This window comes from Peromyscus eremicus, chromosome 9 (assembly GCF_949786415.1).
Source record: "Peromyscus eremicus chromosome 9, PerEre_H2_v1, whole genome shotgun sequence".
NCBI lineage: Eukaryota > Metazoa > Chordata > Mammalia > Rodentia > Cricetidae > Peromyscus > Peromyscus eremicus.
The window spans coordinates 46,824,399-46,968,577 of record NC_081425.1 but is presented as its reverse complement, the minus strand read 5'-3'; the positions used below and the strand labels follow the sequence as shown (position 1 = coordinate 46,968,577).

The window sequence follows — 144,179 nt, the reverse complement described above, 5'->3', positions numbered from 1 at the left end:
TTTGATTTTTTAAAATTTATTTATTTTTCTATTATCAGCTTGATACAGTATGAAGTCTTATCTTAATAGTGAAATGTTTCATTGAGGCTTGCCCAGTAATTGAGTAAAACCAAAACTTACTATAAGCCACAGTCATCCTAGGGTCCCCTGCTATATAGCCTCCCTGGTTCTGTGGGTTGTAGTCTGATTGTTCTTTGCTTTGTATCTAGAATCCACTTATGAGTGAGTACATACCATGTTTGTCCTCCTGGGTTTGTGTTACCTCACTCAGAATGATTTTTTCTAGTTCCATCCATTTGCCTACAAATATCATGCTGTCATTGTTTTTTTCCGCTGAGTAGTACTCCATTGTGTATATGTACCACATTTTCGTAAACTTTGTCCTCAACTTTCTGATGGAAAAGAGTTCTCACGAGAGTTCATGTTTCTACAGCAAAGGTCCTGTTCATGCGCTCGATTCGCAGCCTGTTGCTGCTCACACACGCACACACTCTCTACAGCTGAACCTATGGAAATGTTTCCCTGTGCTCTGCACTTCTTCACCCTCTTTCCTTATCACACAACTGTGCCTGCCCATGCACAGCTTCTTCCCTGAAGGAAGGACACCAAGTGAGTAGGAGCTACACACACACACACACTCACACTCAACACATGCAAGCACTCCTATACATACACACATACATGTATTTACATGCATGCATGCACCTACACACATATTCACACACATAAACACACACCTCTGGATACAGATGCACACATGCACCACATGGATACACACAACACAGCCTCCACCCCTTGCCCAGAGAGTGGCTCTACATACACACATGCACACACATGCAGACACACGTATCTAGGATCAGGGTCTTTGTTCCATTCTCTGACTCCTTTGTAAGTAACCAAATGAATGCAGATGAGGCGGAGTTGCCAGACTTCGGGAGTCACGCTGACAGACACACTGGGATTGATTGGCACAAAGAGAACACAAAATTTGAAAAGGTCTTTGAACCCTCAAACTTTTGGACACTGTAAACAGAAACTACTTGTTCAACAAGATGAAGAACAACCTGGAGAGGGACATCAAGCATCAGCGAGAGTGAGTCCCAGGTGTCAAGTCCTAGCAGAGAATTCCCACTTGTACTGAGCTACAGAGCGGACTTCAGAATTCCTCTGCGCTGTGACTCCCTCGTTACTGGGAGGTTGTGAACAGCAGTGGTTCTTCAGCATCGCCTGCCTGGCCTCACCACTGTATGCTGGGGTGGGGAGTGCATGAACGGCTAACCCCCGTGCTTCAGGGTGTCAGGATTGAGAGAAACTGTGCACAGAGCAGCAAGGAGCCTTGTCCATACTAAAGCAGATGACAAGATCCTGGAATCTGAGTTGGCTTTGGGGAAGTAATGAGATGGTGTTTTGGGGGACACCGAGAGAAAGGTGAATGCTTTGTCTGTTTTCCACGGAATGGGTATGAATCGTAAGCTGTGGAAACCAGCCTCTGTTCTCCCCGTCTCCTGATGTTTAACGTTGGTGTTCTCGACCTCACTGGGTCAGAGCAGTGACTTCCCATTGTGTTTGACCAGGGGGACATAAGAGCCAGGACTGCAGGGAGGGAAAGAAGAAAAGGTCGTAGGGCTGGAGGATGAGTCGGTTGGTAGAGTGCTTATTCTCCAAGCACAGAGACCCATGTTCAGGTCCAAGTACTGAGGAAGACGTGATAGGCCCCTCCCTGGGCCTCTATCACAAGCCAGCCTAGCCAAACCGGTGAGTTCCATAGTAAGTGCAAGATTCCGTCTCAAAAAGTATGTCGGAGAGTGTGACCCAGGAAGTGTTGTCCTTTTAATAATTGTTGTTGCCTTTTAAGTCACGGCTGTCCGAATCAGCAACTGCAACTCCACCACTACCAGCAGCGGTTCTATTCCCTCAGGCTCCAACTCTTGCAAAGCTACCAAAGGAACTTATCTAAATCTCTATCCTCTAAAGAACTCAAGATTCAAAGGTTAAGGTGGAATTCTGCTCTTCAGAGAGGCTGAATAGCAAGTAGCTCACCTCCTCTCCATGCTCGCATCCTCCAAAAAGCCCTCATGCGTCTCCTCGCCCTCCTTAAAAACCCTTTCTCACCTGGCTCCTCCCTACGACTTCCTGTCAGTTATTGCTGACTCAGCCTCCTGACCGCAGGTGAATTTCATTTAATCAAATACATCTTTGCATAATTAAACAAATGTTCCAGAGCATACACAAAAGTAACACACCTTTTAAATAATATTATACATGTGGAAGACATGTGATGTTGCTCCCTGGCCCGTGCACACCACAGATGTGCACACATGGGTACCCATATACACACATATAAGATGGAGGTCTTTGCTCTCTGGCTTCTCCTGTGGCTGTGCATTTGGAAGTGGTGGGATTCATCTCCCTGAGTCCACATCTGCTTCTCCCACTAACTGTCTGAGCCCCTGCATGGTCTTCCCTGAGTCCCAGGCTGTGGCCTGCCTTCCTTACCCTCTCTCCCCACATCTCAGAATGTAGCCTCTTCATCAAACTGGGTGCACTTTCCCTAGGCATCACCCCATCCAGACTGAGCCCCGTATCCTGAGACATGCCCCTGAGGTCCATGCTCTTCCTTTGTCTGGGGTAATTCATGTACTTTATACCATGACTCAAGTTCCAACCCAGCAATCATTTCTAGGGGGTCTTGCCCAAACTCTCACACTTAAGCCTAAGCAAGAATCTCTTGCCTTATTTCCTTATTCTATGAAAACATTTGGTTTATGAATTAGGTTCTCCATGTTTGAAGGTGAAGAAAAACACTGCTGTCTCAGCTCAAGGCCCGAGGCAAGTGACATTCCCTCTGACTCCCAGGAGGGTCAGTCGTCTATTTAGGCCTTCAACGGAAACTACAAGGCCCACCTATTCAGGAGCCTGCCCTCTGGTCCACTCACTGTATCAATTTAAATGCTAAACTCATAGAAAACTACCTTTAGAGAAACACCCAGAATGGTTAAATGTTTGGTCCCCGGCCCCAAGTCCCAGCCAAATAGACACATAAAATTAACCACCCTGGGTACACAGGAATATGTACCCACTAAATGTTGGCTTTTCCTGAGGCCCAGTGTGAAATGCAACTAATATGGAATGCTGGCTGAGTGGATTATGGTGCTGGACTTGGCCAGAGGATGCCGCCTCCTCAGCAATGCCCAGTTCTCTCTTCATCCAGTCACTCATCTATTTCCTGACCCTAAAGTGTTCATGCTGTGGTGTGAGCCCATTCAGTCTCATGTAGTCCTTTTAGAATGTACTAACATACCTCCTGGCTTCTACCAACCCAAAGGCTAGAAATGTCCTCTGAAGTGTGAATCTATTTAGTCTTATCAATAAAAACCAGGAGTCAAATATTGGGATAATAACCTGGAAGATCAGAGAAGCAGAGGAGCAGCCACTAGTGACTTCTTGCCTCTCCAGACCCTCTGACGGAATGCGGGCCAAGATTCTGTCTCCACTCACCTTATATTCCTGTCTCCACTTCCTGATTGTACTGGGATCAAAGTTGTGAGCCCCCCAGAAGGGCTGAGATTAAAGATGGGCACCACCACTGCCAGGCTCAATGGTTAACTGGTGACTAGCTCTGCCCTCTGATCTCCAGGCAAGCTTTATTTGTCAAAACATAAAACAAAATATCACACAACAGTCTTCAGATATCGTCTAAGGCCTCTAGCAGAGCTTGTCCCACTCTGGGATAACCCACCACCTGATGTCTCCTCCAATGAGTTTGAAAAGTGCCTTGATTTATAGCTTTGTTCTATATCTATAAAAACTTCCCGAAGCTGTCACCATGTTAGAACGTGGGATTTGAGCTACCCTGAAACTGTGTTCTTGGGCCATGGTCACGCATATTCAGCTCTAGAATAAAAATCCTTCTTATTCTCTTTGAGGTGATTGCTCGGTTTTTGTGTTGACACCACACAGACTGGGCAGTGGCCACTTCGCTCTTTACACAGCTCTTAGCAGCCAGCTGACTCTCGCAGACATCTGGTTTCTGCTAAATCAGGAGTTGGCATCCCCATGCCACGGTCTGAACCCTGCTCTTGGTCTATTTTTGCCTCTGGAGCATGGCCAGCCCTGCATTTCCGAGGACTGTGGCTGTTCTCCTAAGGTGGCGCCGTTGAATGGCTGCCACAGAGACCGTTCGAGCCCTCAGAGTCTAGAAAATGCTCTGTCTGATGCTTCCTAGAAAAGCTGGCCAGCTCACACAAAGTCCCCTGGGGCAGATGCAGTTATCATCATTATTTTCACAATGCATAATCCACAGCGCAGGAACACGCAGTCCTCTGACTAATGCAGCTATCTCACTCCAGGTCTCGGGAGTAAGGAGAGCAACGGGGATTCACAGCTGCATTCTGGAGCAAAGGCCCGTGTTGTGAGCTTTCTGTTCTAGCAGTTTTGACAGTTTCACAGTGTGGCCTGGACCCACCCACTGAGTCAGCATGACTTGGGATTTGGAGGAAATGATAACCCCTGGTCCTATCCCATACCTCTGCAATCTGAAAACTCTGAGAACAACACATCCATGTTTCCCTAAGCACTCTAAAGGATCCTGAGCCCTGAACAGTTGAGAACTCACTACCAGGTGCATCTTCCAACAAGCCTAGTGTCTCATTTCCTTAAAAATCTTAAGATTCATTATTTTAAAGGAGAGTGTGGGGAGCAGTGGTGTGTGTGTGTGTGTGTGTGTGTGTGTGTGTGTGTGTGTGTGTGCACGATGATGAACCTTAGTGGTTCAGAACAGCCAAACACAGGACACAGGGCTGTGGTGGATGCTTTTCCTCTTAGGGAGGGAGAGGTAGCCACTGGAGGTGTGTTCTCTGAAAGTGCTTATTGGGCTCCATGTCCCTGTCTTGGAGAACTCAATGAGGGGAAGTACTTGTCCCTCAGAACTGGAGCAAACACTCTGCACGAAGCCCATGAACCAGACACTTGACTAAGCACAGGCTGTGGAGTTTCTGGTGCTGGGTGAAGGCGGAGTTTCATTCACTGTGGGGATTTTGATCTCATTCCAAAAGCAATCAGAATGCTCACAAGCTGTGCATGTGCAAGAAACAGAGATGGAAAGGGTCCTGTGAGCAGGAAGCCTTCTGGTAGGGAGACAACAGCCTTTAGGGTGTGGCTTCAGCCCATCAGGTTGCCTCCTTCCACCGACTCAGCCCCTCACCAGGCTCACAGCCTGCTGACACAGTCAGCCAAGGTCATTGTGCCTCCCCTCCACCCCCTGTTTAGAGCCAGAGATGCCCCTCCCAGGCTATTCTCAAATTCACTCTGTTTAAACAAAGACACAAGGCCTTGGCTTCTCATGAGAACCCATTTCCTGACTATGCTAGACTTCATGCAGAAGACTCTCCCTTTCCTCATTCACTTGGGGGAACTTAGGACAGTTAAGGATGGGGCAGCTCACAGGGGACTCCGATCCTGATCTTGAAAACCCAGTGTCCTTGGATCTCCAAGCAGGAAAGTATAAGATTGTGTGGCCTGAAGGGTCCTTGGGGAAGGGGAAGCAGGAAGAGGCAGCCCTTCCACCTGGGCAAAGTGTGAAGTAGGGGCAGCCTTGGAATGATGGAGTGAATGACCTGGATGAAGTGATGCCAGTTAGGAAGGAAGACAGGGAAGCTGCCCGCAGGAGTCAGGTCCTGAGGGGCAGGAACACCCACCAGCATCAGAGTCACACAACTCCAGAAGCCAGGTAAGGCTGCATCTGTGAATGTCCCTCCTGGATTGTGCAGAGCACAGCCTGTGCTGACTCAGAGCGGCTCTGAGAAATACTAGTTTGGCTTATAGAGTTCCAGAAATAGACCTGGAAAATGGAAAGGCTAATTCAAGTATGAGACTTGCTTGCATGTGTGTATGTGTGTGCCTCTGTGTGTGTGTGTGTGTGTGTGTGTGTGTGTGCCTGTGTGTGTGTGTGTGTGCATGTGAATGAAAAAAGCATAATAAAAGTAAGACGAGCGCCCAGGCGTTTGTGCAGGCCTGCATTATTAATAGCCGAGGCCCTGCCTTGGAGCCGGCAATCTAATCGAGGCTTTAAGAAGGCATTTTGCATAAGCAGGTCAAAGGCAAGGGGCAGGAAGATGCCAGTGTGAGACTGGAGTTTCTCCCTGGCGCCTGTGGTTCTCTTCTTTAACCGGAAGGAGGAATCAGGAGGCCCCTGCGTTCCCATCCAGCCCCGCTTCACCTCCACATCAATATTCTCCATCAATTTCCTTCCAATACCCTCCCAAATAAGATGCTATCAGCTGTAGTCAATTTCATGTAGACGTGTGAGGAAATGAGACCCTGCGTTTACTGGAAATGATGCAGGTAGTGTTTCCCAAACTTCAGTGGACTCAGAATCCCCAGAGGACTTGAGAATATACCAATAGCCCAAACCCAGAGTTTCTGGAGTGAAAGGGGTTTGTTTTGCTTGTTTGTTTGTTTACTGAGACAGGATTTCTCTGTGTAACAGCCCTGGCTGTCCTAGAACTCGCTTTGTAGACCAGGTTGGCCTGGAACTCGAAGAGAGCCACCTGCCTCTGCCTCCTCAGTGCTGGGATTAAAGGTGTTTTGTTGCTGTTGTTTTGTTTTGAGGTTGGGTCTCCTGTAGCCCAGGTCATGCTTGAACTTGCTAAACGCTGGAAGATGACCTTGCTTCTATTTCCTGTGTGAAATTGCAGGTGTCTACGGCCAGATGGGGTGCAGGGGTTTTTGTGTCTAACAAAATCCCAGGTCATGCTGATGCTCTGGCTCCAGGGTCACAGGTGAGAACTTTAGACCATAGAACAAGTTTAAGAAAGTTCACTTTGGGTCCAGATTGTCTATGTGTGGGTTCCCTACTTACCTTACACCCTGTGTGACCTGGAACAAGTTACGTGTATGAGTTGACTAGTGTTACTATACTAAAATGCTTGAGGCAATTACCTTACAAGGAGAAAAAGCTTAGTGTGCCCAGAGCTTTGGAAGTTCAAAGGCTTGGTGTCTACGATGGCTCAGTTCTGGTGAGAAAAAGAGAGAAGAAGAGAGAAGAGAGAGGAGGAAGAGAGGAGAAAAGAAAGGGGAGGGAAGAGAAAGAAGAAAGGCAAGAGGGGAGAGGAAAGAGAAGAGAGTGGGGCAGGAGAACATGCGTGGGACGCCATAATTCCCTGTGAAGTCATGTCCCCATGACTGGAAGACCTCCTACTCAGCCCCACCTCTTTCAGGTTCAACCACTTCCCAATAGCCCTGCCCTAGGAACTAAGGCTTCAGCATGCGAACCCCGGGGAACACTCAGTATTCAAAACCCGTTACCCAAACTCTGTACCTGTCAGCACCTAGAAAACGAGGTTTGGCAGAGATTAAATCCACTAAGAAAACACATACAGTTCAATCCACGGAACCCAGTGAACATGCCTTTGTTTTTCCCACTTCACATTTGAAGAGGAGGCAGGATCTGGGGGCATAGCACAGTGATGAGAGGCAGGGGGGAGTGTGTGGGGCCAGGGGCCTCCTTCCTGTCTCAGCCACCTGTTGGCTGTGACTGCAATCCTCTAGTCCATTCACAACCTTCGTACTCTCTATGGTGCTGCTGTGGTCTCATCAGGCAAAGCCAGGAAGCATGAACACCATTGGCCCCTGCAACAGCTCTGTTCTGGCACTTTCTGACAGGATGCTGGCCAGCACCTCACCCAGGCCCTGACTTTATTTTTCTAGAAGCTTCTATTTTCTTTCTGGAAACAGAGGATAGAGACTCTTCCCACCTCAGAGGTCTTGGGTTTCTTACATATTCAAATCTGGGTGTTTTTCCCACATTAAAATAACAACAACAACAACAACCCAGGCAACAGGTACAGAGCAGGACAGGGTCTTGACCTGGAGTGTCAAGTCTCAGCTCCCACAGAGTTTTGGGACAGGGTGAGACCATGAACACACTTGAAATCCAGGCAGCTGTGCTGAGACTCATGGCTGGTGTTTGGAGAAAGTGGGGATCAACAAGAGTGATAGTTGTGGTGTCCAGGAGAGGGGCCTGGAGATGCCAGGCCATGAAAGCCCATCCTATTAAGGGGTGAGGATGTAAGGTGGCCGTTCTTATCTCCTCTCTCCTCTCTCCCTGTCTTGCCTTGCTTAGATGGATGACCACCTGACATTTAGCCTCTCCTATGAGCACACTAGTTAACCTGGTCACTCAGGGCTGGGGGTCTGACAGGCATGATCGCTCTGTAATCAAGCAGAGTCTCCCATCTCTGAAGGGAGTATAGAGGGTCAGAAGGCTGAAAACAGGCCTGCGACAGTCCCCGTGTTGGCAGCAACGTCTTGCCTTTCATGCTGGCCTTTCTGTTCATCCCAGAGAAGAGATATTCTTTGCTCTTGTTTTCTTTCCAGTTCATTTTCACATCAATGTCCTCATCGATGGGGCTAGAGATGCCCACAGCCACAAAGGTTGTCATCATGAATCTCTTTCTGCCTCAGTCAACCCAAAGCCGGATTCTAGGGAACACTGTAAATTGCAGCCTGGTGACAGACACAACACAAGCATGTCACAAACCTCATGAGCTCAATGACGAGCAGAAGCAGGCTGGAAATTAATATGTCATGCACATGTCCCTGGCTTGTCTGCTTTTCTGATTTAACCACATTTAGACATTCATCTGTACTAGATAGTCTTTCAGACACTAAATGGGCCTTTTGGGATTGTCAGTGTCTTTGGATGGAGCATTCCATGCCGAGCCCCCTCACATAAAAGAGAAGTTTGAAGGCTTTGCAATGGGAAAGATGGTGAAAGACGGTCCCTGTCCCAAATCTTACTCTCTGCTACCAGACTTGAAAGTTCACAATTGAAGGCATTAGTTGGAATATGACCCTGAGTATGACCTTGAGTTCAAAAACCAAGGTACAAATCAGCTACATAACCCAAAGGTAGGTAGTTGACCAGTTCCCCAGCCCCCCTCTACTTTTCCAGTTTTTTCTTTCTTTACTATTTCCAGAGTGACCACCATGTAGGACCGACCCCCAAAGCTCTGAGATGCCAACCCCAGGCCCAGACTCCAGCGGATCCATGACATGGCATGCCAGCTTAGTAAGTATGGAGTGTGTGAGACCAGTCCTCTAGAAGGGGACCCTTAACTTCCACTGTGTGAATCCCCAAAGGAAAAAATCCCACTGCATTCTCTATTTGGTTTTATCAGCTTAGAACACCCTTCAGGCCCAAGTCCAGAAAAAGAGAGACATTGGTCAGCCATCCCAGAAGGAGCATATCATATCGGTGTGACCAAATTGAAAAGTGTTTAGGACATTAGTGCAGCACCCCACACCTCTGGTATTCCAGGATATTTATGTCTTGAGAGATCAGCCTAATCAATGAATCAGTCCTTTGATGGATTCTTAATACAGTGGCATTATAGGGAGGTGGGGAAAGGTAGGAGACTGGACCTATTTGTAGGTCACGATCCTTGGAAGCTGGGTCTTGCATGGTATCTTTCCGTAGCACCTTCTCACTGCTTCCTGCTCACCAAGTTGTTAGGAACAGCCTCTCCCACACACTCCTGCCACTATGCAGTTTCACCTAAGCACATGAGGACTAAGCGACTATCAACTGAACAGTCCAAAAGCATGAGCTAAAGGGAATCTTTCTTCCTCTTAAGTTGCTTTTCTCGGGGATTTGGTCACAGGAATTGTCTTGGTTCTTCTCTTGCTGTGATGAAATGCCCTGAAGAAAAGTAACAAGAGCAAGTAGGATGTATTTGGGGTCAGAGATGAAAGGTGTAGTCCATCTTGATGAAGAAACTATGGTGGCAGGAGCTTGGGGCAGCCAGTCACATTGCACCCCTCGTCAAGAAACAGAAAGTGATGAGTGTTTGAGTGTAGCTCATTTTTTTCATTTTTATTCTATCTAGACCTCAGACTGTGGACTAGTGAAGCCCCACGTCAAAAAACCTAATCAAGATAATCCCTCACAGGCTGGGTCAAAGGTTAAACCTCATCTAAAAAGTCCCTTCGAGATGTGCCTTGCTGCAGGCTTGTGATTCCGAGGCAAACAAGCGCAGGGAACAGCTTAGCTTCCAGGGACTCTGCCTGGCTTGGACTGTGCACACTCCTCTTGTAATAATGCTCTTGGCAGCCTCAGACCTTTACCTATACATCCTGTACACACAACCCCACTCCAACAGTGCACTTAGCAACCTGTTAGCAACCTAGCACCCCCATGTGCATCAAGCTCCACAGCCATCTCTCTCTCTGGATAATGGAATAAGTTTCTCTTCCCTTAAATGACCATCAAACTCAGACAGATTCTATTAAATCTGTTGGGGGTGGGGTGGGAGTGGGATCCAGCTTAGACTGGTTTTGGGTGGATGAGCAATAAAACAAACTCTGTACTCTAACTGAACTTTTAGAGAGATCTCCTATTGCCATCGTATTTGGCATGAATATGATTAAAATCAGATGCATCATGGGAAGGGACATATGGAGTAGAAAAAAGGTTATATAACTTAATCTGCCAATCAACATAAAAAACTACTCATGCTCCCCTTCTCTTGAATCCCATAAAAGGAAGCCACAAACAATGACCAGGATCCCCTGAGGGTCTTCAGTCACATGACCCTGGTGACTCTTAACTATATATCTGACCTGGTCCTTCACATTGCTTTGAATAAAGTATCCTTGCTATTTTGTAGATAGTGAGTCCTTATTCCAATCCTCTGAATAAGAGATCGAGGACTGGGGAGCTCCCAAACCAGAGTAGGACCATGGGTAATGATCTGAGATCCTGTCATGTCGACAGTACTAACCACAGGAGTGATACAAGATGCTATCATAGGGCTCATCCACCTGCTGCTAGAAAAGGAAAACCAGTTTAAGGCCACTGTTAGGTGAGCCTTCCACTTGTAACAAACGCTGAGAGAATCAGCCTGGAAGGAACTTGCAGTTTCAGAACCTCCAGCCATGCTTGGTTGACCCTACTGCTTGCTTTTGAGCCCATGTCGGCACAGCGCCTCATGGTGGGAGCACACAGAGGAGCAGCCCCCCCCCCCCCGCCCCGAAGTGAAAAGAGAGGAAGAGGAAGAGGCTAGAGTCTCCTTGTTCCTTTCAAAGACCTGAAGACTTCCCACTAGGCATCGCTTCTTAGAGACTGTACCACCTCCCGCTATCACCATGTGGGGGACCAAGCCTTTCAGGACTGGGCCTCTGGAGAACAGATCCAAGCTAGAGCAGCCATACAGTTGGTCTTCAAGAAGAAGGGCAAGGCTCCCTTTGAGCTCCTCTGTGATTGTATGGAGAGCTGTCCCTCTGCAACACCTGCCCCTCCCCCACCTTCCCCTCTACACTCAACAGCCTCCTAAATAACAACATGAAACTCCCTAAGCACAGGAGGAAGGATGGGAACCCAATTCTTCATGCATTACCTTCTCAATGACTTTTTGAGGTCAGTTCTGTTGTCCCATTTTAAAGATGCTGAAACTGAGACCTACCGTGGTTGAATGATTTGCCAAGGTGAGCAAGAATGTAAATTCAAAACTGGGCAAAACTATGCTTCCAGCTTCTGGGGTCTTACCCCAGAATCCACACATTTAACCTCTGCATTGCAATTCTCAAGCCTCAGTGGATGTCGTTGTCTCTTGGAGTCTGATAGAACTGAGGTTAGGAATTTCTGATCAGTAATTCTGGCTTGGGCCTTGAGAGCTGGCATTAATACCAAGTTCCCTGTTGCTGCTGGTGGTGATAGGATCCCCTGTGTCATTGGTGACCCCAGCTAATGAGTAACCCCACCAATAGCTCCTTCTAAAGCAATAGAGGGAATTTTGCCAATATATCCACAAAATAATATTTTTTGTAAAATTAAAAAATATAAAACATTTGTACATTATTTTCCTCCCATATATTTCTTACAAGTGTGTAAACTTTGGGGGTCCTCAAATCCTGGATCTGCCCCCGTCCTATCAATTTTTTCTAGTCACATTTCTCCTCTTATCTCAGATCCCATCTACCTCATGTTAAAATCTACCCCCACTCCAGTGGCTCTTAAGTCTGTGTTTATATCCACAGAAACAATATGTCTGTAGGTTCCCAATAGAAAAGGGACTAAAGACGTTTCCTGCATTAAAGTAGTTGCCCCAGACATCAGGACACCCTGGTGGGAATCTGATCTTAGGGAATGTCATCTATATCCTCTGTAGGGATGTAGGAGAGACAGTGGAGACTTCTGAAGTCTCAGATGGGAGCCCAGCCATGGGCATCCTTTCTTTAGGGAGAAATGATAATGGTATAGAAGCCCTTTCTATCTGTTGCTCCAGGCCAGCCACTGGCAGGGCTCAATAGCACCCAGCAAGTCTGTAAGCATGGGGTTTGGGACAGACAGGAGAAGAAGGCAGGAAATGGAGCCCTTACCTTTTTGTTATGATGATGATAATGATGAGTGTGTGTGTGCGTGTGTGTGTGTGTGTGTGTGTGTGTGTGTGTGTGTGTGTGTGCATACACGTACAGGTGTGAACATGCCACAGTATGCATGTAGAGGTCAGAGCACAACTTTCAGGCATTGATTCTTTCCTTCCACCATGGGGTCAGGAGATTGAACTCAGGTTGGCAGATCTGAGTGGCACACATTTTCATCCACTGAGCCACCTCACAGGTGCAAATCTGACGTTTTCCGAGTGATGTAGATTCTGGAAGATCGCTGACTCTCATCGTGGGCCAGGCTGGAGACCAGCGCTGTTCAAGAGGACTGTAATTAGAACCACAGTTGTAATCTTATATTTTCTTCCACCACATTAAAAAGCTGAACTTAATTTTGCTTACAGAACTTAATAATATATTTCATCAAACATTCAAATATTGTGCAATCACCATATAAGCAGCAGGAAAACAAGGAATGAACCGTTTTTACATTTTTCATGGCATTTCATTTGAAATGCAACATCTGCCCACTAGCATACCTCAGTCCTGATACTAAGCTGGATTCCATGAACAGATGGAATAAAATATGTTCTGAACCAAACAGCAGGGTTCTGTGAGATGAGAGATGTTTTCTGCTGCTTGGTTTTAAAACTCACACAGAAAAATTAAACGAAGATTTCAGACCCTCTGTTGAACTGATTCTATTCACATATAGTTGGAGAATTAAACTAATGGACAGCTCGGGTTCAGGCATGCACCATCAGTTACACAGAGATAGAACTTCTCCGTCCCTGAGGTACTGGTGGCAACAACCATTGCCATTGCAGATATGATAGGAAAGGATGAGGGAGAGGGGTTTGGCACTTGGAGCAAAGCAAAAGGAGAAAACCCAGGTAGTTGGGCCAATATAGACTCTCAGGTCCCTAGAAAGTTCCTTTTCAGCTGTGTTCCCTGATGGAGTGTATGGCATATGCACAGCTCTTTGGAGTCGGAACCCTCTGCTATCCAGAAACTTCTGAAGGGAGGGTGTCTCTTCTTCACTAACACATCCACTGAGCCTGACACATGCCTGTCATCGGAGGTCTCTGTACGGGAGGGGTAAATAAAAAATCTGCTACTGAAGCATTGAGGGGGTGGAGGACCTGGAACTGTCCCCACCCATGAGCAAATCAGCCCAAACACATTGTTAATACCTGAGTGAGCCACTATGTTAGTATGTGGCTGGCCACTTAGCTAAAATCAGGACCACCAATTTGGGTATGTTGTCTCCATCTCACAAGCATCAGGTGATGGTATCTTCTGAAGTCCAAACTCCCCTAGAGCATGACTTTTTCTTTTGTTTGTTTGTTTTTGTTTTTTCAAGACAGGGTTTCTCTGTAGTGCTGGCCATCCTGGACCAGGCTGGCCTCACTCAAACTCAGTGATTTGCCTGCCTCTGCCTCTGCTGGGATTAAAGGGGTGCACCACCACCGCCCAGCATAAGCTTGAGTGTTTCTATGGCTAGTAACCTTTGAGACCACGTGCCTTCCTTTGAAGATTCTGCTTTTTGGGTCCCTCTTTTTAGTTTCCTCCAGATATAGGGACAATGTGGTCCCTGAAGTCAATCTTAATGAGTGTTGGAAGGACAACCCATAGGGGACAGTTTTCACTAATGCATAAGGAGAACTCACGACCTTACCTTCAAAGAAACTCATGTAAAGACAAACCAACCAACCAAAACTGAAGACAAAACAAAGCCAAGGCACTCATTAGAAAAGCATTGAGACTTCCCACAGCTCCAGACACGAGTGTGCTGTCCACTGCCACAGCTGGAACCCAGACTCCAGAGTACCAGGCTGCCTCTTCTCAGGCCCATCTCCTCTTTGTCTACTCATCTGCGTGGGCCTCCTTTGGGGGGGGGGGGTGTCTGCTTCTGATTCCTATCCTTGCACACTTTCTGGGTTGTGTGGCCAACTGATTTCCTATCTACCCATATCAGGCACCAGAAGTGACAGTGGGTTCCAGGTGGTTGTTTTCTGGTTGTACCTCTGAGTGACAGACGACTGGGCAAAAGGTTTATGTACCTCACCCTCCTGCCCACCCCAGGTCCTGCTGCAGTAGAAGACTCTAGCTGTCTTTTTCTCCAACAGGCTCTGGTATCTCTCCTGTAACAGCCATGGCTTGGATTAGGAGGCTGCCTAAGAACCTGGTCCATCCCCACAGCACTGGCATGATTCTTACTGCTCCAACAAGCCATCCAATCTACTTTAAGTTATTTAATTAACATCTCCGTGTTCTTGTCACTGCTTCATCTGTCTTCCACAGCTTTGAAAAATTTAGTATTGTACAGGCTATTGTCATGCTATCGTTTGCCTATCAGAGATTGACAGCAAGACCCCACTGCCGATGAAACCATGCACTTTGGTCACAGGATTTGGAGAAATCACATTGGTACTGACCAGGAAGCTTCCTCCCTGTTGGCCAGGCTTCTGTAGTATTAAAGGGAGCTATGCAGGCTTTTGGGGTGAAAGGATTATAAGCAATCATACCTGTCCATGAATCTTACAAGCTACAATAAAGACTAGCATGGCAAGAGATGCTCATGGATGTAATAGTGGTACAAATGTTTTAGGGGTAACCAACTGCTTTCTGATTAGATCTAAGACAGGAGGAGGAAATTTACACTTACTACTGTAAATCTGGTTGAAAACCCATGGTTGGGGAGTTGATAGGCTCCAGTGATAAACTCACTTCTTTTTTTTTAAATAGACATAGCATCAAATAGCCCTCTAAGTTTGTATCTCTATACCCATAGATTAGTGTAGCTCTCAGACCTCACTGAAGAAGTTCCTTTGTGCAGAAGCTCACAGCAGATCAAAGTGCAGAGATTAAGTATTTGTGGAGTGCTCAGTCATGAATGGGACATCTATTCTACATTCTGTTCTCACAAGGCTCAGGGGACATCTTGAGAGAGGGGAAGAAACGATTGTAAAAGCTAAGGGTTAGGGTGACCTGGAGTGAAACGGTGTGTTCTGAACATAACAGGACCTCTGCACTCATGAACTCTCAGTAGGCGTGATTGTCTGTACAAAACCTGCAAAGACCAAGCCGTCAACATTCCAGCAAGGAGGACCAGGGAGCTCATGTGTCCCCACCTCTCGATGAGGAGCTAGTGACAGTTAATAGCCTCTGGGAGAAGAGTCGCTTTTCTTTAAGGTTATGGCCCCTAGTAGGTTGATGGCCCCATACCCGTGGGTCCGTGGGTTACACAAACTGGACTGGGACAAATATATAGAGAAGGAGAGAAAAAAAGAAAGAAAGAAAGAAAGAAAGAAAGAAAGAAAGAAAGAAAGAAAGAGAAGGAAAGAAGGAAGGAAGGAAAGAAAGAAGAGAAGAAAGAAAGGAAGGAAGAAAGAAAGAAAGGAAAAGAGAAAGAAAGAAAGAAAGAAAGAAAGAAAGAAAGAAAGAAAGAAAGAAAGAAAGAAGGAAGGAAGGAAAGAAAGAAGAGAAGGAAGAAAGAAAGAAAGAGAGAAAGAAAGAAAGAAAGAAAGAAAGAAAGAAAGAAAGAAAGAAAGAAAGACACACGAAGTTGGGAGCAGTGGTGAGGGGAGGGGTGAATCCAGAGAGAGTTAAAGTGGAATAGTGTGGGTAAATACGATCGAAATGCATTGTATGCCGTATGAAATTCTCTAAGAACTAATAGGACATTATATCATTCTAAAAAGCTAGTAGAGAAATCAGTATTTACGTGTGCACAATGCTTTAACCTTCAGCAGAAAGCAAGAAGATAAACAAAGATGCCAACTTAGAACAGTTATTAATGGAAATATGATATGTGTATTGAAGGCATGCTAAAATTTGGAGTCTTGGAGCATTCGTGGCATAATTCTACTCAGATTAGAAAATATTTCTACTTTTTAATGGCTCAAATAATTTCTTTTTAATATTTTGAGACATTTTCACTCTGCCACCCAGGTTGGCCTGGAGCTCACTATATAGCCAAGGATAGCTCTCCTGGACTTGGATTACAGGAGTGAACGGCAACATCTTTCTGCAAATGGTTGATAGTTTATAGTTGTGTAACATTTCATCACAGACTAATAGTCGATTAGATCTATTTTACAGCATTTTACACTTTGGGGTCCGCATCCGGGTCTCCAGAACCCACGCAAAAGCTGGGTGTGGATGTGTGTACCCACAACTATAGGGCTGTGGGAGGCAGAGACAATGGACGGTCGCTGGGTTTGCTGAACACCAACCAGCCTAGCTTCAAGTCCATTAAGAGACTATCTCAAAGGATTAAGGGCAGAGCTCTAGCAGGACACTTGAAGTCCTCTCCTGCACACACACACACACACACACACACACACACACACACACACACGAGTGCACACAACACTTATATTTTCCTGCCACCTTGTCTGCTGAGGTAAGGGCTCATCCAGCATCCAGAACTATCTGTGGACCAGAATGACTGAAGCATAAATAAATACCTATAAAAATAGATATATAGTTCTCATGTTTACAAGTGTGATCCCAAGAACCTTGCAGTCCTCCCAAACATGCAATCTTCACGATAAAAACAAACAGCTGCACTTCGCCTGCTGAGTGACTCACTCCTGTTCCTCAGTCCTCACAGAGAGACTATAGCACAATCAGTAACTCTCAAATGGTAGATCTTTACTGTTTCCATGGGCCCATGATGGACATTGAGGAGTTGACACCCCGTAAGGTAGCTGAGCTCTTGATCTGTGATCATACTGATAATTGTCTTTCCATTAAGATGTTGAAGGCTGTTGGATGTTCTTCGGATGACAGTGGTGATTTCTAAATACTGGTGTCTTCTGGTGTAAAAAATGCTGGAGGGTGATGGGTCGAGGGGGAGAAAGAGAGAGCAGAGGATCCTAGCCTCTCTGGCTCCAGATAACATTGATGCTACTGTTCTCATATTCTAATAGAAGCTTGCCAGGGACTTGGCAGAATTGCCTGGTATGGTGGATGCAGTTTTGTTATTTGTATTTCTATGGATTACAGCTGAACAGAGGAAAATAAGACCTGATTCTGGACCAGAATTTGACCCACCCTGGGGTTGGAGCAAAAAGGTGAGGCCACTAGTCACGGCCAGGAAGGCATTGCCTGTGCCCTTTCCACCTTGATTGCTGCGACAGGAAAACCAGCATTCAGGCCAGAGAAAGTGACTTGGCCCAGAAAGAGTTAGTGGCAGGCCCAGAACCAGGGTATGGCTGCAAGGGCATTCTACCAAGATGACCGCTAAGACGGGATCAGCTCCAGAGCATCAGGAAGGTGTGTCCATTGTCTCTTCCTTTTCTTGGTCAAGTGCATACCCTCCTCCAAAGCAGACCCCCTCCTCCAAATTAATCTCAATGGCCCAATCTCTCTCTCTCTCGCTGTCTCTCTCCTGTGTGTCTCTTTCTCGTGTGTGGTCCTCAGTCTCTCTCCAGTGTAGGTCACCGTTTCCCTGGGCGGTTACTGCAGTCTGCTCTTTATTGCTGTGATGAAATGCTAACCAAATCCAACACAGGGGAGGAAAGGATTCATTCAGCTATAACTTCTGGGTCACCAGTCATCACTGAGGGAAGTCAGGGCAGGAACCTGGAGGCAGGAACTCAAGCAGAGACCATGAAGAACCCCTGCGTCCTGGCTTGCTCCCCATGGCTTTCTCAGCTTTCTTCTGTAGACAGCTCAGGTCCACCTGCCCAGAGGGGGCACTGCCCACAGCGGTGTTTCTTCTTCATGACCCACTTACATATTCATAAAGAACCAGGACCTGGGGAGTCCGTGAGGAGTCAGCATGGGGGAGCAATGACCAGAGGGAAGCAGAGCTGGGAAGAATTAGAGCGCTAAAGGAGGAGGGAGGGGAGATGTGGCTGACTGATACTGCAGAGACCAAGAGGACCCTGATTGGGGACTTGGGGACTTAAGAATCAGAAGATAGAAGATGTGGAGAGAAGAGACTTTGATTCTGGCAGAGTTAAAAAGAGCGAAGCTAGGCTGAAAAGGGAGAAGAGAAGGAAGGGTGGAAGCCAGTGTTGGTGACGTGTGTCTTAAAACATGGCTCACAGACACAGCTGGGCCTCCACTTGTGTGGCTCCCACGTTTGTGACCTCAACCACAGTATTCGGCAATAAATTGGGTATATAATAAACATGTACGGACCTTTTTTTTCCCTTGTCATGATTTGCTAAACAATACATAGCAATAGGTATTTACCTAGCATTGCATTGTGTTAGGCGGTACATGTGATCTACTGGTGATTTTAAGTGTGGAAAATTTGCCTATGTTATATCAAATGCTGTCTGTGCTAATCAGGGTTCTAAAAGAACAGAACAGATAGGATGAGTATATATTACAAAGGGAGTTTATTACATTGGCTTACATGTTAGTTGATTTCACATCCAATCAAGATGATAGCTTAAAGTTAGCCATCACAATGGCATTTTCCATAGCACACTTGAGTATTTCTGGGTTTTGGAATTGGAGGTTCCTGGGACCAATCTTCCAAGGGTATCTTTTTACATTTAACTAACTAACTAACTAACTAACTAACTAAACTAATTAATTAATTAATGAAACAGGGTCTCCTGTATTCCAGTCTGGTCCCAAACTTCCTGTGTATCTGAGGATGACCTTGAAGCTCTCATCCTCTGGACTTCACCTCTGAGTACTGGGATTATGGGTATACACCATGCCCAGTTTATGTGGTGCTAGAAATGAAACCTAGGGATCCACGCTTGGCTGGCAAGCCTCATTCTACCAATTGAGACACACTCCCAAACCACACTTCCAAGGACATCCAGGGACAACTGAGTAAACTAGTGTCACCACATGTCAAGAGCTTTAAAATGCACAGCTCTTATCCCAGGATTTCATTTCTAGGCATGTTGTATAGAGGAAGATTTTGACAGAAAGCTGTTTATAACACTATAATTGTGAGGGGGTGGAGAAACCTATGTCAATGTTCAATACAGGATATCAAACATGAAATTCTATTTAACCATTAACATGATGGAGAATATTTAAACCCCTAAGATTACAATATTATTTAAGCCATATTTGGGGGGTATAAAACTATATTCTGAATGAGCCAAACTTGTAAAAATAAAAAATTAGAATGACTCTAGCTGTGTGTATGTCTATTTATACATATATCCATCTACCTGCCATCTAGTCATCTAACCCAATAGACAAAGAAACTCAGAGGGAAGCCTGTTAAGATATGAGTACTTAGTAGTTATCTCTTCACTGTGGGCTTGTGGGTAATATAAAAGTATTTTTCTATGTTCTCCAAATTTCTATAGTAATTATGAATCAAGCTTATAATCAAGAAAACAAAGTTTTTAATGCTATTTTTTGTTTTTCTTTTTGACATGGGATCTCAATATGTAGCTCAGGCTGGTTTGGTACCTGACTCAATCTCTCTGATGCTTGAGTCACAGGCATTCCCCAGCATGACAGATAAAATGGGATCATAGGTATCCCCCACCATGACAGGGATGCTGAAGTCACAGGCATCCTCCACCATGACAGGGATGCTGGAGTCACAGGCATCCTCCACCATGACAGGGATGCTGGAGTCACAGGCATCCCCCACCATGACAGGGATGCTGGAGTCACATGCATCCCCCACCATGACAGGGATGCTGAAGTCACAGGTATCCTCCACCATGACAGACTCAAAGTTGCTTTTGCAATGGCATGAGCTGGTGGTAAGAAAGGAGAAACAAGGAAAGAAGACTAACTTTAAAAGGGAGAGTAATCTATGAGCACTTGTGTGTGCATCTGAGTGTGTGTATGTTCACCACGCCAGTGCAGGTGCCAGAAGAGGGTATCAGATCCCCTGAAACTAGAGTTACAGAGATTGTGAGATGTCTGATGTGGGTGCTGGGAACTGAACTTGGGTTGTCTGCAAGAGTAGCAAGGGCTCTTCACCACCGACCCATCTCTCCAGCCCCAAAGATGGACTTTCATGAAGTTTAACAGTGAAGAATTGAGGAGAAGGAGTGATCAACCAAGGAGCGGCCAGTCCAGGAAGGCTTGATTTGGGGTTAGTTTTAAAGACCCAGTACAGTATTCCACACGTGTAGGCAGGGAATGCAATAAGGGTGAAGCCCAAGACTCAAGGCAGAAAAACGAATGAAAATTACAAGGAATTCAAGGGACCCAGAAAACCCAGTCAGCAGCACAGGGGGGACTCATTTTAGAGCAAAGCTCGGAGTGAGCTCACGTGACCTGGCCGCACTCAGATGCAGAACCCAGCTAGGCGGCCTTGGTGCTCCTGGCAGGGTAGGGTCCTCTTGCTGGTCTTGCATATTCAAAGGGGCCAGGACCTTCCCTGCCTTCTCATGGGAACACCTTCCAGCTACTAGCTCTGCCCAAGGACATGGAATGTGATTGGCTCCAAGCCTAGGCGCTTTGCCTGTGCCTCTGGTGTGGGTCTGGGTGGAACCCAGAAGAACGGTACCCATTCCACAGTTCCTTCCTCCCTAGTTCCTATTCAGTCTGGTGGCTGGTATTCCCAGCTACTTGGAAGGCTGAGATGGGAAGATCGAAAGATCAAGGCCTGCCTGGACTACAGAGTGAAGTTCAAGGCTAGCCTAGGAAACTTCGATTCTGTCTTGAAATCAGAAAAGTCAAAAGAGGGCTGGGGAGATATAGCCCAGAGGTAGAGCTTGCCTTGCACGCTTCAGGGGCTAGGTCCAATCCCTGTCACCAAGACAACAAACAAAGGCACAGATCTCCCAGGGCTGAGAGCCTAGTGCCTTGTACTTTCGACCCCTCCCTCAGGCATGCTTCAGCCTCACTTCAGTGGCTCCTGTGGCGTCTCTGTTTCCCGCCTTTCTCAGCTGGTGGCCTCCGGTTGTAATCATCTCTGTAAGGAATGACAAAGTCTCCTTCAGCTCTCCCGGCTTCAACTGTTCTCCTCTCCTCATCCCCTTCGCCGGCTTCTCATCTGTAACTGTGCTGTTCCCCAACCCCCCTCACACTCCCCCTCCACCTCTGGAAATCACCTCTGCGCTTCCCCCAGATTCCATTGTCCCTGTCCAGGAGAATCTCTGACCCTCTTGCTTGTTTTCAGCTTTCTCCTGGAGTCTTGCCCTGACCTTTGTCCTGCCTGAATAGATTGCAAATATTTACATCTCTAGGTGACCTGCAGAATCCTGAGAAGAGAGGGCCAGGGTTCAATTTGTCCTATATCCCCTCACATCTGACCCGACTCTGGGAGAGTGTCCTTAAGGGTTTGTTGAGGGAAGAAGTGATGCCCTCAGCGTGTACCAGTCAAGGGAGTGGGAGTCAGCCCTGACGTCTGCTCTAGGCATGATACGGTGTCTGAAGTGCTTTTGCGATGTTATTTCCGTAGGTCTCAGAGCTACATGGGCAGGAGGAAGAGCAGGAGGATATTAATATCCTCCTAGATAATGAAACTGGCTCATTGGAAGGGACCCAGTCAGAACACAGTGAGCAACATCCCCTGTCAAACTCCAAAGGCCTGCAAACACGGGAGACATCATTACATCCCCTCCCCAGTGGAACTGCCTAGAGATTGCAAAAAAGCCACCCACCGAGGACGCTCTGTGTCATCTCTGCATCTCTAAACATGCACTTTTCGTCTTCACAGCCTGATGAAGGTCCTTGCAGGCAGAAACTGGGTCACCCATCCTTCTGCAGTCTACAGTTCTTGGCAAGTCGTAAGTATTTTGTAAATATTTACTGACTTTAATTATCCATCAAATTATTTGTTGATTTATTAAGTTAAGCTCTGATGGTGAATTTTCTGGAATCAGAGTAAGAGTTATTTTTGAGCAGATGGCCCATTCCCGGTGCCCATCAAATTAGACTAGATGGGTCATTTTCTAAGCATGGGACCAGCCCTGAGGCTATAGATAGAACAAATTCAAATTCATGATGAATTCATTAAAAATTCCAGGACAAGAAATCTTTCAGGGACACTAATGACATCCCCATTTAAGACTAAATTAATTCTGTATGGTTTAAATGTTATTACAGTAAAGTGCAAACGAACATAATTGTGACGAGGCTCCGCTTCTGAAAGGGACCCATTAAGTCAGTCAATCATCACAGCCCAGTTATTCATTAGCATGATTTGACATCTCCTGTGTTATGCGGCTTTTTTCAGTTCGCATCGGCAACATATTTATGGAGAACTTCCTCGAACACACAGGATGGCTGTATAAAGGACCGAGACAGAAGCAACCAGGTGTGACTACAGCTCCACTGAGCCCCACCAGTCCAACTAGGATGTGACAACCAGTGTCTCCTGCATCCCCCGGGGAGCTTATTACAAAGGCAGGCTCTTGGAGACTTCCTGCATCAGGACCTCAGTTTAACAACATCCCCTAGGGACCTGTATGATCATTACAATTGAAGGAGGAAATCATGGCTGTGTAACTGAAGATAGGCCAGTCAAATGAGATAACTGCAGAGCAAGGGGAAGCCTTCTCAATGAGGTCTACCACTACCCCAGTACATCCAACTCCAAAATCTCCCACTGTACCACCCTCATCTTATTGCCCTGCACAACTTTCTTCCATACTGTTTATCACTTTGGGCCTATACCACATTCTACACTACATATTTATTGTGTATGCAGTTCACTCTGTCTGTCTCACGCTAGAATTTAAGTCCATAAAATCTTTGCCCACTTATTTAGTGCAAACCCCAAGTATTTACAGATTTAAGCTCTTCAGGGGCCCATATATGATATCCCTCTGTCTTCTAGCAGTGTGAGGCTAGCCAAGTGCAGAATACAACCTTCTCAATAACTGGATGAAGATATGGAGGGGCAGGCCACTGAGAGTCTGACCTCGCTCCAGTGAGTCTATAGATAACACAAATTGGACATTTTTTTTTTTTGGCTGGGGCAGGTACAAGGGTTGGGGAGGTGGACAGGTGTGGGAGGCCAGCTCCCACTTTTTAAAAGGGCTCCTATGAGGAGGAGAGAGGGATAAGAAACTTTTAGATAGAAAGATAGCAAAGAGGAGAAAGATAGAAACACAGGATAGCTTCAGGAGGACCTGGATCAAAACCCACCAGCCCCTTCTGTCTCTTCAAAAGAGCTTTTTATAACAGTGCCAAGGGGCGGGGCCAAAGTCCTCCTCCTTGCTAGATCAAAGCACACCACACAGCCAAGTGCAGACCCTTCCAAACACCTAGTAACCACACCCATGGTCAACTCAAGCCTTTATGCAGCCCTGCGGGGGAAAGCAAACTTAGATTCTTGGACCCTGAGAAAGTTCTCACTAGGAAACCTCTGTGGTTTCTACAGATGGGCAAGCACTGGGAAGGAAATGTGATGGGGGTGTATGATGTGAAATCCTCAAAGAGTCAATGAAACTATTATGTTGGGGAAAAAAAGAACTTTAAAAAAGTCATAAAGATAACGATAAATGATAAAAGCAATATCCTTATTAAGCTCCCTTTAGTAAAGCAAAGACTGACAATGGATGCTGCCACAGGATCACACTATCATCAGTAGTGATGGCGGTGGCTGGTGATTTGTGTTGTCACCACACTGTGGAGTCTGCTGAATTCTAAGGTGATCAGAGGGATGATCTGGCTCCTTTTAGGTAGGGGATACCCACACACCTTCTCTTTTCTTTTTCCTTCTTTTGCTGGCCACCTGCTCCATCTTTATTTTCTCTATTTCCATTTTCCCTCACCTCACAGGTTCCCATGCTTCATCCAAACGCCTATGAACACGTGACCTTAGTGCTTCTCACCCCTCCTGCCTTCCAGACAGCAAGCGCAATTGACTGAAACTTGGATGTGCTATTTTATAGTCACGAGAACGTGTGAAACTGGCCTCATTTACCGCTCCCCCCAAATTACCATACTTCCTGCTTATGTGTGTGCCTTGCACAGCTGTTCCTATTTGCAGAGGCCATCACAATGCTCAGAAGATAATCAGAGAAGCTTCTTAAGAACAACATGCAGCCGTTCGGGGAGGGAAAGGAAACAAGCAGAAATCAGTGCCCGTGCTGAACTGGAGTGGTAATGAGCTCAGACGGGAACCCTGCTGGGACCTCCTCCACCAACCCACACAGCTGGTAGGTTTGTGGTTTACACAACCCGGTTAGTGATGCTCTGCGTTTGGCTGCTGAACAGGCACGGGCCCTCCTCACCACGCAAGCCATTTCCTGAATGTGTCTTTGGTAGAGGGAATTAAACTGCTAACTTGTTACTTGCTCCTCCAGGGTTTCATGACTTTATCTGACCTCTAGTGCTGCCATCATTGCTTAGGCATAGAAAGATCACATTTAGGCTGATTAGCTTCGTTTAAGTCTCCAGGCAGTGTTCAGTCCAGTCTAATTACTTCTTTTCCCCAAAGTTAAAAGAAAAGTTAACAGTACCCAACTTGAGTATAAAACAGCAGACACCAGGAGACTGGAGAGACAGCGGGGTGGCGGCGAGTGTTCCCTGCTGCCTCCAGGACCCAGTTTGGGATCTCAGCACCACACCTGGAACTCAAGTACCAGAGGATCCAGAGCCCTCTTCTGGAGTCTGTGGGGACCTGCATCACACATGCACAGCTGCACAGACATACACATGCACACATGATTAAAAACAAAGGAAATCTTTAAAACATAATAATTTATCAAATGATAAGCCCAGTGTGAGTCATGAAGACCACTGTCTCTTTCCTTTAGAACATTCACTAGTAAAATTCAACCACAGCCTGAAACCCACCACCCTGCTTACCAGTTGTTGGTTCTCAAACCTGCTTTGCCATTTTGATCTTTTCCTGATGTTGTTCGACCTCATTCACATGGTGTTTCTAACCTGTGCTTTTTATAGTCATTTGCTTTTCAGGCTGCGCGTGTTTGGTCGGTCACTCGAGTGCACTTCTGAGCTCTAGGTGAGCATTTGACTGTAAAGATATATTCGAGCTATTTAATAATTTTACTTAGCAACAGTGCGGGTGGTTCTGGGGGGAGTTCCCAGTGTTTCTCAGTTCTGTTTTCCAGGTCAGCTCTATAGTTAGTAGAGACTATGAAGTGGAGGATGTGTCACGAGACCGCCGTCTCCAGACTGTTGGTCATTTAATCAGGACACAGACACTCACGCTTCCTGGGAAACACCTGTGGCATGAAGAGGTGGCCATTGCTGCACTGCTCTCACCGCCAGCTTAGTGGTGGGCCTGTGGGCATGGGAAGCAGGGCATAGGATGGCAGCTGGTTGGCTGGGTGTGGCGGTCTTCCATTCCCATTGTCAAGACCCAGGCTCCACAAGCAACCAGGGCCCACTGAGCCTAAAAACCACTCTACCATACCAAAAGTGTGCGGTTGGTGACATTATGGCATGACAGGAGAAATAAATGTCCCCTCAGTTTGTGTGGGAAGCTGGACTGAGATCCTTCCAGTAAGCCTTGAGTGCCCAACTCCATCTTGCTCATGTTTTCATTCCCCCCATAGCTTTTCCCTCCCCCTCCTTCCCATCTCCCTTCTCTCCCTTTGCACTCCTCCTTCCTGCCCCCCCCTCCCCTAGCCTTTTGCTGCTTTCTCTCTTTTCCCTCCCAAATCAACTAGGAGTCTACCAAATGCCACTCACCTGAGGTCCAGTGAGGTCCAGTGGTCGGCAATGTACAAGGTCCGTTCAACGTGAGAGTTCTTGACCAGGTCGGCACATCCGAGCCCCCCGCCCCAGCACTGAAATATAAAAGATTCTCAGGCCCACCCAGGCCTACCCCATTAGAATTCGAAAGGGCACAGACTAAGAAAGGGGTTTTGAAAACTCTTCCCTGTGACTTTGTTACGCATACAACCGCCACCCTGCGGGCGGACAGTAGTCAGGCACTCCGTGGTGAGTGCTGGGAAAGAGGTATGAACAAGAAGCTGTGGCAGCAGAGAGAAGCCATGCACGTAGCTGTTAAAGAGATTTGGTGGTCGGGGGAATGTCATAGGGGTAAACTGAGTCTTGAATGAGGACTGGGAGGCTTACTGGGTTTTAAGGGCAGATGAAAGCCCAAGAGATAGGAGAGGTCATTGGACAGATCTGTAGGTCACTTCAGGGGCTCTCTCGTTCAGCATAGCTGGGTGAGCATAAGCAAAGAGGGAGAGCACTGGAGTGTGACCAGGGTGGCAGCCAGGGGCCAAGTGGTGCCAGCATTAGCCGTCTGCCAACTCGTTTGAATTTTTGCCTGAAATCTGTGGGAAAATCTTGAGAGTTTTAAAGAGGACATAATAGAATCATATTTACATTTGAGATGAGTAAACCCACGGCGGTGCTATGAGACCAAGGCGAGGAAGACCATCAAGGGAGTTCTTACAGTCACGTAAAACCCAGGGTCAATCCCCACTGTGATTTAAACATGAGATCATGACGGCTATGTGAGTCACTCGGGCGGAATTTACCGGTCAATTTCCAAATGTGTCCCCTTGTTCCTGTGCAGACCGAGTGGGTGGTACTCCTCCTGTAATGCCATAATCTACCACTTTAACCTTATTGTTCAGGGTTGCACAAGGCCATTGTCATGCAATTACATCAGATACTTTGAGCATATCCCTCCTCATACCTCTTGGCCCCCACTTTCTATGAGTCCCCTTTGTTCCCCAGTTTCACATCTACTCAGTCATCTGTAATAGATGGTTTGTGCATCTCTAAAGTCTAGGACCCACAAATGAGAGGAAACGTGTGAAATTTTCTGAGACTGACTTAATTCTCTTGATATAATTATTTTACCTGACACCAAGCAATCCAAGGGAAGAAAGGTCTGTTTGGGGGCACAGGTCTAGGGGAACATTCGGTCATGGTGGAGAAGGTACACTATGGGAGGGGAAGGAATAAGAGGGGTCATGTGTCCACAGTGACAAAGCAGAGCATGATGAACGCTGGTATTCAGCTCTTTCTCCTTGTTACTCAGTCTGGAACCTCAAGCTATGGAATGGTGCCACCCCTGTTTAGGGTAGGCCTTTCTACCTCTATTAACATAATATATACCCAGCAATTTGTTTGCATATTGATTCTAATTCTCATTAGCTTGATAAAATTAACCATCACAAAGTCTGAAGCAGCCAGGGAGGACACATCATTCAGCTTCCTTCATTGGACCTGCTACCTTCTGTGGTCGTCTAACAATGGACGTAAAGGATCTCCCTCTTCCACAGGCCATGATGGCTCCCAGGCCTAGCGCCCAGGTTCCCACTTTCAAGTCATTCCTGTGGTCCTTCCACTGTAGAACTCCTGAACCCACCTTCTGGTTCCATTGTTCAGTCTATCTCTAAGCCCGGAGCAGCCAACAGAGAATAGGAAAAGACAGGTCAAAGAAGATTCTAGAATAGGATGGGGAAAAAAATCGTCCCCCTCTTGGCAGTACTCTGGCAACATAGTAGTGTCACCATTTTCCTCTCAGTACCAGGACAAGGACTCAGAATCATTGCCCACCAGTCCTACATCCAATCAGCCCCACAGAAGGGCTGCCAGACTTGTGCAAAACGGGTCTTCCCAACGCTGGGGTGACTCCTGGATTTTGGAAGACCAACATCGGAATTTTTGCAGCCAAGATATCAGCTGGTCCAATGAGTCTGGACAGAGCAGTCTGGACTTGCTTTTAATAATGCAGTTTTGACTTTCAGAAAATGCCCTGGTGGAGGAAGGAAAACTCACGATGCAAAGGCCTGCACTCCAAGCACAAGGCTCGAGGAAGAGTTATGACAGCAGCAACAGCAGCAGCCCGGCTCCTCTTGGGGGTCTGCCAGCGCCCCACACTAGACAGTCTTCTGGAGTCTACACCATGCGCTCTGAGGTAATCAATTTAAGAGGCTTTTATGAGATGACGGAGCACGTTACTTAAAGCATTCCCATTTATTTTGCCTTACTCTATGTTTTTATTACCTAGAATTTAAATCCAATCCATTTGGCAATGTTTTACAGAAGCGGAAAGGCAGGAGAATAGGAATTTGTCAGCCAGGGAAAGGCTGATGGGACCAGCCCCTAGGGAAGTGCCCACGGAGGTGCCTAAGGGTGGGGAAACTCGAAAGCCTCCCCTCCCCCCCATGGGTGAGATGGAAAGTTTCTCATTGCTTCAGGAGGGTGTCCCTGCTCCTTCATCTTGGAGGGAATTGAATCCAAGGCCTTGATCACACTAGGCAAGTACTCCACCACTGAACTACATCACCAGCCCTTATCCACAATTTTAAATATTTTTCTAAGGGCTCATTCTCACCATTTTTCTCTCAAAAATCTCCCTGGGGTGGGAGCTGGCTCCAGGCTCAGCATGGGAAGGAGGGGATCCTGGTCATATTCTCAAAGCACGCTCTTCTGCCTTATGAACTACATTAGTGCTGGCCACAGGGGTTCTGCCCTATACTGGACCCTCTTTAGCCTGAGCTGTGATGAATTAAACAAGCTGAATTACTGCAGAAAACTCCTTTCCATCCTTTGCTGAGCATTCATTGAGGGCTTACTATATGCCAAGCAATGCTGCTGGATTCCACATGCTAAATGCTATAGACAATGTAGTCTAGCATATATCCTGTATGTTATATAGGGTGATATTACACCTCTGTACATTATCTGTTGTACCAACTGAGCACACTACAGTCTACACACATTGAGGAATGTGTGTAATATATTGTACAGGTAACTATATATGCTAAAAAATGCATTGCCATAAAAGGGATTGTGTGAATATATGTTGAATAAATGAATCTCATACTTAAAAAGAAAAAAGAAAGAAACAAAGAAAAAGAAGACATTTCATGAACTAGCTTGGTGGCTCAGGCCTCTAATTCCAGCTACTCAGGAGGCTGAGTCAGGAGGATTATAAGATCAAGGCCTGTCTGGACTGCAGAATGAGTTCAAGGCCAGCCTAAGCAAGTAGTGTGTCAAATCCTGTGTCAGAGTAAAAGGAATAAAGAGACCGGAGATTGTTTTAGAGGCTGTTCTCAGAGACACTGCTGCTCACCTTCCCCCACCAAGGGTAGGTCTGTCAATCACCAGGATCCTGGTTCCACTGTTCAGTCTCATCTCAGGTTCAGGACCACACCAAGCTGCCTCCCTTTGCTGTTGACTCTGCACCTGGAACACATCTTAAAAAGGAGGAAGACAGTCGAGAATCTAAAATGGGATGGAAGGAAGTCTTCCTCATCCCTAGAGTTTTCTGGCAGCAGGAATGATGCCATGCTTTCTCAGTGCTGTGATGGATAACGGGACTGGCTCCTTAGCTGAGGTAAAGAGGACCTGCTCAGCCAGCTCTGTCACCTCAGCATTCTGACTACAGAGACCTATAATCAGGACAATTATATATATATAACTCAGGATGGAACTCATCCTGAGTGGGGACAGCGTGGTCTGCATGGTGGCTGAAGCCATTCTGGAGCTCTATTCTGTTCAGTCATGGCCACACACCTCACATCTCATTCTTTTTGTCAGGCCATGTGATGGTTTGAATAGGAATGGCCCCCATAGGCTCCTATATTTGAATGCTTAGTCACCAGGGAGTGGCACTATTTGAAAAAGATTAGGAGGTGTGGCCTTGTTGGAGAAAGTGTGTCACTGGGGACGGGCTTTAAAGTTTCAAAAGCCCAAGCCAGGCCAGTGGCTTTCTCTTCTGGATGCCTGTGGATCCCAATGTAGAACTCTCAGCTCCTTCCCCAGCACCATGTCTTCTTGCATGCCACCACGCTCCCTGGCATGATGAGACTGGACTAACTCTCTGAGACTGTAATCAAGCCCCAAGGAAGTACTTTCCTTTGTGAAAGTTGCCATGGTCACGGCTTCGGCAGCCCAGGTGACAGAGTCCCCACCCCTGCTTACTGCATAGCCTTTCAGCCATAGTGCTGTCCTCAAAAGGTAGTTAAATTGGTCCCTAAGGGTTTTCTTTACTTTCCTTTTAAAACAAAGGTCTCATATCACCCAGGCTGGCTTCAAATTCACTATGGAGCTGAGGTCTCTACCTCTCTACAAGTGCTGGGATGACAGGCATGTGCCACTTTATCTGGTTTTATGTAGATCAGAAGAATGGACTGTGGCTTCATGCATGGTAAGCAAGAATTTTACTAACTGGGCTACCTCCCAGCACCTCTAAGTTAGGTTTTCTGAGTAAGAAAACTGGACCTACAGACCCTATCTCTGTAATCTAGGTAGCTTTGGTCTGTTCACTTCCTTGGTCTGGTCAGTAGAGGCCAGAGGCAGAGGTACTTGCCCACAGGAGAAGTCATTAGTAAGATGCACCACAAGGACATATCTGATACCACATTCATGATTTTCCATGACCCCATGGCTTAGGAAGGCCTTCTCCACCCCCTAGTCAGACGATGGGAAAACTTAGTAACCAGAAAAGATAACAGCTAATTTCCCTGGATATCCAAGCTCTGACACATTGCAGGTGAGCATGGAGAGGGGATGAGTTCACTGCAAGGGCTCCCAGATTTATGGGTGCCATGGGCTGAATGGACATGTTCCTCTAGAATCCTTAATTGAAATCTAATTCCCAGGATGATGATTTAAGAGGTGAGGCCTATGGGAGGTGACTAGGTCATGAGGGTGGGACTGCCAGGAATAGGGACAGAGCCTTAGAGAGGTGGCCTGCTAGTCTCTTTTGCCATGAGAGAACACACAGAAGGGCCCACTGGGAATGAACTCTGATCAGAGACTGGATCCGCACCAGCTTCCACCTCCAGCTCAGAGCCAAATATTCTTATAGTTTAGAAATTACCCATCGTGTGGCATTTTGTTACAGCAGCGGAAACAAACTAAGACAAGTGGGAAGTAAAAGCTAAAAGCATACACAGAGGAAGTAATGAAGAGGGTGGGTTCAGGGAGAGGAAGAAGAATGAGGATGAGGGGAGAGATTTAACGACCGCGTTAGCAGCGATCACCTCAGTACTTCAGTAGTACCTCACCCAGAGTCCTCCCTCCCCTTTGCAGAGTCACAGTCAGCCCTGAGTCCTTTTAAGGCCTTGGAGGTTTGGCCTTCAATACTGGGAGCAGAAGCTCTGGAGTTCCAGAGATGTGGTGATGTTCACCTAAGACAAAGTGGTTTCTGATGCTCATTGTGAAGGTCGCCTTTGGAAGTGGCCAGTGTTCCTTCTTGTTTTACCCAACCAGCTCTCTCCCCAGCACCCTTTGCTTTGAGATCACAGATGGACGGTCATAATTGGCTGCTCAGTTCAGTGACCACAGAACTAGTGTTTTAGCAGAGTCAAGCAACTGCCCTGGTGTGTCTCTGAGAAGAAAGTGGATCAGAGGATTGCCCAGGGCTAATTAATGATCACATTCTCTTTCCTCCACCTTCCACCTCCTCCTGGGCTTTCTCTCTTTCCCTTTTCCAGAATTCTCTGATTGAGTGGATGAATCCCACAGTGATCATGCGAACCAATGTCAATCGAATGTGTAATGCCTGCCAGGCCTGCTTGGAAGCACGTCCCATAATCACTCACTTAATCCCCCTGACAGACCTGCACAAGGGCACCATCCATATCTTCGTTCTAGGGGCTGGGACTTGAAAGCAGAGCATTTCTGTCCCTTGTCAAGGGCACAGCACTGGTAAAAGGATGTGACCCAGGCAGGTCACCCCAAGGGTCTTTGACCTCGCACAGGCTCCTCTTCTGGTCTGTTGGGCTTTTCTTTCCACCTGGCAAGAATGAAGTGGAGTCAGGGAGGGAAGACCTAGAGAGCCGCGGCTGGACAGACACACACTTGCAAGGTCAGCTGCGATGAAACTGACTAGGTGTGGGGCATACAGCAAATTGCATTGCCTCTCCATGCCTCAGCGTCCTCATGTGCAAGTGGAGGATAAGGGCGTCTGTCCCAAACGTGGAGCGGAGGATTAACGTGTGCCTGGAACAGAAATCAGATCAACTAACGGAAGTAACTGTGGGGGTGGCTTTGATATCAAGCCATCATTTCCACATCAGGGCTGCCTGTGGCCATCCCAGGAGAGCCCTGCCTCCCGGAGCGGCAGGGACTCTGCTGTCTTGACTGGAAGATCGCAAATTCTCCCTCCCAAAGTCTTTGACAGGTGGGAAAGGGATGGCATTTCCAGACCCACAGCAGAAGAATAAAACATTTACAGGTTGTAGTAGTACGTAGTGTTCATTCAATTTGCACAGCTTTTTAGCCAACAGAGGCTAAGAACAAAGGCAAGTGCCCACCATCAGAACAGGGCAAGGGGCAAGCCAGTGTTCACAGCCGGGCACCTAGTAGGTAGTGGCCTTTCCTGTTGGCATAGTGAGTTGCAATGATAGAGACAAATGTATTCTGTGGGACCCCTGTCTTTGTGGGGCTTTATCCAGTGAGTGGACCTGCTGCCTCCTGACCCCTAGCTGTGACAGCCCTGGTACCAGGTGAACTCTACTCTGTCTGCCTCACTGGTACCCTTTCCCCCTGCCAGTACACAGCATACAGGGCGGGGAAGAAAAGAAAAGAAAATGCCTGGTGAGGGAAGAAAAAGATCCTTTATGTGGCCTGGAAAATTTAAATTGAGAAGTTAATCCTGCCTCAGTACCATGACAACAGAGAGATGCAGTTATTATGGGACACTTATTTTGTCAACTGATTGTTAATTTCTCATTATTTGCTTCTCACTTTCTTGGGGAAAATTCCACTTTCTGCTCCTCTGCCCCACGGGTAGATGTCTTAGATATTGATTGTGTTTCGCTTATTAATTCCATTTTTATGCTTTCAAAAAATATCTTTTTACTTTATTATTCCCTAGAGCTTGTAATAAGTTGTATAAGTGTATGGCCCCAATTATCGTCTCTCTGTAGGCAGAAAAAATATTATACCTGAGATCCGACCATCAGCTGACATCTGCTGTGGCGTTTCTCATCTCTTGATGGCCAGGACTCCCTTCATTTCTCTTTTCCCAACACTCTGGTTTAAAGGGGAGCCTTGGAAATCTAGCCCTGTGCCAGTATTCACTGCTTTCTATCTCACATCCAAGGCTCTTCAAACGAAAATACCAAATTGGGACTGGTGAGATGGCTCAGGTACCTGCCACCAAGTCTGATGTTTAATCCCTGGGTCCCTCATGACTAAAGAGAGAACCAACTCCCACAAGTTGTCTTCTGACCTCCACACACAAGCCATAGCATATATGTTCATACTCACTCACACACACACACACACACACACACACACACACACACACACACACAACAAAAAAAATTGATCCCACAAAGCTATTTCCAATCCTGAAATAAGAATTAAACTCCATAAAATTGCATTGTTTTTATTCCTCCAATATAAAGATCCTTGGATACCTTTGTCCTTGGACATTGCAAGCTAGAATAATTTCGTTTTCTATATAGCCTTATCGAAGACAAGAGACCCTTAGCTTATCGAACATGGACCATCACCTGGGAAAATACCTGACCAAGTCACTAAAGGGAGACCTGGTTTGATTTGGTTCAGAGTTTCAGAGGACCCATCATGGCAGGGAAGGCGTGGTGGTGGGGGTGTGAGCAAGCTGCTTGTTCACATGGAGGCAGACAGGAAGTAGAGAGCTTGGACTGGAACAGGGAACAGAATGACCTTCAAAGGCCCACCCCAAGTGGCCTACTTCCTCCAGTGGGACTGCCTCCCTTTTGTAGGTTCTAGACCCTCTCTAGCTGGGGGCCAAGATTCAGATATTGTCTATGGGAGACATTTCCTACTCAAACCATAATACTCATTCTATTCCCACCCAGAAAGTGCCTTTACCCACAAGGCTAAGGAGGAGGCTTTGCATTTCACCTCTAACAGAGAAGGAGAGAGGAGTTTCCCACCCTGGAATCTGACTAATTCATTATCCCCGGTGTGAGCACCTACTGTATACCAGTCTCTGAGTTAATCATGGGCCTAGAAACAGAGACCCTGGGAGGATCTCAGGGAAAAAAATGAACTGGATTCCAGTGTCCATTCTTTAAGCATAAAACCAATGGAGAGTTATGGTTAGGAATCTGGGAGGCAGAAATTAAAATGACAAGTTTGATTATTGGTAGAAACCGATTGAAGGACATGTTTTAAATGCTCAGCCTCCGGTTCCCTCACATACCTGTCCAACCCGTTACTGTGGAGCTGGACCATGGCAGCGATCTGCAAAAGGCAGAGCATGTTGGGCAGCTTTCTAGGAGGGTGAAGATGGTGAGGCATGCACAGGCTGATGGACAGACAGACAGACAGATCTGAGGGAGGAAAGGCAGCACCAGGACACTGGGTCCTCTGTCACTGTCAGTTTTGAGATAGATAGACTATTATTGAAGTGTAGAGAAGAAGTCAGTAAGGGTGGGGCAGGGACAGGAACGGGATTCTGGCTAAAGCCACTCCATCAGTGTTACCTCTAACTAACGTGCTTTGACCTCTCAAAGGAGAGGACAGCTCGGTGGGGAAGAGGCTGCGAAGTGAGGACAGGAAACACAAAATGGCACAGGGCAGGTAGGTGGGCTCAGCACCAACCCAGTTGCTAGGCAAACTGTAAATGAATGTAGCATCACCTCAGAGCTCTAAAAGCCTGTTCTCCAGAGGCCAGCTCAAGAGGGAGGTGACGTGCAGAGAGTGACCAAGGGGACATCTGTCCCCCTGGGTCTCTGAAGATCAGGCCCTCTCCACCTCCATCTCTTCTGGTGTCAAGGAGTAAGAACTGAGCATGTGAGCAGATGGAGACGTTCACAGCCACGGGTTACGCTGTCTGTGTGCCTCCCAACCTGTTCTTGATTCATGTCATGTCGCACTGGCTGTTATGAGCCCTACAGGGACAGTCTGCTTTCTCTCGGAGTCTCTCTCTTTTACCCGTGGAGGTGGCAGTTCCAATCATCTGCCCACCTCCCAGAGTCTCTGCTGTGAGCCTTCCGGAATGATGTTTGCTCAAAGCCGGCTGCTCTTAGAGGCATAGGCCTCTGTAAACACCGAGTTTCATTACTAGACGATGATGAATTTTTAAAATGCCAATTCTGGCCTTCACTCTGGAGTGTGTAGCTCAACTCTGCATACAATTCGCTCCTTCTTCATCAAACACCTCGGGTGCTTCACCTCCGTGCTGAGGACATGGCTTCTGGTACTGGCCAAGGCCACAGACAGGTGCTTCCCGGTGCCAGGATGTTCCTATGAGTGCCGGAGTCTGCTGCCACCCGGTGAGTGGGAGAGCTGGAGGAATGCAGGCCCAGGTGGTAGTCAAGTTGAAGGTAGTAATTTGTGTCTTAGGTGAAGTCTCCTGAGTTGTAAATGGGGGTCTCACCTTTGAACATTTTACATAAAAAGAGAACATGGTGAGGGTCACACATGCACATCTGTGGCTGAGTTTACCCTCCCCCTACTGTCCCTGCCAAGCCTTGACACACCTTTTCTTGACCTTGATGCTAAGTTTCAGTCGCCGGACCCTGTTGTAAGCAATAGAGCTGAGCTCCAGAGGAAGCTGCCCCTAGTCAGGTGGGAAGGCAATGCCCCATGGTGTGCAATTATACTACTGCTTCTTAGCATTTTTTTCAGCTTGACATGAACATTTCAGTTGGAGATTTCATCCTGTTTCAAGTTTATGCCCCATAGCAAATCAAGAAGGCTTGGTTCAAATCCTGATTCCACTGCTGGCTGGCTGTGGGATTTAGGCACTATTACTTAATCTTTTGAGCCTCATGTTAGCTACTTTCTGAGTTTTGTGACCAAAATACCTCGTAGAAACAGCCTAAGGGAGAATCACACTGGTTTGGGCTCCTGATCTCAGAGGGCTCAGGCCATGAGTAAGCACCTGCCCATCTGTCCTTTAGCAGAGCATCATGGTGGTGCCGGGGGTGGGGGGGGGAGCACGTGGTGGGCAGCAGCTGTTCACATCGTGGATTGAAGGACCAGCAGCTACTGGCCTCATACCTCATTTGTCCTTATTTACCTCTCTCCCATCGGCAACCTGACTGGCAGCTACCAAGCCATAAAAATTTTAAAATAAGAAAGGAAAGGAGGGAGGAAGGGAGGGATGTTGGGTGTTAAATTGGCTCTTCGGAAGGAGGCACTGAGCTAACAAGGAGTCAAACAGAAAGATATGAACAGAACAGCGACAGGCCCAGGGAAAGTGTGACAGGTGATATCTCCAAGAACAATCACGCTACAGGAAGCGAACTGGTCACACCACGGCCATTTTGCTGACACCCTGGCAGGGTGTTTACATTTTATGACACATTTGGAAACATGACAGATCTCACAGAGCTGTCTGGATCACCACTGCCATGATCCAATCCATCCCTTCATTTTCTTATCTACTCGTCACGCTTGTGAGGTTTGTGACCATGTGCTGCAGCGTTGTGCCTAAGAGGAGCTCAGCGTCGATGGGGAGATGCGCTTTCATCTCAAGGACTGAATAGGAATTTCCCGGGATGAGTGTGGCCGGGGGAGGGTTAGGCATAAGACTGAGAACCAAATCAGAGAAAGGAAGAAAGATTAGGGCACGGGGACAAAAACTACTTAGAGCTCAAATAATATGATGGTCCATTTACAATATTTATGGTGCCAAACAGCTAGGCAATCCTAGAGGAAAATTATTTTGAAGTAAAATGTCTTTTCTCTCAAAATTGATCCAACAATTATCTGGCAATGTTAGAAAGGGAATCAAGATGATTTATGATACAGCTCCCTTATTCTCAACTGAAAGAAAGCAAGTTCCATTTGTCTGAAGTTGGAGTGAATACTGTTGGTCCATGACAGCCCTGGCAACTCCTACTGTCTTCACTCATGGCTCAGCTCGGCCTCCTGGTGCAGGCAGCAAATGTGGGCAGCCCTCAGCAAGTACAGGAGAAACACACAAACCTGTCCAGGTGGGGACTCTGAGGTCTGTTCTGCATGGGCTCCCAGAAGCTCCAGGGAGATGAGGTGTTGCCCACAGCTCATGGCTACCCTCCTGCCTGGGTTCTTTCTCTTTTCTATCTCCCCACTGACTTCCCAGTGTCTCTGGGGATCACGTCATAAATAGACTACTTGCATCCAAATCTGTGAGTCAGGATCTGTTTCAGGAGGAATCTGTACTGAGACAACAGGAAAAAAGTAAAACCGGAAATCTCCACATGTCAACAGACCCTGACTCCTTGAGCCTGACCTGTCACTTGGGATGTCTTCCACAAACAGCTAGAGCCTGGATCCTGAGGATGTGGGACACCTGACCACAAATGGCCAATCTCAAGACATACAACTGGCACTGTGAATTTTACTGCCTAAGAAGACACTGAGGCACACGCTACCCATCCAGATATGGACCCCACACAAATGTCACACAAGACGAGACCAAGTGATTTTCCTTCTGCTATCAAAGAAAAACTTCTACCCCCCTCTTAAGAGTTCTTTGCTATGTCTCTGTCTCTCCTGGCAGCACACTGTCTCTACAAAAAAAATCTTTTTCTAACTCTATTCTTATCTACTTCAGCTGCTCACCATCATTCCCAGTCTGACAGAAACACTTTAGAGTTTCAATTGTGTCCCCCAAAAGATATGCTGGAGTCTCCACCCAGCCCCTCCTCCCCTGCCTGCCCTAATTTGGAAATTAGGGATCTTTGCACTGTAGTCAAGATGAGGTTGTCCTGTATCAGGGTAGCCCCTGGGCCAATATGAGTGATGTCTTTCTGAGAAGACAGACAGACACCACAGTGAAGAATACCATGTAAAATGGAGAGAGTGAGGGGCGCAACTGCACACAATGCCAAGAGCCATCAGGCCAGACACTAGGAGCGACCCATGGGAAGGGTACTCCCCAAAAATTCCCGAAGGAGCTGACCATATTGAGCCGGGACTTTGGACTTCCAGACTTGAGAGGTTTTTTTTTTTTATTCCTTTGGACCTTCCAGTGTGTGATGTTTCACGACGACACTCCCGGGAGACTCCTTCTGAATGTCCCCAGAGCTGGGGCCTCCTCAGCTGGTGCTTCCTGCATCCCTTGGTGCTAAGTCTGCATCATTGTTCTGGGGTCAGGTTGTAATGACTGGACAGAACAGACAAAGGAGGCTAATGGACTTTTCTAGAATCCTCCTGTCAGCAGGAGCAAGGAGAGAGGCCCAACTCCACTTTGTCACCCACAGCAGCCCAAGGAGTTCAGTTGATCCTTTGGGACCTTGATTCGGGGAAATCTGGATTTTTCAATGGAGAACAGACTTTGGAATGAGCCGGTATGAATCAGAGGTAGACTGTGATTAAAAGAGCAGTAAAGGTTCCCTGGAAAGAAGAAAGCACCCCTGAGGGTGTGGTTGAGCACTACTAACATGCTGAGAATCACAAGGATCTTAGCTATCCCCAAATAGACCTATTGTGGCTCTCAGTCACGTCTCACTGGGCCACTAAGAACCTTTTTTTTCCCCTTCTCCTTTAAAAAAATGAAATTAAGTTATAAATGGCTCTAAATATGCCTTGAGTGGAATCACAATCTCACAAGATAAAACCAGGAGCTAATGGGGCTGCACAGTGTTAGGGACATGCCTTTTCACAGAGAAGGGGGTTTCTGGTGAGATTCCCAGAAAACTGTAGGTTTCTGGTGGAAAACCCAGCAAGGACTTAAGTAAATGTAAACTGTGTTGGGATTCAGCCTCCAGGAGGCTTTTACCAGACTCCAGGGTGGGGGTATCTTTTCCTTTTCAGGTCCCCATAAGGATTCCCTGCCTTTCTATCCTGTCCCTTCCCAAACTGGCTACAGCTCATGAGAAAGGCGCATGATCAGGTAGTCTAGACAGAAGGCACTGGGAAATCCCAGAGCTGTAGCAGGATTCACAGACCTTTGCTGATCGCAGTCACAACCCCCAGAGAGCACACATACCTGAGCTAACACATCTTCCAACACAAGGCATGCTGTTTGCCGCTTGGAGATGGATCATGGTCCTGGCCAAACACTGGCGAGGTATTGACTTGAGGAGTTAATGTAACGTTAGGCCATTCTTAAGTCACATTTTTTAATTCAAATCTTTTGGTTGCTGATACTTCTGTTCCATTGTTAGGGGAAACAAAGAAACCAGCCACCGAGTTTTCTTGAAATTGTTTTAGCCTTTTATCAGAATCAGATTCCTCCTTTCAAGCCTTCAAATGTCTGTATCTTTTCTAATCTAGCTTTGTGGCCAGCTCTGGGGCCACTAGCCCGCACATCAGTGCTTGTCTATGAAAAAGTGACTCTGCTTTAATGTGTCTGACTTTGAGCCCAGAAGATGGACGGACAGAGGAGAATAAGCAGAGCCAGAGGAAGATGCTCCACACCTGCTCCTGAGGCTGGGGACGTGCTTCTGATGTCCTTGTCACCTTTGAGTTTTCCTCATGGTTCCTGAAGATAAGGGCAGGAAGCAAAAACTGAGTAGAGCCAGTGGCTGCCAGTGACCACAGCAATCTGGAAGTCTCTCTTAAGCATTCGATCTTACCGTCTACGGACAGAGGTTACCATGGTAACTCCTGGGGGCATTTTTTAAACAGGCAGAGATACATTTCACTACTCGGAGGTAGTTGGTTAAGAAAATCTGTCTTGACAAAGAGTGGACGTGCTAATTTGAGACAGACGTCAAGAGACTGCCTGAGGCTTAGAGTGCCTTCTTGAGCAGGGGTGCGAGATGATCAAAGTACCCTCCGTGTTTACTCGGCCTTCAGCCTCTCAAGGCAGTGAGTGGGCAGCACCTACAGCCTTTGGAACAGCCTCTTTTTAAGAAGGCAGCAGAGCCAGCCAAAGACCCTGTCAGTGCTGCTCAGAGTAGGGTCAATGGCTCCATGGGCGCCTAGTCAGGGAGGCCAGCTCTCTTACTACTCAGTTTTCCTGTTCTTAGCAAGCTCCTGTGTCTCAGGAGATACACCACGATAGGTTTCACATGCATTTGAAATTGGAATTCATTTCTAGCTGTGTGGCTTCGTCTCCTAATCTCTCCTGACCATGAGACCCCTTTGTGTTAAATGAAGATACACTGTTTATACTGGGGGCTGCTGATGAGCAGGAAACAGATCACATCTATAAGCTGGCTATGTATGCTGGATTGGTTCCTTCCCATAATTTTTCACCTTTGCTGTCTTTATGTAGAGAAGAGCGGCTACTATATGGCTCTGATCCCAACATCTAGGACTCGGGGACAAGAGAATCAACAATTTGATGTCAGCCTGGGCTACTGGAGAAAGACCACGTCTTCTGTTCCTCCACCCCGTAAGGAGTGATGGTAAGCTATAGAAGAGCATGTCACACCCATGTTTTTGTGGATATCTGAATGGCATAAGAGCACGAGAGTAACTACGTCAAGTGTAGGAGAGATGTCCACAGAATGAAAGCATGATGTCCCAACAGAGTTGGACTGAAAGGAGCATATGTGTCAGGAAGTCAACCTTGCTGTGACGGCTTGTGTAAATAAAGATGACTCAGGTCTGGAATAGGACAAAGTTGAAAAGGGGCCGGCCACAAATGGAACAACAAAATGGGTGTGGTGGCACCTATGTGCTCCCATTAACCCAAAAGACAATCTGTCACCTCCAAGTTAATAAGAGGTAGTTTTTCTGGAGCCAATAGGAGTGACCATGCATGGGGACACAGATACATGTTGCCCCAAATACCATGTTCTACTGTGGAAGTAGTTATGGCATTTTATTAGTGACAGAACACGGAAGCCATAAATCAAGTCATTTACCAAATACAGTGGTGAGGTCCACAGGTGGGTGGGTTACAGCTAGGCAGGGATGACTCTGCTAAGTGTTGTGCCTGCGTCTCAAGACCCCCAAGTAAGATCACCGCAGAGCCGATATCCGATGCAGAACACATGGGTTTATTAATAACAAGCAAGCCCAGGCTTGGTCTGTGTCCAACATTCAACACAGCAGGTGGAGGAGGACGGCCCTGAGCTCTCAGGGTGAGGGGTTTTTAAAGGGAAAACTGCAAGCAGGGTGGTACAAGCCTTGGCATCATATAATTGGGTGAAGATATGTAATCTTTTAATTTACTAGTTGGGGGTTACAGTTATCATTTTTGGGCAGGCCTGGACAATCCCAGGCTCTGTCCTTGAGCTGCCATGGGGGCTGGCTGGCCTCACATGTTCACACTGACCCATGCACATAGCTCTAAGTTGGTGAGGGGTCCCAGACAGTAAACAATTGACTGAACCTTGAGAGGTCAGAGTACGTGCAGAAAGGGAGCTACTGCATGGACTGTGTCTTTTGTTCACGGCCCTCCCAGAAACTGCTCACTCAAGTCTCAGGAAACTGAAATTGAGGCCTGACCTCTGAGAGAAGACTGAGCAGCCTCTTATGGCATCCACTTAGTCCTTTCACTAAGCAGTTGTAGAGGCAATCTGATGCTCTCTCAGCTTTTGGATTGGTGGAGCCAGTGGTCTGCTAAAAATATACCTAAGAGGTATGGATAGTTACAAGGATGTTAGGTCAGACCTAGAGGTGGCAATAGATGGCTTGCAAAGGGACTAAAATAGGCCCAGATAATTTGGCTCTTGTCTACATTTTAACTCTTGTGGAGTCTTTGACACAAGTGAGGTTTTTTTTTTTTTTTTCTTAGAACTTCAGTTCACACCAGTTGGGGAGTTTGAGGCTAGCATGGGTTACATGGTAAGTCTCTGTCTAATAAAATAAATAGATTGACAATAGATAGATAGATAGATAGATAGATAGATAGATAGATAGATAGATAGGTAGATAGGTAGATAGATGAATAAATGACAGGACAGAAGAGTATGAAGGTAATCAATGCCATGGAACTATATACTTTATATCATTAAAATGGTAAATTTCATACTATGTCTATTTGACCACAGCTTTTTAAAAGCATGTCAAATTGTTTCCTAGGGATCATATGTCAGATGAAGCAATGATAATAATATGGAACACAATGAATGCTTTCAAGTAACAAGGGGATCCATTTGGGTTTTTCATTAGTCAAGGCAAAGGCAAGCTTCATCCCAGCTCGGTAAAAAGACGTCATACATTTTGCAAAGCCCGGGAAGGTTTGGGAAATAACTACATCATACAGATCACAAGCCTCTTTCCCAGTCCCCTGGAGCTAGTGATCTTACACACACAGCAGCCAGGCTTTAGGCTACCTGTAAAACACAGGGATTTGATTTTCTCATTAGCATTCCTAGGTCCTGCCCAGAAGGTATGTTATCTCCATGGAATCACAGTCATGGCTCTGACATTGGTTTTTATCTGGGCTGCCACATCTTTGAAGGCCTTCTGACTTCTGGGGACATGTTTTTCTGCTGGAAGGTGTTTGTCATACATAGCATAGGTTCTAGAGACATCAGGAAAATCATTGTTGTTAGGGGGGCTTGCAGGATGGTTGTATCATACTCATACTTAAAATGGAAATGCTTCATTCTTTAGTAAGTCTTCCACTACAGGGATTGGATTTTTGTTTTCCTTAAATCAAAATTGCTAAGAGTAGCTGGGATGCAGCTCAGGCAAGAATGCTTGCCTAACACACACACAGTTCTGGGTTTGGTCCCCAGCATAGCACAAACACTCGGGGAGCTGGCACACAACTATAATTCCAGCACTTGGGAGGTAGGCGCAGGAGGATCAGAGGGTGGTCATCCTTCACTACATAGCGAGTTCAAGGCCAGCCTGGGATACATGAGATCGTATCTCAAAAATATTTAAAATAAATAAATAAAACATAAATTGTGAGTGTGTGTGAGGTGTGTGTGTGTGTGTGTGTGTGTGTGTGTGTGTGTGTGTGTGTGAGAGAGAGAGAGAGAGAGAGAGAGAGAGAGAGAGAGAGAGAGAGAGAGAGAGAGAGAGAGTAGCTTCAGTGACGCACCCTTGATATTTTCCCGGTGGATATTCAGTCCAGCTGTACACACGGGGAAATGATGTTTACCCTAAAACTGGATGGAGCATAAAGGAGAGGCTTCCAGGAAATTCTCATGAGGCTGAGCCAGCCATCCCCAAGTGGCTTCTAGAGTCCCGGGAGGGAGGGCCATTTTTTTCTGCTGAGGAACGAGGCTCCAGACACCACTCTGGCACGGCACCCAAGAGCCTGTCCTGGCTACCTGGCTCCAGCACCCCTTAGTGGGGCAGGGGTGGGCAGTTTTTCTGGACCTCCCTGAGAATGACATTTACTCATGTGTCTTATCTCTCTACTTTTGCATCACATTGGTGGCATGGGTACAATTACGTCCATCTCCTACAGTGGGGATGGCCCAGAGCAACTTCCGGCTCAGGCATAGCCAGTGGGTGCTAGCATGCTTTGTTTCCACGCTGTCAGGGCTTCCTTTGGCCACCTCAGAGGAGGGAGGGCAGCAGAACCCATGGGGGGAGTTTATCGTTTGGATGGCACTGGGAAGCAGCTGTGGAGCCTAGTGCCTCTAAAGCAACCAAGCAACCAACCTGTGAGACCAAGTTCCCGGGAACACGGGCGGGACAAGGGGCGGGGCAAGGGGCGGGGCTTTCCCTTCTAGCATGTGCCCCTGACTAGCACTGAGGGATCAAGGACAGTCACTGACAGCTTAACAACACCACAGTGGTATCTTTAGGAGCGTTCCTCCCACAGGGACCAGGGACAAGCTCAAAGTGGTTTGGTGAGGCTGCAGGATTTGGACTTTCCCTGTTTTCTGAAAAGTAAGGCTTTCTCCTGTTCTGCACACATCCCCTCCTGGGAGCAGGCAGCACAGTGAGCTGGTTAGGAGTTCTGCCAACTTCTACCTCTATATAGCTGTGTGACTCGGGGGAAATCAGTTCAGTTTCCCTCTCTGTGTGTAGTTACTTCTTCTGAAAAAAATGGGCAGGATAATATCTACCTCATTGGGCTGTTACAGAAAGGAAAAGGAGCCACTTAACACATGGAAGAATATTACACATCTGTAATCGACAGCCTTTGTTATCACAATTAAGACTGGGTAAAAAGCGCGTTGATTCCACTATGCCTTGGCAAGCAAGTCCACCCTCTAAAGCAAAAGGAGGGGAAGATTAATTGCTTTGTTTTCTTCCATTTCCAATCCCTCTCTCCAAGCTCCAAAACCCAGGAACTGTTGGACCACTCATTCATTGGCAAAAATCTGACCTGAAATCAAGGGTACGGACTGACTCTCACCAAGTGTGAGACCCGTATCTTGCTGCTGAAATGGCCACAGGTTTGCTGAGGCGTGGGCACAGTGCCAAGCTCTTTGCTAAGACACCCCTTGGAAGATGTTGTGAGCGTATTTCTAAGATGTCAACTGGCCTCTGCAGTCAACAGACTCTGAAGAGACTAGCTAGCCTCTGAGGGTGAGCGGGCCACATGCTATGTTCAGGAAGCTAGAAATCAGAGATCAAGGTGTCTGTATATTCAGGTTCAACAGAGTCCTCAGCCAACCTATTCTTTGATGTCTCCTCTTTTAAAAGAGTCTTGTATTTTTATTATTACTAGTCTTATAATAAGTATTGCTATGGGTGTGTGTGTGTGTGTGTGTGTGTGTGTGTGTGTGTGTGTGCGCATGCATGTGTGCTGTAGCAGGAATGTAGAATACAGAGGACAATTTTGTGGAGTCGGTTCTCCCCTGACGTCTTGTGGTTTCCAGGAGTTGAACTCAGGTCATCAGGCCTGTGAAGCAAGTGCCTTTACCCACTGAGCCATTTCTCTGGCCTAAATAATTGCTTTGGGTTTGGCTGGTTTGTGGTGGTGGTAGTGGTGGTGCAGGAATTGAACCCAAGGCTTCTTAAATGCTAGGCAAATACTCTGTCATTGTGTTTGTTCCTAGTCCCTGTTGGGTTTTTGTTTGTTTGTTTGGTTGGTTGGTTGGTTTAGCTTGGTACTGGGGATTGATCCAAGAGCCCGGTGCATGCCACACAATTGTTTAGCATACACAAAGTTCTGGGATCAATCTTCAGTACCACAACAAACAAACAAACAAAAGTGTGGTGGCACACACTTGTCATCCCAGCACTTTGGAAGTGGAGACAGGAGGATCAGAAGAAGTTTAAGGTCATCCTAAACTCTGTAATGAGTTCAAGGCCAGCTCAGAAACCAAAAACTAAACACAAAACAAAACAAATACATCTGTGTATAATATTAATGTAACATGAATCTTAGAAGGTCTTATAATAAAAATCAGAGCCAGATATTGGGGTGGAAGCTGAAAGACCAGAGAAGCAGAACAGTAGCCAGCCGAACAGTACCTCTACAAAATCCTCAGCCTCAAGAGAGTGAGTTCCTGTTTCCTCACACCTTATATACCTTTCTGTGTCCTACCCTATTACTTCCTGGGATTAAAGGGGTGTGTCACCACTGCCTGGCTCTGTTTCTCTCATGTAGCCCAGTGTGGCCTTGAACTCACAGAGATCCAGACGGATCTCTGCCTCCTGAGTGATGGGATTAAGGGTGTATGCCACCACTGCCTGACCTCTATGTCTAATCTGGCTGGCTTTGTTCTCAGATCCTCAGGCAAGCTTTATTGGGGTACACAACATATCACCACATATTAGTACACAGCTGAAACAGCTGATATATACTAAGCTATTATCTCACAGCTCTATGATGGAAAAAGGGGAAACTGGTCGCCCTTATTTTCAGTTGAGGTAAGAGATTCAGCGTATCAAAGTGACCGTGACCCTCAAAGACTACAGTGCTAGAGGGGAGGGTGCCTGTGAGCCCCTTAGGGATGAGCACCATCTGATAAGTGGAGGCTTACCCTCTTTCCCCAGATTAAGCATTTTGTCTGTCTTTGGTGGTCAGTGCTTCCTGGGACTGTATTTGGTCTACTGGCCTTATAAATGATCTTGTGACTAATTAACTCTGCTACCCACCGTGAGTCTTCGCCTCCAGCAGTGCTATAGACACCAAGGGTCTTGCTGGTAAATGACTGATCCAAGTCTATTGGTTAGTTCAAGGGCTTTTAAGTATTCTAAGAATGTAAAGTTCTGAGCTTGGTGCATGATGGGTAACAACTATTCTCCAAATGAGAATCGCTAGGGTTCTTCCTTCAGCTCCAACTCTCTTCACACGTATGGCCACTGTAAAGAGCAGACGTGAACATCTCTTTCCCTTCACTTTTTATTTTTGAAACCACAAGTCTTTATAAGAAATGCATTGCATTAGGCAGGTGCTCTAGCAGAACAGTACTGCTAGACTGAATGTGTTCTGAGGGGAATCTTTTAGATTGGGCCACACAGCAGGGTTGGAACAGGCAGCAGGGGCCATCTGCACACTGAAAGGCTGAGACCCCAGCATCTGCTCAGTCCTCAAAGCTGGGTGTCTTCATTCCACTGCTGGTGCTCTGGAACCTTCCTGAGAGCTATGGACGTAGAGCACACATGGAAGGCTGAAGACGCTGGAGTCTGATGTTGGGGAGGATGTTGACAGAAGTAGTGACTTGGGAAGAAGCAGGAGAAGCAGCATGCACTGTTTTCCTCAGATCCTGTCTGACAGATCCTGTCTGACAGTTGGGAGCTGTGACTCAGTCCGAGGGTGAATCTTTCCCCTTCTGGAAATCCTCTCTGGAAATGTCCTCACAAACACAAACAGAGGTGTGTCTTCAGGTCGATTTAAATTCCAATTAAGACCAACCATTGCATATATTTTTACTAAATTGTATGTAGGCTGGTGGAGGGGAGATTGATCAAAACGTTAGACTCTTCACATCCACACTGGTCGGTTGCATGTAAGAGTCAAACCCACAGAAGCTCTGTATATACATTCTCTGTATATATTCCTGTGTATACAGAGAAACACCAGCCAGGCAAGGAAACAGGGCAGCGTGGTTGTCAACCCAGCCTAGAACAAAGCTCTTGCCTGTCATTAATGGAGTGGTCCATAGACCACTGAGTCATTACAGAGAGGGGACAAGCCTCACACGCACAGTGCTGAGTGTAAGTGATCTTTGTGAGCATCTCAGACTAAGCTACACAGAACTCAAATTCAGGATGCACTCCTCTCCACCTGCCCTGCTGTGTATACATGGGTGGCAGGATCAGAGAGGTAATGGGTTATAATCATATAAATCAGAGTGGCAGATGTGGTAGTTTGAATGCAATTGGCCCTCATAAGCTCATAAGGAGTGGCATTATTAGGAGGTGTGGATTTGTTGGAGTAGGTATGGCCTTGCTTGAGGAAGTGTGTCACCGTGGGGGTGGACTTTGAGTTCTTCTTTGCTCAAGCTTCGCACAGTGTGACATTCAGACCATTTACTGTTGCCTGTGGATCAAGATGTATTAACTCTCAGCTCCTTCTCCAGCACCATGTCTGCCTGCATGCTGGCATGTCCCACCATGACAATAATGGACAAAACCTCTGAAACTGTAAACCACTCACTTAAATGTTTTTCCTTTATAAAAGTGGCTGTAGTCATGGTGTCTCTTCACAAACAGTGGGGTAGGAGAGATGGCTCAGTGGTTAAGAGCATTTGTTGCTCTTGCAGAGGACCTGGGTTCAGTTCCCAGCGCTTATATGACCACTTACAACTGTCCTTCTCTCCAGTTCCAGGGAACCTAGCACCCTCTCCTGGGTATCGTGGGCACCAGACACACATGTCAAGCTTGCATACATGCAGGTAAATTACTCATGCTCATAAAATAAAAATAAATAAATCTTCTTTTAAACATCAGGATGGTCTTGTCTTTACAGGGAGGGAAGAGAAAAGGGAAGAGTCCAGAGGTGGAGTCCAGGGTACTGACTGTGTTCTGATTCTGAACTGAAATGATGGGGACCCAAGTTTCTGCTTTCTTAGTTTCCAAAATACATCAATCATACACATACTGCCGGGAATTTAATATATTTCACAATAAAAGTAAAGGCTGAAAAATAAACAGAAATGTGTTTTATGTCTCACCTCAATACCCAAACTCATATATCTCTCTGTGTGTGAACATGATAGAACAAAAATGCCACCAAGAAGCTGACCTTTACCACATAAAGCTCATTCTGATATGTTATTCTATTCTATTTGGTTCTATTCCCCCTTCCTGTGTGTGTGTGTGTGTGTGTGTGTGTGTGTGTGTGTGTGTGTGTGCTCACTCACACACCAGCTGTAAAGCACTAAACTAATTTCAGAGCCCACTAACAGATTACACAACCCACTGAGAACATTGTCTTAGACTGAAAAGCATTGTTATGAGCATCCCCCTTCAGCTGCCCCAGTGTGGCAGGTAGCCCTTGTTCTCTGAAGAGGTTTGGCCCCTTATCTGTCCTTTGTGGTCCAAGAACTTAAGCTTTTCCTCTGTGGCGTCTACCCAATAAGGGACTGCAGATTGTCGTGCAGGATGTGGCCCCCGAGTCACCTGGTTCAAATAGCCGGGAAGAGCGGTGGGGGTGGGAAGGAGAGAGGTAGTGGTGGAGAAAAGAGACAGCCGGGGAGATGGCTCCACTGGTGAAGGGCTTGCCACACAAGCTTGGGGACCAGCACTCATGTGAGAAGCCAAGCACAGTGGTGTGCATCTGTAATCCCAGCTCTAGGAGGCAGAGAAAAGTGGATTCCTCCAGGTCATTGGCCAACTTGCCTAGGTGAATCAGTGAGCTTCTGTTTAAGTGTCTCAAAAAAAATTAGATGGAGGTTGCAACTATAAAGACACTCAATATGTACCTTTACCCTTCACAGGCACCTCCACACATGTGTACTACTTGTATGCACACACACACACACACACACACACACACACACACACACACACACACAATGCAGAAGTTTGGGCTCTGTGACTGGAGTAGAACTAGTATCCATGGGAGAGATCAGTGAAAGTGTATCCTCTGGAAATAAATGAGAGGCAATGGGCACAGTTGACATGCAGGAGGAAGGGATACTTCTGGCAGACACTTCCAAAGGCTCGGGGCTGCTGAGATGGCAATGAAGCTGTAATTAAACCTTCTGTGAAGATCACCGCGTGCTAGGGCCATCCTGGTGCGGTGGTGAATTACACGGAGTGGGTGCCTAGTGGATGAAAGAGCCTCCTGCTGACCAGACAACAGAAAGAATCAACAGGCGATTTGGGAACACATCCTCAGAGCTAAATTAATTACTTGAGTACTTCTGTAGGAACACATTTTTTGAGTGTGACTCAGGACAGAACAAGCCAGTTCCCTTGACCCAATACACAGGAGTCACACGTTTGCTGGGAGATGAGCAGGCACCATCTTAGACAAGCTCTCATGCCTTTCAGAATCCACGGAGTGAAGGCAGGTTGACCTCTGACCATCATGGACTCTCTCGATTCCAGCAAGCATGGACTCTCACCAGAAGGCAGACAAAGGTTGGTAGAGTTCTGGAGTCCTCTTTCCAGGCCCCCAGCCCTCCAGCAAAGCCCCTTGTGGGCTGCTATAGGGAACTCTGCTCTAGGCTGCTCTCAGATCAGAGAGATCAGAAGAAAATGATCGGAAGATGGAGACTGTGATTGTTTCTCACTAGCGTGGGTCACACTCCACTGAAGCTTCGAGAAAGTGCCTGGAGTCCGCACCCAGGTGTTACCTCTGGAGAGGTCAGTTAGCTGCTGCCCAGTGCCAGCCTTGAGCCGTAAGGAGGTGGGGTAAAAAGCATCTCACTGACAAAGTAGTGACTGGTCAATCGGGCTAGAGCCCTAAAAAGCATGAGCCCTCAGTGCAGAGTGGGTGTGAAGCAGGCGTGACTGAACAGGAATCAGGGATAACAGCCAAGAGCCCCAGAGGCAGAGACCCTTGAGCTAAAAACCCTTCCAGAAAAGGTTGTCTGCTTCTTGACTATGCCAGCTTGTGTTGAACAGGGTCTCCTTTCATCCCTGGATTTTCTGAAGCCCTTGTCTGTCCACAACTCAGGAATAAATGTAGGGAGAGAACACACATGCAGGCACCCCCCACCACCACATGTGGATACACACACACACACACACACACACACACACACACCACACACACACATACACACACACACACATTCATAGACACAGACACACACACACACACACACACACACACACACACACACACACGCACACAGCTGCAGTGCTGCATCCTCTTTCCCCATGAAAGAAGCATTAAGTTTTTGGGAGGGGCCATATGCCATGTTATCTCAGTGGATGTTCCACCAGGGACACTTTAACATGACAGACATCCCCAGTTCTCTGCCTTCCTTACGTAGCCGATGCAGAATGAAGGCTGTGCGTCTACACCGGCTGACTAGGGCGGGATGGTCTTCTTTCCACGTAAGAGGCAGAGGGCTCCCAATGTGGCAGGACAGCTCTCCTCTTAGCGAGAAAGAGGAATGGAGCAGAAACCAAAATTGTGTTGTTCTGACTGCCAGCTCGTGCAGGTTGGGAAGGACGGAGGAGTAGGGAGTTTCATTCTTTCCTCCTCTGTCTTGCTCCCCATTCTTGTCCCTGTCATCCCCACGCCACTCCTGGGTTAGACAAGACTCCTCCTGAGTTATCCTGGACCCCTCCAGCCACCCCATCATCACTGGAGATGCCTGAACCCCAGTAACACCTGCTTTGAACCCACTCTATAGAGAGGGCCCACATGTTTTTAGGGAGTCTCTAAAGGAAAAATTAACTTTTGAGAAGACAAGTGTGTCATAAAAGCTTTATTAAACAAGGACAGTGTATCGCAGTAGGTGCATACTCCTTAATTAAAAAAAAATGAAAATTAAGCCATGGTGGCTTTTTTCTGTCCTGCTTATAAATTCACCCAGAGGGTAATAAGCCAGGAGCACATCCAATAACTTTAATAATTGAGTAATAAATAAGCATTGTCTGGGCAGTGTGTGTGAGAGAGAAATGCCAACTAGCTGGAGCAGACTCTCCCCAGGGTGGCACAGAGGCAGGTTGAGACACAACTAAAGGAAATATTAGGATAACCCTCCATGGATTTTTCTGACCTTGGCATGTGTCCAGGACAAGTGGCCACATGCAAAGAAACTCCTCCGTGCACAGCTAGCACATGCCACCAGACTCCTCAAAGCCCCGAGTGGGACCCCTGAAGAGGTGGGGGTTGTTTTGGTGTGGGTTCAGGACAGTCACCGGCAGCTGCCAGCCAATTGCCTAGAGTGCTTAGACCGTCACAAAATTGGATAGATTCCGACTTCAGCATCAATCAGCTCCTTCACCAGGAGAAAGAAAAATATGTGTGATGGGGGCAGGGAATTGGGTTATTGAGTTAGAAGAATTAACATAATGGAAAGGGATGAGGAGCCACACAGAGTGCATGATTCCTTGGCATATATAACTCACTCCTTGAAGCTTTTTTTTCCTCTTTGTGATGCCTGGCAGGTCTGGTCAGAGATTTGGACAGTGGGTGAGGCTCCATTTAATCAGAGAAACAAGGGCAAGTGGATTTCTCCAATGAAGAAGAAGCAATGGGCGACCGTGAGTAGGGAAAGCTGGCTGGAACGTGGAATGGAGTGTGTAACTTCTTAGGGGAACTCAAGTAGGATGCTACCTAATTAGAAGTGACATCCTTCCCCCCACCCCCAATTGCTGTAAGAGAACCAGAAGACAGAACTGCCCTTGTGAATCCTGACACCCACCTTCGATGCCATCAGGCCCTGTAGGTGTGTGGCAGTGTGCTGGTCTTCCTGACCCCCAGCTCCTTCCCTCCATGTGGAACCTCTGTTTGCTGATATTTAAGAAACACAGTGACTTTTGCCCTTCTTTGTCCCTTTCTGGCCTTGTTTGTCAGGATCTAAAAGTCTGAGGCCATTTTGAGGATTCTTCACATTTGTGGGGTCAGAAGACTTGGTTTCTGATTGTCAGTCAGCAGTCCAAGAGAACCGGGTAATGCGATTATCCGCTGACATTTCCGTAGTGTCCAACCTATAAAGTGCCGGCTGTTTTCTGCACTCTGAGCACTCAAGGTGAACTCTGCCAGCGTGGCCAAGGAATAGCATCATTGCTGTCCCTGCTGTTACACATGTTGGCAATCCTAGACTTCAGGGGCAGCAAAGAGGAAGAAAAGAAACAGGCCTTTCTCACACAACACACAGGCACCCTCGAGGTTGCTCGATACAGTCTTTGTTTATGTTCCAGAGTTCTGCTTTTTGCTATTAGCCTTAGAGTTTTCTTGATGAAATTAAGTTAACAAACCATAAAGAAATACTGCCTTTATGATAATGAGGGTGCCCAGGCCTCTGATGGAATTAGCAGCTGCTTTATTTTACTACCAAGACTGCTCGGGAAGAGTCATCCAGTGTGGGTGTCTGAGAGGTTACCATCAACACTAATGTTAAAAGGACAGTGGGGGGTGAAAAATAGCAGATGACATTGGGAACCGTTCCCCTTCTGGGTGCGCACTCCAAACACACCGAGCAAAGCCCTTCTAATTGGAGGAAGGATGCTCAGAGGGCTGCCAATGCCAGGATCGAAGAAAAGCACTTTTCCCTTTAGTTTTTAATTATGTGATAAATGTATGTCTCTCTCTCTCTCTCTCTCTCTCTCTCTCTCTCTCTCTCTCTCTCACACACACACACACACACACACACACACACACACACACACACACAATGCATGCCATCTTCTTGTCTGTTTGGTTAAGACAGGGTCTCGCTAGGGGGCCAGGCTTGCCTTGAAAACGCACTCCTGCCTCAACTAGGGGCTGCAGGTGTTTGCCACCATACCCAGCTCACTTTGTTATCTCTGATGATTAAATGTTCTGCTCTTGAAATGACGGTGATTCATTTCACACACTTGCCTGTCTTTGCTGAGGGTGGAACTGGAGGCCTTACTAAGTGTTGCCAGCCTGTCCCCGGCAAACGTTCTGGTCTACACACACACAGTCTCGGGGTACCCCTGCCTACACCGATAACGGGCACCTTCCTCTCTGTGTGCCACCTTTGTCCTTGGCTTCTGAGCCTAGACCCACTCCTTTTTTGACAGTCCATCACAGGAAGAGCTCAGCACAGTTTGAGGGCATCATACAAAGGGAGACTGGCAGGAGCCAGACCCTGAAGGAGTAACTGGGATGGGCTGTCAAGACCTGGTGTGATTCTGCCCAAGAGCAAAGGAGAAAAGAACCAGGTGTCCTCAGAGACAGTGCTCAGCTCCTCCTTTCTGTGTTAAAAGCAGCCAGAACTCACATCCATGTTGTGTCACTCATCTGAGGAAGTCACATTACCCCACCAAGTTTTGTCTTTCAACTCTTTTCCAGGTTCAAGTGTTCACTGACACTGGTACACTTCTAAAGTGACCACTGCAGGATATCTTCCACATTCACATAGCAAGATGGCCCCAAATTCAGGCTCCCTTTAAATATTTCCTCTTTCACATAGTGCATAATGTATATACATAGATGTATGCATATAGATTATATGTGTTTCTATATATAGATGTATGTATATTATATGTGTCTGTATCTCTATATAAATACCTTATGCATTATGTGAAAGAGAAAATATATATAGATACAGACACATACAATGTACATACATCTATATAGGTAGATAGGTGATAGGTAGATAGATAGATAGATAGATAGATAGATAGATAGATAGATGATAGATAGATAGATAGATAGACAGACAGACAGATGGACAATCTACATACATGCATACATATGTATGTACTAACCTTGGGTCTGTGGTAGAAATGCCTTTTGGTGTAGATATCGCGTCTTGTTTCATTTCCTCCTTATATTTATCACTTTTCTCAATGCTGTGTCAAAATACCAGACAGAAACAACTTCAAAGAAGAGAGCTTCATTTGGGGTCACGTTTTCTGCCGGTGTTGTGGGAAGGCAAGTGAGGAAGGAGGGGGCACAGATGGGGAAAGCAGGGTGGTGAAGATGGGGTGGGAAGGCCTGGTGGGGAAGGCTGGGTAGAATGCAGGAAGTTCGCGGTAATGGGAGCGTGTGGTCGAAGCTCCTCACATCTTGGTAGATCAGGAAGCAGCAGAGAAGAGACCAGAGCAGGACTGGGTTGTAACACTGAAGGCTGACCCCCAGTGGAGCCTATGCTGGCTAAATTGGCCCTATGCCCAAAGGCCCCCAGCCTCCCATAACAGTGTCATGGGCCATCAAAACAGTGCCATCCGCCGAGAACCAAGTGTCCAAAATGTTCGCATGTGAGGAACATTTCATTTAATATTCCAAACTGTGACACTTCTAATGAAACACAAATAAAGGAAAACTAAAATCTTTAGCTACTGGATAGGAGCCATGCTGCCACCTGCTTCAGGAGGACCCTGTTCCCTGTGCATGTGACTCCTCAGGGTCATGGCTACTAACGTGTCAGGAGGTTCATAGCATCAAGGTGACCCACACTGGGACAGTACTCTAAAGGTTTCTTTGATGGTTGATTGGGTAAACTGTAACACCTGGGAGTTTGCCCAAACACTGGTGTAGCTCTTTCTGTGAAAATATTTCTTGGGGACTGGAGAGGCGGCTCAATCAGAAAAGTACCTTCTAGAAATGCCTGAGGATCTGTTTGGATCCCCAGCACACACATAAAGGCCAGATGAGGTGGAGGACATCTGTCACCTTAGAGCAGGAGCGTGGGGTGGGAGGAGACAGGAGGAGCTCACTGGCCAGCTAGCCTAACTAGTCAATGAGCTCTAAGTTCAGAGAGAGAGAGATGCTGTCTCAAAAAAACAGAGTGGAGAGCCGTCAAGGAAAATCCTCAACATTGACCTCTGGCCTCTGAGTGAACATGTACAGGCATACGAATGAATCTATACATTCACACCATACACACATTAAAATTTAAAAAAGAAAGCACTTTTTTTCTTTCTTTTTTTGTTTTTATTTTGTTTGTTTGTTTTTTGAGACAGGGTTGGCTGTCCTGGAAATTGCTCTGTAGACCAGGCTGACTGGGAACTCACAGAAATCCACCTGCCTCTATCTCCGAAGTGCTGGGATTAAAGGTGTGCACCACCACCACGCATCAAGAAAGCATTTCTTGATAAGATCATCGTACACAAGGCAATTCTGGTCCATGGTGTGGGTAGGTTTCATGTAACCAGCCGAAGGCCCTCAGAGAATAAGACTCAGCTCCACTGAGGTCACGGCTGCTCTCTCTGGTCTCCTCTCTCTCCCTCTGACTCACAAGGGCCTGTTAGCAACTTGAACACAGCCTCTGGCTCTACTTCCTCCCCTGGTATTTTACCTTGAAATCCCAGCGGCAAACAGAGACAAGGAGCCCTACTCCTTCTAGTTTTCAAAGACGCTCAGATGAAAATGACGGCAATGTCCCAGATGCCGATCCACACCCCAACACTGGAAAGCTGGCCTCAGGGGCTCTGTTCACAGAACCAGGAGCTGAAGTCCCTGGAGGTGGGCCTCCCTGTAAGTGTGACTCAAATCAGACAACACCGAGCAGCAAACCTGCCTCCAGACCCACGCTCTTCTGACCTGCCTGACTCATCCTCATCCTGACATAGAAACACTGCAGAAAAATTATCCTGTCTCAACTGAACCCGAGCAGGGCTCTGGGTTCCTTATTCTTCAGAGTAGACTGCTGCAGAGGAGAGGTCTCCAGAGAGAAAGACTTCCCTGGGTCTGTGAGTCACAACGGCCATTTTCTCCAGCTCAGGGATGAGCATGAGCATCAATCCATCCACGTGGATAACTGCCCCTCTCCTCTCTTCAACTCCACCTCTGAGGGGCTCTGAGACCTAACCCTTTCAGGGTAGACTCTTGCCTCACCTCCTGGCAAGCCCTGACTCAGCTCTTCCTGGTCTCTCAGCGGCCACTGCTGGGGTGGGGGGTCGTCTTCTTCAGGGGAGCCTGCTTTCTTGCTCTCCTCTGCGCTGACATGTCTTGAGAGCATTCCCTGAATCTGTTCTCTTTCCTTTCATACTGCTTTAACTTCCTCCCTTCATCCTTTTCCTCTGCAGAGGAAAAGATTTAGAGGTGGAAGTTGAAGAGAAGACGAGGAAGAGAAGGAGAGGAAGAGAGGGAAGAGGGAGGGCAGGGGAGGAGAAAGAGATGGGGGAGGAAGGGAAGGAAGAGGGAAAAGGGTTGGGGAGAGGAGGAAGAAGAGGAGATGGGGGAGGAAGAGAGGGAGGAGGAGCAGAGGAAGAAGGAAGAGGAGAGGAAGGAAGAGAAGAGGAGGAGAAGTAGAGGAAGGAGGAAGGGGAGAAGCAGGAGTAGGAGAGGGGGAGGGAGCAAAGTCGTGCCTCCCCCTCTCTTCCCGCTCAAGTCCAGACACAATAAAACACAAACAAGCAGCTTTCAGCCACAGGAATAGATGCCACAGAAACTGTCACCAAAGACCATCACTGTGGTTAACACTCAAGGGGATAAAGCTGTTAAGAAAGCCTTGTCCACGGCTGTTTGGAGACTCCCGAGGGAAATAACAACATGACAGGAGGCACCGGGCTCCCATTTGGTTCTGGGCAAATTATAATGTGAAAAGCACCCTTTGCCTTTTATCACTGACACTTCCGGCATAGTGGAAGTAGGCTCTCCCGGAAAGAGTCCCTATTTCACAATCTTCTTTCTCCTTTTCCTAGGAAAGATTTACAGAGCTGTCCTGCCTCTTTATCTCCAGGGCTTCTCCTCCCCTCACCCTCCGGGATGCTCGAAGCAGCTACTGTTGCCTTAGCAACACTACAGCATACACTTGTTGCGTTGGAACCTTCTGTACCCAACCTGGGCTACGTGGAGGCTGCTGGCTTCCTTTTCCTGTTCATCATCTACTAAACGTCAAACCTCCTGGCTGAGCCACTGGTGCCTGAGTAATGCCAGGGGGGCGTTCAGCCCCATCGCGGGCTCTGATTCATTGCGTTGCCTACAGATTTTTCCCACAACACCCTTCTCAAAGTACCCGGCTGTAATGAGGGAGACAGACCCATCAACACACGATAATCCAGGAGGACTGGCCAGTTCCCCCTGTAGAAAACTGATCAGTGAAGAAAGCATGGGGCTATCGCGTTGAAAGAGAAAGAGGGGAGGGGAGGGAAAGAGAGAGTCTAGTTATTGCATGAACTTTTTTCCTTTTTTTCCCTTTTTAAAAACTAAATTTACCGACCTCTCCTATTTTGAAGGATGTGGTCATTGTAAATATTTGATTCTTAAAGCAGATTTAGAAACAATATAAACTTATTCCATTTCATTCACTAATATATTAATTAAGTCATTTGTTTATTTTATATGGCATATGGGATTAAACCTAGGGCCTCACACATGATGAGCACAGGCTCCTGGACTGAGCCATATACAGCAAAACAAACTAGCATTATTGAGTGCCAGCAATTCTCTTACCTAGAACTGTCACTATTTTTGTTAGTTTTTTTTTGTATTATAAATTTCTTTTAAAATAAAATGAATTTGTCTTATAAATCCAATGCCCAATCCCGACTTTCCTGATTTAACACGTGTGTGGCATTTTCCCATGACTTAAAGCAAGATTGCTGTCCCTCACCCCCTTGTGTGTGCCACCCTCCCCCAGCCACCTGATTAATAATCCTCCTCTCTTTCCAGTTTCTTACTCATTACAGAATTCAGTCATTTTCCTACACTTGGCTTCCCTAGACGCTGGAATTTGCTAGTAATTGTAATTTCACTGGTCATGATCCTCCGTCCTCTATGTTTCTAAACCACGGTAGTTGAATCTAGAGGATGTCTGCAGGTGCCAGTTACCCTGTCAAGTCTCCGCCGTCAGCAATGTTGTCTCCTCTCAGGCGGCGCTACAGCTGGATGTCTCTGTTCCGTGGAGGCAGCCACCATTCATGGACATAGCCTCTTACGGAAAGTCTTTCGGTCAAAACGCGCATTTCTCAATTTCTCATTCCTCATGTATTTTCTTCCCCAAGGGTTCTCCTCCAGCTATCTGCTAATATGGAGGCAGCTTCACACAGGTGGGCGCCACGCTTCTATGAGGCCACATGTGTGTTCAAGAGCCCGCAGACTGCTCAGTAACAGCTGGTAGAACACTGTGGTTGTAGAGAGATGGAACGTCGCAGAAAAACAGCCAAAGTTATTCTGGGCCTTGTGGCCCATGCCTTTTGCCTGTAATTCCAGCACTAAGGAAGGGTGAAACAGAAGGATGTCCCTGAGTTCAAGACCAGCCTGGGCTACACAGTAAGTTGCAAATCAACCTGAGCAACAGACCAAGACACTTTTAAGAAAAATAAACAAACCAAAGAGTCAAATTTTACATTGAGCTGTTTTGAATCCCTTTTAATAAAAGCCATTTACTACCAAATTCTAGGTCTGAGTTAACATTCTAGATAAAATTCTTGTAGCTGCCACAATTCTCCAAAATGTAATAAAGATAAGATGGGAATCCTGTATAGGTGGTCACACTGTCCCCTTAAAGATAACACTTGAATCCTATAGAAGAAATTTCCCGGCTTTTCTGTAGCCTGCCCCCTGAATAAGCCTGCCTACTTTCTTTTGTTCTGTGACTATAAAACTTCATGTCACTTCTTACATGGTGGGTACAAACAGGCAACAGTGTCATCCAGGGAAACTTGCTCTGTGTTCCCAGATCATGGTTGCTCATATTTGGCTCAAAATAAATGCTTCTCATCTCCTTTAAAGCAAATGGCTACCTTATAATAACACATGAAAGGTAAGATACATACTCTGTTTATTCTCTTTATTTGCCGGCTACTAAAATAATAGATTTAAGTGCCAAACATGACCTAGAGGGAGCTAATTAGTTTCTAGTGTCATTGTGAGTGCAGAGATTTAAATACACATCAGCCCCATTGCCGTTAGGATATTGACTAATGGGCCTGGTGCCCCCTTTTCAGAAGGAACCTCTTCGTGTTGGCTTCCAAGTCTATAACAAGACCACGGCATTGTTTGTGGTCTTTTTCTATTGCTTCCTTACTTCCTGGGGTTATAGATGAACTAAGCTCATCTTACGCCTTTCTACTGCAGCACTGGGGCCAGCCATTGCTTCTGAGAGCCCTAATCTATTGGTTTCTTGTTTCTAGTGGGATGATGATGGAGAAACAAGCCTCTGGGGCACTCCTTTCCTTAGGTCTTCTCAACGGACAGACCTGAGTACATGTCTTCTCCTTCTTCCTCTCCACCATGCCCCTCTTTCCTCTCCTTCTTCCTTTCCCTCTTCCACATTCCCATCCCTCTCTCCTCCTTTTTCTTCTCTTCCATCTACTCCTTTTATGTCCCTGCCTTTTCTCTCCCTTAACATAAAACACAGCACCAGACACTATGATTCAAATTTAACCTCACCAGCCTCACACCCACAGCACCATTCTTTTGTACCAACAACACCAACACAATCACTGATGGCCCTCATCTACAATACACACACATCAAATAACCTCAAAACCCAGTGGCTTAAAGGCAAGGGAAAACACTAATTACATCACAGTCTCTGTAGATCAGCACATCTTAAGCAGTTTACTCCTGTTCCGGTCAGAGTCTCCCATGAGATGGCAGATGAAACTTTGTCCAAGGTTTTACCATCTGACGTCTTGACTGGGGCTAGCATGGTTGTGTCCCACAGGGCCTATCATGTGGTTGGCAAGCTCATAGTGTGTGACAGAAAACTTCAGTGGTCGTCACATGACTGCTGGAGGTCCTTCCCTGTGACTTCCGGTTTCTCTAAGGTGATAGCAGAGAGCAAGGTGAAAGTAGCAATGTCTCTGAACATGCAGTCTCAGAAACTGCACACTGTCATTTCTGTCCTGTGGGTCACTAAGTCTTCATACAGTTAAAGGAGAAAGATTTGACCTATTGAACAGGGACGTGAAGGATTATTGGTGAAATTATTAAGGCCACTCCACGTAGTTAAAAGGGAGGTTTATTTAGTGGCATAACTTACAAATGAAGGAATAGGTAAGTTGCAGGGTCTGGGGAAGACGTAGCGCAGTCCGGCGGTGTTCTCTGGAGAACTCTCCTTGGTCTACCTCTAGCGTCCAGGGTCCAGGAACCAAGAGAAAGCGGAGCATCCAGATCTTGGGTCTTCAGGGCCCTCTCTTGGCCCCGCCTTGTAGGCGTGACAGTTACCGAAGCCTCAATGGGGGTTGGAACTTCCAGATCAAAGCTGGAATGGCTACCCACTACAAAGAATAGTTCCTTTCACTTCATGGCTACAACTTACATTGCTCCTACATGCGGCTTCCTAAGCCCAGTTCCTCATACTTTGAAGACCCTTGATTTTAAGGAGAAAGTGTTTCACTTCTCCCTCCCATGCTCACTCAACACATGAAGCACAGGCTATTCAGTATATTATCAGGGCCACCACCATTCAGAACGGGGACACAAGATGAACAGGGGTCCTGATCTGTAGCAATCCTGAGTCTATCGGGGAAGTGTTGTAGCAGCATTGCGGCATGCTTTTTATTAGGAGCAAGCCACCTAGGCCAGCTCATGCATAGTGAGGGAAGGGACAATTGTGTCGCCTCTTCAAGGTGGAGATACATTTTTATATTGATACAAATACTGTCACCAACAGTATAATTACTAAAAGTAGTTACAGTGTTTGTACTTTTGATTTTTAGAGTATTTCCTAATTAAAATTTATAGACAAATTGCTATGTTCAAAATTCTTGAGAAATAAATCTCAAAGTGTCAAACTAAGTCAGCTATGGCTGGGGCTGTCTGGCTTCACTCTGTCCCCTGTCTCCTCCAGGCTAACTTCCTCTCCAGCTTCCTGTTTATGATTCCTTCTGAAAACAAGTCATTTCTTAAATAAGTATGTGTGTGTACGTGTCTGTCATGTGTGTGTGTGTGTGTGTGTGTGTGTGTGTATGTATGTGTGTGTGTGTGTGTGTGTGGCCTCCTAATTCTAGGATGAAAATTAGCATGTTATGCATGCTACTCTTCATATTTATTTCTTCACATTCAAATATAATCAGAGTTGATTTCAGCATTTGACATGCAGTGTTTGTAGATTATGATCATGTCTCATTGATGGTCAGTGTCGTGTAAAGAATATTTTCAGTCAGTTCTCTAAGTGGGGATAACCTTGGGGTCTCTGGTCTTTTACTATTCATTTATTACTATTTGTTTAAATTTTTCACTATTATAAACACTGCTATAGTAGTTGGCCTTATATGTAATTTCCTGCTCATTTTTTCCAGACACATAATAGTATGGCAATTACCTGTTCCATGTTGTGGCTTGTTTACAAAGTACCAGTTTGATAGATAAAGGATCATCTTACTTTAATTTGCATTTCCTTGATTTCATTCTGCTGAGTATTTTTAGTTTAATGAACCAATATTTTTCAGAATCACTTTAATGTCATATAATTAAGATATAAAAAGCTGTACACAGGACTAGAGAGACTCCAGTTCAGATCCCAGCATCCACATCAGGCAGCACACAACCACCTGTAACTCTTGCTCCAGGGGCTCTGTTGCCCTCTACTGGCCTCTTTGGGCACCTGCACACACATGGCACATTCTCACAGACACATACACATAAGCATAAATAAAAATAATTTAAACACTGTATGCATTTAATATGTACATCTGGATTGTGGAGCTTTCCTAGAGTGATTTTTTCACCTGTTGGGGTGTGTGTGTGAAATCGCTGTTTCCAGGGGAGGGTACAGTGAGGGTGGGCACCTCATGCTCTGCCATCCACTAACTCAGCTTTCCACTCATCACTTTCTCGTTTCTTTTTCTATTTACTCTATTACCTGTTGTCTCTTATTTTGGCCTTAGTCTTTCAAGTGTATATTGAGTTCTTTGTTAGGAATGTTAGGAATAATTTGCCATAATTATTACAAATACATCTCCAATGTTTGGTTTTTCTTTTTTTATTCAAATGTTAGATACCTATGTTTTAGTTGGACATGCAGAATTTAGTATTTCATATAATCAATTATTTCCCTTTGTGATTGCTTCACTAGATTTTTAAACATCTTTACGATTTATACCATTTTGCCAAAATTCAATAGTGCACTCATATGTGCTACTTTAACATAATAGGGATTGTAAATGTTTCATACAGTAACATGCACCGATCATAGTCAACTTTCTGAGAAGTGATGTATTTCTTGTACTGCTTTGCTAGGGTGGGTGCTATGGCTTGAATATGGGATTTCTCCCATAGGCCCTCATGTTGTCAACTTGGTCCCAGCTGGTGATGCTTCTTTTGAAAGTGCTGGGAACTTTAGGGTGTCAGGCTTGCTTAGAGGAAGTAAGTCACCCATCGCATGACACGAGGGAGTCATTCTCTCCTTCCATCACAAGGGCTCCACACTCCAGATGTCAATCCTTCAAGTTAAGCACCTTCGCCTGCTTAACCATCCCAGTAGTTCATCTTCTCAATAATGTTGAAGTTTGTATGAAAGGAGCCATGAGGTATGTATTCCTTTCAGTCTGGCTTTTCTACCCCACAATCATATCTGTGAGATCCTCTCATGTTATTACTGTAGTTAATGCAGTAGTAGTTTATTCTATTTTTATTTTCTGTGCAGTATTTGACTAGAGAGGAATGGTGTAAACTATTCTTCTTATTTGGGATAGATAGGATGCTTTCTGTCTTCAACTATTTCAGTGTGTTGCTATGAGAGTCCTTGTACACATCTTTTGAGGAGGCCATGTTAGTATCTCTGTTATGTGCTGGAGTAGATTTCTGGATCCTATGAGATCTGTCTGCCTATCTATCTATCTATCTATCTATCTATCTATCTATCTATTCTATTTATCATCTAGCTAGCTACAATCTATCTATAATCTATCATCTATCTATCTATTTATCATCTATCTATAATCTACCTATCTATCTATAGCAAACAGTTTTCCACCAAGTTTTGGTGTTCTGTGTCCTTTCCAGTGCTCTGTATTAATTTGCACGAATGTCTTTTTGGAGAGAAGATGGGGGGGGGGTGTTCTCACTGTGGCTCATGGTTCTTTCACCTCTATTATCGTGTTTAATTTTCGAATGGCATGACTAGCTTCATTTATAGAAGCCACCAGAGAGATCAAGATATTTGACAAAGGTCCTATTAACTAGGAATATAGGACTCAGGCCTTGATTTGTCTCCTTACTGATCCAAGATGCAGATAAATGTGATTACTGAGGCTCTGAGGAAGTGCCAACGTCATGGTGGAGCCTGGCTGGAGGGGGACTTCACTGAGGATGATGGGCTTTCTGAGTTCAGAGCTTTGTCTTACCTCTCTCCCTCTCTCTCTCTCTCTCTCTCTCTCTCTCTCTCTCTCTCTCTCTCTCTCTCCCTCCCTCTCTCTCTCTCCCTCTCTCTCTCTCTCTCTCTCTCTCTGCTTTTTGGGGTATGAATGAGATGTGATCAAGCAGCTTCCTGTCCTGCGGCTATGCTGTGCTTCACTGCCAGGAGGACTCTGTCCCTCTGGGACCTGTAGGCTAAAACAGAGCCTTTCGTCCTTGGTCTGGCAAGATGGCTCAGTGAGTACAGGTGCTTGCTCCCAAGCCTAAGGACCTGAGGTCAAGCCTCAGGACTCACATGGTGGAAGGAGAGAACTGCCTCCTGCAAGTTGTCCTCTGACCTGTATGTGCACACCATGGCATGTGTGTGCGGCCCCTGCCCCAAATAAATAAATAAAAGACAATAAAAATGTCCAAGGCTTTCTTCCTTAAGTTGCTTTTGGTCATGGTGTTTTACCATAGCAGCAGAAAATTAACTGAAACAGATGTGTATGGAATCTTAATTCATGATTTCTTGGGATCTTGACAGCTATAAAAATACTTTACAGTTGGAGAACAGGTGGTATGTTCAGAAACAGGAACATTATTCAGCCCTGAAAACAGATGAGTTGTCAAGTCATGAGAAGACACGGAGAGCTCTTAATGTACATTATTAAGTGAAATAAGTCATTCTGGGAAGGCTACATACTTTATGGCTCTAGTAGTAGGACATTCTGGAAAAGACAACAGTTACAGTAAAAAGGTCGGTGATGCCAGGAGTTTGGGAAGAAGGAAGGGGATAAGTGAAGGGGGCCGGGTTTTCAGAGCAGCATGCCTCTTTGGTATGACAGTGACAGAGCTGTCATTATGCATATGTGTAGGCTCCTGATCTACTCCACATGCTATGAATCCTCATGTCAGCTGTATACCCCGTGTTGTAGGTATGTGTGAGTGGGGTTTTACCATTTGTTACAAGGGAGCTTCCGCACTCTGGTGGGGGCATTGATGGTTCAGGAGTTACCCAGGTGTGAGGGCACTGGCATAGGGGATTTCCTGTGCCTTCCCTTCAAGTTTGCTGTCAATCAGAAACTGTTCTGAAATAGTCTTTAATCAAATTTCAAAATAAAAGGCGCATCCATTTCTATGTCTCAAAGTACTCAGCCTTTGTTCTTCTTGATGGCTTCTTTAGATTGCTTACAACCATTTTATTTATTTATTTATTTATTTATTTATTTATTTATTATTTATTTTGGTTTTTCAAGACAGGGTTTCTCTGTTTAGTTTTGCGCCTTTCCTGGAACTCACTCTGTAGACCAGGCTGGCTTTGAACTCACAGAGACCTACCTGCCTCTGCCTCCCTGGTGCTGGGATTAAAGGGGCATGCTACCACCATCTAGTCTATATGCTCATTTTTATTGAAAAAAAAATCAGGCACAGTGGTGCACACCTGTAATCACAGCACTCATAATGTAGAGGAATATCATCCTAGGCCACATAGAAGATTTGAGGCCAGCCTGGTGTAGTTGGAAGTTTTCCTGTGTCCTGCTCGGTCCCACAGTTGCTCGGACAAGTAAATACACAGAGGCTTATATTACTTACAAACTGTATGGCCTAATGGCTCAGGCTTCTCGCTAGCTGGCTCCTATAACTTAACCCATTTCTATTAATCTATACGTTGCACACAGCCATGGCTTACCCGTACTTTCTCATCTTGCTTCTCCTGGCGGCAGCTGGCATCACTTCTGCCTCTCCTTTCCTCTTCTTCTCTCTCCAGTTGGAATGTACCTCCTAACCTTATTCTGACTCACCATGGCCAAACAGCTTCACTTATCGACCAATCAGAGCAACTCATATTCACAGCATACAAGAAGATATCCCACAGCGGTCGGGGCTATATAAAATCCCATCACAAAACACCAAACAGGGAGGCTGGCAAGAGGCTCAGTGCCCAGGCCTGACAATCTGAGTTCAATCCCCAGAAACCCACATCCTGGAAGGAAAGAACTGACACCTGCAAGTTGTCCTCTGACTTCTACATACAGGACAAGGCGTGTGTGTGTGTGTGTGTGTGTGTGTGTGTGTGTGTGTGTGCGTGTGTGTGCGCACACACACACCACATACTTAATATATATTAACAACCCCCAAACCAAAAAGCCCCCAAAAGACAATTAAAACGTTAAATGTTATTCTGCTTAATTGCTTGAAGTTTATTACAAATGACACAACTTTTGAAAGTTGCTTCTAATTTTGTAGATTAGGAACACTTGCTTATAAAATCTGACTATAAACTACATATTTTCAAATAAGCTGTTAGTTTCTTGTCAATTGGACACAAACCAGAGTCATCTGGGAAGAGGGAACCTTAACTGAAGGATTGTCTCTATCAGGTTTCCTGCAGGCACGTCTGTGGGGCGTTTTCTTGATTAATGATTGATGTGGGAGGGCTCAGCCCCACTGTGGGCAGTGACACCACTGGGCAGGTTGTCCTGTGTTACATACATAAAAAAGCAGGCTGAGCAAGCCATAGAAAGCAAGCAGGTAAGCAGCACCCCTCCTTGGCCTCTGCTTCAGTTTCTGCCTCCAGGTTCCTGCCTTGAGTTCCTGCCCTGCCTTCTCTCGGTGATGGAGTGTAACCCGGAAGTATAAGCCAAATCAACTTATTCCTTCTCAAGCTGCTTTTGGTCATGTGTTCACCACAGCAAAGTAGAAAGCAAACGAGACCCCAGGTTGTGGGGCTAGGAACGTACACCCTATTTTTAGGATGTGCCGATTCAGGTTTGCTTGGTTCAAACACTGTCACATATTTTGCCAGTGCATTTATTGTTAAAGTGCAAACATTAGCACCCTATTTCATTTGCTGTCCAACTTGTCGCTTTCGATCAGTGGCTCTCAACCTAGGGGTTGTGACCCCTTTGGGGGTCAAATGACCCTTTCACAGCGGTGGGGGGGGGTTGCCTAAGACCATCAGAAAACACAGATAGTTACGATTCATAACAGTAGCAAAATTACAGTTACAAAGTAGCAACAAAAATAATTTTACGGTTGGGGGGGTCACTACAACACAAGGAACTGTATTAAAGAGTCGCAGCCTTAGGAAGGTTGAGAACCACTGCTTCAGATATTGATTTGGCTTTAAAATCAAGTTAAAATAAACCTGGGCTCTGCTTTGGTCTTCTAAACCCGGGCACGCTCTTTTCTGCTGTTTTAGCCTGTTCTTAAGTGCCTGACTGGGTCATGGCTTTGGGTGTCCTGGGGTCACAGAGAGTCTGTATCTATTGCAACCTAGGTCCTGTGACCCCAAAGCATCCAGCCATTGAGACAGGTGTCATCTATAGAGTTTATATTGTGAATGGAGCAGTAGAGTTTTGTTTTGTCTCTGAACTGATATTGTTTCAAGCAAGTTTACAATGTGTTGGCTGTGTTTGTCGCTGTTCTGGGCCAGTGCAGTGAGGGTCCAGGAAGAAGCCACAGCCTCAAACCAATGGCCGCAGCTCCTTCCAGAGTCTGAGCCTCCCACAGTAGCAGTAGATTCTATCTACCCGCTCAAGGCAGAAAGAGCCTGAGAACTAAAACTCAGTTCTCTCAATTCTCAGGCTTTTGTGGCAGAGACTAAATAAACCAAGGAGTTTGTTCCCAGGAAGCCCAAAGTCCTCCACGTACTGCTTAGGAGCCCTCCTTCAGGAGCCAATGGGTGGCCCCACAGCCCACCTTGGGCATGGGGTGTCGGCCAGTGCTCTGTTGCAGCCGAGGACTGGCCCCGTCTCTGCCTGTTCCAACACAACAATATGCTGCTGGCATTCACACAAACAAGCAAGTGCTGTGCTGCCTGTGTTCCTAATCTCTCCTTTAATGTCTCCAACAATCTACTGGTTAATTAGCAATTTGTTGCCCACCAATATGCAAATGAGTGACAAGCACAGGTTCTCTGCATCTGTAATTATTCCGCTGATGTACAAGCCACTTTCTTCCCGGAGTAGGTTTTTCTGTGTGTGTTCATGCATCAGGGATTTCATTATTTTTAGAAGCGAGCTCTGTGCATTTTTATGCTTTAATAAAAGAGTTCAGTGATTACTGTATTTTGAAATATATATATATATATATATATATATATATATATATGCATTTCCCCCCTCAATTCCAAATTCATTTGTCAGATTTTTTTTTTTTTTTGCATAAAGAGTAGGGAGTTAGATTATCAAGGGGCTACAATCCAAATTGCAGAGAGTCGGAGCACAAGACTGAAAGATACACATTTCTGCAGCTGCCAAGTCCTTATCTAGAATCAGTGTCTTGTAGTATTTGATTTTCTCCCAGCAGCTCTGGTGAGTAGAGCCACAGCCGCCTAACTCATCTGCCTGTTGGAGCACAATGCTTTCCTGTTCGGAGGTTTAAATATTTTACATTTTTTTCTTTGGGGCGGTGGTGGTGTTCAGGGCACTAAGAAAGGCTCTCATGTTAAATTAAGTCAATTAATAAATGGAGACACATTAAGCAATCAATTTTGTCAGCCTCTCTCCCCAGCATTATGTATGGTTGGCTGTAATCACAAGATAAATGCAATGTGCTGATCTATGGTAATGTTCAATAATACATTCTCCGCCAGGCTCAATTCATCAGGGAGTTTCAGTAGGGGAGGTATTTGTTATTGGCTGTCTCTGCACCTCAAGGATAACATTTCTGTCCTTTTGATTGGCTGCCTCGCTGCTGCAAGATTCTAACCGTCTTATTTTGATGATGAATATGAAGGCGCGCTGAGCCGGGCTGGAGCCGTGTGTCTCAGCCGCTGTGCTCCATTCAGAGCTCCCTCCGCTGCCTTCCTGTGCCAACAACCCCCCAAAAGTTGTGATGCTTTTCTTTACCCAGTGCTTTGGGGCTGTGTTGGATCTCATTCACCTCCGGTTTCAGCACTACAAGGCTAAACGCGTTTTCTCTGCTGCTGGGCAACTTGTCTGTGTGGTTAACCCCACACACAACCTAAAGGTGAGTCACTTCCTCTTAAGCTTTCTAGCCATCTCCCCGGGGGCTCTAGCCTTTTCTCAAGAGACACCTATTAGGGAGCTCATTCAAATAGTTTGCTGGTGCTAGGATCCTGATGGTCTGGAGCCGCTTGCTTGCCGCTTGCCTGGGCTCGTTCTCGCTCTCTGGGTGGCGTGGTGCTTTGACGGTGACTGTGTGGTGTTTCCTGGACCGGCCAGCAACAGTGGAGTAGGCATGTAGTGTTTGCCCCACGCTGTCCTCCGAGCACGGTGTGGGGGCGGAAGGGAGGGCGATAGCAAGAGTCGGGCAGAGGTGTCCTTACCTCCCTCCCAAACATTTGTGGACCAGTGCCCAAGAGAAAAGATCTGAAAAGTTACCCAAATTGACCGCCGGTCAGTAACAAGGATTTAGCCGTGCAGAAGTAGCTACAGAACTGAGGAGCTCTGAGACAGGTCCTGGGAGTTGTTGGCCAGGGGCCGTTTCTGCAGGAGTTTGCTCTTGTCCTCAAACTGTGTCTAACTCGTGTGTGTGTGTGTGTGTGTGTGTGTGTGTGTGTGTGTGTGTGTGTGTGTGTGTGTTGTGTGTGTGTGTGTGTGTTTTGCTGGGAGGAGTTTAGCGCCTTTCCCTCCTGCCAGCTAGATGTGAGCCTTCTCGGAGGACAGAAGCAGCCCGGGAGGAGGGCTTTGCTTCAATTGTGTAATAACGAAGCCAGCTAGGAGCTGCCGAGGCTGCCTGGAGCCTGCGGGCGGCTGGCTGCCGAGTTGCCAGGGACCTGCCTGGCTGGCTGCTCGCTCGGTGCTGCTTCCCCTGTGTTCATCCCTTCATGCCAATGTTCTAAGCCAAGATGCAGGGCTACAAGGACCTCTACATGCCGCAGTCCAGATGGGGAAATGAAGAGCCAACTAACTGCCTAAGGATACGGGGAAGATGGGGAACAGGGTAATGGGCATGCTGGGAGCACACAGCTAAACTCCCCGAAGGTGAAATGGTCAGAAAATAAAATAACGCAGGACTCAGTAGGCAGTTGCTTACCTGTCTTCACTGTGCTGGGAGACTGAGGGGGAGGGGGAGGGGCTGTGTCTGCAGCAGGGTCTGGGACTGTCTCCAGGAGACCAAATCTGTAACTCTGATCATTGGGGTTGTGGGCAGTGTTGAGTGATGCTTGTGACGATAAACTCCCATGACCGGATGGATGGTCCTCAGCCCTCTTACTGCAGATCAGTGCTTACAAGTGGCCCCCACCTCCCCCTGGAAGTCTTTAAACTGACAGCTGTCGGAGCCTCGGAGGCCATATTCCTGGGGGCATTGTGATGGAGGGGACCTGGACTATACTGAGACTGCCACTGACTTTCTGCGGTACCCAGGCTGTGATGAATTCATGAATCTCCCTGAAGCATTCGTGTGTGCCCTCTCCCTCCTTCCTGCCCATTCATCTCTTTCCTCCTGTTCAGTGTTTGGTTTTGTTTTCTTTATAGCTTGGTTTTATAAATGAGAATTCTCTTTCCATCATCCTTGACAGAGCAAGCACATAGTATCCATACTAAAAATACTCTTGAATTCCATTTCAGGGCCACTTTGGAGACCTTACTCCAATCCCATTATTTTGTCAACTTATATTAGTTACTTCCCTGTGGCAAGAAATGTTGTTTGCTCCTGTTTTGCATTTTAATACCTTTAAAATCATGCGACATAGCAGTTCTAAAGTTTGGATTTATGTGGTTCACTGACTGCACCCAATGATGGGGAAGGGGGTGCTTAGAGCTTGCTGGCGGGGCAAGGGGAAATCATCCTTGTATGTTTTCTTCCATGACACCTGCTTGTTGACTGCAATAGTCCTGTTGCCCCCAACCCATGGGCCCAGAGTCGGGGTGCAGGGCTTGAGTTAGCTTTGGACAGCTGTGTGATTATTTTTGAATGACTCAATCTTTCTGAGCCTTCCCTTCCTCATCTTCAAGATAAACATAGGAATAGTTGTCCTGGTTCCTCCACAGCTTTCGGAAGATGCTAAGAGATAGTGTGCATATGTGTGTATGTTGGGGAGACGAATGAATGATGAATGTGTTTGTAATAATCTCTTCTCTAAACACACACACACACACACACACACACACACACACACACACACTCGAGTGCATACACACATTCCTGTATGTAATGTATAGGCTCTTCAAAGAGTGTCACTTAAAGCTTTAAGGTAACTTAAGATCACGTAAGCAGGAACAGAAAAATAGATGCCATGTGCATTTGAGGAGTGATTTTTCATGGCTTGGTTTTTCATATATATGCTCGTTTGTCTTTTCATTTCCCATTAATGTCCCCTGAGGGACTCCGCTCATTACAGCCTCACTGTAAGTAGACACAGTGTGATGTGTGCCATAGTGCTCGGGTCCCAGCACACAGAACTAGCAGGGCCACTGTGGGCAGAGGGGCCCACCCAGCAGACAAACTGTGTAGGGTTTCTATCAGCTTGTGCTCATCCAGGGACCAGGTGACAGAAGGTCAGCAGACCCACCTCTCAACCTGGAGCTAGCACACAGCTTCAGGCTCTTCAAATGTTTTAATTAATTAATTAGTTAATTAATTGATAAGAACAGCTACCTAAAAGCACCACTGGCCTGCTGATTAGACAAAGAAGTGCATTCGAACTCGAAAGAGTTCTCTACCTAAATGTTCATGTCCATAAATAGACCACATAAAATATGCCTTTGCTATAATAAGCTGTGGTCTATGGGGGGAGGGGCTTCCTTTTTTTGGAGGGAAGAAAAAAAAAGCTATGGCAATGTTAACCCAGAATAGCTATTGATCTGCGGTGCTTCCCCGCACTTTGTAAGAGCAGCTGGACATGAGATAGGGACTGAGAGCACAGCTTTCCTTTTGCTGGGCTGCCTGGAGCTAAAAAGGGAGCCGTGAAGACTGTGTGGAAAGAGTTCTGGGCTTTCTTGAGACTCTAACAGCATTGTAAGGCTGCAAGCAAGTGCTGAGTTATAATTCAAGAGCTGAGCAGAGAAATCCTGTATCTGCTATGCTTCTGCAGGTCACCTTCATTAGCAGCCTCACTGACCTGGGATTCCGTCCAGCTGGTGCCTTCTCTTCTAAGGGGGAAAGCAGGGCCTTCCAGGGACTGCGGATACTCGGGTTAAGGCTGTTATACCCACAAGCCCACTCTGATTAAAAGGGTCCTTTAGAAGGAATGGCTGACCTGGAACACTGGGGTTTAAGTGCCTGCCTAGAAATAGGTAAGAGACTCACTCCCCATGCCCTGTGTCTGTCTACTTGTCTCTGCCTGTACTTGTAACACTTTGCCTAGCGCAGAATTCCAAACGGTGCCCCTCAGTTTTCCTTCGCACCCCATGAAAAATACTCCTCAAGGGGGCCAGCATTGGGGCTAGCGACCTCCAGGGGCTGCATATCCCCAGCCTGCCTCAGGATCACACTCCTTGTATCTGCAGTCCCTTTCCAAGGTAAGTAGCTTTTCTCTCTGGCTCCTCTCCCATTGGCCTAGCCACCAAGGCAGCCCTGCCCTCTGTCCTTTGCAGGGTGTCACAGCCAGTTCCCGTAGGCAGGGTTCTCCAGGGAAGGGTCTGTGGGCTCCCCCGAGCCCCCTCATCCCCGTCCTCAGCTCTTTCCAAGCCCACGGTGAGTTGAGGCAGCTGGGTGACTTCCTCCTTCCTCTTTAACCACAGCTTTGATAAATGCGTTGTCAAAAAGAAATGCTAGCAGAAGGCTTTTCTGGCAAAACTTCTGAAAGGCCCTGTCTGATGCTGCCACCCCGTGCCCTCCTCTGCACTGGGCCCAAGAACGTTAGTACCTGACCTCCCTGCCATTCTTCTTTCTTATAACTTGTTAACCTTGGATTTACAAACAGCACACACACACACACACACACACACACACACACACACACACACACACACACACGCGCACAGTGATAAACAGGACAATGATGGTTTTACTTCAAGTGCATCTGAAACTGGAGGTGTTCCAGTTCCATTCCTTGCAGCGTCTTTGTGCCTTTTATCCTTAGAACAGCTTGTGTGGGTGAATGTGCGTGCTGTGGTATGGGGAAAGAGGTGGCGGAAGAGGTGGGAAAAGGAGGAGCCATAGGAAGGGAAGAAGATGAGGAGGGAGGAGGAGAAGATGGGGCTGGAGAAGAGAGGAGAAGGGAGGTCCTCTAAGGAGAGGAAGACCAGAAAGGAGAGATGGGAGACTGGCAAAGTCAAACGCAGCTTCTGCCTCTGCTGTGTGAGGTGACGGTTGGAACCCCTGAACTGCCCCTGGGCTTCGCTAACACAACGCAGCAGGGGTTGGAACGGGAGAAGACCTGAGACGGAGAGGCAGCCTTTGGAGGGTTCACTTTAAAGCAGTTCAAAGCTTTGCAACGAGATTGTTGAAGAGCTGGTATGTGGGGTTACCCAGTTCTGACCCACATCAGAGGGTCCTGTTCTCAGTCTCTGCAACATTTCTCCAGCTATTTCACCACTAGTTAGCACCTGAGAAATTGAGGGCGGGGCGGGGGAGGGGCGGGGGAGGGGCGGGGGCAAGGGACGGGGAGCCCAGAGGTCTACCCTCTTCTACTTTTATACCAAAGGCTCTACAACCTCTTTCAGTCCTTTGGTTTCTGCAAAAAAATATTCTATGACACTATGGGCCCCAAACAGCTGTGCAGCCTTTCTGGTTAATGGTGATTGCGAATGAGGCTCCTGAGCCACATAACAGGAGGCCCCAAGCCCGGGGCAGGAATTTGGTTAGCTGTGTGCTAGTTAGTGATTGAGTTGCAGAACAGGCTAGAGCTGGAAGCTGTGCAGAGGTGAGCAGATTACCTCCGCTCGCTCTGCATTTACCTAGCAGCCTCGAGCCTGTTCTGTGAAATTCCCCCTCTCCCCCCCCCCCCCCAACAAGCACCATCTGGGGAGGAACTGATAGCTTCAAGTTCCTCCGAAACCCACAGAGAGGTCGGAGAGATTTGAACAGCTGCCCCCAGTTCAGACAGACTACTTTTCCGGCAGTTAACAACAGAGGCAGGATAGGGAGCAACTGTCTGAGACGGTGTTTTATACTTAAAAAGTCATCTTGTTCCCGGCAGTGCAGTGACCTGTTCCCATAGGCAATGTCCTGGACCAGAGGTCTACCTGGGGGATGGAGACTCACCTCTGCGGTTCAGGGAATGATGGAGGGCATATCAAAGCAGGGAAGTTAAAGTTTGTATGCAGCCCGGGAGAGTAAGACCACAGGGGTTCGCGGCACTAAGACTGCACTGTGGCTGCCTTGAGCCACAAACGGTAGAGCTGGGAAGGAAGCCGCGTTTTAGGGGATTGTGGGACTTGGAGCCAGGGCAGGCTGGACTCCAATTCTGTTTTCCTTGAGCGTGTCTCTTCCTAGTTCCTCATGGAAGTGCAACGTGTATGCACATTTCTGGGGTCCAGGATGATAAGTCAACACGTTACACGATGTGCCACGATCGAACTGCGGTAATTCTCATTTCCCTTTCCTCCAACATTGATTATTTTGGGGTTTGGAACCTCTGGACTTGAGTGATATCTTTGACCTTTATGAGCTGCATTTCTTTTCATTTATAAAATGGCAGTGTGTGTGTGTGTGTGTGTGTGTGTGTGTGTGTGTGTGTGTCGGGGGGGGGGGGGACACAACACTTTGGCTCAGCACCTGGCCTGTGGTAATCATGCCTGCTGGCATTGCTATTGAGTTCATCAGAAATGCCTTTCCCGAAAATTAATGGTATACATGGTTTATCCTAGGCTGGGGAGAGGTACACATTCTGAAACCTTTGGCATATCAAAGCAGGGAAGTTAAAGTTTGTATGCAGCCCAGTTCTTGTGTCTAACTTCGATGGGTAAACAAACTCCTCAAACTAGATGTTACAAAGTATGGTGGTTTGGGCGAGATGCCCCCTATAATTCTCAGGCATTTGGATACTTGGCCCTCATTCATTGGTTGTTTGGGGAGGATTAGGGGGTGTGGCCTTGCTGGAGGAGGTGGTTTATCCTAGGCTGGAGTGGGCTATGAGGTTTCAAAAACCTTGAGCCAAGCCAGGCAGGGTGGCGCACGCCTTTAATCCCAGCACTTGGAGGGAGGCAGAGCCGGGCGGATCTCTGTGAGTTCCAGGCCAGCCTGGTCTACAGAGCGAGATCCAGGACAGGCACCAAAACGACAAAGACAAAAAAAAAAAAAAAAAAAAAAAAAAGACTTGAGCCATTTTGGGAGCTCTCTAGGCTCCCTGTTTGTGCTCAAGATGTGAGCTCTCAGCCTCTGCTCCTACCATCTGCTGCTTCTGTTTCCACCATCATGGACTCCAACCCTTTGGAACAATAAGACCCCAATAAGCCCTCCCTTCTGTGCTGCCTTGGTCATGGTGTTCTATCACAGCCAAGAAAAGTAACTAAGACAGGAAGTTACAGCGCTGCAGTTAAGGCAATGGAAGACCTCCCTGTCGAAGGACAAGGTTTAAAGCATGCTCAAGAGTTAGAACAATGTTCCAGTTCAAAGTCTAGGTCTAAACCATTATGCTCAAAGATCATGCAGCCAGTCCAAAGTCACAGCTGATGGGGCTGCCGCAGGGACAGATCTCACACATGATTACGCTCTGCGTTCAGACTGTTGCTCTGCCTGTGCCAATCCCATGAGGGAACAGGCACTTTGGTACAGGAAGGTGCCCTGGTAATATGGCCCGCCGGCAGTGTTGGGCATCATCTTGGAGGGCTTTGCTCTCCAGCTGGGCCACCATGGGACATCAAAGAAACAACAGTTTCTTGTATCTAAAATGCTCATGCCGATGGTACATGACTCGGGGACATATGAGGGTCCACAGGAAGTCACCAAAGCCAAGCAGCCACCACTCCTGATGGTCAAACAGCGGGAGAGATCGAGTTCTGTTACCAAAGGCTGTATTTTCACTTTGGCTGTAAGGATGAAAGCACTGTCAGAAACTTAGTAGAACAGGTTCTTCCTGGATAATTTAGGATTGTGAGCTAACTGGGAATGTCAGGTGTATTTTCAAGATACTGTATCTCTTAATAATTCCTGAGTCCTTTGATGTATTTTTATATCACAAGTCCATGATGAAGAATGTGCTCCGTGCTGCTGGGCTGTCTCCACCAGCCTGGGGCATCAGAAGCCTAGCTAGCAGAGAGTGGCCTAAGATGGGAGGGGTAGGCCTGGCCCCCTTGATGAAGCAGGAGAGGGCACCATGTGGGAGGAAGGGGTCATCAAAAGCCATGTATAGAGGAAAGACAAGGCTAGCTTACATAGAAGGTCCCACAGAGACAGAACCCAAACCAGTTCAACAATATAGGCTTTACAACAGGCAGAGCAGCTAACCCAGCCACTCCCTGACCGTGTACCCAGACATCATGGCTCCTCAAAGCATCTCACAGGACTTGACCAAGATGTGCTGAAGAGTCCGAGGCAAGCAGCCGCTCAAGAAGCTCAGCTTTCTTTACCATAAATTAGGTATTCATGGGACATGGCCCAAGCTGAACCAGGCCACGTGTCATGAAACTCCCACACGGTAGTTTTTCACTGTCTCGGCCATACTCAGGACAATAAGTCATGGTGATAACAGTCACGGAGGGCTACCATTTACTGAAGGCAGACTGGCTACGTCCAAGAACTGTCTACTGTGGAACTGAGCATTTGTTACTAGGAACAGGTGTATTATTATCACACTCCACCCTATAGAACATCAAAACAGAAAGGTTAATGAGCTTGTCCAATGTGGATGAGTTCTTGGTAGGTAAGCATTCTCTTTCTTTGATTAAAATCCTGTAACTTTTGGTACTTCTTGATACGATGTCTCGTTACTCTCACTCATCACAACCCACAACCCAGGCAACTGGCTGAGGGCTAATATCAAATGTACTCTATCTCACTGTAGAGTATTGAGCTAAGAGCATGTGTCATCCACCCTCATGTATATAAACATGGGTATGATGCCCCCATCCCTGCTGGGCATGCTGGGAGGCTTTCTCTGTATTTCTCAAGGCTCCTGGTGGAGCTGGACACCTGCAGCATGCATTGACTGTATTTCCTTCGTCTGTTTGCTGGAACCACCCTCACTCAAGTCAACTACTGCCTTAGAGTACTTATCTCAAGTTCTGTTGTGGGGGAACTCAAGTGAGACTCTGCGTGTAGTTTTTAGTTGTGGTTTTGTTTTTAATCACCTTACATTTCCTGAGCACATTCCAAGTGCCAAGCACTGTGCTACACAGTTTCCTTGAATTGCTTTGAAAAGGAAAAAGGGGGGGGCTTGTAAACCTCTGAAGACAATCAACCAAAGGAGTTGTGAATATTTTGTTGACAACCTTTTTAAGAAAGCTCAGAAATTGATACCAAATTCTTGTCCTCCCACCAAGTAGAAGAAATAGATATATATAGATAGATATATGTGTAAAATTACAGGAACATGGATTCACAATGATGATTCTAGATGATGCAGGTTTGCAGTTTCTGAACTTGCTTAAAGAGGAAAAATTCTACTGAATTTTTGATAAATGGAAGTGGATGCTAAAATTAGCGTGTATATTGGGCTGTAGAGGTGGCCCAGTGGTTAAGAGCACTGGCTGCTCTTCCAAAAGACCTGAGTTCAATCCCCAGCATCCACATGGTGGCTCACAACTATCCATAGTGGGATCTGATGCCTTCTTCTGGCATAAAGTCGTACATGCACATAGAACACTCATACATAAAATAAATAAATACATCAAAAAATTTAGCTTGTATATCTAAGGTACCCATTGGGCCGCACCACAAGTTTTTTCTAAAAAAAAAAAAAAGTACCGAACTTGAAAGGAAAATCATATCACCTCTATTCCGCTCATCTGCTTGGAATCTCTTATTGATACACAGATCTGGTTAGCCAATGGGAAAAGGATTGTGCAGAGATAACATCTCTCACAGGGTGAGCCACATTGACGACTTCATTGAAAAATAGCGAGGGTCTCAAAGACATTCTCTGCTTTCCCTAACAGCAGCTCCTTTCCCCAGACTGCTAGATGAGGGCTTCACTCTGGCAGACACAGTTCTGCAGAATGCTGTAATCATTCAGACTCAAGCAAATTGCGGGGCCTTTCAGAAAACTTACATGCTATTGATTTTCGAGAGACTCAGTGGAAATTTTGTAGAGAAATGATAGTTAGGAATGAGTATGCCAAAGTGGGGAGAAGGAGAAGCCAATCATTGGGCTTTGGGTTTGGGTATGATTTAAGTCCCTCTTGACAAGACAATTTTAAAATAATCACAAGTTATGAACATAACTATGGCTAGAAGTGACAATTGGTGCACCTTTTCCAAAGACCACTTAGAGAAAAATACACATTTTCTCAAATACCAGTTAATTGCTAGGCATGATGGCTCATGCCTGTAATTCCAACATTTAGGAAGTTGAGACAGGAGAATTACCATGAGTTTGAAGCCAAATTGGACTACATAGTGAATTTCCAGGCCAGCCTGACTGTGGTGGTTTGAATGTAATTGGCCCCCATAATCTCATAGGGAGTGGCACTATTAGGAGGTGTGGCTTTTTTAGAGTGGGTGTGGCCTTGTTGGAGGAAGTGTGTCACTGTGGAGGCGGGCTTTGAGGTTTCCTATGCTCAGGATACTGCCCAGTGTCTTAGTCCATTAAGGAAGTTCAAAAGCATCAATGTAAGTATTTTATAATTGGGATATGGTTCTAGCTTCACTTATGTTGCTGGGATAAAACACCTTGACAAAGAGCAACTTAAGGTTGAAAGAGTTTGTTTGGCTTATGATTCCAGGTTACAGTCATAATCATCATGGGGAAATTAAGGCAGGAACTCAGGCAGCTTGTCACATCTCATCCAAGAATAGAAAGAGAATAAGTGTATACAAGCCTCTTGGTCACTCACTTGTTTAGTTGTACTGAGCTCAGTTTCTTCATTTATATAGTTCAAGAACCCCTATCTAGAGAATGGTGTTGCCCACAGCGGACTTGATCTACTAACACCAATAGATTTAAAACAATCCACCATAGATAGGCCAACCAAATGTGGGTATATCCTAGTGGAGATTCATCTCAGGCCATTTTAGGTTGTGTCAATTTGACAACTAAAGCTAACCATCACAGATAAAATAAAGGCTGGGAGGACCTTTTATCATCATAGCTATTCCCAAACCCAAAGTGCTCCCCACTTTCACTCTGTATGGTGAGATATGTTCAAATATTGATAACAGTACCTAAAATGCATTTTCACTTAGGAATAGAGTTGTGTTGAGGCAGGGTCACTCTTCTTGTATTTACCACTCTGTGTACTCCATGCTAGCCTGCAGATGAGTTTATGAGTTATTCTCCTGTCTCTGACTCCCATATGGCCCCAGGAGTGCTGGGATTACAGATGCTCACCTCTGCATTTGGCTTTTTGAGGGTTCTCATGATCGAACTCAGGTCATCAATCTTGTGTGGCAAATGCCTTTACCTGCTGAACCATCTCACTAGCCTGATAACCATGGCAACTTAGCCAGTGACTCAGATTCTGGAAGGCTACATATTCACTTCTATATGACCATCCTAATATCTGCAAGAAGCAGATTGATGATAGTTTTGAAACAATAGTGTGGGTCAAATTGTATTCCCCTCCTAAGATGTTCATTCATGTCCTTCATTTGGTGATGTCTCTTTTCCAATGACAACTTACGCTAAGTAACCTATACATTAACAACTTTACAACTTTTGAACCTTCAAATAAAAAGCTTTATCAGATAATGAGTTCCTTTTTGAAAACTATTGAGACTATTATTCACATTAACAAAAGTTTTCCCAGTTAGAAAAAAAATAAAGGTTATGGCTGGTGGCAGTTCTCTACTGGATCCTCTGACTGGGGTGTGTTTTACGTGTATGTACACGAAACCTCATTTGTGTCTTCCAGGCAATTGATTATAAACTGGGAACCATAAAGGAGACTTTTCTGTAGGTACATAAGGAACACCCTTTTAAAAGAGTTACCTTGTAGAAATACACAAAGAAGCAAAAACTGCTTATAATTATGCAAATAAACACATTCATGATAGGCCTATGTGATACAGATTTTCAAACATATTAATAATCACCATAAGTTATTTTCTGTGTCTGAAAGGTAAAATTCATTGATTTTGGCTATCAATGAATTTGGTAATAAAGAAGTTTGGGTGAGAAAGTCATTATTCCTGTTTGACGAGAGCCAACTCTGACATGGCTGTGTAAATACTGCCAACAGCAAGCATTTATTTTCTATCACGTACCTTCCCATTCCCTAGGCAAAGTGGAAAGGTACTCCTTATCTCCATCCCCGCTCAATTCAAAGACCTCTGTTATGTGACAGGCTGGGAACCAGGAAAAGAGGCATCCTTGAAGTAGACTTCCAAAGGAAGGGATGAGCCAGGGTAGCTAGTTATGGGTACTACTCTCCTTGGTCACTCTTGGGTGTTATTTTCTTTGGGAGATGCTAATGTAGAGCTTTCTGTAAAATAGCATTTCTACCACATCCCTAAGGATCATCCAAGAATCCAAATGCAGTAATGTGGCCCCCACCTCTGATACAGTGCCTCAGAATGTCGGCAACAGGAGGAAGTAACCAGCATTTTGAGAAGATTGGCAAGTGAGTGTTACCCTAAGGCTCATGAGCCATCAAGAACAGCCCTGCTTCTGGGTCCTGAATCCATTCAGGGAGTCTGTACTGTCAAAACTTTTTTCATGATTATATATGGCATGCACTTCTTTTTCCGTCATTCATGAGCATGTAATGGTGTCCTGGTTACTTTTCTATTGCTATGCTAAGATATCGTGACCTAGGAAACTTATAAAAGAAACAGTTTCTTGTGAGCCTATAGTTCCAGAGGGAGAGTCCATGACCATTATGGCAAGAAGCATAGCAGCAGTCTGGCAGGCATGGCTCTGGAGCAGCAGTTGAGAGTTCACTTTCTGATTCATAAATGAGAGAGAGAGAGAGAGAGAGAGAGAGAGAGAGAGAGAGAGAGAGAGAGAGAGACTGGGAATGGCATGGACTTTTTGAAACCTCAAAGCTCACCCCCATGGCCACACCTCCAACAAGGCCACACCTCCCAATCCTTCCCAAACAGTTCCACCAACTGGGCACTAAGTATTCAAGCACATGAGCCTATGGGAATCATTCTCATTCAAACCACACAAGTGGAATCTTCTAGAGGCTGCATGATGTATGATATTGCATAATGAATGAGATTGTTAACATGTGTTATTTCCACATTAACATTATAAGGAATATTTGCTTCTTTGTATATTTCTATGAGGGACTTCTCTTATAAGGGTGTTCTTTTTATACCTACAGAAAAATCTCTTTTGTGGTTCCCAGTTTGTAATTAATTAACTGGAAGACACAATTGAGATTACACACACACACACACACACACACACACACACACATATGTAAAACACACACCAGTCAGAGGATCCAGTAGAAAATTGCCACCAGCCATAACCCTCATTTTATTCTAACGGGGAAAACTTTTGTTAATGTTCTCAAAAGTTTTCAAAAAGGAACTCATTATCTGATAAAGCTTTTTATTTGAAGGTTCAAAAGTTGTAAAGTTGTTAATGTACAGGCTACTAAGCGTAAGTTGTCATTGGAAAGCAGACATCACCAAAGGAGGGACTGTCACATGAATGAACATCTTAGGAGGGAAATATAATTTGACCTGCATTATTGCTTCAAAACTATCATCAATCTACTTCTTGCAGATATTAAGATGGTTATATAGAAGTGAATATGTAGCCTTCCAGATTCTGACTCACTGGTTAAACTGCTGTGGTTATCAGGCCAGCATTTGTCCCATGAGGTTGATGACCTGAGTTCAATCCTGAGAACCCTCCAAAGCCAAATGCAGTGGTGAGCATCTGTAACCCCAGCACTCCTGTGCCACCTGGAGGCAGAGACGGAAGAGTAACCCAGAAGCTCACCTGGCAGCTAACCTGGAGTACACACAGTGGCAGATACAAGGAGGGTGTCCCTGCCTCAACAGATTGGAGGGAGAGAGCTGGCTCTTGAGTTGTCATGTGACCCACACTTGGGCTGTGGCATGCACATGCCTGCACACACACACACATACACACACATACACTAATAATAATAATAATAACAATAATAAATAAAAAATTTAAATTACTATGCTTCTCAAAGTGAAAAATTCTTATTAATGTCCTTCAGTAGACTCTTCATGGTGTTTGGGTGTATAATGTGGTGTTATGTATTTATTTTAGTGTTTATTGAAGTGTTTAGGTATCTTATTAAAGTATTTTGGGTGTAATCTGTTGCAACTGGCTAAAACACTGTCTAAGGATGAAATGCTCTTAGGTAAAAGGATCTGTGGAATAATTTAAATTTGTTATGAAATAGTTTCATATAGGAAAAATCCCCACAATAAAGCCCCAACTCTATGCCTCATGGCTTAGGTAAGGTTTCTATTGCTGTGGTAAAATACCATGACCAAAGACAACTCAGGAAGGAAAGGGTTTCTTTCATCTTGCCGCTTATCATCTATCATCAAGGGAAGTCGGGGCAGGAACTCAAGGCAGGAACCTGGAGGCAGAGACTGGTGCAGAGGCCATGGAGGGCCCTGTTTACAGGCCTGCTCTCCGTGCTTTCTTATACCACCCAGGACCACCAACCCATGGGTAGCACCACCCACATGGACTGGGCCCTCCTACCTCAATCATTAATGAAGAAAATGCCCCCACAGCCTTGCCCATAGAACAATCTAGCAAGGGCATTTTCTCAATTAAGATTCTGTCTTCACAAATAACTCTAGCTGTGTTGACATAAAGCTAGACATCACAGCCCATGTGTACAGGAGGAAGTTGAGACATGACAACTTATCAAGACTCATCCCATGGGTAGAAGACTATGGTTCATACTTTTCATCTTGTTTTAAGGTGTGTTTCTCTTTTCTACTTTCAGAATAGGTTGTCTGGAAGCTTCTACAAAGAGCACAGCTCCCTCGATTCAAACTGTATAAGAATTCCAAGTTCGGTAAAATACCTGAGAGAAGCCATTGCCACAGTTTCACTAAAATACTCAACTAACAACTGTCTTATAGAAAAGGAGTTTGTGCACCAGACCTTGTTTTCAAATGGTTTACCTGGTTGACAGACAAAATGTTTGAAACTTGAACTAACTCCAGACTGAGATTAGTGGCTAATAGCCAATAGCCAATAGCCAACTTGTTCTGCCTTGACGGTGGGGGCCAGCTCTCAAGGGGAATGCACATTTTCCCTAGGCTGTTTTTCCTCTAGGGGACGGATAATAGATAGATGGATAGATAGATAGATAGATAGATAGATAGATAGATAGATAGATAGATAGATAGACAGAAAGATAGATATAGAGAGATGATAGATAGATAGTAGATGACAGACAGTAGATAGACAGACAGACAGAAAGATACATAGACAGATAGCAGAAAACGCCAATCTTTTTATGCAAAATGAAAAGGGTCCTTTGAGAGAACTGGCTGTCATGTAGCACCTGCTCCCTGAGAACACGGTCCTTTGAAACATCTTTCTCATTAGTACCAGCAGCCACATGTTATTGCTGAATTTATTTCCCTAGAATCAAAGAGGAAGGAAGTTCTAATGACCACCCCCTACCTAATTCAGCTCAGCTTCCCCCTAGGCGCCAGGCAAACCCCTCCCTTAAGGCCCTGTACTTTTTTTTTGGTTTATTCCTTTACAAGACAGTTGTGGGGAGGGCCGTGTGGAAAGGGGACCAATGTGAAGGGAACCTGGGGGAGAGGCACAGAATGAGCCTGTAGACCACTATCCTCAAGGACCCTGACCCCATAGAAGAAGGACAAGTTTCCATCAGTGACTTTAGGGAAATTACCCCAGGAAGGCAGGGCATGGCAGAAGTCACCAACAGCTGCGGAAGGGCACAGCACACACTGAAGTCCTTAAGGCTGGGCCAGAGACTTACACTCCTTAGACTACCTGCTTGTCACCGCCCCCCTCAGGATGGTGATGTGAGGGCAAGCAGGTTGGCACTAGCCTGGTCAACACCAGACTGCCCTCCCTTGCCCCATACCCTGCCTAGGTCTCCTCATAATGAGGAGGGCTGATGAGCATATCAAGGGGTTGCTTCACTAAAGCCAAAGTGATCCACCTGCTTCTGACAATTAAATAAATGCCACTTGGACCCTGCTCAGCATTCTCACTGGCATACAGTCCAGCAGCATGCTGCTCTCCAATAATCCAGGAGAAATGAGGAACAGAAAGGTTAGTTGGCAGGTCTTACCCCCAGCTTATGAACATACCTAGCAAAAGGGGTTTGCTTAGAGTGCAGAGGTGAAGCCTTACCAGCTCTCCTCCTTGCTTCCCAGAGGGGTCTGAACACTCAACCTTGCTGTCTCCATCTGTCAAATGACAGAGATGACATTTGCTCTTTGCCTCCCTCCAAGGTGCCCTTGATGTACAGAGCTAGGGATTTACAGTTGGACTGATTTTAGATACTGCCTCTGTTTCAAAGAAATTTGAAAGCTAGATGTGGCGGTGCACACTCTAATCCTACTTGTGAGGTAGAGACGGGAAGATCGGAAACTCAATGCCAGTTTTGGTTACATAGTGAGCTGGCAACCAGCCTGAGTGCCACAGGAGAGCCTGTCTCAAAAACCCAAAACCAAACAAAGTTTGAAGTTTGAGGTAATTTATACCAAATGGTGGAATGATAGGGTGAATGCAATAAGAGTGGAAAGGGACTGACTGTATAGCTTAATTCATTTTATCGGAGGTGGCAGGGATTTACTAGGAAAGTAAAAACCCACAGATATATTGGAAAGATCCAATACTGTGATGGTTAGCTTAAATTATTGACTTGACACAATCTAGAATCACCCAGGAAGAGAGTATCACTGAGGAATTGTCTATACTGATTTGGCCTATGGGCATGCTGTGGGGATTGTCTCAATTATAATAACTGATATGAGAAGACCCAGCCCACGATAGGTGGCACCATTCCCTAGGCAGGGTGTCTTGAACTCTATGAGTAGAGAAATCCAAGCACAAGCAAATTAGCATGCCCAGGGGGATCTAGAATCTGCTCTTCTCCATGTCTGGAGCAGGCAGCAGACATCTGCAGTTACCACTAACCTATCACAGACTCAAGATAGCAGATGTGGCACCTTACTACCTGAAGTCTTGCAGCTGCGTCCAAACAGACAGATGCGGTGTCTGCAGAGTGGGCACCGGCAAGTATCCCAAGCAAATGGGGACATCCAGTGGAAGAAAGCAGGGCCATAGCCAAAGATTTGCCACCAACATTGGACTTTCCAAGACCCAATTCATGCCTCCTTTTCAGCAAAGGCTCTCCTGGTTATTCTTTCCCCAGAGAGAATCATGCTGCTGCATCTCTGGTCCCCGGAGAGCTTCAAAGCACAGTGCTCAGACTTCATTCTGCTTTCATTCCCTTGGCTGTGCCCTTATGGGATGATGAATTCCCCAAGGGCTGTATCCCAAGGCTGTACTGTAAATAAAACAACAGGTGCAAGCGGAGGTCTAATTCATAAACAAGCTAAGGACTACAAGAGGAAGACAAGAGATGGCAGACATGAGCAGATTACAGAGGGGCTTGGGATGTGGCTCAGCCGGTAGAGTGCTTGCCTAGTATGGGCAAATTCCTGGGTTCAGTTCCTGGCACCACATAAAATGAGGTATAGCCTTATATAGACCTGTAATCCCAGTACTTTGGAGGTGGAGGCAGGAGGATGCCAAACTCAAGGTCATCCTCAGATGACCCACACACACACACACACACTGTACCCTCCCAAAAAGAAAGAAAGGGTAAAATTCACACCTGAGCAGGTAATCAAGGCAGCCGTTCAAGGTGAGCTTGTCTCTCCGAGCACGCTATGAAGTGGAAACATGGTGTTAGGCGGTTGTCAGGTTCGAGGCCAGGGGCAGATGAGCAGTTGAGGCTTCACAGGGCGGGCCTTCACAGTGCAGAGACGAGAAGCCAGCAATGATGAACACATGCAAAGTGCCAAGCACAGCAGGTCTGCTTACAAAAGCCTGGAGTAATTGCTTGGGCCTCACTGCTAAGAAAACAAGCTGTTGAGGCCAGGGTAATTCTAGTAAGAAATTGGCATTCGGGGATTAATTGTTTAGGCTATAATGACTGCTTCAACCTAAACTAATGAGAACAGAAAGAGGTTTCCAATTTGAGTATCGGGGGGAAATGGGCTTTGCCAGGCTGAATGGGACAGAATGGGAGAGGAGTTTTTGTGGGAGGTCGGGGACAAGTGGTTGACCTCAGCATTGATTGGTCCAACAAATGAGAAAGCTTTTTTGTTTGTTTGTTTTTGTTTTTTTGTTTTTTGAAAGAACAGCCTGAGAAGTCTAGTGAATAGTTCATGCTGCTGCCTCAGGAAAACTCTTGATTGATCGTTGAAAGCCTGGCTGAGTCCTGACCAGAGACCCTGGGCAGCTTCAGGCCAACAAGGCCAAAATGAGTCATTTGCTTGCTGGGAGAAGAGCCCACTTAGGGCCTGGAGTCAGACCCTCCCTGCTCTCCTAAGTGCTGACCTTCAGCAGTCATCTTCCCGTCCTGGGAAATCCAGCCACACGGCAACACTCACCTTGCCAACCCCAGTGGTGGGTTGTGGGTAGGAAATGAGAATCCGCCTGGCACACTGCTCAGCCATCTTCAGCTCACTAGGCAGTAAGGGGAGGGTGATGGAAATACATCAACCGTTTCTGGTCCTCTTATCTGTTTGCCCTGCTTTGCTCCAAACAGGACTCCAACCAACCCGCATGTGGTTTTGTAGCTTCTTCCAGAACTCTGAGCACCATGCAGAATAATTAGAGTAGTCAACAAAGACTCAAAATCAGAGAGCTGCAATGGGGGCTGAGGAGGCGGCTCGGTGGGCAAGGTGCTCGCTGGGCTTGCACAAGGACCTGAGGGCAGCAATGTGTACCTGTAATCCCAGCACTGGGAGGCAGGAACTAGAGAATCCCAGGGCAGGGGGAAAGAGTGCAGAGCTTGCTGGCCAGTTAGCCTAGCAAGTTACTGAGCACAGTTCAGTCAAAGACTGTGTCTCAGAAAATGAGGTGATGGGTAATATAGGAATCCACTTGGCATCAACTGTTGCACATACACACACACACACACACACACACACACACACACGCACACACAGAGAGAGAGAGAGAGAGAGAGAGAGAGAGAGAGAGAGAGAGAGAGAGAGAGAGAGAGAGAGAGAGAATGATTTGCTGGTTTGCTAGGTCCAGCTGGACCATACACTGAGAGCCTGGGCAGGACTTGGCCTCTTCTAAGGGAGCCTGGGAGGACTGAGCTTAGGTTCTGCCTTGCAGGCTTCAGGGACCTGAAAGTACTGCAGATCACAGATGAAGGAGAAGAGGCGGGGAGAAGATGATGGAGCAGCTTATTTGTTCTACATTCCATTGTTGCCTTGAGCATATTTTTATATATTATATGTGTATATATAATATATATAATATTATATATGTTTCTGTTATGAGCAGTAGAACTATAAGGGGGAGGTTGAAAGAGTCCTTAGAAGACGGTCCCTCTAACGGTCGTCCAATGGGAGAGATCCCAAGTTCTTCACCAGTCTTCCAATTCTACAGCACTTTGGATCTGAAATGTCCTCAGAAGAACAATGTTTGAATGTTTGGTCCCCAGGGCAGCAAAGTTCAGACACGGGGTCATTGAGCCTGACTCTGGCTTTGTCATTGAATTAATCTCTTGGGAAATGGGGCCCAGTTGAGAAAGCAGGTCACTGGGGGCATGTTCTTAAAGACTCTCTTTTGTCCTTGGTCCTTCTCTTTCCATCATCTCTCCCTTTTTCTTATCCACCATGAGATAAATGGTTCTCTACCATTTGGTGTGTGGTCCCCACCGTGATCTCATGCCTTACCACAGCCTAAGAGTAACATGCACTGAAGCCGCTGGACCCACAAGCCCAAATAAAGCTGTTTTTCCTTGAACTTGTTTATCTCAGGTATTTTTGTCACAATGACAGAAGCTGACCCAGTTTCCTATCCAGTGTCCTCCTGTTTCTCGTTCTGCCTTCTATCATTAGTGACAGGAACTCAGAAGGCATCCCTTGACTTCTTCCCACTGACCAGAGGACTTTGGGGACTCTGTAGAGACTGCACACTTGGTGGCCAGAGGTTCTGAGAGGATCTAGAGCTGGTGCTCTGAGGATATAAAAAAAAACCACATGCTGCCAATAACCTGGAGAACTTGGAACTGTGCTGTATTGCTGGAAGGAATATAAAATGGCCCAGATGCTATAAAAAGTCAGATAGAGTTTCCTCCCAAAAAAATTAACACAGAATTACCACATGACCCAGAATTTTGCTTCCAGCTATATACCTCAAAGAATTAAAAATAGAAACTGAAACAGATACTTATGCATGAATATTAAGCACAACATTACCCACAATGGCTAAGAGGTGGGAATGACCTATATGCCCATCATTGATCAATCAATAAAATGTAGTAATACATACAGTGGAACATTATTTAGCCATAAAAATGGAATTTTGATGTACCCTATATCTGAAAGATTAAAAACCTATGCTTTGTGAAATATGCTAGAAACAAAATAACAAACAATGCCTATTTCCATTTGTATGAGTTATATAAAATAAGCAAATCCATGGAGATGTGAGGTAGGTTATAAGTAACCAGGGCAAGGGGAGGTAGAAGTGGGTATTATTGCTGGGTGGCCATGGCTCCTGTCTAGAGTAATGAGCATCCTCTGGGAACAGTGACGACGGCTGCATATTATGGACATACCTAACTCCACTGAATTATACACTTGGGAGCAGTTAAGGTGGTAAGTGTTATATCAGATAGATGCAGAGAGAACGACAGCGAATGGCCAGAGATGACTCAGAAATTAATGTGCTTGCCATGCAAGTGTGGGGATGAGACTTCAGATCCCCAGAACCCATGTTAGTAGGGTAGTAGGGGACCCCCAGAGCAAGCTGGCTAGCAAGACTAGCCATATTGGCAAGCTCTAGCTTTAAGTAACTCTACCTCAACTACTAATGTGGTGAGCAACTGAGGATGACTCCTGCCATCAACCTCTGGCTTCCCCCATGTACTTGCACACAGTGCACAGACACACAAACACACATGCACATGTGTCCACCCACATGCAAAGCATGCATACATAAACGTGGCACATCATACACACAGGGGTTAGGGGACAGCAGAATGAATGGCAAGAGCAAAGCTGGGTATGGCAGGCCCCTCACCTGATGGGTGACTTCAGTCACCAGCGCACTGCCCCTCACCCTCCAGCTGCTTGGGATGGTCAATTCTCCTTGCCTTCTCCCACTATGGGCCTGGGAATTCTCTATAACCCTCCCCAAGCAGCCTTTGCAAGACACCAGTCTAGGTCAGGCTCCTTGGCTGTGCTCTATCAAAGACCTTTCTTTGCAGGATACATCTTAGTGGTGGGTGAAACATATGATGCATCACTTAATGATGAGGATATAATCTGAAAAGTGTACAAATAGGCAATCTCCTAGTTGTGTGGATATCATAGAGTGTATTTAACAAACTTACATAGGATAGCCTAGTTTACATACCTGGTACAGTGAATTGCTCTTAGGCTATAAATCTATACAGCATGCTGTTGCATTGAATGCTCCAGGTCTATACCACACTGGAAAGTACTTGCATGTAGTTGGAGTTTTTCTGCATCCACCCATCTCCTGCAGCTGCTCAGACCCAAGTAAACACACAGAGACTTCTATTACTTATGAACTGTATGGCCATGGCAGGCTTCTTGCTATCTAGTTCTTATATCTTAAATTAACCCATTTCTATAAATCTATAACTTGCCACGTGGCTCATGGCTTACCGGTATCCTTACATCTTGCTTCTCATGGTGGTGGCTGGCAGCATCTCCTGACTCAGCCTTCCTCCTCCCAGAATTCTCCTCTCTGCTTATCCTGCCTATACTATACTTTCTGCCTGGCTACGGGCCAATCAGCATTTGATTTATCAATCAATCAGAGTAACATATTCACAGCATACAGAAGGACATCCCCAACACTTGCATATTTAGAGCCATTTCTATGCCCAGAAAAGGTACAGAATACTAGGCCATAGACATCTTTCAGCTCCATTGTAATCTAATGGGATCAGTAGAGCCTTAAACATCTATTATTGCTGGGTATGTTCCAATGTGATGTGTGACTGTATTTAAACAGTGTCTGAGTCTGCTGTGAGACAAATGTCATGAGGTCTGTTTCATCTCTCCATGATAGAACCACTTTCCAAGGCAGGCCCCCAGTAAATACATGCCATCACCAGAAATGGAGAGCCAATGAGCTTCTCCATTATCTTGACCATGCCTCCCCATCCACTCTCTTCCACCACCTTTCATCCATAACACTCACCTCTGGTACCTCTGATTTGTGTTATTTATGCCTCTGATGTCCCTGCCTTCTTCTTAAAATGGAAGCCCGGTCAGAGCAGGGGCCTTTTCTGCCTTTCCCATGGCAATATCTCTAGTATAGAACAGTGCCTGGCATATTACTGGGGCTCGGTATATATTTATTTAATCAATGAATAATTAGAGCTTTGTTAATTCTTTCATACACACACACACACACACACACACACACACACACACACACACACACTGCTTTATAGACAGAGTCTCATGTACCCAGAAGGACCTTGAACTTGCCATGTAGCTGAGGCTGGCCTTGAACTCATACTCATTTCTCCACCCATCCAACTGCTGGGTTACAGGGTGTGCTACCATGCCTGGCACTTCCTCAGTTCTCTTCTCTCAAATCCTGTTGTTCCTGCATTGGTCCCAGCACCACATGTCTACAGATGTCATTTCCTACATGCCTTGTTCTGCCGTAAGCCTCAGTGTCTCCCTGAGAGTGAGACCTGTGTTGCTGGTATGTGCTAGCCTCTCCTGTACTCTACCTCACAGTCCACACCCACTCACTATCATGTACAATCTGCATGATGCAGTCTATTCTCCCACAAAATACCCTTCCCTGCTTCTTCAGTGCATTCTAACCCTCCAGGACTGCTTGCATGTCACCTCATGCCTGAATCTCTCCCTAACGCTCTTGTGTATGTGTCTATCATGGTACAAGACTGCTAAGCCTCTGCCCCCTCCACACCAAACTGGAGGCTCTGAGAAGCCGGCACTCATGAGTTCTTCATACATGGCCCGTTGTCTGGTGGGTGTATGGCAAGCACTGAATGAAGCGATTATTGTTGTTGTTGTTGTTGTTGTCGTCATTAATAATAGTAACAATTGTTATTACTATTATGGTTGTTGTTATCAGTTGTAGTAATGAAGAGAATTCCCTCCTGACTGAGATAGAAGACCCCATGTCTGTAGAGCCACCCTTGCAGGGGGCTCCTAAGAGAGTTATCTGAGCCTCGAGCTCTGGGGGGGCTTGCTCCACCTTGGAGGTGAGGAACCTGTAGCCACAGTGACTGTTCCTGCCTGGCTCTTGCACCTCCAACGCCCTATTTCTGGGTACCCAGAACTCATCATTTGCTCATCTCTACCCGCTCCCCTGTAAGCATGAACTATGCCAGCAGCAAGCCTGGCCCTCAGCCCGATGAGTCAGACTTGCTTTCATAGAGACGGGACAGAGCTCAGACGAGCAGGCCGAGGTGACGGGCACATCACATGTGGAAAAGAGCGGGGAGTGTGGACAGTTGTCAGCGCGGAGCTAACTCTCCCTCACTGAATTCTAGAACTCTGCGTATGGAATCTGGGCATTTTCAGTCCAAACTTGGTCCTCTGACATGTTACGACGCCCCTCCCACAGAGCAGGAGGAAGAAGATATGTTTAATTTAATTGTCCTGGTTTGTTAACACCAAAATATTGAGATACATGTTGTATGGGTCTTGCCAATGTTGGAGGTCGCCAAAGGGACAGAGAGGCACGGCCTAGGTCAGCCTCATGCAGCTCCCATGTCCTCATTCGTGTCAGAGAGGCATTAGCCAGCTTCAGAGGAAGCCCCTATTGGTCTTCTGTGAGAGACAAGAGTGTAGGAGATAGATGTGCGGGGGGGGGGGGGGGGGGGGGGGGGGGGGGGACGATAAGGCAGAGGGCTCCCGTGGTCTAAGTAAGATACAGCAGGACAGAACCTTCTGGAAGGTAGCCAGTGTTCAACCCCAGGCCTGGACAGCAGTTTCTGGGGGCATGCAGATGCTGCAGTTCTCCAAGCGACACACCTGAGATTCGTGCACTTGGTGCGGGGGGCAGTTTTTGGAGTCCCTCAGCGTGGGCTTGCCAGCGAGCTGCCCTGGAGCAAGTGACGGGTCCTCGGAAGCCTCCATTTACTTGATTACAAAGTGGGTTAGGCCAGCAGCGCGTCTCCCTCGTGGCGCCGCACAGATGACAGGCGCTTGTGCTTGAGTGGCGGCCGCTCCACGCCTGCCGCCACTGAATTCAATGTGTAGGCCCTCACTTATTAAAGCACTCTGTGTGGAAACAGGCAGGTTGTTTTCTTTAAGGTGCAGTTTTTCTAAATGAAAAAAAATAAAGTAATTCTTTCTGTCCCAGGGTCTCTTCCGTTTTGTGATGCCGATACCACTATCTTCTCTCTGACTGATTCAGTTCAAGCTGCTAGGTCTACATGCTGCCTCTCTGCCTGGTTACCATCAGCAGCTCAGCCCCAGGGAAGCTGCAGCAGCTGCTAAAAGGGCTGATTGAAACAGGCTTTCCTGGTCTTGTCATGGACCTCACCCTGGGCCCCCGGAAGGAGCTTGGGGCTGGGGCTGGCATTTGATTCCTTACAGCGATGTCTCGACTCTAATTCCTCTTAGAAAGAAGAGGCTTTGGTTGTTCTATTAGGCCAGCTGGGGTAGTGCTGGTCTTGGATCTCACGGAGTCCTGACTGTGGCTTCTTTACTATACGGTTGTAAAATTCTGCCGTCCCCTAAATGTAACTTCAAAAGAAGAAATTGGCTTTGGTACGGACTCCTAAAAGCATTCAGAATAGCATTTCTAAACTCACAGAACCTCTACCTTATGCCTTCGATGGATCAGGGTCCATCTCAGGCCTCACTGGGAGAAAAGGAGATAGCCTCAGCTCTCCTAGAGTTTGAGTGGCATTTCTCCAGAGGAGGCTCTGACTCACAAACCTCAGCCACGGAGATGGATATGCACCTAACCCAACCACTGTGTAAGTATGGCAGGTAGCAAGGGATGAGGAAGAGGAGGAAATGGTTTAGATGAGTCTGTACCAGGCTATGCTTATGGTACCCCATTTGGTTCTCCCGACAGCTCAGCAAAATAATTGTTCAGAATGTCTCTGAGTGGAAACTGGATTGGCTGTGCGATTGGTGGGATGCCATGCAGAGGCAAAGCAAGGGCTTCTTGGTTAAAATTAAGACTCTCACCAAGTGACAGCCCCACAGTAAGTCAAGGGAGGACAGTTATAAACCCAGGGCCCTGTGGATGGCACCAACTGATGTCCACAGAGCCTACCCAGTGCACAGAGGCGATAAAGAACTATTGGAGTGTAAAGGAGGGAAGAGCCAATGCTGGCTGGGAATACTGGTAAAGCAAAAAGTTTTATTGATAGGAGCAGCAGCGGATTGGAGGAGGTCTCCAGTCTGACATAATGCCTCCCTGATTACTTTTTTTACTGAATTAATCAGAACAAGATGTAGGTAGGAGCTTAAGGGTCTCTGAAAGCTTATGAGGCTCATGAGTGTGCCCTGCAACCAGCCACTCAGACTGAGGATGGCTAGGTCCATCCCTTCTGTCCAGAACTCTCCAAACCCCTCAAAGAACTGTGAACTACTGCTGGACCACTTCGAGGTCTAGATTGGAAATGTCTGCATAATTCTATATCACTTTGGAATAAGATCATTTGCAAGCAACAGGACAAGCAATAGTGTCTTAATCAAATGAAGGAATTATTTTATTGCAAAACTGAATGGGGGGACTGGGGAGATGGTTTAGGGGGTAAGAGTGCTAACTCTGCAAGCATGAGTCTGGATCCCTGCACCCATCTAGCTACTGTTCTATATATCCATCCATCTACGTATCCATCTGTTCAGTCATCCATTCATCACTCATCCGTCCATCTACCCACCTGTCCATCACCCTTTCCATTCATTCACTCACCCATTCACCCATCCAAATAATTGTTTGCCACCCACTATGTGCCTAGGTACCCATTGTGTGCCCAGCCCTCTCCTAAGCTTTAGTAGTATGGTAGTGAGTGAGAGTGAGATAAACAAACTCTCATAGAGTTTATGACCCAGTTCAAAAAGAAAATTAAAAAAAATAAGTTAATAGACAAGTCTATTGGGTAAATGTTTTACAAAGAACTAAGACAAACGTCTATGGTCTGGACCATCCATGAAAGCTATCTTTAGAAAACACAGGAGAGTAGTTGAGTCCCAAGTCCTGGGTCTGACTGAGAAATCCTGCCTCAAAGAAAAAATGGTGGAAGAGTCACCAAGGAAGGATGGCTTTTACTTGTCAAGCACACACACATGCATGTGCACCCCCACATAGATGGAGAAAAAAGAAAGAAAGAAAACAAAAGTGATGTGAGCTCACATTGGAATTACAAGAATATTCCTGGCACTAGCCATATAGGGCTTAGAGGGAAACACTGTTGAGACAGAGGTCGGTCAACAAGACACCAGGAAACAAAAGCAGAGGGCTTGTGTTGGGGACCAGAAGGAAGAAGAGAGTGTGTTCCAAGTGTTATGGGACCTGCACTTGAAGAAAATCAGGATGGTATAGAAGGCCAGGGAGCAGTAGGGAGAGCCATCCTGTGGGCAAAGACACAAAAGTCTTTAAGAAGGGACACTGCCCTATGACCTAGGAACTCCCAAGGCAGAATATGTGTTAGCAGCGAGGAAGGTCTGGAGGTGAAGTCGCTGTAGACTCCCACAATACCCAGAGGGTAAATGGCAAGAATCTACATCATAACAAGGGTGGCAAACACTACTAGTGCAGTCGCGAAGCAGGAAGTTGAGTGTGACGAGGCTGCCATCTTTAGATGCTGTCCTCCTGGTACCTTACCCATTACAAGTGTACCCAAATGCTGCTCAGCAGGTGGATGGATGAGGAACCCATTCAGAAGCTGAGAAAGAACTGCAGAATAGGACATGCTGTCTCCTACACAACTCCTTGCTCACAAAGATGCCATGGAAAGGCACCAATGTTCTGTTCCTCTAGCAGAGAGTGAACTGGGAGAGGGCAGTTCCCAGAGTAGGACTGTCAAAAGTAATAAGAGGGTCAGCTCAATGTTGTACCCTGCACTGTGACACTGAGCACCCTCCCCGGCTGAGCCAGAGCTCTGCTCACAGGCTGTGAGGTCAATCAATATCCTGCCGCTATCGTGAGGGGTGAGGGACAAGGCGCTGGCGTCAGGGCCACACATCCATCCCTGCCTCCATCATTCACATTCCCTTTTATTAGCATCATGCTCCCAGAGTTGAGATAATGATTTAAAAGCTCTAATTGTGTTACATTCCGAAGCCTGGCTGCCATCAAGGCTGATTGTAATGAGATTTGGGAAGAAGCCCGGCTCTTAGCCGGGGCCAATTCATCTCAGGGAGAAAGTGCTACCATCACCACACCCAGGAATTATTAGCACTTAGAGGGAAGCTGAAGAGACCTATTAATGTGAGCTGCCTAGGGAGTCCTAAGGTGTGAGGCACAATTATATTTCTTATTTATTTCCCCTGGTTTCATATTTAAGGGTGAAGAAAAGATGGATAGGTAAGACCTCATGAGGATCAATAAATATGTATTAAGCCCTATAATGCTGTCATGTCGCCTCCCCCTGCATAGTGTCAGCATTCTCGAGTGTGAGTGCATTAGCATACCACACTGCTCTCTGGCTTCTCAGCACAGCCCTGGAGAGAGTAGAGGACGGACCGATGGTTATTTATTTATTTTATGTTCTGATAAATGAAGAATCTAAGGCCCAAAGAGAATAGGTTCCTTTCTCTACTAAATGTAGAATCGGATTTTAACCTAGGTTTTCCAATTCTGGTACACTGGTTTCTAAGTATACTCCAGGGTTTCGTGTGCCAGGTGGTGTGCGTCTGGGGATCCAAAGACATTTAGCACATGGCTAAATGTCCTTTCAGACAGTGGCTTTCAATCTGCCAGAATATTGCCTTCATGTAGGAAGCTGCAAACAGAGGCAAAGCTCTGAAACTGGGCCCCCATCCCCTGGGAATTCTGTTTTCATCAGATGAGTCTGGTTCCAGAGCCATGGAGCTTCTAGAGAAAGGGAGAGCAAGGGGAGACTGGTGACAGGTGAGGGGAGCTTGTCCCACACCACGGTGGTCACTCTCTGCCCTCCCTTTTACTAATAGCACACTTTATAGACAGTAGCAGCAGGTAGCTAAGTGGCCGGCCTCAACACACTCCATCCAACCACCGGCTTTGTGACACCGGGAACACGACCGGCACCTTTTGAGACCTGGATATGGCACCCGGATCAAACAAAAGGCTTACAGAATAAAGGAAGAAAGAGGAATTAACTTCAAAAGCAGGGTGTGCCCATTTCTACTCCATGAGTTTAAAGCTCACACTGACATTTATTGAAACCTCTGGAAGCTGGAATTGCCTAGTATGTGTAACGCGATGTAAAAATTGGCCCTAAGGTACAGTCTCGGGAACATGAGATGGAGGGAAGCAAATTCTTGAGCTTTGTCGGGGCCCACTGTGGAGACTATTAAAGATCCATTCCCGGAGCTGCTGAAGAGGCAAGAGCTGCTGAACCAGCCGCCCAAGGCCACAGCTCGCGGGCCAGGCTTCAGCAGCACCACTCCCCACACCACAGGGGCCTGCTGGACTAAACCACCAGAAAAACATTTTCCCAATCCCTGCCCAAGCCCAGCTGCATTAGAAAGAGGACAGGATAATACCAGTTCCAGAGAGGCAAGAAGGCTCTTCTGGTGTCTTTAAAAACAGAAAAATGCTGAGACCAAAATGTTCCAAACGCTCAGGGAGTCAGAGTAGACGAGGCTCTCAAGGGCTGAGGGTTTCTATTCAGAGTTGTCAAGCCGGAAGGTCTATCAATTGTAGGTTTCATGAAAGAAAAGGAAAATTGGAGCCACTCCAGAGGCAGAATGAGGTTTAAGGTTTTAAAGTAGTCGCTATAAAAAGACCTGCCTGCTAGGAAAATAGGGCAGGCTCGCCTTACCCGTACTGAGTGCAGGGATGAGCTGAGACAGTGGACAGGCCAGCTCTCTGTACTGACGACTACATGCTCAAATTGCTGAGGCAGGAGCTCCGGCCCAGACTAAAGAAGTCAGTGTGGGGGCATGGGCCAAGCAAGCGCTTTGGTACAAGCCCTCGGACATGGGCCAAGCAAGCGCTTTGGTACAAGCCCTCGGACATGTGTATAGCTGGAGTTGAGAGTCCACCACTCAGTAATTGTGCAAGTGTGAACTGTAATTATTTCATCATTCCAGCAAGCCCAGACTGCTGTAGAATAGGATATCCTCTTCATACGCCTGAGGCTCACTTAACACCTAGCAGCTTTAATCTATCCCAGCAGGGCAGGGCTTAATTGAAGGAGGAGATTTGTGTTGAAGTCAGGTTAAGGAATCTCTGTTTGCTTCCCTCTAGGGCAGTGATTCTCAACCTGTGGGTCGCAACCCCCCAGGGGTCAAATATCCGATATTTACATTATACGATTCATAACGGTAGCCAAATTACAGTCATGAAGTAGCAATTTTATGGTTGGGGGTCACCACAACATGAGGGACTGTATTAAAGGGTCGCAGCATTAGGAAGGTTGAGAACCATTGCTCTAGGGTGACCCTCAAGGATAGACCTCAGTGGAACCTCACTTTCTCCTTAATAAAAGAAATCAAGAGACCCTCACAGAAGTGACATATAAAGCTTTAACTCATGGGGACAGAAGGTAGGGACAAGAAGGTAGCAGCTTCAAACACCTGTCACCCATGCTAAAGGAATACATCTTGAAAGAGAGACATCTTTTTCTGATTTTGTGTGTGTGTGTGTGTGTGTGTGTGTGTGTGTGTGTGTGTGTGTTCATTTTAAAAATTAGGAAATAAAAAATATAAAAACTCAAAATCACCCACAATCCTGTTTCCCAGAGGCAATCATTATTAATACCATTTTTTGTTGTTTCTCCCCCCAATCTCCCCTATTGTATTTGGTAAAGTTCAGCTCACTTTCCCACGTATTGAGGACTCTTGAGTGGTGATTCTGAACTCAGCTTCCATTAGAGAGCACTTGTATTCAAATGCAGTTTGTTCAGCTACAAATCAGGTCCTCTTATCTCAGTCTCTTCTCCAAGGGCGACATGCTGCCTTCACCACAGGATAAAACTGCTGACTGATCACTGGAAAGGTGCTCTGGGAAGACTGTACTGGAACTGAGGAAATGTCCCCAGATCACACTCAGAAAGTCTCCATCTCTTCTGAGTTAAGGCAGTGGGATACTGTACCGGTCTGAGTCAAGACCCCAGTGCCTCAAGAAAGCATCATTTCTATGCAAGTCATGGGAAGCATGGGCCATATTCCTTTGAGACACCAGGCATACATTTATCACTTACAGCAGGGACACATGCCACAAGATCAGGCTAGGAAGCACACAGGTGTGGACATCCCTGTGCCAGCCACAGCTGGCCCTGTCAAGTCACTCCTGGCACCCAGTCCTTCATCCCTGGTCCATGAAGGGTGACGTTGAAAGAAAGATATCCAGAAATCAGTTTGGCACATGGAGAAGACTCCCCAATGCCCCCAGTTCTTTCCCTGCCCCACTGCTGAACACAGAAGCTCATGAGTGCCGTTCTCTCCCAGCCTCATTGATCAGCAACCCAATGACTGATAACAATTATTTCCTGGGGGTAGGGCACATCTCACTGATGCTATAATTAAGAGGGCCACAGAGTCATTTGCATAACACTCTCTCATAATTAGAATCTTTGTTGAAGTTAATTAGGACAATGGTTATGACTCTCTGTGGTAGAGGTGTATGTGTGTGTGCAGAGGCCTGCTGTCTTTCCCAATCACATTCCTTTTTTTTTTTTTTTTTTTTTTTTTTTTTTTTTTTGAGAAAAAGTTTCTCAGTAGCCTAGAACTGGCCAAGTCAGCTAGGCTGGCCATCCAGTGAGCCCCAGAGATTCACCTGTCTCTGCCTCCCCAGTTCTGAGATTATGAGTATGTACCAGCACATCAGCCCAGCTGTTTACATGGATCCTAGGAATCTAACTCAGTTCCTTGTGCTTACAAGACAAACACTTCAGTGGCTGAGCTATCTCCCTAGCCCAGGTTGTCCACTGTGAAGACGGCTATTCCCGTGGCACCAACATTTATTGACAGCATTCTATGTGACAGGCATTGCATTGGGTCTGAAGGCAATATGGTCCGAACCCTTAAGAGGCTGATGGTGTAATGGGAACAAGGTGTCTTAATTACTGTTCTGTTGCTGTGAGGAGACACCATGAATGAGGCAACTTATTGAAGAAAACATTTAATCGGGGGATTGTTCACAGTTTCAGAGGGTGAGTCCATGCTCATCATGGTGGTAAGCAGAAAAGCACGGCACTGGAGCCATGACTGAGAGCTCACACCTGATCTGCAAGTTGTAAGCAGAGAGAGGGACACTGGGCCCGGCATGGACTTTTGAAACCTCAAAGCTCGCCCTCAGGAACACACCTCCTCCAAAAAGGCCACACCTCCTAGGCCTTCTCAAACAGTTCCACTGACTGGGGACCAAACATTCCAAATATATGAGCCTACAGGGGCCAATCTCATTCAAACCACCATACAAGGTATCAACCACATATTGTGATTGGGCTATTAGGACAGCCAAGCATGCTTAGCAACAGAGACACGTTCTGGTAGATGTATCCTTTGGCATTCCATCCCTGGCACATCATAGCATGCACTTACTCAGACCTAGACAGACTAGGACAGGCCCGCAATGTGGCCGCTTGATGCATTCAAGTGATGTATATGAGGCTGTTGTCAATGGAAACAAAAAAAAAAAAAAAAACCTGTTTCTACATGGAAAGGGGACACTCAAAATAGTGATAAAATTTAGTAATGTATAAATAGTTCTATAATCATTTATTATTATTGTCAAACATTGCATGCTGCCCACAATTTTCATGTGCTATATTTTCATACAACTGGTGGCATAGTAGGTGTGTTTACAGCGGCATCACCACAAACAAGTGAGTAGTATGTCATACTGTGGCCTCACCACAGCTACTGTGGCACTAGGCAGTAGGGACTTTTCAGATCTACCACAGTCTTGCAAAACCACTGTTGAGTACATGGGGTAGGGGTGGGGGTTGACCGGAGTGTCCTTGTATTGTACTTCCGGTGACTATAGCTTAGGTCACTTGAACAGCAAAACTTTATTGTCTTATAGTTTTGGAAGCTAGAATTCAGAAACCAAGGTGCTGGCAGATCGGATAGTTTAGCGGAAATTCCTATTCGCTGTGGAGTCCTGCCTCTGTTCAATGAAATAATTACCTGGATGCTAAGAGGGACTCCGTGCATCCCTGTGAGCTGTCATTGTCACTGCTAATTGCTGCTACTTGTAGGCAATGTTAGTTACAGCATTCTTCTTCCTGCTGGTTGTCACGCTCTGAGCCATCACACCGGCCCGGCTGTCCCAGAGTAGCTGAGATGCAGTCACAAGCTCCACAAGTGCAGAGAGGCCTGAGCAGCCTCCATGAGCATTCCCCCCAGCCTGTGAGGGAAACAGGTCAATGTGAGCAGAGCGAGGCGGAGACATGCTAGGATGTGTAATTACAGAGTCCTGGACAGGCTGTCGTGCTACCAGGGTTGTGCTGACATTTACATTCATGTGAATGCCCTTCTTGGGCCTTTTATAACACAGCTGCCTTAATTTATAACAGGACCTTAAAATAGATGCACATCGTTTCCCGGTGCCTGTGTTAGTGGAAATCAGTGGCTGTCACACCTGTTCTTCCTGAGCTGGACCATTACCATATTTTGCTGGGTAAAGCTCCCATCGATGTCTTGACTGTGGCCCAACCATTGGCATCTAAGGTGGAAAGCCTAGCCGAAACAAGGCCTCCTGGTTGCTCAGGGCAGGAGCACTGCACTCTTTTGGACTAGAGGGATGACCCTTGAGGCTGGGTGAACGGTGGCACAGAGCAGAAACATCAAGTATACAGTGATGTGAGCTCTTTATGGTGTTCATCAAAGTCCAGCAGATCTGTGAAGCACAGGGGTCCCACTGGACCATGAGGCTTCAGTCCTCCATCCGGCTGCCTACGGGAACCCAGGCTAAGCAGCCGAGTTTCTCTGGGCCTCTGTTTCCTTGTCTCTGTCATGGAACTGACAGTGAGTCCTGGCTCCTGCCTCTGCTGTGAGAACAAACGAGAAGATACATGGAGTGTGTTTCATGTGGGGCTTGGATCCTGGAAAGCACGACACAAGTCGTGACTGTGATCATCATACTTTATGATCCTGCCCTCTGTCATGTCACCCTAGCCTTTGTCAACCGTGTCACCTATAAAGAAAACAACCACAGGAAGTTCATTAACTTGTCTAGATTCTATCTTCTAGACAGACCTGGGCCAGAATGGGATTCAGAGCTGTCCTATCATGAATTCTCAGATCATGCTGTGAGTACCTGGCATCTTCAGGAAATGCCAGGGAGCCTTGTTTTTCTTCAGGGTCAAGATGTAGCAATTTCAAATGTTCAAAGCCTGAAGTTGTTTAGGCTGCCACAGGGATAGTAAGGGTTCCCCAGGGAACAGACAGTGAGCAAGGATAGACAGACAGTCATCCCTCAGTATAGGGCATTGGCTCCAGCCCCTGTGCATACCCAAGTCTACAGGTACTCAAGTCTGTCCTACAACTATATAATACATATGTCATATATATACATACATATATGTATATTATATACATCCTCCTTAATATTTGTGATCACAAAATTATTTGAAACAAGCATTGTTAAAGCCTTTTAAATCATTGTTACTGTTATGTTGAATAATGGTAGGAAAACCCGTGTTTGTGTTCATGACAGATCCACCATCACAGACCCACATCCAAGCTCCACCTGTAGGTAGTTAAATTTGAGGATGTAGGACTGCTGTATAGACATATGGATATATTGTTGTTACATACACTTAAAGTTCTGGTCTTGGTATTGGTGCTCCCCTGATTCGTAGATTGAGACCTACTGCACACCATGGTAGTATTACGAAGTGGGACCCCCAGTGGATGGCTCTACACCCATGCATATATGAGCAGTATTAATTGGATCAAGGGTTTGTTAACCAAAAACTTATAACATGATATTGAGAAGGAGATAGGGGGTGGGGGGCTAGAGATGATGGAGGGAGGTATGGTAGATAGAGATGATCAAAATGCACTGCATAAATATATGAAAATTTCAAAGAATAAATAAAACACTGAAAGACACTACCTTGCCATGCTCTGCGTAAGACATGATCTTGGACTTGCCAGCTGAGAAAGGATGTCTGCTGTTTATAAATTAGTTTAAGGTATTTATTGTAGCAGCTGGAATTGACTAACTCCCATGGTTGTTTACATATACACTACACACACACACACACACACACACACACACACACACATACACACACACAAGTAGAGAGAGACTGATGTAAGGCATTAAATGCTCATGCACTCGCGAGGACTGGCAAGTTCAAATACTCAGGGTAGGCAGCTACGGACAATGTCAGGGTTTGAGCCGAGATATAATCTAGGGCAAAATGTCCTCCTTTTTGCAGGATCTCAGTCTGTTTCCTTTCGAAGCCCTCAGCTGATTGGATGAGGCCTGCCTCTGCCTCCTTTCCTCTAAGTCCACTGACTCAAGTATACACCTCACCTAAACACGACTTTCAGAGAGCCAACTGGACTCCTGTTTTACCAAACATCTGCTACTGTGACCTCACCAAGTGGACACATAAAAATTACTCATTACCTTCCCCAGAAATACAAAACAGTCCTCACCACAAGAACACACCATGATTTGGTTTGTTTGTTTGTTTATACTGTATCTCTGACAGCAGTAAACTCATGACTTCCAAGTATTCTGGAAAGACCTGAGCAGTGTCGTGCTATGAGAAAAGGATGAGAGTCAGGGACAGTGAGGACCGAGCCTAGGAAGGGAGCTACCTCTTCTTAGCATGTGCTGCATCTGTGCCTGCAAACTACCCTCCTTGTTCATTTTTGCCTCTGTGGGTCTCACTCATCATCCCGGTTATCTTCTTGACACCCTAGGAGGGTGCTGTGTCTCCTGTTGAACATTCCCTGGCCCCTAACACCCATCTCGTGCACTTCTACATAGTTGCCTGTTTACTGGCCAGTACACTGAACTGTAGCTTTGTGTGGAGTGTGTGCCTAAAGCATCCTTGAACAGTTGCATGAGTATTATGGACTGAATATCTGCATTCCTTCAAAGTCATCTACTGAGATCCTAGACCCCCACTGACATGGGACTTTGCCCAGAAGTAATTAGGTTTTGGTAAGGATATAAAGATGGAGCCCTCTTGATCATATTTCCCTGTAAGAAGAGAGTGTAGAGAGCTTCCTGCTTCCTTCTGTATTTCTCTTCTCACTCCCAGCTCTCCCTACTTCTCTCTGTGTTCCCATCTCTCCCTTCTTCCCCCTCCTTTCTTACCATATGAAGCAGGAGAAGAGTGGGAGTGTACCAGCCACACACCAGGAATGGGTTGTCCCTGGACACCCATTGCCCGGATCCTCATCGTGCACTCTAGTCACCAGAGCTGAGCAGGATCGTTGTCTGATAGTTAAGCCACCTAGACTGTGATGTTCTGTTGGAGCAGCTTGGACTGACAGAGACAGAGGATAAAGGAAAGAGTGAATGGTTATGTGGGGCTACGTGGGAAGGCTGTGGTCACAAGGCAGCCTGAGCAACTGGACTGGGGACAACACTGAGGACCCTAGAAACAGCGTTCCCTGGGTCCTTTGACACTGAGCTTCTCCTCTTGCTTTCTGCACCACTGAAGCCACCAGGCAGCCTTTCTTGCCCTCAGCCTTTCCCCACTTCTGCTCTGTAAGAATCACAGTGACAGATGTGGACAGCCGCTGCGGGGATTTGGTCCTGAGGTGGCTCACATGTTCCCCTGGGCCTGCCACGGTCTCCTCCCTGTGCGGATAGTGCAGACAGCCAGGGAATCCCCCCCCCCATGCCCTACTTCCTGCTGGGAACCTTGAAGATCTAGTAGGCTTCAGTAACCCTGGCTTCCTTCCCATCTGGGGGGAAAGATGTGGCCTGCCCTTTCCAGCCCAGGATGTGCTCAGCACCTGCATGTGCTGCCTGCACGTGAGCTTGTGAAGACACCCCAAACTTTCCCTGGATGTGCTACCTCCCCACCCCCACCCCTTGGTAGAGTATCTTCAAAGGCTTTCATATCATTGGTGAACCAGAAAAATCTTACAGAATTCTATACTGGGATTACAGCCCATATCTTCTTCATGGTTGTTAAAGGTGTCTTGAAATAAGAGTGTCTAACACAGACACAGACACACACACACACACACACACACACACACACACACATCTGCACTATACACACACATCTGCATATATGCACACATCTGCACTTCACACATATATCTGCATATACACATATCTGTATAAACACATGTCTGCACTACACACACATCTGCATTACACACACATCTGCATTACACACATCTGTATACATATATCTATACATACACATATGCACTACACACATCTGCTTTACACACACATCTGCACTACACACACATCTGCATTACACACACATTGTATTACACACAAACACACACACACAGAGGAGCCTGCTCATGAGTATACGTGCACCTGTATATCACAGAAAAATGTGGCATTAAGAAAGCTGTATCCCAGGCTTAGTGACTGGGTGATGACGGTGATCATTATAACCTTTGTAATATTAGTCATATCCTGCTCCCACACACGTGTGAAGATTAACAAGAGGTCTTTCATACTGTTCCAGAAGTCCTTTGGAGAAAGCTCTTAAGCAAGCATTATTTTCAATTTCTTTTGAAAATATTCAAGAACACATTGGGTCATATCCGTCCATTGCCTGTCACGTCCTAGTTGTGGGACCTTAAACCAGCCATGTGATTTCTCTTAGTGATTTCTCATCTGTAAAATCAGCTCAAGGACTTGTCTATGCTCGCTCTGGGGCTTGGGCAAGGATGAAATGAGAGGCTGTGAGTGAATGCCCCATGAAGACTACAAAGCCTGGGACACAGTACCAAACCCTGGTCCTCTCCTGTCCATCCTCAGGCCACATCTCTGGGTCACACAGCTTAGGGCTCACTGATGGTTTATCTTTAGTTATTCCCCGTGGCTGGTTCACAGACTCAGATTTGAACCCTCTGATCATGGGGCCAGAGCAGAGGGTCTCTCGCTCACCAAAGATGAGGCTGCCTTCCCCCCAAGAGCCCAGCTCCAAACGACCTTGGATCCCTAGGTCAGCAGAGGAGAGTGCTCAAGAAAAGAAACAAAAGCCCAGAGCAATAGACTCCAGCAGACTGGCCGGAACATTCGGGAAGAGACGTAGAGGAAGTGATGAGGCAAGTAGTCACACCTTCCTACGCCGCAACCTCAGAGCACTGGCATCCGAAAATGGCTTCTTGGGTTGCAAAGTGTCACCCAGTGACTTTCATTTAGAGGTCACTGCAAGTGCAGACCACCACATTCCTTATCAACAAAGCCCCGTTCCAGAGCTGTTAAAATCTAGTCTGGCTGAAAACGTCCATTTCCCCTGAGAAGCGTTCATCGCTTGAGAAGCATTCACCGCATTCCCACCATGGCCAGAGCACTGCATCTCATCTCATCTCTACCCACTAGTTCTGCCTCTCCGAACTCTCAGAGGAATCCTGACAATGGCCACCACCATCACCATCACCAGCAACAACCCTGACTTCCACTGTGTCCCAGGGAGTGTGCTTATTTTTACATGGAATTCCTTCTGTTACTGAAATTAACCCGTGACAGGAGTTCTGCTTTTTGTTCATACTTCACAGATAAAACTCGGAGAGGTTAAATAAATATCCCTGGACCACACAGCACGTGAATGGCTGCATTGGGACTCAGGGTTTCAAAGCCCGTTCTCTAAGCTTCTAACTTGTTTTGCCTCTCTTGAGCACATCAGAACAACCCTTCAGCCATATGCCCTCAGAAGCCAACCCTTAGATGTGGGTGTGCAAGCTACACATGCTTGGTTTTGCTTAGACTCTGTGCTTGATTTCTGGAACATCCATCCTAGGCCCTTGTAGCAAAAATGCCATTTTTTACTGTAACTAAAAGGTTCATGGTGACCATCAACTAAGGGAAATTTGCCTTTTTCAGCTCCAGAAACGTCTAACTAATTAGCAAAAACACGATAGAGCCAACCTTTAGCAGCTGAATTTATCCAAATTAATTATTTTGTTAGATTATTGGCAGCCCCACCCATACAGCAGTGTGCTGTTTCTCTAAGGCTCTGCTCCCAACCCTAAACCCAGCAGAGAGGAACCAGCCAGCTCAAGGCAAATGTACTGGCCTCAATTTTTAGTCCTCCATTAGCCCCCATAACAGAATCTTTCTATTTCCAGAAGACGATTTGCTTTTATCCCAGAATATGCCACTAGCCTGAGCCACTAAACACCGGCTGCTAGTGGCAGAGTCTGAAGAATACTCTCAAGTTTTAAGCATTCAGAGTGGTTTGCAGCGGTACTATATCAGCCCCCAATGCACGTGAGAGTCATGATATATGTAAGCAGCCGGTGTGGGCGATTCCTCACTCGGGTACCTGTGCTAGCCAGCAGTTCATCAGTCCCTTCACACAGCAGCCAGAGTCCGTGAGTGAGGGATGGCGTCGACCTAGCATCTCTCACTTCCTTTGGCAGCTGGAGGTGGGCTGAGCATCTGGGGATCCTGGCATCTCTTGTGGGAGGGTGGAGAGGTCTAGATCTAGAATGCTGGCCATGCTTGTCATCTGAGCTCCACTAACCTTGGTGACCTGTCCCTTCAGCTTGCTGCAGCAGAATGCAGGACCATGTCAAGGCTGAATGACAGTCCTCATCATCCTTACTCTGAGTTTCTTGGGGTTGTTCCTTTTTTGTTTCATTCCCCCGTCAACTGCATTATATTTAAGATTATTTTTTCCTGAGACCAGGTTTCTCTGTATAACAGCCCTGGCTGTCCTGGAACTCATTCTGTAGACCAGGTTGGTCTCGAACTCACAGAAATCTACCTGCCTCTGACTCTGGAGTGCTGGGATTTAAAGGCATGTATCACCACTGCCTGACTATTTTTTTTTTAAATTATAAAAGTAGTGTGCATGCTCTTTACAGACATGTAAAAACCTTTGAGAAACACATTCCTTATAATTCCATCCAGAGAAAACCACCATTACCTGGGGTTGGTGCTTTTAATAATTTTTAAATGTAATATGTTTATGTTTTATAAGAGAATTCACATTACCCATGTATAGTTATGTGTTTCTTCGTGTGTGTGGTGTGTGTGTGTGTGTGTGTGTGTGTGTGTGTGTGTGTTCCTACATATGTGCGCATGTGCAAGTAGAGGTCAGAGGTCAACTTCAGGTGTCTTTCCTCAGAATGCCTTTCACCTTATCTTTTGAGACAAATCTCTCACCACTGGCTTGGGGCTCAACAAGTAGGTTAGGCTGGCTGGCCAGGGGGCCCCCAGGACCTACCTGACTCGGCCTCACTGGAATTGCAGGTGCCCTCTATCACACTTGGCTTCTTCAAATGAATGGGCTGACTGAGCTAGCTCGCTAGCATCTTGTCTTGCTTTTTCAAAGGGAATTTGTTGTAAACATCTTTATAGCATGGACACAGAGCCTTCTTTGATAAGTAGCGTGGGGACTTCTCCCCTCAGTGTTCCTCGATTTGAGTCCTGTCCAATCCAGAGGTAGACGACCTAAACCATTGATCCTCTTATTCAGAGAAGCAAAACAGAAGACTCCGGGCATGAGCCGGGGGCACGCCTCACAGTTTTCCCATGAGATACAATCTCTAGTGGGCATACATGATTTATCTGAGGCCTCTATTACAATATCCAGAGATTCTGAGTCCATGGGTCTGTCGACATAACGAAACATGCTTGTAATGATTTCCAGCTCACAGTCTACCCGTTCCCAGTGCAACCTGAAGTGTAGAGCAAAAATTATGAAGTCTGTTTTTAAAGGTCTCGGTTCTGTGGAGCCCCCGACATGCCTATTTCCCTTCAGCAGCTCAGCCAATTACCTGAAGGCAGCAGCTGCTGAAAGGTCAGAGGTCAGACGGGACAGCCTCAGGATTTATGTCCACTTCAGGATGCATTGACCCACATCAGCTTCCTTTATGAGTTGGGACCAGGCAGGGATCGTCAATATTGTTACAACAGGGTTGGAAGCCCGTTCTCTCCCCCAGTGGGGCACACCACTGCTGGCATCAGCCTTACAGTGTCTCTGCTCAACTCAGCCTTCAGATGCAAAAGGGGAGTACATTTCGAGCACATTCAGAATCGGAGCTGTGCAGGAAAGGTGCCATTCTTCCCTTTATAGCTGAGTTTAATTTGCATGTGGGGTCCCATCCCATGAGGAGCAGAAACTTAGTCTTGGTCATTTGGAGATACCCAACCTTGCTCAGAACAGGGACCAAGTTTTGGAGGTCTGTGAAGTGACACTTTGGCAGGTGTTTAATTGGCTCTTCTGGAGGAAAGTGTGTGTGTGTGTGTGTGTGTGTGTGTGTGTGTGTGTGTTCACATGAGAATGTGAATCTACACAGATATGCATGTATCTCTCTGTGTGTGCATGTACACATTTATTATAATATATTATATATTTGAGGCTATAACAATGTATAACACAATTTACAAATGACAATGAAACGCATGGTAATTTTTATTTCACTTTATTTGTGTGTGTGTGTGTGTGTGATGTGTGTATATGTTTGTGTGTGTGCAAGCATGTGGAGGCTAGAGGTTGATAATTTGTATCTGCCTTAATCACTCTCCACCTTGGTTTGAGACATGGCCTCTCACTGAACCCAGAGCTCACCAGTTTGGCTAAACTGCTGTCCAGTGAGCCAAGGAGCCTCCTGGATCCACTCCCCAGAGCTGGGATCACAGGCATACGCCACTGCACCTGGCTTTTTATGTGGGTGCTGGAGATCTGAACCCAGACCCCCATGCTTGCGTGGCAAGCATCTTACTTTCTGAAGATAAAATAAAGGCAGAATTATTAAGCATTTATTTTATTTTATTTTAACGTCCATAAAACCACACAAGGACCTTCACTGGCTTTATCAGATTCTTGTGTTTGTAACTGACGTACAGCTGTGAGCAAACCATCATGTGACAGACTCGGATGGTGATGATTCTCCAGTGCAGGAAGGAAGTCACTCTGTCATTGTGTGTAACTTCTTGAATGTTGGCTGACACTTTCCTGTATGTTAATAAGATAAAAGTGAAGCAGCAAAGTTTACTCACTCCCGAATGGCAAGAACTTCTGAGCTAAATCAGACGACAGTTTCAGCTCTGGAAGGAACATCTCCTCTATTGTTCGTGCTGTTCAACATGCAGTTTCATCTGAACCCACAGCAAGTACTCTTCCTACCAGGGCTGACTTCAAATTCCTGTTCAAGTACTCCTACCAAGGTTAATTCCAAATTCCTGTTCAAGTACTCCTACCAGGGCTAATTCCAAGTTCCTCTCCAAATATTCCTACCAGGGCTAATTTCAAACTGCCAATGTCATATCATAGGGCATGAAGTTAGGAAGCATGCTTAACATTATGTAGTATTACTTCTACAAGATACAGATGTGATAGAGACTTGTAAGACAATTAAAAATAGTGAGTTTGATATACTTTGTCCCTGTGTTTCTAATCTATTTGGGGTAATTATATTTATAGAATTTCATTTTAACCATGGCTATGCTTAATAATCAGCTCACAAAACTCCTAAAATGTTAATAGTCAATGCACATAGACTGATACATTCTTGGACAGATGTGGATGGATTTGATAAACATCTTTCTTGTTCTTTCATTTATCCAAATGGGATTCATATAATATATAGACTTTTGGGACTGTCTTCTTCACCCAGTATGAGGGTTCCAGAGTTGAGTCACGTTGTAGCAGGTAATAATGATGATGACGATGATGATATTGGCATATAAACACTAGCTTACTAATAATAACTAACTCACATAAAATATAAAGTGGTTCTATTTTTAAAATATAATATACAAAAACATTCTATTTGTCAAAGTTCTAAGCAGTTTACTTCTTAAGAATCTATCTTTGGGTACAACTATACATGTCTCTGTAAAGGGGCTATACGTATTAATAGTTTGATAAACACATACATCTTGTAACTATTACCTTATGTCCTTCTCATCCCACCCCACCCATCTGGCAATGTTTTCAGGAGAAACTTGTTCATGACACGCTTCTCTCTACCCTACTTAAAACACAGGCTCTCAGCTTCTTAGCTGGGTTTCCTCGTTGCCAACCTTGACTCAGCACTCTGGCCTCCCAGAATGGCTGAGTTAACCATAACCCACTGTCCTGGATATATCCTGGCTTTCTGTCTACCCAAATGACCATTCCTCCTGTTCCAAACCTGTTCTGTGCAGAGATAGTCCCCACTCATCCTCCAAGGCCTTGCTCGACTCCCGAAGAGACTTCTTTGGGTCTAACTCTCACTGTCTTGCCTCTGTACCCTTCAGCAGGGAGGGCTTAGGTCCATCATAACACTGATCATGTATGTCATGTACTGGTCTGTTTTCAGCCGCTACAATATGCTGCCTTTAGGGAACAGACACTGGGTCTTATTAATCATTCTATCACCGGGTTCTGTCATCATTTCTGACACATGGAAGCTGATCAATGAAGTTTGATGGCTAACTGAATAAATGAATTTATAAATGAAACTAAATCCATTCACTGCAGCCTTAGGCATATCAAGATATACTCAGTTACTTGCTGTGTGTCCACCAGTGACTGAAGAAAGAATATTCAAAATAAAGGCCTTCTTTCAAACTACATAGAAGATTAAGTCAGTCCTTAATCTTTTTGTATCCTTAAAAAAAAAAAAAAGATACCTCCCTACACCCTACCAAGATGGCATCTTTTTTTTTAAGGTTACAAAAATTTTATGTTCTTCAAGCAATGCTAAATTAACTTGTTGCTAAAGAATTATAAAAAATTTATACAGCTGCTAGAAAACACAAGGAGTCAGTTGTACACTTTCTCCCAAGTGTAAAATACTGCAACTTTTTCTTGTTGAAAATATTTTTTTTCATTCAATATATTCTGATCACAATTTCCCCTCCCCAGCTCCTCCCAGGTAGTCCTCACCCCTCACCCACCCCACACCACAGCCTTTTCTTTCTCCTTTTCTCTTTTTGTTTCTTTGAAAAGAAATGTATTCATCTATTCTTTTATTGAAAATAGATGTCTTCATACAATATATTCTGGCTACAGCTTCCCCTCCCCCAACTCCTCCCAAAGTCTCCCCACTTCTTCCCCCCCCCATCTGAATTCACACTCCTCTCTGTTGTTAGAAAACAAATGGGCTTCTCAAGAACAATAATAAGATAAAGCAAAGACAAACTGGAATAGAACAAAACAAATAAATAACAGAAGAAAAAGGCCCAAAGAACAGTCATGAAAAACACATACAGACACAGGTGTATACAGGTTTGCACACATAGAAATGCCATAAAAACACAAAATAGGAAATATGTATATATATATATATATATATATATATATATATATATATATATATATATACAAAAGAACTATAAAGTTAAAAAAAATCTGTGGCAAAACATTATGAGCCACAAAACCTCCAAAGATGCCAATGAGTTTGTTTTGTGTGGCTGTCTACTGCTGAGTGTAGAGCCTGACCTTAAGGGTAGTTTATGTCCCCAGTAAGACTCTGTAGGAGAGAACCAATTTTTTATTCGTGAGTGCTTATCAATTGCAGATAGCTTCTGGGTTAGGGATGGGGGCGTATGCCCACTTCTCCTCTTAGCACTGGGACCGCATGTGGCATAGATCTGGGCAGGCCCTGTGCATGCTGCCAGTCTCTCGGAGTTCACATGTGCTTTGGTCCTGTTGTCTTTAGTCCTGTTGTGTATATGTACCACATTTTCTTAATCCGTTCTTCAGTTGAGGGACATCTAGGTTGTTTCCAGGTTCTGGCTATTACAAATAATGCTGCTATGAACATAGTTGAGCATGTGTCCTTGTGGTATGATTGAGCATCCCTTAGGTATATGCCCAAGAGTGGTAGAGCTGGGTCTTGAGGAAGATTGAGTTGTGTATGTGTTCTCTTTAGCAATAAGGCCTTGCCATCAGTTTGTGGAGAGCAACCAATAGCAAAGCAGTCTTTTTTGTCCATTGCTGCTTCAATACAGACTCTTATTCTGCTGTCTTGAAGTTCCTTCTACATATTAGGATAGCAACACACACAATGCAGATCTGGAGCCAGCTGGGGACTCCTATAAACCCCACCAGGGCTGCTGATCTATGGTTCAGAATACAGCATTACCGGCTACCTGTCCCAAGGAATGATCTGTGGCTCTTGGTGACAGCAAATGGAGCTCTTCTGTTTAGTGTAGAAATATTTCTACTGAGAACTATCCTGACAAGGCTGAAGTTTTCCCCACTCTCTTTTCTGCCTAGAGACTACATCCCCAGGTCCAGAAGAAAGACTAAGTCAGCAGCATCTGTCCCCTGCCTTACTCCATGATACCTCAACCTTCATTATTAGGACTCAATAACTAGCGGGGGAGGGGGGGATGAATTCTCATCATTCATTGAATTTTTGAAATTGTAATAATTCTCCTGAGAAATGTCACAGTCTCTAGGGAAGATATTTTCTTCTCTTGCTGCCATATCATGAATCATCATGAACAGATAGCATCTCCACAAACAACTCACCTCACTGCCCTTTTGTGTCTTCATCACTTGGCCTAGACCAATGGCCGGGACACAGAGTCGGTTGGGTAGCCATGCCATCACCTGAGCAACTGTATTAGTAACTTTTCTTGTTGCTGTCACAAAACACTCGGCAAGAGCAATGTCACGCGGCAAGGAAGGGTTTCTTTTGGTTCACAGTTTGAGAGTTCAGTTCATCGTGGTGAGGAAGTCATGGCAACTGGAGTCAAGCCGCGACTTTGTCATCTACACTCAGGAAACAGAAAAGAAATGAATGCTGGCATTCTACTTGTTTTCTCCTGTTCATTCAGAGGCCCTGGTCCAGGGGATGGTGCCACTCACATTCAGAGTAGGCTTTTCCTCTTTGGTTCAGTCTTTTTGAAAATAAGATCATAGATCCATCCAGAGGAATGTTTCTATGGTGACTCTAGAGCCGGTCAAGTTGACATGAAGCTTGACCACCACAGTAATCAATGTCCTTGACCTTGCCTAAAAAATTACAGGAAGTACCGGGTATAAAAACACTTTGTAATGTGGAAATGATGTATCAAGGTAACTGTTCTTTACTAGAGAGATGGCAAGAGGATGTACACAGATCATGAAAGGCTGTATACATACATTTCCATTGTAGGTTTTAGTCACCAACATTAGATGGGCATATGTCAGGGCTGAAGAAATGGCTCAGTGGTTAAGAGCACTGGCTGTTCTTCTACAGGACCTGGGTTCAATTCCCAGCACCCACATGGCAGCTCATAATTGTCTGTAACTCCAGTTCCAGGGGATCCATGGCACCATCATGCACATGGTATACATACATATGCATGCATGCAAAATACTCATATACATAAAAAAAATTTTAAAAATCTTTTTAAAAAAGGCATATGTCCATTCATATATCCAACATATGGACCAACTAAAAGTATGAAGAGATCTCTTCCCACCCTCCATTCTCCCTACCCTCCTCTGGCTTTCAAAATGCTCTGAGCAGATGTTCCCAAACTTACGGTCTTTCAACTTCACTAATGCATCAAGAGCAACACATTGGGAAGAACTTGTGCTTTGAGTTTGTAACTGTGGTCTTTGGGGGGTTGGCTACATGGTATGGTACTCTGGGGCGGCAGCAGCAAACTGTAGCTCCCAGTTGGTCCTGATCATACAGGGAAATGATACTCCACATCAGATGAAGGCCTACGATAGAATGCTCAGTAGGTTAGCTACATCATGATGATGCACTTTAGATGCAGGAAATTTCTGCCTGGTGATAGGACTCTTAGGACGTAATTACATGGTAAATTGAGGAATGTCTTTTAAATCTGCTCATGCCTTTCAACACAGCGTCATTTCTCCTTGTTCTGCTAGAATCAGTCCCTGAAAAGACCAAGTCCTCCCTTTCCCAAGATGTTCCAAGAATGAAAATGAAAATGCCCCCCCAATAGGCTCATAGGGAGTGGCATTATTAGAAAGGATTGGAACATATGGTCTTGTTGGATTAGGTGTGGCCTTGGAGGAAATGTGTCACTGAGGGTGAGGTTTTAAATACCCAAGCCAGGCCCAGCGTCTTTCTCTTCCTGCTGCCTGCCGATCATGCATAGAACTCTCAGCTCCTTCTCCAGCACCCTGTCTGCCTGCATGCCACCCTGCTTTCTGCCATGATGATGATAATGGACTAAACCTCTGAACCTGTAAGCCAGCCCCAATTAAATGTTTTCCTTTATAAGAGCTGCCACGGTCATGGTGTCTCTTCACAGCAACAGAAACCCCAACTAAGACATCAGCCTCTGAAGTTTGCTCCCCATCCACAACCCAGACTCACCTACTATTCCTGGCTCGCTTTATTGTCACCTCTCACACAAGCCTTCCCTGAACATCAAGTCATTTGATTCTGAAGGGAACCCACCCTGCTTCACGCCCTGCATCAGACGGTACAGCAATATAGGGCTGTGTGTATGCTAGGCCCTGGTGAGCTTCTGAAGGCTGAAGCAGCGACAACTGTGGCCACATCCCCCTCAACACTTCTAGTGTATTCTAGATGCTCCACAGGCATAGAGAAATTATGCCTGCCTTTAGGTTCATAGTCATTTCCCCCCAGGGTCCTGGAGGAACCTAAAGATCAGAAGTGGACCTTGGCAGTCTGTCCTTCCCATGGGATGGTTGTGGAAGTAAGGCACACCCCACTGTCTGCTGTGAACACAGCACCAGGAAAGGTCACCCACGAAGACAAAGATGTTCTGTCTCATTACCAATTCAGTTCCAATGGAAGCCCTTGCCAGGACCCTTAATTTCTTGTGTTAAAACAACAAACGGGGTGACCCCAGTACAATCTCTAATAAGTACCATGGGTCAACAATTACTCATTTGAACTAGGGCTTCCTTCCGCCTGACAGGCTAAGATGAAAATTTGTGTTCTTACTGGCAAGAGCTATAAATTAGTTTTATGCCACTGTTAAACCCAGAGGCAAATCAGACAGGATTGAAAGTGGGGGAGGGGCACCATGTAAAGCCTGACTGCTTCCTACAACAAAGCCAGCAGCTTTGGAGACCATGTAGACATTGAGACTGAGCCAAATAGAAATTCACACAGTGACTCTGGGACAAGACCTTGTCTCCTTTGAGGATCTGAATGAAAATGCTTTTTATCCTAGATATGTGGGGGTGGGGGAGGGGTTGCCAAATGAGTGAGCACATAAATATGGACTACATGGAGCAATCTCTTTCAGCAAGTTCCAAGTAAAGCCAATTATATGACATCCATGTGAGTTCTCCTTGGGTTCTCCAAAGCCAAGGAAGCCCCTAAAATGGCACTCTTCATTTACATACTTAACATATATTATTTCATGACCATCAGATTAGAAAAATAATTTCCAAGAATATACATGCAATATTTAGGCATTTATGATAAAGAACATGGCAGGAGGAGTAACTAGCAAAACATTAATAATACTCCTGTTAAGATGGCGGCATTGTGAGAGTATGCTATTCTTATCTTTGTACAATGCAGGATTTTCTAATATTCTTGAGATTGGAATGCATTACCTCCTAATCAGAAAACAGTAAGTTTAAAAACAATTCCCCACCAGCCCACCATTATCTGAGGTAGAAAAAGAGATTGTTGATATGTCCCATCTAGAGGAGAAGGGCTTGACTTTGGGATGTTACACACACATCCTTTCTCTGCAGAAGATTTATCCTCTTCATTATGTTTGCTCTTTACTTAACATTAGGATTAGATCCAGGTCCCTGGCTCCTCTGCCAACTAATGAGCTAAGCAGGTTAGGAAGGAAAGCTCAGCTTAGAATGGCATGAAATATGAGTTACATACCATCTACATGGGGATGATTGAGTGTGGCAGCTAGATAGAGAGGAACAGGAAGTGCTCCCATGCAGTCAGATCCTACCTTCTCGATTCTTTGTCCATGTATGTCAGTAGAAATGGTCTCCACCTCCCAGATGTAAGGTTGAGATGATACCCGTGATGTGCTTAGGACAAACAGTATGTGATTCAGCCACATGTCTCTACTCACCTAAGACTTCCCTCACAAGTGGATTTTGTCTTTAAAACATCATTTCTCATACTGTCCAGGAGAGAAGTAAGTATCATATCCACCTTGTAGTCATAGAAACTGAGGATTGAAAGAAAAAGGGACTTCCCCTTGCTCATCAAAGCAGAGGAGGAACTTGGTCCACATGGCTACTCTGTTTTTCTCAGAGCCCCGTCCCCTACCTCATCAGCCACCACCGAGTCTGCTTGTGGTGCCTTGGTTCCCTTTCTCATCACACACAGGGAAATACAAGCTTCATTCTGAGACCCATCCATAAGGACTTGTGACCTTTAGACACGGATTAATGTGCAGTGAGTGGTGGAGACCAAGGGCCATGGGCATGAAGAGTTCTAGCAATGGCGGGAAACTGAGGAGCCAGTTCATTCTGGCTGTTTGCCACAAGGCTGGGACATTGACAGAGATGGCCTCAAAGACTTGTCATTTCTTTGTTTTCTGGGGAAGACTTGGGTACGATTATCAGCTTGTCTTTTGTCAGAAATAGTCTCCAGTATTAGCATCACAGAGGAATTTTAGAGGTAGCCATGGAATGGGGGCAGGGATATAGAGAAAGACAAGGTCTTTCAAATCACCCTCTTTGGCACGTAATTTATGCATACATAAATTGTTTCCAAGGCTCCTTAAAGGAGTCCTAGACCTTGTCTCACCCACTGAGCAAGGTTCTGTTTGCCCCTTCTGAACTTCCTCTCCCAATGGGTTGAGAATTCAGAGATGAGAAGGCAGGAAGGTTGGGACAATTTGCACTCAAGACAGGTTAAAACATATTCTTTGACATATTAAAGTTTTGAAAAGGTTTATTTAAGTAGATAGTCCAAAAAAGAAACCTCCAAATCAAAGTGGGTAGAAGCAGTTGTTGGAGAATTGTTGTAAGATGGGTATAGAAACAAAACAAATAAATTATTGGATGGGTTAAAATATGAGCCATTGCTTTCTTTGGACATCCAAGGTAAGGAGGTCAAGACAATGTAACCAATGTCCAGTTGGCTGCCTGAAACTGACTGAGCTTGAGTTTTATCTGGATAGTAGAGGAATCCAGTGTATTACAACCACTTTGACTAACAGTCCTTTGTATTAGTCAGGGTTCTGTAGAACAAAACTAATAGAACAAATATATTTTTTAAACGTTTCTTGAATCGACTTGTGCTGAAATAGCAACAACAGCTGTCTCGTACCTGAGAGGCTGAGAACCCAGCATCTGTCCTTGAGGTTGGTGCCTCAGCAGTGGGAGTAGTCCGGTAATAGATAGCTGTCTCACACTGGAGAGGCCAGCGATCCTGTAGTTGCTCAGAGCACAGGACTGGGCCCACCTTAGCAGTCCCAGTCTCGTGCCCAAACCCTGGAGGGCTTCTCGAGAGCTGCGGGTCCCAGTCGACAGCGGAAGCCTGGAGGCACCGGCTCTAACTTCAGTGACGAAGGCAGCAGTCACGGAGTAAATCAGCTCAATAGCTGGACAGCAAGACAGACAGCCGAGCCAGCCAAAGACAAATCATCTTCCTTCAGCCAGGCCCTTTTGTATCTCGCCTGTTACCAAAAGGATTTGGGGTGGCTCTTTCCACATCAATTAAGGCAATCAGGTCAGATTTTCAGCTGAGGTTCCCTACTCAAGTCATCCTAATTTGTGGAGAGTTGACTTTAAAACCAACTACCGCATCCTTCTACTGAAATATCCTACTCTGCCAGAACCTGATCAAGATACCCTCTGACCTTTCTCCTACAGGTGACATAGTCTCCTTCCCTTTGAGAAAAGTGACCGCTCAGAGGAGAGGGGCCACACTTGTTCTGTTCACTGTCTTATCCTCGACACCTCACAAACCATAACATAAAATGCACAGTGATGGATGAACAGATGGATGGATGGATGAATGGATGGATGGATGGATTTATTATATATAGGGTTGTGGAAACCAGTAGGTCCTGAAAAAAAGCACATTTGTTTATGTCTTCTTACTTAAAACTAAGAGAGAGAGAAAAAAGCTGCTTTGGAACCCTGCACATGAAAACCTCATTAAGCTAAAGAGTAGAAAATTATGGGCAGCTATAAAAATGGATAATTTATTAATTAAAGCTAAATTCTTTACTAACATACGAATTTAAATACCGTGAGAAGAAGGTTAAGGTACTTCCATTCTGTGGGTAAGAATTCCCTCAAGGCTCTGCTTCCCCAGCCCCCCTGTGTGTCCTTGCTCTACCAGGTGTCTGCAGGATTCTGCTTGACTACTAAATCAGGCAGCTAGCCAGCTCAGGGTACAGCCCCCATTACCTCTATTGTGAAGGTGACAACCGAGTCCGGCGGGATGAGAGCAAAGACAGAGGGTGATGGCTGAGGTCATTTAGGAGCTTCTCCTTGCTTCCTACTGGGGTGTCAGGCATTTTTGTGTGGGGTGGGGGTAGGGAATCCCAGGTCTGATGCAAGGACTCAAGGCAGAGGAAGTGCACCTCTCACTCTTCAAGGTACAGTGACCAAAGCTCCAGCTTCCCCGGGAGCTGGCCCAGCCCCTCTGCAGCCACGCTTGCGTTTTAACAAGTTGCATGGGTGATCTGTGCACACACTGCACAGGGCTGAGGACGGTGGGTCTAGCCCACTAGGCAGAGTAGTTAAAGGGGGTTTCTGGTGCTCGTGAAACTGCTAGGAACGTTCTATGTGATTTATACACCTGTGGGGTTTGGGGTAGGGTGAGCTCCAGATGCCTCCTCCCCTCCACCGATCCCCAAGGCATGGGGAGGAAAGAAAGGAAGTAAGGCCACTCTCCCTGGTGGTCACCGGGAACCCAGCCACAGGCGTTATGCAAGATAAAGAACTTTAGTCCAGTGAAGGCTGAACTAGAGGCTGGGGGCTTAATCTCTCATTAAGAGACCAGGCCTCTCTGGATAGGTGAGACAGTTGTTTAGTTCAGGGGGCCCCCAGGCAGTGGGATGGGGATTGTCTCTGGTGCATGAGCCGACTTTTTGGAGCCCAGTACCTATGGTGGGACACCTTGCACAGCCTTGGTGCAGGGAGGAGGGAGGGGCTTGGACCTGCCTCAACTGAATGTACCAGGCTTTGCCGACTCCCCATGGGAGACCTTGCCTTGGAGGAGGTGGGAATGGGGGGTGGGTTGGGGGGGAAAGCTAGGGGTTGGGAGGAGGGAAGAGAAGGGGATCTGTGGTTGGTATGTAAAATAATAGAAAACTTCTTAATAATTAGAGAGAGAGAGAGAGAGAGAGAGAAGAGAGAGAGAGAGAGAGAGAGAGAGAGAGGGAGAGCAGGCCTTTTGGAGAGTCTAGAAGCTTTCATAGAAAGAGAATGCTCTCCAATAAGGAAAAGGGGGAACAAAATAGACCGAGGTAGAAATGGAGCCATGATGAATTCTGGGAAGAAATGCCTACATGGGGACAATTTAAATCGCCTTGAAGTAGCACCAACTAATTATTCTAGAACACTAATAAACTTGTTCCTTAGAGACACACCACAGCTTTAATAACTCAGAGATGAACTGTAGATGAATGAATTATTTGGTACTGGATGGATAGCTAAGCTCCCAAGCCCAGAGGACAGCAATTTTCCCTTCTTGCTTCATACCTCCCCCAAGCCTGATTTTTATTAAATATACACCTCATATCTGGCAAAGATCTAGACTTTAATAAAACACCTGCCCCACCTCACTTATAAGAATACTGAGTGCTCTCAGTAGCTGTTTGAGGCTGCACTGTTCCTCAGGTTGGGGTGAGGGGAGCCCTTTAGTCTCCGAAAGGAGCTTTCTGGCTCTAGGATCACAGGACAAGTTACACACTCCCGCAGGCAGGCCTGTGGACTTCTTCAATGCTAGTCTTGGTTTCCCAGGCCCTGTGGCTCTCTAGAACTCATCCTCAAAGCTCTTGGTCTCCATTGTTCCGATCCAAGTGTGACTCTCACGCCCTTCTTCCCATCCCCCAGCTAGCTATTAGCATCACAGGCAACAGATGCACCATCCAATAGATGAGCCCAGCAGATGGAAAGCTGAAAGGCAGGGCCTCCTGAATTCTTAATCCTGTGAGACAGTCACATTTATTGGTGACCTAGCAACAAGAGTCATAGACACCCCTCCCACCCCACCCCCAAGAGCCCTGAAGGAAAGACACTCAAGGAAGAACGAAGTTGCTGATGAGGATTATAAGTTATAACTCAATCTGTTCATAGGATTGTCTTAAACTCACAAAGCATCATTGCCTTAACCAAATGCTTCACGATGATAATGGCGATGGTGGTGGTGGTGATGATGGTGGTGGTGGTGGTGGTGGTGATGATGATGGTGCTGGTGGTGGCAGTGGGTGGTGGTGGCTGCGGCAATCATTTATGGATGGCCAATTATATTCCACTTACTCAGGTAGGCTTGCTCTGTGCATTGTAGCCAGTATTCATTGGCAAGGTGGAAATATTCAGTTAAAGACTTTGGCTAATGAAAATATTAATCCCAACTGAAATTATCAGCTAAAGTCTTGTTAGTCAACTAAGAACCACCCACATTCCAGAACCATGGCGTGTTTCCACTGTGCCATATTTTCACTATATACATGCTCCATACCCCCTATAAAGTCCTCCTTCCAGACCTGGTCTGCCAATGTCTGTTTTTCCATCCCTTGCTCAGAGGCAGTCATTCTGTGCTCCCTCAACCCCATAAATCTCTTGCATGAGGTCTGTTGCCTGGTGTGATTTTTGTGGCATCCTTTGGCCCTGATCGCCAAGATACTCCTTCATCGCAAAACCCTTTCGATGTTTAGAAGGGCCTTCATGATTTATAATCTTGTCTACTTTAGGTAAAACTCTAGAAATTATGTCAAGTGTGGGTCCTTAGCCCCAGTCAACTAGTTTTTGCTGATGATGGTGATGTTGTATCTACTACCTTTGTCTTTCTTACTTTGGGCTCTAGTATTACGAACATTCTCTGCATCTCATTCAGTCCTTACCCACGCTCTGGGAGATCTTATAATTCCCACTTTATACATTGAGAAACTGAAGCATGAAGAGGTTAATTAAAGGGGCCAGGATTCATACCCATGTTTGTGTGACTCCAAAAATCAATTTTCTCTCTATTCAGCATCCTTGACTTCCCATCTATTCTTGATAAAATTATATATATATATATATATATATATATATATATATATATATATATATATATATATATATCCCATTTTAAAGATACACTCTTATGAAAGCCTAATTGGCCAAAAGTGGTTATTTGAACTTAAGCCTGCACTGGGGATATGGTGTGTGTGTGTGTGTGTGTGTGTGTGTGAAATAACATGGCCCTTTGCTCCAGATATGTGTGATCTGATTGTTAGCATGGCGTGTGGAGTGACTTGAGTACTCTGGGAAGGGCTCTATGAGCTACGTCTATGCCTGGGTGTAGACAACACGTCTTTTGATAGTGACATCATCTCAAGTTTCACTTATTCAGGCCAGAGTCAAATACTAAGGTAAGATATCAGAATTCTGAGCAGAGATCCCAGGTAGGCAGGAGAAGGGACCCTCCTTTTTCCCTCAGTCTTACTGTCAGGGCCCAGAAGGCTTTGAGGAATATGTGTTTTTAAGCATGGGTTCATCCAGGGTGGGAGACTCGGAGACAATCAAGGAGTCAGGATTGGCCAGGTCTAATATGATATTTTAGTGAACTGTCCATCACCTGAAGCACTGGTCAGCTTTAAAGTCTGGTGTAACTCAGTGAGGTCTGCTTCCACTTGCTTCTACTCTGATCCTACAAACCAACAGTTTGAAGACGTGTCCAAGAACAAGGACACAAGTGACTGAATAAATACTCTGGTTCCCACTGCCCTCCAGATCTTTACATACTCAAAGCCCCTGGATCGCTACAGCCATCCCTGGGAGAAAGTCACCGGTTCAGAGTTGGGCAGAGCTTTGATTTTTGTCTTTGTGGGGGGAGGAGGTGAGGAGAGCAGGTTTAAGTTATTATAGACAGTTGCTGCGGGTCCATTTGTTCAGCCGAGAAAGAATTCAGAGACAGTCAATGGGAAAGATGCCCTCGTACTGACAGCCCCGAGTTCCAGAGACTTTCAAACTGATGTTCCATGTCCGGAGACTTACAGCTTTAAGCCTTAAGCATTAGAAGCTTGTGACTCTAAGTTTTCTAAGTTAGAGGCTTGCTGTCCTAGGTGCTCACGGCAGAGGTTGGTTCTCTGGGCTTAGAGAACAAACACCCGGTGACTAGAGTTACAGTTTCCACGACTTAGGCGTCGGGACCCTCAGCTCTTTAGGCCTTGGTAGTGCTCCGGAACTCCTCTGTAGTGGCCGCAGCTCCCCTGGCTCCTTCCTCACAGCCACTTAATCTCAAGTCATTTCAATATCTGGGCCGTTCCTTGCTTTCTCAGTACTCATGCTGCCATTCGTGGTTGTAGCTCCTATAGGTTCTGTCTTCTGGTGCTTTTCAAACCCTCCAGTCCCTTCCTCGTGTGAAGACTCTGAGCTTTGGTTTTCCAACCCCTCAGCCCTCAGTAGCTCTCTGGAACTGACGGACATCTCTTAGCGTTTCTACTTTGGACTAGGCTGGCCTCGAACTCGCAGAGATCCGCCTGGCTCTGCCTCCCGAGTGCTGGGATTAAAGGCTTGAGCCACCACGACCCCGTGATTCTAGAATTTCTCAGCCACTTCTTTGCTGTGGCCGTCACTGCTGCTGTTACTGCCAAGGACAGAAACCCTAGGGTTTGGTTTGCTTTGTGTATAAACCAGCCCACCCTATTGTATCCATGATAAAGACCACAAGTAGACAAAAGATAATTCACAAAGCCTTTATCACGGCCCACAGTCAGAATACAGGGTATAGGCGAGCATCTCCGGCTAACTCAACAAGACTGAGAAACAGCTGGCTTGTATTGCCAGAAAAGGGGTATGGCATTCACAGTTCTACCAATCACAGTGTTGTATGTATTAATCTTTAGTTCCACCAGTCACAAGCCTCACATTACACCAATCTCCGGGCTTCTTGCTGAATGGCTCCAGAGGCCCCCCTCTCAGCCAGAGTGAGAATAGCTGTAGCAAGTGTAGGGTCTTCTAAAGTTTGCCAAGGATTGCTTTGGCTGGAGTGGAATCTTCCAAAATAGTGCGAGTTGCCTGGAGCAGTTGTTACTGGAGCAAGGCTTCCCGAAGCGAGCATCATGATCTCAGCATCAGCCATGGCTGTAGTGGGCCTTGCAGCTGGAGTCGACTTTCAAAGTGACCACAGAGAATCCAAAGCAGTCAGGCCAAGGAAGAGACTCTTGTCTGACAACTCCCTGCTCAAGTCACGCAGGCATAGGTTTCTGTCAGTGCTCCTCAAGCAGCTAACTGGTCCACTTCTGATCATTTTTGCTCATTTAAAGCATCAAAATGTGTCGGAATAAAGATCATAAAGATCTAACATGAAATTAACATTCTGAATAGTACTTGACGTGGTACTTACCCTCAACCAAATACCCTGAGGAAAGATTGGTCCCAAATCGTTGAGCCCTTTTAGGTGTCGAATAATGTGGTAGAGAGACACAGAAGTCCATAATGAAATTCCTAATCCCAAGAAACTTGTATTGATATAAGGAAGACAGATGTAATACTAGGACCTATATTTTTGATATATACTTTAATGTGCATTATGATTTTATAGTATTGTTAAGCATTATGGAGTGGAATGATGTAGGATGAGATATTGAGCATTGCTTTTGAGGATGACAGCCCCAGAGCAAATGTTACTTTAGGGCAGAAGTGTGGATTTTCTGACAGTGTATCAGTCAAAGGACATGGGCAGTGCAAGGGCCCTGTGCAGGTGTATGATCAGCAAGGTCAACAGACAGCACAGGCCACTGTGGACAGAGCAGAATGCATGAGATGGAAGAGAAAAGAACGTAGACTAGACAACTGAGAGGGGGCCATGATATGCTAGTTCCTGGTGAGAGAAAGTTCGGGTTTCATTGTAAATGATGAAAAACCCTTAGACTATTCAGTGAGACATGTTCCAGCCTGTCCGAGGACAAGGGCAGACACAGGAAGACCCAGGTCTTAGTTTGGGATTTTGGATACCATGACAAACTACTACAGCTTGGTGACTTACGACAATAAAGTGTGTGCTCACACCGTCCAGAGAACAAACAGTCTGGATTCAAAATGTCATTGAATACGTTCTCCTTCTGAACACTCCTGGGAGAATCCACCTGCTTCTTCCCATTCCGATGACTCCGAGCATTGCAGGGCTGTAGCTGCATCTCTCCAAGTCTGACTCTTTCTTCAGTGGCCCTCTCCCCTGCGCCCATGTTGGAGGAGGCTCCGCTGAAAGAAAGCGCCGGAGGAACCAGGCTTGTCAAACACACGGGCCTGTTTTCTTCAGCTGAAGGAAATAAATGACACTTGGACACCTGGAACACTGGAGTGACTTGGTCAAACAACCCAGTGGCCCTTTGTGATTCTACTAGGAGCCAGCCTCCACCTGAATTTCCCCCAAATCCTGAGAATTGTTTAGGCCCTAATCCTGGGCTTTGTCTCTCAGTGAATAGAACTCATCTTCACGAAAGAGGCCCCATCCTCCATCCATCAGTAAATCCACCCTTACGCTTACTGCAAATCCTTTCTCTTAGGTCCTAGCCCTGAGCATGGTTTGTCAGCTGATCGGACTCATTCTTATTGTAACAGTTATATTATCTCTATTTCCATCCTGGAAGCTTTGTTATGAAAATTGTTCTGTGGAGACCCCCCCCCCCCCCCAAGTTTGACTGTGTTTAAATGTGTAAGAGAATTAAACCACAGGATCGGACTCTCTGGAAGTTTTGATTCAGTCTGACTGAGCAGCTGTACTGTGTTTCAAAGTTCACTTCCCTGCAGGCCATGATACCTGCAGAGAACTCACCACCACCCATGTCTCCTGCTCTTGACTCTTCTAAGAGGAATTGTCACTGGATTTGGGGACCATTTGTATAACCAGAACGTATCCCAAGACTCAATTAAATCATACCTGCAAAGAACCAATTTTCCCAAATGGAGACATCACAGTCACATGTTCTGGGGTTAGCACGTAGGCATATAATCTTAAGGGTCCCCTTCTAGCACATTCTATCTAATGAGGAAGCTACTATAGTAGTCCTGAGAGTTGTTACAGATAATCTGCATCTGAGTGGCGGTCTCAGAAAGTATAAAGTGATTGGATCATGTGGGGAGGGATGGCAGGGAGGAGTCATTTCCCCTTCACACATAACTATCTGGGAGCTGCCGCTTTTGAGCAATGCTGTTGAAGATACACTTGTAGACAGACAGACACATGGCTCACCTTTCTGGAGCTCAGGCCACTGTCAAGAAAGACTCTGGATAAATGTGTTGTGTCTAGAAGGAACACGCAACCAACAGACTAGACCCTGCTGGAGGAAGGGACCCCTCGTGGGTGGATACAATGTAGCTGATCCACTGCGGCTCTGCAGAGGATGGGAAGGCTGGGAGCTTAGGATGGGACAAGTTGAATTTGTAGAGTTCTCGGTCATGATGATGTCTTTGAAGAACTTTGAAACAAGCATACCTGGGGCAATCAGGCCGTCAAATTGTCTCATGCCACCCAGGACACACTCCTGCCCACTCAGAATCTGTAAGCACACCTGCTTTCCGTGTTTAGACTTGCATATGTAACAGTTTCTAGAGGGCTACCTAAGGCTGGGGCTCTCAGTCAGCCGCAGCAGCCTCTGTGGTTAATGGCTCAACACTTCTGCTCCCAATTCCTGGCTGGCCCATCTGCTGAGCTTGCTCTTTCAGTGAAGCTCGACACATCTCCCACAGTCATCCCATGGTCCTGAAGCCACCCTACGCGGATGACTTTAGTTAGTGGGGTTCCAGGGAATTAAGTTTTAACCTTTAAACTGCTCACGTAGGCCCAGATTCCACTTCCAGCTGCAATACAAAAGTCGAACTCTGCGGAAAGTCGCTTCTAAGAAAAATCTTCTCATCTACAAGACTCATTAGCATGCTCCAAGTCTCACAGATAAAAAAAAGTCAGAGCCAGAGATAAATGGAAAGAAAGCAGCTTCCCTCCAGCCGAGTGCTCTGACTGTAGGTCTGCCCTGAACACCTGCAGGGCTCACGGCAAAATTGCAATCAAAAGTGCTCTCTCTCTCTCTTTCTCTCTCTCTCTCTCTCTCTCTCTCTCTCTCTCTCTCTCTCTCTCACACACACACACACACACACACACACCACACCTAAAACATTTCAAAGTAAAAACTCCAGGTATGAGAGACTCTACAAATATGTTTCATTTTTCTAACTTAATAATTAATACCTTCATAATAAACTATGTGTTCAATTCCAGTCAACAGTCTGTGTCCCCTTTCTTCCAAATCTGGCTCATTCTACACTGTGAGGGGCCTCCCCTGAAGCGGAGCGGACACTCTGGCTCACACAGTCAAATTCTTCTGACCTTCCCCCAGACACCCACTCATTGGCCACTCTTTGAGCCCAAGGATTTGCCTTCTGGTTGATGGATCAATGAATAACATAGACTGAAAGGAACTGTCTCAGCTATTAGGAGGGAATTCCAGCATCCCAGCCATCTGGATGGAGTATGAAAATATGGATAGAATGTGGTAGATTGGAGGGCTATGGGTGGACCCATTAGCTACCATCTTAATCACTGTTCTATTGCTGTGAAGAGACACCATGACCAAGGCAACTCTTATAAGAGAAAGCATTTAATTGAGGGCTTGTTTAGAGTTTCAGGGGCTTAGTCCATTATCATCATAGCAGGGAGTATAGCTGGAGAAGCAGCAGAGAGAGAGAAAGAGAGAGAGAGAGAGAGAGAGAGAGAGAGAGAGAGAGAGAGAGAGAGAGAGAGACTGAGACTCTGGGCTTGGCATGGGCTTTGGAAACTTCAAAGCCCACCCCTAGTGACACTCTTCCTCCAATAAGGCCACACCTCTTAATATTCTAATCCTTTCAAATAGTGCCACTCCCTGGCGACTAAGCTTTCAAATATATGAGCCTGTGGGGCCATTCTTGTTGAAGCCATATTCGTCTTATGGGAGAATGGCCCTAGAGATCAACAATAACCTTTGCTTGGCTAGAGTTACCTGTGTGTGGATAGTAGGTAAGTGTGGGACTCTTGAGCCATTTGTTAGGTCAATGATCCTGTTGAGGTACATGAGAGAAAATCAGTCTAGATTTATCCAGGGGATGGACAGATTTCCTGTGTTAACCCAGCAGACAGCACTTCCCAACCTATTTGTCCCTTACAATTGAGAAGAAAATGACTGATGCTTTCCAGTAAACCCTAAAAGGTAAAAGCAAAGTGAATGCCTCTCTGGCACATGACGTTCCTTCCTCAAGGCTTCCCTTTCGCTTCCCACCCCAACAGCTAGAGATAGGCCAGAGCCCACCTCCTTGTCAAGCTTGAATGTAGCTTCTATGTCCCATTCCTCTCAGGTGCGGCATGAGCAGCTTCCAGCTGTGGATTCGTGGACACACACACACACACACACACACACACACACACACACACACACGGATGTGTTTCTCCAGCAGCTGAGGAGCCAGGATGGAGGAGAGAGCCACCAGCGCATATGGGCAAGAAGAGGGTCCAGTTGATGAGCCATGTGATTGTTCTTTCATTCCAATAGTGCATACTCACTGGGAATCTGTTAGCCACCTGGAGCTGCAAAATGCTGGTCTATGCCCACCCCAGGACACGGCACTGGGCAAATATAACCCCCGTCGTCAGCGACTCCAGCCTGATGACTGAGGAGAGCAGGTCACCAATGACTGGCTTTCAGTGCAGGTTGAAAGTGAGTTGCTTTACGACCACGTCACAGGTCAGGGGGCAAGGCGGTAACCCTGTCATCAGGCTGGGACCATGTCCTGACACAGCTGAGTGAACCAGTGTGTCCTACAGGAGGTGATTAAAATGCATCTGGGCTGCAAGTGTGTGCCAAGCATGTGTGTGTGCCAGGCACTGTACTCACATCCACAGTGAGTCTGGTGAGAAGATAACACAGATAAACCAACTGATGCTGCTCGGCAAGGGAGTGGACCTAGAAGCAGAAGGCCCCGCGGTCTCAAGCCTAGGGACTCAAGGGTGCATTCTGCTGATGTTCTCACAGTGACACTCCCGTTTTCTTTCTGATCCCTCATGTGACCAGGGATCTCCTTTAAAAGAGGACCAGCCTCCTGGGAGGCTTTGAGGTCACAGTCTGGTGTCCATGTGGTCATCTCCGTGGATTTCTTACGTTATTTATTTGTCACTCGTGAGTCTTGGTTTAAAACAGATTTATCCACCAAAGTTGTCGTTTTCTTCCTTTTGCAGTAGCACCCATTTCCCTCTTACCGAGTAAATTGATGGCATGGATACATCCTGACTCACCAACACCTCCACACCCAACTGTAGGGGTCTTAGTCACCAGGAGAGAAACTGCATGCAGAAATAGTTCTCTTTGTTCATTTTTTGGTGGTGGGGTTGGGCGCTCTCTCTCTCTCTCTCTCTCTCTCTCTCTCTCTCTCTCTCTCTCTCATTCTGTCTCTCTCTGTCTCTCTCCTCTCTCTCTGACTCTGTCTCCCTTCTCTCTGTCTTGCTCTGTCTCTGTCTCTGTCTCTCTCTCTCTGTCTCTCTGTGTGTCTTTCTCTCTGTGTATGTGTCTGTCTCTCTCTCTCTCTGTCTCTCTCTCTCTCTCTCTCTGTCTCTCCCTCTCTCTCCTCTCCCTTTCTCCCTCCTTTCAGTTCTCTGACAGTCTCATCCATGTACATAATGAATCTCAGTCATTTTCATTGCCCTCTCTCATTCACCTCCCTTCGAAACCTTCTTCTTCGCTACAAACACCCTTCCGCCTCCATGTCTTCCTTTTGCATGTGATCCACTCATTCAATTAGAGTTGCTTCCAAGAGCAAGGGTAGAGTTTTGTTTTTGTTTTTGTTCTTTGTCACAAGGGCCACTGTTCAGTGGCTACACCAATGAGGAAAAGGGCACCTTCTCCCCCAGCAACCATTAACTGCCAATAGTCCCCACACACACACACCATTAGGGGTAGGGCCTCAAGGCCCCCCTCCCAGCCATGATGAAATGTTGGCTGGACCAGTCTTGTACAGGTCTTGTACGAATGACCACAGCTCCGGTGAGTCCATGCGTACAGTGGCCATGTCACGTCCAAAAGATGTATTTCTGTCTGTCTCCCTGCCCTCTGGCTCTGACATTCTTTCTTCCCCATCTTCAGCACTGTTCTCTGAGCCTTGGAGGGAGACGTGCGTGCAGATGTCCCATGTAGGGCCAAGCGCTCCACCATCACTAACCCTTTGCACTGTGACAGGCTGTGAGTCTCTGCACTAACTGCCCCTTCCTGCCCTTAGGGGCTTCTCTGAGTATAGCACTAATCTACGCTTATAAAGAGGAGCATTTACAAAAGCAGCTTGACAATTTTTTTTTTCTGAGACAGGGTCTCACACTACAGCCCAGGCTGACCTCAAACTCATGGTCATTCTCCTGCCTCAGCCTCCCAAATTCAGGAATTACAGCCTATAGTGAAGTAAAACCTTAAGCTTCTGTAAGTCCCGTCTCAGAGGCTGGGTACCAAGTATTTACAGAAGAAACTTGCGGGACCCATTCGCCGAATGGGGAATTTGTCTGACTTCTCCTAACTGGCTCTCCTCACACATCACAGAGAGTCCATTCAGAGCATCTGCTACGCTGATTGACAAGCCACTAATTTCCCCAATGAGAACCCATGCGTAAGTGTTAATTAGCAGCATCTGGTGTGAATCAGAAATACAGATACCAATTGAGGCAATTGTACTCATTATCTCTGGTGTATGGTCTTTTCCAATAAAACGTTAGGTGATCATGCTGAGGTGCGAATTCCCGGAACAAGCATTGACAGCACCCGGGAGCATGGTGTTAAAATGTATGCATTTAGATCCCACTCGCCGTGAGAAAGTATTTTAAAGAAGAATGAAGGCATGATCATACAGCCCACAGGAACATGCCACCCAGCTAAGCCCCGAGATTCAGCTAAGAACTGAATTTGGGGGTGGGGGCAGGTATGTGCTACATAGAAAGGATGCCCTGTCTCAGTGACGAAGATTCATTGTGACTTCTTAGCTCACTTTGTTGTTGTTGTTGTTGTTTTGTTTTGTTTTGTGACACAGAGTTTCTTTGTGTAACAGTCCTGGCTGTCCTGGAACTCACTTGTAGACCAGGCTGGCCTCAAACTCACAGAGATCCGCTTGCCTCTGCCTCCCGAGGGCTAGAATTAAAGGCGTGCGCCACCATTCTCGGCCTTAGCTCACTTCTTAACCATTGGTGGAGTGTTCCAGTGTCCTCCCGTGCTTGTGATGTTCGTAGTCACTGCAGGTTTTGAGAGAAAGATGTGGAGAGACAGGAAAACCAAATAAGCAACATTCCGCTTTTCCCTCTGACTTTCTTTCCCAGAAACAGAAAATGGTTAAACACTAAAGCATTAAGTCACATTTATCCTCACTTCCGGGCCGACCTGACTGCTTACTTGGGATCAGGCCTTGACGTTAGCCCCATCCTGTAATCCTTGCTCCCAGGATTCCACCACTCAACCTGTTCGTTCCTCCACTGTCTGGATAAAGGGCCTTGGCAACATCAAACCCGCCCCTTCTCCTAGGATTCAGCCCTTGCTCACGAGTACAAACAAACGTCAGTGCATCACTGAAAGCTGTTGGCAGAATCTCCTTTCTGTTCAAGTAGCATGGCCCGGTTCCTCGAGGCCAGTGAAAGGAAAACCAACCCTCTGAGTGAGCCTCCTGGCCACGGGGATCAGAAGCTGGAGAGAGGGTCCCGGATAATTCCAAGGACGGGTTCCCCCTCCTGAAGCCAGGATTCAGAAGGACAGCCATTACCAAGCAGAGGAGTGTGGCTGATCAAATTAAGAAATGTGTTTTAAAATTCAATTACACCCTCGGTGGAAATAGTCTCACTAATGGTTAGGGATAGAATTATACCCAGTCTATAAAGCCTAACATTTCTAAACCCAATTTTGTGCATTATTCTAAAGGTTAATTCAAAACCTCTCTTCCAAATGGGAAGTTAAACACAGCCAATAGAAGGACCGCATCCACTGCCTGGCTAAGGGTTTATCAGTGGTAAGAGTTCATTAGTTTTAATTAGTGTAATCACTAATGTTGCATTAACAGTTTAGTAAAGGAAAGTAATTACTCACACATCCACTGTATTAGATGGGAAGATTAGGATTCATTTTCCAAAAAATGATTAGCATTTTGCCAATTAAACAAATCCCTTCTCCCTGCCAGCAGCCCCGTGACCTCCCTCACCCAGGATCGTTTAAATGAAACATATTTTGCATCAAAAGATGGAACAGGGAGGAATGGAGAGTTAAGGCTGCGTTTATTTTTAGTTCTTTCTCCGAATGCAGAGAGTGCGCAGGTCTCCGTGAGTTCATGATGCCATACTCCATTTGCATAGCCATTTGCTTCGGTCTCCTCTGATTTATGCCCCTGTCTTCCATGTGACGCCGCAGCGATTGAAAAAACAAAAATGGCTAGCGATGGTGGAAGATGAAACCAGAAAGACTAGGTGGAAGGGCCATCACTTGGGTCCAATACTGGGACTCCATATTAGCACGTCTATTGATGTTGAACCTCTTCGGGTCTTGCTTAGGTTGCCATGTTGCGGCAATATCGTGTCATTCCCAGGGGACACCATCTCACAGAAGGTGTCCAGGTCCTCTGGATCTTACAATCCCCCCCCCAACCCCCCCCCCACTCCCCACCCCCCCACCCCCCCGCCCTTCCACGATGTTCCCTGAGCCTTAGGTACAGGAGTCGTGTTGCAGATGTATCTGTTGGGGCTGGGCACCTCGGGACCAGTTGTTCTCTGCGTTTTGACCAGTTGTGGTTTTCTGTAATGATCTCCATCTGCCAAAAAAAAAAAAAAAAAAAAAAAAAAAAAAAAAGCTTTTGATGAAAACTGAAAGTTACATTTATCAGGCAAAGCCAGTTTGAGAGCTGGCCTGTGGGTGTGGAGATGGCAAACAGGCTTAATCCCAGAGAAAGAGGGAGGGAGAGCGAGAGGGAGAGCGAGAGAAACATGCAAACATTCCCTGTCTTCACTGTACAGTCTGCCTTTAACACTTCTAACATCAGGAGAGCCGCACTGGGCACCAGAGACAAGCCTCGCACCCCACTAACGCTCTTCTCTTTCTTTCCAGTATGTGTCCGGTAGACGGGCCATCACTCAGAACTCCACAGAGCAAGGCAGCTTCCACCCGCTCCATCTTCCCCACCACCATCACCACCACCGTCACCACAGCCACCTGTGCCACCATGCCCGTCCGCGCCACCTCCACCACCAGGAGGCAGGGATGCACAGCGCTCAGGTGACAGCCTGCCTATGCCCGCTCTTCTCCTGCCAGTGGGAAGGTCACCTGGAGGTGGTGGTGCCTCACCTGCGGCAGATCCACAGGATTGACATCCTGCAAGGGGCAGAGATCGTCTTCCTGGCCACAGACATGCACCTCCCCGCGCCCGCCGACTGGATCATCATGCACTCTTGCCTGGGCCACCACTTCCTGCTGGTGCTCAGGAAACAGGAACGGCACGAAGGGCACCCTCAGTTCTTTGCAACCATGATGCTGATCGGGACCCCCACCCAGGCCGACTGCTTCACCTATCGCCTGGAGCTCAACAGAAACCACAGGCGTCTCAAATGGGAAGCCACCCCGAGATCTGTCCTGGAGTGTGTGGACTCGGTCATCACGGATGGGGACTGCCTGGTTCTCAACACCTCGCTGGCCCAGCTCTTCTCTGACAATGGCAGCCTCGCCATCGGAATCGCCATCACCGCCACCGAGGTCGGTGCCACGGATGCCGAGATGTGAGACCAGGAGCCGCTGGATATTCCCACTGCCTGTGCACCTTGGACCTCCAGCTGTCAGGACCTTCTTCTTCCCCTTCCTTCCTTCCTTCCTTCCTTCCTTCCTTCCTTCCTTCCTTCCTTCTTTTCTTTCTTTTTTCGTCTCAGGTAATTTGTGGTATTAGTTTTCATCTGCCCATGGGGCATTATGTTATGTAAACATCTGTGATTCAAGATCTTGGTGTGAAATCTGTCCTGTGTTGTTGGTAAAGTTTTGTAGAACGTTTGGAAGGTTCTACCAGAATAGTTATTTCCTGCCACCACTGGTCTCTCTCTACTGCTCCCGAAGGGAGCAAATACTGAGGAGCAGAGCACGGGTGTTACTGGAGGCTCGGCTTCCAAACAGTTCCTTCCTCTTCTTTTCCGCTGATTAAGGCAGAGCTTAACCTGTCACAGCTGAGGCGGCCGGCCGTGATGGACGCCTTCCCAGGAGTCTTGGGGTCAAAGCTAAGCTGCATGAGCATGAGCGACGTGTCTTCTCCACAGCGGAGTCACCTAGAGACACACTTTGTGTCAGAAGCAGTCACCTGATCCAGGGCTGGGGACAGCTGTCAGATCCCAAACCCTCTGTTTTTCAAGTTCTCCTGGCCTCATTCCCTGGCCATGCCATTCCCTTTGGCTTTGCAGTTAAAGCCCAGATGTTCTTGATGCCTTTCTGGAAATCGCTTTGCCTCTGGTGAGAAGCAGGATAGGTATGATGCAGGAGAAAAGCTAGAAGAAAGAAGAAGGCATCTGATTAACCTCTAACCTCTGGGAGGGCGTGCTAACCTCTGGAAGACATGCTTGTCTTGGCGAGACGTTTTAAATACATAAATTATGAATCCATCACCCCCACCCCCACCACTAGAGTAATACCTTCTTGTATCAGACAGAGAGCCACTCTGTCCTTGATGGTTTATACATAAGAGCCACCATCAAACAGCGGGACTCCAGAAAGAAGCAACTCCAACCTCCAGCCTGAGGAGCTGACTCTGACACACTCTAGGCCTCCCCCTGGCCTCTCCTTCCTCTCTAACATGCTCTGTAACCCTGTTCAGCACATAAGCATGGCTGCTTAGGAGTAAGCTCAGCATATGCAAAAGGAAGCCTCAGGAACCCACCTCACCTCACCCTCCACTCCCGACCTCTACCCCCTCAGCCCCCAACTCCCACCCCCACACCACACCCACCCACCCCTCCCCTCACTCCCTACCCACCACCAGCCTCATCCCTCCTCCCATCCCCCTCCTCCTCCCCTCCTCATCTTCCCACCCCCTAGAGGCTGCTCTCTCTTGTTTTGTTGTTAGAACAATACATCAGCCTTTGGGGAAAGACCTTCCTGCACTGGAGGAAAATGGGGGTGGGGGTGGGGGCGGGGGGTGGGGGTGGTGTCTTCACTCTGCTTTCTTTCTGTTCTAAGTCGCACACCTGAAAACCTTCCCCATGGGTCCACGTGTCCACAACATCCTTTCGGTCACTGTCCAGGTGCTAGGGGAAAACATGGCACCCCAAACCAGCCCAGCTCTCCACAGGGCTGTGTGGGCCTTTCTCCAGCTCATTCCCTTACCTCAGGCACACCAGCTGGGCCTGGCTGGCCTCCGAGTGAACACTCAGTTTCGGGCAGATTGTCCTGGCTGCTGCCCATCGGCAATCTTTTCCCCACCAAAATTAATTCATCTAAAAATACACTACCCATCTCCCAAACTGGTTGATCTTCCAGCCACTTTTGCTGTGGCACTGGAAGATTAGGTTTATAGAACTGTGAGAACACAGTTCTTTCCAGTCATCCAGTCATTGCTGGGTCTCGGAACTAGGGCTTCATCTCTCCATCTAGGGCCTGAGGAGCACAGCTAACTTTACTCACAGATTAGCACAAAGATGAGGCTCTGAGGTATCCTGAAGCTTGTGTCCTGTGGGCTCCAGGCCATTAGCCTCCAACCACAGAGGGCCCAGACCCAAGGCTGCTGTGTCGGCCCCAGGAGAGACCAGCTGGTGTGGCTCCTTTCCTGCAACCCAGGACCTCCCTAGCTGTCTAGAGGTGTCAGAAGCCACAGTTCCATTCCTGGCTTCTGATGGTCATTTGTAACGCACAGGTGCCCCCAACTAAACACACACAACACCTCAAGAAGAACACACGTAGTGCTTACAGGACTCGGAGCTCCTGCAACATGGCCTTTCCCTTGCTGCTGAGCCAAACTAGGAAGGACTGCAGGCCGTGGTTACCGCACACTGCATTATGGGTAAGTGATCCCGGGCACTGACTTGAATGGTGGTTCCTATTCATCTTCAGAACAAAGGTTAGGAAATGTCTTCTTTTCCTCCAACTATGGTGCTCCCAAGACGGCTTTTCTCTCCACACTAGTATGGGAAGAACGGAAGACAAAGGAGCACGCTAATACTGGTGAATTGGAAACGAGGAGAGGAGTGAGAAACGGCGTGTTTGAGCGTTAGTGCTACCAAAAGGCTCTCTCCTTTAGTCTTGAGTAAATCCTCACCACTCTCCTCAATACGCAGGTTGAGAGACACACCATGACCTTGTCAAGGTCACACGTCAGACCACATGTAAAACTCAGCTCTACTGGTTCAGACTTAGCATTCTCAATAGGAAGACGACCCCCTAGTATTCAGCAGGGTCTTGCTTCAGCAGTTGGAGATTGGAGACTTGAAAACTGAGTGGGTCTTCACCCTGGAATGATGAGGAGAATCCAGAGGGAAAGGCTGGAGTGAAATCCGCTTTTAGTGGCATCTTGGCATTGTGGAAGCGAGCCGGTCCCAGGGAGGCGGGAAGGAAGAGGCCCATGGAGGTCTCTGTGGCCCCGTGTCCTTTTGCCTCCTTCGCCCACCGCCAGGGCCTCGTGCTCATGGATCCTGGAACCCGGTTTCCTCCTTCATGCCAAGACACTCAACTTGAGAAATTCTCTGAGGAATTAACAGAAGGCATAGACAGACAGACAGACAGTAGCACTGATGAGAGACACAGCTGTCTGTATTTGAACCGGCAGCTGTGAGCAGTTTGTCCAGAAGGTGTTTGAAGAGAAGCAGGCCTTGCCTTGAGTCTGAGCCTACATGAATGACGGATGGAGTCTTAGCGATACAATGAAGATTGTTCCTAACAGTGAGTATGCGTATGAACCTGTACCTGGGATAGTTCGAACATTCCAGCAGCCACTGGGGACATTTAGAAATGATCAGGATAGCGGTCACAGTAGGCCTGTGGCTGCCACTGACTGAAAGTTTCCTATATGACCCAGGGGGATAAGTACTTGGAAGTTATTATCCCACATAATCCTCAAAACAACCACACGAAGCTGCTGCGATGTGTCATGACGGATGAGAAACTGCAGTTAGCAAACAGCAAAGCCAGCTCCACAGCCAGGCTTCCAACCAACTCCATCCACGTCATCTCTATGAACTCGTGTTCCGGAGTTGCAGAAAGACCCAGTCATCAAGTCCGACCGGCATGGAAACCCTGCTTTAGTATTTCAGTACTAAATGTACCCTTTCTCTTCCTCTTGTCTCCTTTTCTTCCAGCCCAATAGCTGACTTGTATCCACATCGTTCCATTTTTAGAATTTTGTAGGTCACTTATTACAACCATTATTGAAAATTAACGTATATAATCTTACAATTAAATAAATTCTATTTAAAACAAAGACAATACTCAGGCTTCATTGCTTCCTGATTCTTCCTGCGCTCCTGATGCCATTTGCCTCACATCAGCAAGGAACACGCTCACAATGCTGCACCGGCGCCTACCTACCTCCCAACTCAGCATCCAGGGGCTTGAGAGTGAGAGCTTGCAATCAGCTAGGCTAGAAGGATTTACACTACAGCCATTGGCAAATACTCTACGCCAAAAGAGTACCAGAAAGTTAATTCTTAAGCCTTTACCGTCATAGCACAGTCTAAATACTGCTGATGCCCACAGGGTGGGGAGAGGCCTTTGGAAGGAGACGTTCTTGGTGAGTAGAAAGCTGTCTGGGAAATGCGACTCTATTGGGGAAGAGACCCTGGGCCTCCAAGTAGCTTCCAAGAGCATTTCTTACCCAGAACACCCTTCAAACTTCCCTACCCTGGCCTATGCTGCTGTGAAAAATCCTATCTGTTGGCTTTCATGGAGAACCACGGCCCACAAAAAACAGCCTATTGGCAACCCCGACCTAAAAGCAAAACCAAGCTCTGTAAAACTGGAATCCCCTCCATCACTTTCCCTCATGGCTTCCCCACCCTTCTTCTCCCTTACCTATAGGTCAAAATGTTCTCTAAAGAAATGCTTTACTTTGAAACTAGAGATTGGAAACACCCAACAGTTGAGGAAGACATAAGTAGTGGTTTCGAATACTACATAAAATGTGTTGCCAAGGAAGGGAAGGGAGACCCTGGTGTGTTATCAATCAAGAGGCCGAGAAGGCATAGGTAAGGGGAGGTCATGGGAAGGACAGAGGCCAGCACCTTCCTTCCTGCTCTGGCTACTTTACTTGATATAACCCAACAAGGAGACTGCCAGGGTGGGCATGGTTCCCACTGTCAAAAAAGTCACAGGACCTTGGAAGTCCTGTGCCTGGAAACAGGCAGATAATCTGAGGTGAATTGTGAATCAAGGGGCTGGAGAGACGACTCAGTCCATAAGATGCTGGCTGTGTGTGCGTGATGACTAGAATCTGTCCCCAGCACTCACATAAAAGCCCGGGGAGGCAGGTGCCCTTCTACCACAACCGGGAAGGATCCCCTTCTCCAAGACCCTTGGCAGACCCTGCAGTCTCCACGCCCTGCCCCCACGCCCATCTGCCTGAGCCCCAAGCCTCTTCCTGAGACTTAGAGGCCGGCCCCCAGCTCCCATCTTGCCCAGGACTTCCCTTCTGAAGCACAGGTGAGTGCCCTAGCTTGCCCCCGACCCCATCCCTGGGCACCAGCCACTCCGGGGAAGACCTGCCCAACTTGGGCCCAGGTTCTGGTCCCCGGGCAGGTGCCCTTCTACCACAACCGGGAAGGATCCCCTTCTCCAAGACCCCTGGCAGACCCTGCAGTCTCCACGCCCTGCCCCCACGCCCATCTGCCTGAGCCCCAAGCCTCTTCCTGAGACTTAGAGGCCGGCCCCCAGCTCCCATCTTGCCCAGGACTTCCCTTCTGAAGCACAGGTGAGTGCCCTAGCTTGCCACGGACCCCATCCCTGGGCACCAGCCACTCCGGGGAAGACCTGCCCAACTTGGGCCCAGGTTCTGGTCCCCGGGCAGGTGCCCTTCTACCACAACCTGGAAGGATCCCTTCTCCAAGACCCCTGGCAGACCCTGCAGTCTCCACGCCCTGCCCCCACGCCCATCCGCCTGAGCCCCAAGCCTCTTCCTGAGACTTAGAGGCCAGGCCCCCCAGCTCCCATCTTGCCCAGGACTTCCCTTCTGAAGCACAGGTGAGTGCCCTAGCTTGCCCCCGACCCCATCCCTGGGCACCAGCCACTCCGGGGAAGACCTGCCCAACTTGGGCCCAGGTTCTGGTCCCCGGGCAGGTGCCCTTCTACCCCAACCGGGAAAGATCCCCTTCTCCAAGACCCCTGGCAGACCCTGCAGTCTCCACGCCCTGCCCCCACGCCCATCTGCCTGAGCCCCAAGCCTCTTCCTGAGACTTAGAGGCCGGCCCCCAGCTCCCATCTTGCCCAGGACTTCCCTTCTGAAGCACAGGTGAGTGCCCTAGCTTGCCCCCGACCCCATCCCTGGGCACCAGCCACTCCGGGGAAGACCTGCCCAACTTGGGCCCAGGTTCTGGTCCCCGGGCAGGTGCCCTTCTACCACAACCTGGAAGGATCCCCTTCTCCAAGACCCCTGGCAGACCCTGCAGTCTCCACGCCCTGCCCCCACGCCCATCCGCCTGAGCCCCAAGCCTCTTCCTGAGACTTAGAGGCCAGGCCCCCCAGCTCCCATCTTGCCCAGGACTTCCCTTCTGAAGCACAGGTGAGTGCCCTAGCTTGCCCCGGACCCCATCCCTGGGCACCAGCAACTCCAGGGAAGACCTGCCCAACTTGGCCCCAGGTTCTGGTCCCTGGGCAGGTGCCCTTCTAGCCCCACCGGGAAGGATCTCCTTCTCCAAGACCCCTGGCAGACCCTGCAGTCTCCACGCCCTGCCCCCACGCCCATCTGCCTGAGCCCCAAGCCTCTTCTTGAGACTTAGAGGCTGGCCCCCAGCTCCCATCTTGCCGTGGATTTCCCATCTGGAGGAGAGAGAGAGAGAGAGAGAGAGAGAGAGGGAGAGAGAGAGAGAGAGAGAGAGAGAGGAGAGCACCCATCCTCCCCCGGACTTCCCTTCTGAACAAGAGCTTCCATCCTGTCCCGGACTTCCAATTTGGACAAGAGAGCTCCCATCTGGACGAGAGAGAGAGACTTCCTGAATCTGTCAGCTCTGAACCAAGTGTGCGAATAAGGCCAGGAACGAACCACAAGGAGATGGGCAGACGTCAAGGCAGAAACACATACAACAAAATGAATAGTAATACACCATCACCAGGCCCTAGCCCTCCTCCAACACCTAGACCTGAACATCAGAAATTGGAAGAAGCAGAAGAAAATAGCCTTATGAATGTCATCATGAAGAAGCTAGAGGCTCGTGTAGAGGAAAAGACAAAAAAATGTGAAGAACGCTGTAAACAACTAGAGGAAAGGGCAAACAAATTAGAAGAAATCAATAAAGTCCTGGAAGAGAACAATAAAATACTGAAAGAAAATCAAGAAAAATCAATGAAACAAATGAAGGAAACAGTCCAAGACCTGAAAAGGGAAATAGAAAAAATGAAGAAGACACAAACAGAGGGAATGCTGGAAATAGAAAATCTGAGAAAACGATTGGGAACTTCAGATGCAAGTATAATCAACAGAATGCAAGAGATGGAAGAGAGGATCTCTAGCGTTGAAGATACAATAGAAGAAATGGATTCATCAGTCAAAGAAAACACTAAAGTCAACAAAGTCATGAACCAAAATGTCCAAGAAATTTGGGACACCATGAAAAGACCAAACCTACGAATAATAGGGGTAGAAGAAGGAGAAGAATACCAACTCAAGGGCACAGAAAATATATTCAACAAGATCATGGAAGAAAACTTTCCCAACTTAAAGAAGGAAATGCCTATGAAGATACAGGAAGCCTATAGAACACCAAACAGACTAGACCCCCAAAAAAAGTCCCCTCGCCACATAATAATTAAACAATTAAACGTACAGAATAAAGAAAGAATATTAAGAGCAGCAAAGGAAAAAGGCCAAGTGACATATAAAGGCAAACCTATCAGAATAACACCCGATTTCTCAATGGAGACTTTGAAAGCCAGAAGGTCCTGGACAGATGTAATGCAGACATTAAGAGACCATGGATGTCAGCCTAGACTAATATACCCAGCAAAACTTTCAATCCTCATAGATGGAGTGAACAAGACATTCCATGACAAAGCCAGATTTAAACAATATTTATCCACAAACCCAGCCCTACAGAAAGCACTAGAAGGAAAATTCCAACCTAAGGAAGTCAGATACAACCTCGAAAACACAGGCAATAGATAAAGCCACAGCAGTAGACCCCAACGAAGAAAAGTACACACACATCACCACCAAAAAATAACAGGAATGAACAATCACTGGACATTAATATCCCTCAATATCAATGGACTTAATTCACCTATAAAAAGACATAGGCTTACAGAATGGATACGAAAGCAGGACCCATCTTTCTGCTGCATACAAGAAACACATCTCAAATTCAAAGATAGACACTACCTAAAAATAAAAGGCTGGGAAAAGACTTTCCAATCAAACGGTCTTAAGAAACAAGCGGGTGTAGCCATCCTGATATCCAGCAAAATAGACTTCAAACTAAAATCAATCAAAAGAGATCAAGAAGGGCATTACATACTCATCACAGGAAAGATCCACCAAGATGAAGTCTCAATTCTGAACATTTATGCCCCAAACACAAGGGCACCCACATATGTAAAAGAAACATTATTAAAGCTTAAATCACATATAAAACCCCACACATTAATAGTGGGAGACCTCAACACCCCACTTTCACCACTGGACAGATCCCCCAAATCGAAACTTAACAGAGAAATAAAGGACTTAATTGATGTCATGACTCAAATGGACTTAATCGACATCTACAGAACATTCCATCCTAACAAAAAAGAATATACCTTCTTCTCAGCACCCCATGGAACCTTCTCTAAAATCGACCACATACTTGGTCACAAAGCAAATCTAAACAGATACAAAACAATTAGAATAACCTCCTGTGTTCTATCAGACCACCATGGTCTAAAGTTGGATTTCAACAACAACAAAAACTACAGAAAACCTACAATCTCATGGAAACTGAACAATACCCACCTGAATCACCAATGGGTTAAGGAAGAAATAAAGAAAGAAATTAAAGACTTCCTAGAGATCAACGAAAATGAAGACACCACATATCCAAACCTATGGGACACTATGAAAGCAGTACTAAGAGGGAAATTCATAGCACTAAACGCCCACATAAATAAGCTGGAGAAATCTCACACTAGTGACTTAACAGCACACCTGAAAGTTCTAGAACAGGAAGAAGCAAAGTCTCCCAGGAAAAATAGATGCCAGGAAATTATCAAAGTGAGAGCTGAAATCAATAAAATAGAAACAAAGAGAACAATACAAAAAATTAATGAAACAAAGAGTTGGTTCTTTGAGAAAATCAACAAGATAGACAAGCCCTTATCCAAACTAACCAAAAGACAGAGAGAGAGCATCCAAATCAACAAAATCAGAAATGAAAAGGGGGACATAACAACAGACATTGAGGAAATCCAGAGAATCATCAGGTCATACTTCAAAAACCTCTATTCCACAAAACTGGAAAACCTAAAAGAAATGGATAATTTTCTGGATAGGTACCACATACCTAAATTAAATCAAGACCAGATAAACTATTTAAATAGTCCAATAACCCCTAATGAAATAGAAACAGTCATTAAAAGTCTCCCAACCAAAAAAAGCCCAGGACCAGATGGTTTCAGTGCAGAATTCTACCAGATCTTCAAAGAAGAGTTAATACCAATACTCTCTAAATTGTTCCATACAATAGAAACAGAAGGAACATTACCAAACTCCTTCTATGAGGCTACAATTACCCTGATTCCCAAACCAAACAAGGATACAACAAAGAAAGAGAACTACAGACCGATCTCCCTCATGAACATTGATGCAAAAATACTCAATAAAATACTGGCAAACAGACTCCAAGACCACATCAAAACAATTATCCACCATGATCAAGTAGGATTCATTCCAGGGATGCAAGGATGGTTCAACATACGAAAGTCTGTCAATGTGATACACCATATAAACAAACTCAAAGAAAAAAACCACATGATCATCTCACTAGATGCTGAAAAGGCATTTGACAAAATCCAACACCCCTTCATGATAAAGGTCTTGGAGCGATCAGGAATACAGGGAACATACCTAAACATAATAAAGGCAATTTACAGCAAGCCAACAGCCAACATCAAATTAAATGGAGAGAAACTCAAAGCAATTCCACTAAAATCAGGAACGAGGCAAGGCTGTCCGCTCTCCCCATACTTATTCAATATAGTACTTGAAGTTCTAGCCAGAGCAATAAGACAACATAAGGAGATTAAGGGGATACAAATTGGAAAGGAAGAAGTCAAGCTTTCCCTATTTGCAGATGACATGATAGTATACTTGAGCAACCCCAAAGATTCCACCAAGGAACTGATACAGCTTATAAACACCTTCAGCAACATAGCAGGATACAAGATCAACTCCAAAAAATCAGTAGCCCTCCTATATACAATGGACAAAAAAGCGGAGAAGGAAATCAGAGATACATCACCCTTTACTATAGCCACAAATGACATAAAATACCTTGGGGTAATACTAACCAAGCAAGTGAAGGACCTATATGACAAGAACTTTAAGTCCCTGAAAAAAGAAATTGAAGAAGATGTCAGAAAATGGAAAGATCTCCCATGCTCATGGATAGGCAGAACTAACATAGTAAAAATGGCAATCTTACCAAAAGCAATCTACAGATTCAATGCAATCCCCATCAAAATACCAACACAATTCTTCACAGACCTGGAAAGAATAATACTCAACTTCATATGGAAAAACAAAAAACCCAGGATAGCCAAAAGAATCCTGTACAATAAAACAACCTCTGGAGGCATCACGATCCCTGACTTCAAGCTGTACTATAGAGCTACAGTAATAAAAACAGCTTGGTACTGGCATAAAAACCGACATGTGGACCAATGGAATCGAATTGAAGACCCTGATATTAATCCGCACACCTATGAACAAATAATTTTTGACAAAGAAGCCAAAAGTGCACAATGGAAAAAAGAAAGCATCTTCAACAAATGGTGCTGGCAAAACTGGATATCAACATGTAGAAGGCTGCAAATAGATCCATATCTATCACCGTGCACAAAACTTAAGTCCAAGTGGATCAAGGACCTCAACATAAATCCAGCTACTCTGAACCTGCTAGAAGAGAAGGTAGGAAGTAGTCTTGAACACATTGGCATAGGAGACCACTTTCTAAATAGAACACCAGTAGCACAGACACTGAGAGAAACAATCAATCAATGGGACCTCTTGAAACTGAGAAGCTTTTGTAGGGCAAAGGATACGGTCAACAAAGCAAAGCGACAGCCTACAGAATGGGAAAAGATCTTCACCAATCCCACATCTGACAGAGGACTGATATCCAGAATATATAAGGAACTCAAGAAATTAGACATCAAAATGCCCAACAGTCCAATTAAGAAATGGGCTATAGAACTAAACAGAGAATTCTCAACAGAGGAAACTCAAATGGCTGAAAGACATTTAAGGAATTGCTCAACATCCCTAATCATCAGGGAAATGCAAATCAAAACAACTCTGAGATACCACCTTACGCCTGTCAGAATGGCTAAGATCAAAAACACTGAAGACACCTTATGCTGGAGAGGATGTGGAGCTAGGGGAACTCTCCTCCACTGCTGGTGGGAATGCAAGCTTGTACAACCACTTTGGAAATCAATATGGCGATTTCTTAGAAAATTGGGAATCCATCTCCCCCAAGATCCAGCTATACCACTCTTGGGCATATACCCAAGGAATGCTCAACCACACCACAAGAGCACTTGTTCAGCTATGTTCATATCAGCGTTGTTTGTAATAGCCAGAACATGGAAACAACCTAGATGCCCTTCAACTGAAGAATGGATAAACAAAATGTGGTACATATACACAATGGAATACTACTCAGCAGAGAAAAACAATGACATCATGAGGTTTGCAGACAAATGGATGGATCTAGAAAAAATCATCCTGAGTGAGGTATCCCAGACTCAGAAAGACAAACATGGTATGTACTCACTCATAACAGGACGCTAGATGTGGAACAAGGATGACTGGACTGCTACTCACATCACCAGGCAGGCTACCTGGAAAACAGGACCCCAAGAAAGACACAGGGATCGCCCAACGACAGAGAAATGGAATGAGATCTACATGAACAGCCTGGACAGGAGTGGGGGTAGTGAAGGGCGAGGGTCGAGGGAAAGAGAGCTTGGGTGAGTGGGAGATCCCAGCTGGATCAAAAACAGAGAGGGAGAACAAGGAATAGGAGACCATGGTAA

General features: G+C 46.3%; 1 protein-coding gene across 1 annotated transcript; it reads left to right on the top strand.

The window, feature by feature from the left end:
* Window positions 1-67,999: 67,999 nt before the first annotated feature.
* Window positions 68,000-132,497, top strand: Siah3 (siah E3 ubiquitin protein ligase family member 3). The gene is made up of 2 exons (XM_059273153.1): window positions 68,000-68,179; window positions 131,829-132,497. The coding sequence occupies exons 1-2, from the start codon at window positions 68,045-68,047 to the stop codon at window positions 132,495-132,497; spliced, it is 804 nt and encodes a 267-aa protein (XP_059129136.1). The 5' UTR covers window positions 68,000-68,044.
* The last annotated feature ends 11,682 nt before the right edge of the window (window positions 132,498-144,179 follow it).

Bases quoted from the DNA above. Each gene is read 5' to 3' on its own strand.
- Siah3 (XM_059273153.1), top strand. From the start codon at position 68,045: ATGCTTTTCTTTACCCAGTGCTTTGGGGCTGTGTTGGATCTCATTCAC. The intron at 68,180-131,828 runs GTGAGTCACTTC...CTTTCTTTCCAG, and splicing joins ACCCCACACACAACCTAAAG to TATGTGTCCGGTAGACGGGC.